Consider the following 101202-nt stretch of genomic DNA (forward strand, 5'->3'; position numbering starts at 1 on the left):
GGTGGTGATTGGTTGAAGAGTCGGGGTTCTGGCATAGGTTCTGGCATGAGCAGTCGTGTGGATAGTGGGGCCCTTGCCCAAGATGGGAACCTGGGGAGGAGGCAAGTGGGTAAGGGGGATGAGGGCGAGCTTGTGTCTGGGCTGCCTGTGGACTAGCTACGTGGAGAAGTCCAGGCGGCCACTGGATCTTCAGGCCGGAGGCCAGCAGTGGGGTGTGGGCCAGGCAGAGATTTGGAAATCAACGGCAGACCCAGGAGAGGATGCAGGTACAAGAAGAAGGGGACGGGGTTGGGGGTGCTGGCATCGGAGGAACAGGAGCAAAGCCAGGCGGGAGCAGGCTGGGAAGTGCCAGGGTCACCAGGCAGGCCTGCCGCCTGGGACTGGAAGGCCCTGGTGCAGCCCTGGGAGGTAATTGGTGACCTTGGACAGAGAAGGGTGGGGAGGGAGGGAGAAGAAGCCGAGGACATCTGGCCAGGCAGACCGGAAGGGGAGGAGAGGCAGCACGTGGCTACAATTCTTGAGACACGTGTTGGCGAAAGGGTTAAGGCTGATGCTGAAGGGAGACGCGAGGCAGGGGAGGGAATTTCTTCCTTGAGATGGGCAAGGCCTGAGCCTGCTCACAGGTTGATGGGAAATGGAGGGGAGGAGGGTTGGGGCAGCTGAAGACCAAGGAAAAGAGTAGGTGCTAATTCAGTGAGGTCCAAAAGTGGGGTTTAAAATCTGCTTGACCGACTACTGACCTTCCGAACACCCCAGTGAGGTGGGTATGCCTTATTTACCCCCATTTCAGAGATGCAGAGACTGAGGTCAGAGTGGTTCAGCAATTTGCCGACAGTCACCCTGGGCACCTTCTCCTAATTTCACAAAGGCTCTGTCTACGCCGGCTCTGACTCCAGGGTGCATCGTGGCTCTAGGGGGAAAGCTGACCCACACTTTTCTTCCTTTTGGAAGAAAATCGATTTTTTAATAAAAGGTCCTATAATTCCCAAGTGGGACTAACATAGCCAGCGAGAAAGAGTAAAGGGATATCACTCACATTACTGCTGGTATTTCCAAATGGACAACCACTTATCCTTCCGTCATCTCCTCCCTAAATACGGTATCTTTTGAATCTGCAGTCACGTAATCCTGACAACCCTAGGCACAGGGGAGGAAATGGAGGCCAGAGAGGCAATGTAACTTGCCTGAGGCCACACAGCATGTTTCCAGGAGAGATGGAAATCAAAACGCGGTCTCTTCATCGCTAAAGCCTTTGTTCCTCCGCCAAACGTTGTCGTTGATGTTAAAATTATAGCAGAAAAGCTTGTCCTTTTTCTCTGAGAAACGAGGACAAAGGGGCGTGGCCACGAGAACAGCCGGAAGTGAGCACATGAACAAGGGGGCGTGGCCACGTGAATGGGCCTGAAGTGTGAACAAGGGGCGTGGCCATGTGAACAGCCGGAAGTGAACATGTGAACAGCCGGAAGTGAACATGTGAACAAGGGGGCGGGGCCACGTGAACACTTAGAGAAGTCAAGTGAGGAAGAAGGAGGGGCACGTGAAGATGGAAGGGATAAAGCCAGGAGCCCCCAGAAGCTGAAGAGGCAGGAAGGACCCTCCCCTGGAGCCCTCGGAGGGAGCACAGCCCCAGATGCCCTGATTTCAGATTCTGGCTCCATCATGGGGACAGCGCATGTCCCTGTTTGTTTAAGCCAGTCTGTAGTTATCGGAGCAGCAGCCTCAGGAAATAGACCCCTCCTTTTGGGGCTTTGGCCGGGTTCTGGGACCAGCTGAGTCCTGTGCCCTGGCAGGGGAGACCCCCTAGACCAGTGGTCGGCAAACTGTGGCTCGCGAGCCACATGCGGCTCTTTGGCCCCTTGAGTTTTTAGCAAAGGCCAGCTTTGGAGTACCCTAATTAAGTTAATAACAATGTACCTACCTATATAGTTTAAGTTTAAAAACTGTGGCTCTCAAAAGAAATTTCAATCGTTGTACTGTTGATATTTGGCTCTGTGGACTAATGAGTGTGCCGACCACTGCGCTAGACCTCTCACTGCCAGGGGCTCACAGGGAAGTTCATCGCTGTGTCTGTGCCTCACCCCTGTGTCTGTGCCTCGGCCCTGTCTCCCGCTCCCCAGGGGCTCCTCGGCAGTGACCGTGCAGTGGGCACACCAGGGCAGGCTGCTGGCTGGGAAGTGCAGGCTGCGACGTGACACAGGGACTCCCCGCCGCCTTGCTGAGCCCCCAGCTGCAGGATGATGCAGGGTACTCCCCAGCCCCACCCTTACCTCCCAGGCCTTCCCCGTAATGAGCCCAGCCTGGGCCTCCGCTTCCTGGAGCACCTGGTTGACAGGAGCCAGCACCTGGGTTGTCGGGCCCATGTTCTAGATGCCAAAACTGAGGCTCAGAGAGGGGGAGCAGAGGTCTCTACACCCAGCCCACCTCCCCCTCAACTCAGCCAGCTCACAGGCGGCTCCCCCAGCTGCCGCCTGGTTGCCTTGGTGTTGGAGGAGCTGTTCAAAATTTCTTACTGTTGTGCCCAGCCGGCGTGGCTCAGTGGTTGAGCGTCGACCTATGAACCAGGAGGTCACATGCCTGAGTTGTGGGTTGGATCCCCAGTTGAGATACGCACAAGGAGAAGGAGGCCGATCCATGTTTCTCTCTGACATCAATATTTCTCTCTCGCTCTCTCTCTCCCCCTCCCTCTCTCCCCCCTCCTTTAAAATCAATAAACATGACCTTGGATAAGGATCTAAGAAGAACAAACAGCAATAACGCCATGATTTGGGTACAGGGGGTGGGGAGGGGAGAGAGCAGGCTCTGACGTCAGAAACCCCATGTGATTCCTGATTCTGTAAGACAGATACATCATCTCAAGCTCCTTCCCCTCCTGGAGCCTCAATTTTCCTTTTCTGTGAAATGGGCATGATAATAAGCCCTATCTCCTAGGACTGCTGTGAAGATTAAATGAGATCTTTCCTGAAAAGCCCCTCACCCAGTAAGACCGAATAAGCTCTGTAGGTCTGAGCCAGGGTTTCTCAATGTCTCCACTATTGACATCGGGGGTCAAATACTTCTTTGCTGTGGGGCAGGATGGAGGCTGCCCTGAGCATTGTAGGATATTTAGTGGCATCCAGATATTGCCAAATGTTACCTGGGTGGGGGGGCGGGGGTTGGGGAGCAAATTGCCCCAACTGATAACCACTGATCTATTATCAATGAAAAGTAATCCCCTTAAATCATACACCTATGGATAAGGACAACGGGGGGAGGGAACCGGGTGATGGGGAGATATGGGGGGGAAAAAGGAGAAACAATTGTAATAATCTGAACAATAAAGATTTATTAAAAAAAAAAAGAAAAGTAATCCCCTTTTAAAATAAATATATTTTTTATTGATTTCAGAGAGGAAGGGAGAGAGAAAGAGAGAGTTAGAAACATCAGTGATGAGAGAGAATCACTGATTGGCTGCCTCCTGCACGCCCCACAATGGGATTTGAGCCCGCAACCCCAGCATGTGCCCCTGACCGGAATCAAACCTGGGGCCCTTCAGTCCGCAGGCCGACGCTCTATCCACTGAGCCAAACCAGCCAGGGCAGTCATCCCCTTTCTGTGCGAGGCTGAGGCATCTGATTGGCGAGGGGCGCACGGGCCAGGTTGGCTTTTGGGAGCTGTGGCTTGTGCTGCAGACGACACAGGCAGCTACAAGGTTTATTATCTCAAAAATGAGATTTACGCGGACGAGCGAGCGCTTTGTGTGCCAAGACTCAGGTTTAAGTTTTGGAAAATCTTCACAGGAGCATTGTCTGCCCGGAAATTCTTCCAGCTGGGCTCTGCGGAGTCCATCAGAGTGACATCGGTCTTGGGGTCCTGATAGAGCACCTTGAATATACAGAATTCCTTCTCCCCTTTCAAAAAGACGGCTTTTGACATTGAAAGCCATTGAATGCACTTTGCAGAAAAATGACAAAATTCAGAACAGGACGTGTGAAAAGGAAACTCACGCATAACTGGAATTCTGTCACTCAGAGGTAATTTCTATTACAATGTGTGTGCGTGTATGTGTGCGTGCGTTTGTGTGCGTATGTGTGTGTTTTATAAAAAACGGGACATTTCTGTTTTCTGACCCACCTTTTTCATCTAACAGCACATCGGGAACACCTTTACATATCATTCAGCAACAGAGATTGTTCCACAAAATTATTTTATTTTTCCTGCTTTAAAAACCTTCTGTGGCCTGGCCAGAGTGGCTCGGTGGTTGAGCATCGACCTATGAACCAGAAGGTCACGGTTCGATTCCTGGTCAGGGCACATGCCCCGGTTGCAGGCTCCATCCTCAGTGTGGGCGTGCAGAAGGCAGCCAATCCATAATTCTCTCATCATTGATGTTCCTCTCTCTCTCTCTCTCTCTCCCCTTTCCTCTCTGAAATCAATAAAAAAAATATTAAAACAAAAAGAAAAAGGCTTCTGTGACTCCCAGTGGCCGGGGAATAATCAGGCTACAGGAGAGGAAAAGGCCGAGGCCACACTCCCTGTTCCTGTCAAACTGCAGTCCTTTACAGGCCTTCCCTGGACAGATGGAGGCCAGAGGCCACAGACCTCCGGGAGCCAGAGGGTAGAGGCTGGGTTCTGGGAAGTCCTTTGTGCCTCCAGGAGGAGGTGCAGACACTTTTGGCTGCTGTCCATTCCCTCCAGTGCCCAGCCTCAGGGTGTCTTTCCAATGGCATCTCTCATTGACAGCATTCTTCGCCATTACCGCCCTGGAATGTATTTCGTGTCGCTTCCATCTGGGCTGTTTCCATAGGAAACAGTGGCGAGATACACATCCTTACACCCGACACAGTTGATCCTGTATTCACGAATTCATCTTCTCCTAAAAATATACCGTATTTTCTGGCATATAAGACGACTGGGCGTATAGAAGATTTTCCTGGGTCAAAAAGGCGTCTTATACGCCGGAAAAATACGATATGTGTAACCCCCAAAGCGATCCTGGCGGTGTTTTTGTAGTCATTTGTGGACATGTCCTCACACAGAGCCGTGAGAAGTTCGAGTGCACATTGCCAGCGGAGGTCAACCAAGGCAAGGCTCTGCCTCCTTGTCTCAGCTCTCCTACTGTAGCAGGAGTCCTTTCCGCAGTATATTTAGTGCCACGTTTTTAGCATCTGTGTGCTTTTTTTGGCATGACTTCGCTACTTAAAATGGCCCGCAAGTGTAGTGCTAAAGTGTTCTCTAGTGTTCCCGAGCACAAGGAGGCTGCAATGTGCCTCACGGAGGAAATGCATGTGTTAGAGACGTTTCGTTCAGGCAGGAGGTATGGTGCTCTTGGCCATGAGCGCAGTGTGAATGAGTCACTTGGCTTGCAGGAACCTAACTAACCCTGTGTTTCCTCGAGGAGCAGTGACTCCGTCTTTGCTCATTCAGTATTCGTGGTGACTCTATGGGATATACCTGCAGCAAACAATGAGAACTGACTGTATCTTTGCCTGCGACCATGATTACTGCCTTAGGATAATTTTCCGAGAATGGAATTACTGAGCACAAGCTGAATACCTCTTCTAAGGTCTTTTGAGTTCGCATCTGTTAGCTCTTGCTGTGTACGAAATCTCAGTTGGTCCTAGCCTGTTTGGCTCCCTGGATAGAGCGTCAGCCCGCGGACTGAAGGGTCCTGGGTTGGATTCTGGTCAAGGGCACGTACATCCATGCAGGCTTACATCCATCTCTGTCTCTCCCCCTCCCTCTCTAAAAATCAATGGAAAAGTATCCTGGGATGAGGACTAACAAAAAAATAATTAAAAATAAATAAAATAAAATAAAAAATACTGTTAAAAATTTAAATGAATAAAAAATAAAAAATCCAGGCTGGTGTGGCTCAGTGGTTGAGCATTGACCTATGAACCAGGAGGTCATGTTTTGATTTCCAGTCAAGGCATATGCCCCAGTTGCAGGCTTAATCCCTGGTGTGGGGGGTGTGGGGTGATCAATGATTCTCTCTCATCATTGATGTTTCTGTCTCTCTTTCTCTCCCTTCCTCCCTGAAATCAATAAAAATCTATTAAAATTTTTTTTCTCTGTGAGAGGCTCGAGGATGGAAATACAAACTACAGACTGGGAGAAAATATTTGCAAACCACATATCCAACAAGGCAAGTATGAAAAATATATAAAGAACTCTTAAAACTCAACAGTAACAAAAGAGTCCAATTACAAATGGGCAAAAGATGTCAAAGAGACGTAAAGATGGCAAATAAGTACATGAAAAAATTTTCAACATTATTAGTCATCAGGGAAATGCAAATTGAAGCCACAATGAGATATCACTCTATACCAGTGGTAGGCAAACCCATTAGTCAACAGAGCCAAATATCAACAGTACAACGATTGAAATTTCTTTTGAGAGCCAGATTTTTTAAACTTAAACTTCTTCTAACGCCACTTCTTCAAAATAGACTCGCCCAGGGCCGTGGTATTTTGTGGAAGAGCCACACTCAAGGGGCCAAAGAGCCGCATGTGGCTCGTGAGCCGCAGTTTGCCGACCACGGCTCTATACCTATCAGAAAGGCTAACATAAAAAAATAGGGACAACACCAAATGCTGGCGAAGATGCAGAGAAACTGGACCGCTCAGAGCTTGCTAGTGGGTGGGGATGTAAAAGGAGACAGGTACTCTGGAGCGTCCTTCTGCAGTTCCTTAAACTACTAAACAGACAATTACCATTTGACCCAGCAGTTGTACTCCTGGGCATGTTCCCCGGAGAAACGAAAACTCATCTTCACACAAAAAACCTGCACACAAATGTTTATAATGTTTATAGAGGCTTTATTCATCAGAAACGGCTCCAAAATGGAATCAACCCAGGTTTCCTGCAATGAGTGAATGGTTAAACAAACGGATACATCCATACCTTGGAATACTACTTAGCAATAATAAGGAACAGACTTATTCATACATACAGCAATCTGGACCCGTCTCTAGAGATGTATACTGAGTGAAGAAAAACCAATAACGAAAGGTTGCATACTAGATGAGTAGTCATTCATGAAATAACACAATTATAGAAATTGAGAACTGATGAGTGATTTGCTAGGGATTAAGGAAGGAGTGGGGGCAGAAAGGAAGTAGGTGTGTCTCTAAAAGGAGTCCTCATGGTGAAGCAAATGTTCTGTATCCTGATTGTATCAATGTCAAGGTCGGGATGGTTATATTCTACTACAGTTTTTGCAAGTTGCTACCATAGGGGGAACCTGGATAAAGGGTACATGTGATCTCTTTGTATTATTTCTTTTGTTTTTCTTTGTATTATTTCTTACACTTGCATGTGAATCTACAATGGTCTCAAAATTAAAAATGTAATTAACAAAACATCCTTCTGTAGCCAGTCTATCATTTTCAGCTCTTATTTCGCAGAAAGAAGCGACGATCAAGATTTACCAAGGTAGAGTGAATTTTAATGCTCTCTCCGAGCTTTGTCACTCAATTAGGGGTCTTGCCTATTGAGATTACTCCGGGGGCTTCCCGTCTCCCGTTTATTTAATATGATTATTATTTGTTAATGTTCCCCTAGGGTGATTCACTCAGTTTCCGGGTTGCCCTGGCAACCTGAGAATAATGTCCCCCATTTGCTGCTAAGAGAAACTAGAAAAGTGATTTGCTTAGGAGCCTCCGAACGCAGGACCCACAATTCTTTCTTCTTCATACATGAGTGATTTGGAATCACTCTTATTTTTCCCGATCATTAAGTTCATCTTCATCTAGCACCTATCTGAGGCCTCTTCAGAAATCACCACCTTTTGGAAGCAGGAAAAGACTCTCAAATTCATCATCTTACCTGGACCTGAATCCCTCTATATAGGGCCAGCTTGGACAGAGCCATGGGTTCTTTAAGCCCACAAAGGGGTTGCTATGGATTCAAGAGCAGTGAGAGGATGGGGGTTTTCTCCCAGCAAAGAAAGGATTTTTTGCACTTTTTTCCTGCTGCTTCTGGGAATAGCAGCTCTCGGCTGACCACATTTGGAGCAGGTGTGGGGTGGGGTGGTGAGGTGGCATTGCTTCTGGCTTTGGATGCTTCCTGCGTAAGAATGACCTCCTTCAAACCAGGGATAAAACTAGGAACTGAAACAGACAGCTGGGAGGCAACGGCCTTGGGATCTCTCTTTCACAGCCTATTCCGCGGCTGTTCTAGCGTGGTGTCATTGGGGGGAAATTAGTGTCATGGAAAAATTTTACTTCTAATTTCATCACTTAGAGAACTGGGAGAAGGGAATCAACATGTTTTGGACTTTAAACACCTGCTTTGTGCTGGGCGCTAGGCTGGATGCTTTGCCATGTCTTCATTCATTGAGTCTAAACTCTCGAGTCCAACCACTCACTGAAGTAAGCATTTGGACGAACACACTACAGAGCCGAGGGGAGTTAGGGCTGAGGGATGAGAAGTGACTTGCCCAAGGTCACACAACCGGTAAGGAGTGGAGCCCGAATTTAGAGCCACGTTTCTCAGAATTCGAAGTCTATGTTTTATTTGTTTTATTATTATTTTTGTCATGTTGCCATAGAGGTAGTTTAATGTAATGACTAACTGGCTAAGAGTACAGACTGTGCAGTTAGTGGAATGTCGGTTCTATCATGAGCTCCCCCGGTTCAAGCTTGTGACCTTGGGCAAGTCATCTAACTTCGTATTTTCTTTACCCATATAGATAGGGATTACGAGTTATTCTGGGGCCATAATATTGTTTGAGGGAATTTCAGAAGATTTTGCATTTAAATCACGCAGAGAGTGCCTAGCATATAGAAGCGATGGGAAATGTTAGCAAGAATCTGTTTCTAAAGACTAAGCCAGCTCTGACTGGTTTGGCTCAGTGGATAGAGCGTCGGCCTGCGAACTGAAGGGTCCGAGGTTCGATTCCGGTCAAGGGCATGTACCTTGGTTGCGGGCACTTCCCCGGGGGGCGGTGTGCAGGAGACAGCTGATGGATGTTTCTAACTCTCTATCCCTCTTCCTTCCTCTCTGTAAAAAAATCAATAAAATATATATATATATTTTTAAAAAGTGTAAGCCAGTTTGGTTCCCAGTTCCACCTCAGAACACTTTATCAATCTTCATTTTCCTAGGACCACTCGGAACTCACGTGCTATCCATGTCCTTGTTTCATTCAAGATAGGAATCGTAATAATGCACTAGAGGCTTCACCATCTTCCTCTCATTTCAATGAAGCGAGCAGCGAAGTCAGCCACTAAAAGGGTGCTCAGTCCCTCCTGTTGTCAGCGATTGCTTCAAGGCGAAGTGCAATGCGTTCCTCCTCATTGGAGCACAGCAGTAACAGCAGCTGGCACCTTTGCTGAAGGCTTCTTACAGGGCAGGCACCCAGCTAAGTAAGTGCACCACTAACAGCTCTGGGAATCCTTCAGGGAGGGGCCGTTACGACAGCATCCCTCTTTTACTGAAAAAGGAACGGAGGCTTAGAGAGGATAAATAATTTGCTGTGATAGCTGTTCTGGTTCAGGCGGTCATCGATTTCCATTACACACATTTCTGAGGCTGATGTTTAAAATGAAACATTCCCGGGAGCTGCGAAGATGCCTTGCTTTGGGCAAGTCAATAGCCCTATCCAGTTTCCCCAAATCTTGGCTCTTCAGAGCGTGGTATTTTTGAGAAAGGGACTCTGCGGTTATTAATAGGGCGACTTTACTACATATCAGGACATTCAGGCGTATAGAGGTGAAGGGAATTGCCTTGGGACCCCCAAGAGCAGCAGAGCTGACACTCAGTCCCAGTGCTCTTGACTTTCAGGCCGGGTCCTCTAGTTATTAAGCAAATGGGTGAGGACTTGGGCCAGGAAAAGGAAGGGAGGGACCCTGTCTCCTTTATTTCCTCACCTGCGAAAAGGGGTCGAGACCGGAGCTCTTTGTTGGGCTTGGGGCTTATGTGGGTGTGGCCCCAGCCCAGGGTCAGCCACTGTGTTCTAGGAATATGACAATAGAAAGTGGGGAGGGGGCCCAGCCAGTGTGGTTCAATGGTTTGAGCACAGACCCATGAACCAGGAGGGCGCCAGTTTGATTTCCTGTCAGGGCACAAGCCTGGGGTGCAGGCTCGATCCCCAGAGGGGAACACACAGGAGGCAGCCAATGGTTGATGCTCTCATCAATGTTTCTATCTCTCTATCCCCCTCCATTCCTCTCTCAAAACATAGTAAAAGAATACTGAGACCTAGCCAGTTTGGCTCAGTGGATAGAGCGTCCGCCTGCGGACTGAAGGGTCCCAGGTTCGATTCTGGCCAAGGGCACATGCCTGGGTTGCAGGCTTGATCCCCTGTTGGGGGCATGCAGGAGGCAGCCAATCAATGATTCTCTCTCATCGTTGATGTTCCTATCTCTCTATCCCTCTCCCTTCCTCTCTGAAATCAATAATAAAAAAAAAGAATAATGAAATTATAATGCAACCTACATTTCTTAAAAAAAAAAAAAATAAGTGGGGAGAAGGCCAGAGTATGGGAGTCCCCAGAGGTGGTGGTGGGAGGGTATGTCGGGGAGCAAAGGAGGAGCTTCGGTAGCCAGAGGCGGGGAGCCGAGAATTTGGGGCGGAGCTTGGAATTTTAAGCGGTTAGATGGGCAGTGGGCGGGGCTTGCGAAGCTGCGAATGGGGTGGTTACTCTGTGGGCGGGGCTTCTAGGACTTGTGGCGGGGTTTTGTGTACCGATAGGTCAGTTCTGAAGCAATGGGCGGGAGCTGGGTTTAGGGAGCCAGAAGGCCGGCTGAAGGCTTGGATGGGTAGTGGGCGGGGTCAGAGGAGCTGATGTTCCGGTTTTAAGGGGCTCCGGGGGAATGTTTGAGGAGCCCGGGATGTGGCCCTGCAGAGCCAAGCAGGTCAGTGGGCGGAGCTCTAGGAACGCCGCTCCGGGTTTTGAGGAGCAGTGGGCGTGGCTCCGAGGCGCCCGTGGGTGTGGCTCTCCGGCCACGGAGATAAATAGTGGGCGGTACTCCGCGGCCCACCTGCACGCTTCTGCTTGACCAGAGGGGGCGTTAGGGAGCGTGAGCTGTGGATGGTAAGGCTGGGAAGCGCAATTCCCTGCCGGAAGTGGGCGTGTCCCTCCGCAGCCGGGCGGCTCTGGTTGGGCGCGTCGCGCCGCGGGGGCGGGGCCTGCGTGCGGCAGCGGGGGCGGGGGCGGCTGCCCATACCCCTCCCCCGCGCGGCGCTCAGTGCCAGGCGGGAGGCGACAGCGGTTGGAAGCTTCGCGGGGCTTCGCAGCGGGGACTTCGGCGGCGGCGGCGGCGCCTCAGGCACCTCGGCCCTGGTGAGCAGCGCGCGCCCGGCGGGGCCGCTTGGAAGCGAGCCGGGCGGGCGGACGCGTTCTCGCAGCGCTTGCCGGGGTCGGCTGACAGGAGCTGGCGGGGCGTGGGGAAGGGCCGGGTGTATGGGGAGTGGGCTGGGGTGGCGCGCGGGGTGCGGGTCCTTGGGCCGGGAGCTCACCTGGCCAGTGTGCAGGGGGTGGTGGTTCGGGGCTGCTGCCGGAGCCACCGGGCCTGGAAGGAGGGAGTTGGGGACAGAAACCGCTTGGTCTGAGGAGAGCGAACCCGGGTCCGTGTGGGGAGGAGACTGTCCGGGGAAGGCTTTTGGGGGGTCCGGAACCCTCGTGGCCGGGTGAGGAGCCGCGGGGCCGAGTGGTGACTGGGCTGACGGAGGTAGGTGTTTCGGGGTCAGGGACCCGTCTGGTTGGGTGGGGTCTTGGGTGAGGAGGGGCTGTTTGAGGCCGGGGCGCAGTGGCTGGGGGCGCCAGAGCTGGAGGCGGAGTGTGAGCGGCCCTGGGGAGCGAGTGGGTGGCGGCTCGAGGCAGGGTCGGGGTTCAAGTGTGGCGGGAGCGAGCGGGGCCCGGCATGGGCGGGGCGGGGGTGACTCTCTGGCCTGGGGGTGGGGGGGGTTGCCTGGCTTCGGGTGCGGGGCTAGCTCTGGGCCCTGAGGATCTGGGTTAGGGGTCGGGAAAGGGCGGAACACGGCCAGAGCTGGAGTAACGTGGGGGCAGTGTGTGTGTGTGTGGGGGGCGGTTTGGGAAGAGGGTGAGCCCAGAGGTGGGAGCCGAGGGCTGGGGGCTGGCGGGGTGAGGGTGCGAGAGGAAGAACGAGGCAGGAATGCTGCAGGGTCGGGGAGCCCGGGGCGTCGGTGTGAACTGGGTAATTCCGAGGGGTGCTCCCCTCCTAGCGGAGCCGCTGGCGAGGGACGCAGTGAAAGGGAGGGAGCGGGGTGCAGGTGGGGCGCCGCCGCGCTGGAATGACTGAGGCTGAGGTCAGATGTGGAGGGTGGAAACGCAGGAACCCGGCTCTCCCGCCGGTCCGCGCGCACACACACACACACACACACACACACACACACACACACACACACACACTCACCAGCTCTCCGTCTCCTAAAGGGTTTGAATGTGTTGGGGGGAAGTGGCAGGCTGCGGGAGAGCCGAGAAGAAAGGGGCTTCCTCTTGGGGAGAGAGGCGCCGGCCCCGCCGGCCTTTTTTGGGAGTGTTCAAAGGGTTTTTGATGGCTGGAAAAGGAAACAGTAGGCTTGACTGCACGGGTGGTTTAGAATCACATCCTATATTTGGCCTTCGTGTAGGCTGCCCTTGTTCTGTGGTGTCTGAAGCCCTTGCTCGACATGGTGCAAAACGTGGGATTTGGTGTGAGAAGCAAATTGCCAGTTGCTCATCTCCCACCCCGGAGAGCAAGATAAAAAAAAAAAAAAAAAGGCCTTTCTATAAGGCATTTAAAAAGAATGGAATGCCGTGCGTGTTTTTAAACTGGTGGTGGACGTAGTATAGTTATCACAGAATATTAGGCTCTCTTACCGGAGCCTTGCTGCCTGGGATTACACCCTAAAACTGTGCTTGTAGGGCTCTTCGTCACTCTGTGTGTTAATGCATTTCATTGTCCTTATCTGGCAGCGCTCTGTCCTGATACCAGGGCCTGCTGGTATAGTCAGAAACATAATTAAGCCTAAGCAGTTGCTTTGTACCATCTGTTCAGTTGTAAAGGCAAATATATATGTGTTTATATTACTTCACTTACTGCATTCCCTGTAAAACGGAAGAAATGGGAAAATATATATTTTGGACTTGATTCTATATATTTTAGAAAAGTAATTTAAGGAACCGAAATGTTTTGTCTTAGAGGTGCATTTCAGAGTTGCAGTGTTTGGATATAGTAACCTTTGGGTCTGAGAGGTTGCATAAATAAATGGGGGTGGGGGAGCCAGATAAAACTGGAAATTTTATGTAGGTCTTGAAGGGCAGGCAGTGTTTTGTGGGAGGCAATAGTCAGGTGTACTGAGGATTGAACAAAGATTGGTATAAAGGTCGGGTATGCACCTTCTTGACAAATCTGGAATGCATCTTATCTATTTGTTTTTGATTATTGTGGAAGGTACATTAAAGCATGATGAATTTTAATAGACACACACTAATGAGATATTATTGCACACAGTTCTGAAATTTCATGATCATTTGTTACTTTGCCTGCAGATTGTGCTAATTAGCACTTATGTCTGTTTATTTATAATTTAGGGTTAGATTTAGGGTTGAGAAATAGCACTTTTATTTATTTACTTATTTATTTATAAATAATCCTCATCTGAGGATATGTTTTTATTGATATTTGAAAGAGAGGAAGGGAGAGGGAGAGAGAGAAACATCAATCCATTAATGATCGGCTACCTCCTGCACAAAACTGGACCAGGGGATCAAACCTGCAACCTGAGCATATGCTCTGCCTGGGAATCGAACCCATGACCTTTCCTTGTATGGAACGACGCTCCAACCAACTGAGCCACACCAGCCAGGGCTAGAAATAGCACTTTTTAAACACTGTTGGATTTATTTTTTTTTAACTTAAGTTTTATAGTTAATGTATCTGTCACTTATGGGATCCACTTCAACTAGGAGGAGGAGCATCATTTGCATGCCCATAAAATGGAATGTTCAAAGGGATGAATGATCAGTTTTTAGTTATATAACTGGGAAGGGAGATTAAATTCTTTTTTCTGCAAATTACTTTTTAATATTTTGATTTGCCACAAACTGGTGCTGTAGAAACAGATACTATTAGCTGGGCTATTTTATCTTTGACTTCTATTTCAGAGGTGAAACAGTAATAAATTTGGGTGCCACTTTCATGTTTAGGGTTCAGATTCATGTGTGGTTTCCATTTGATGAGTTCCCTGTGTTATCCTGGGTTATGAACTCTTTTCTGACACTTGTATGTCTCTTAAAATTTAAGATGCTTTTTCTGTATTAAAACATGGAAATTGTCATGAATATTTCAGTATGACCTAGTACCTAGAATGTTAAGTAATAGAATCTCTCTGGGTTTTCATTGCCCTAGTTCAGATCCTTTAAAGTGAGTGAACAAGATTATGTACTCCTTTTTGAGACTCTGTTTTGTGTTTTAATAGTGCATAATGGAATCTTGTTTGTTTTGTAACTGCTTTATTGAGATATAACTCACATAAATACAATTCACCCATTAAAAGCGTGCAGTTCGGAAGTGATTAGTGCACTTGCAGTGTTGTGCAGTCATCACTCCAATTGTAGAATATTTTCATCAGCCCAAAAAGAAACCCTGTGCCCAATAGCAGTCCCCCTGGCCCCATTCTCCTCTCTCCCTTGCCCTGGGCAACCACTAATTTACTTTTTGTCTTTGGATTTGCTTATTTTGGACATTTCATGTAAGTGCAATCATACAATACAGAGTCTTTGTGTTTGTCTTTTATTAAGTACTAGAAACCCGTTGCACGAAGTTTCGTGCAATAGACTTTCCTTCACCTGGCTGCCGGCACCAGTTTTCCTCTGGCCACCGGCCGATCGGAGCGCCTCCCGAAGGCTGAGGGCGAGACTTGGGAGGCGCTCCCATCGTGGGGTGGCCAGAGGAAAACTGGTGCTGGCGGAAAACTGGTGTCGGCAGCCACGCAATCGGCCACCGGAGTGAGTTCCGCCACCGGAGTCTTCCGGTGGCCCCATGGGTCCTCGCGAGTCCCCGCCCCCGCTCCTACCGCCAGCCAATTGGCCACCCTGAGTCCCGCCCCCCCGTGCCTCTAGCCGGCCCAATCGTGGGCGTAGCGGAGTGATGCAATTTGCATATTACCTTTTTATTATGTAGGATAATGTTTTCAAGGTTTATCTGTGTTGTAGCATGTATTAGTACTTTATTTTTTTATGATTGAATAATATTACATTGTATCGCTATACCATATTTTGTTTACTCATCAACTGATAGACAGTGGGTATTTTCCCTTTTGGGCTATTATGAGTAATGTTGCTATGAACATTTTCTTGCGAATTGCTAGGTCATGTTGGTAACTTCAACTGTCAGAGGAACTAACTGCCAGACTGTTTTCCAAAGCAGCTATACCATTTATAATCCACCAACATTGTGTAAAGACTTCAGTTTTTCTACATCCTTGTCAACCCTTGTTATTCTCTGACTTTTTGACTTTGGCCATCCTCCGGGGTGTGAGTGGTATCTCATTGTGATTTTGATTTGCATTTTCCTGATAGCTAATGATGTGTCCAGCATCTTATGTGATTAGTGGACAGTTGTGTATATTTTTTGGTGATAGGTCTATTCATATGCTTTGCCCATTTTAAAACTGGGTTCTCTTTTTATTGATAAGTTATGAGTTATATTCTAGAAAGAAGTGCCTTATCAGATATAAAATTTGCAAAAATTTTCTCCATTCTGTGAATTGTCTTTTCACTTTCTTTTTTATTGAGGTACTAGTGCCCCGGTGCACAGACTCATGCACATTGAAAGGAAATTAATTAGAGGGTGGCCGGTGGGGCGGGACTGGGCAAGACAGGCTGGACACGCCCTGGAGCCAACCTCCTGCGGTCCCTCCCCGGCCGCAGCGCTGTGGCTCGAAGGGCATCTGCAGAGTGAGTGGGGTCCCTCCGGCAGGTGGGGTCCCTCGGCCTGACCTGCGGCCTGACCTGTGGGGATCAGGCCGAAACCGGCTCTCCGACATCACCCTCTCCCGGATTACGAGAGCTCAGTACTCAGATGACGCACCCTGGAATCGGGCTCCCTCCTCTTTGGTTCCTGGGTCCGTCACCCGAGAACCACCACTGCCAAGTCACCGCAGCTTGGCAGCTCCTGCGTTGAGCGTCTGCTCCATGGTGGTCAGTGCACTTCAGACCTACCGGCCAGTCGCTTAGCCTTTTATATATATAGATAATTGACACAACATTTTTTATTTTTTTAAATTGATTTTTAGAGAGAGAAGAAGGGAGAGGGAAAGAGAAACATTATGAGATGGATGTTTTAGTTGCCTCCTGCATGGATTGAACCCGCAACCCAGGCATGTGCCCTGACCGGGAATCAAACCGGCAGCCTCTTGGTGTACAGGATGACACCCAACCTGAGCCACACAGGCCAGAGTGACATAACATTTCTTGTCACTTTCTTTGAAGCACAAAGGTTTTTAATTTTGGTGAAGTGTAAGTCTAATTTATGCATAATGGAGTCAAAATGGATACTAATGCAGTTAGAAATTATTTAGACTTTAAATCATATTCTTATCAGTATTTTGTTTATATAAATTAAAAGCCAAAGTGAAAGGGTTAGGGAAGGATTTGAATTAGTCCTAGATCAAAAAGGGTGTGCCAGGGAACAGGGTCATTCTGCTGCTTAAATCCTCTAGTCGGCTCCCACCCCATTGTCTGTGGTTAAAGTTCAAACTTCTTAACGTGGTTATGGGTCGAGGTGTCTCTGATTTCAGCCTGCCTGATCACTCACTATTCCCCTCAGGTTTTTATCTCCACTCAGTGAGCGAATGACTATTGAATAAAATTAACTGGAAAGATCCTGAGGTCAGTGGGTTTCTCGGATTCTTATTGTGGCTTTGTTGCCTGTGTTAGAATAACGTGTAAGGCAGAGGTAATTCCCCTCTGCCTTTCTGGCATCCAAGTCCAGCTCTTACAAAAAAACTTGCTTAGATTGTAAAACTGAGTGTTTGAAACATTTTCCTGAGGGCAAAACATTGTCGTCCAGGTTCTTTCCCTCTAATGGGCAGAAATGACTGGCCCATAGCCTGTTCTCAGTAGGGCAGATGGCCAGGGGACACATTTAGTTTGGTACAGTCAGCCACACCAAACGCTGCAGGCCTGCCCTGATGGTATCACGTCAGAGCTGGAACTGCCCTGCAGTCTGATAAAGGGTGTAACCTGGGTTGTAAGGACGCATACTTTCTTCCTTTTCATTCTTTTGTTCATGCTCTCTTGCTTCTCTCAGAGCATCTGACTCAAGTAGTAGTCTTTAGTTATATTTTCTGTTATGTTCACTTTTACTACGTTAATTAAAAATACTTAATTTCTTCCTGAGAATGAGGAGAAACTAGTTGGCCATTTGGGGTACATTTTCTGCTTCAGGTTCATTAAATTGTTGGATTGTGGCAAGGTGGTAAAGAAGAGGAAAAAAAATACCCTATATAGTTTTTTGCTCTAAGGGAGTTTTGTATTTAGAGAAACCGAGGCAATGAAGGGTGCAGACCTTCAGAGCCAGACTGAGCTGGGTTTCACTCTTGGCTCCACTTCTATTTTTTTAAAGTATTTTAAATTGATTTTTATAGAGGGAGGAAGAGAGAGAGAGAGAGAGAGAAACATTGCTGTGAAAGGGGAACATCATTGGCTGCCTCTTGCAGGTCTCATACCTGGGATCAAGCTCACAACCTGGTCATTTGCCCTGACCTGGAATCGAGCTGGCAAACTTTCAGTGCAAGGGAAGATACCCAACCAACTGAGCCACACAGGCCAGTGCTTGGCTCCATTTCTTAGTTAACTGTGACTTTGCCAATTACCTCACCTCTCTGAGTCTCCGTTTCCTCTTCTGTAGTATGGAGATGTTAATGGCTTCCTTACTGGGTATTGTAAATGTTAAATGAGAAAAAGTATATAAAGTGCCTAAGAATGAGCAGCACTGACTAAATTTGTGTTCCCTCGCTCTTCACTCTTAAATGTCTGATATAATGAATGGAACTGTGGAGAATCTAATGAGTAGGTTTAATGCATTTTATTTCTGATAAGCTATTTGCTCATGGCTTCCCACTTGCAGCTCAGCATTTTAGATTTTGAATCAAAGTTGAAACACTGAAGAGAAAAAAAAGTGTCTAATTTTAGGATAGGAAGGTGGTAAAAATGAGGTGTTTTGCTGTCTATCTGAATTGGAAATGTCTGTACAGACAAGCTTCTCTTATTCAGGCCTTATGCTTCCGTTCAATATGTCTGTGTTTTAAGGAAAAAGGTTTATTAGTTCCTGGCAAAAGATGCATCTTAGAATTTGAAAGGAGGTTGCACTACAGTGTGTGAGATATTCATCTGGTTATAATGTGAATGGCAGCATTGTGATAAAGTGTAACATTCTGTGTGGGGAAAAGAGCCACTGTAGTTTCTTGGGATGTTAAATTAAGCCTGTCATTTGAATCTTACATTAATAACAAAAGCAGGTTCTCCTGTTTGCTACAGTAAAGAGAAATTAAATCAAATTGATGCACAGGTCAGAGAGAGAGAGAAAGTGGAATATAAATGGGAGTAGGAGGCTTTTATTTTGTAAGACTGAAGGCAGTAATTCCACAGTACAACATATTTATTTTTTCCCCTGTTGTCCTTGCAGTTATCTAAATTTTTAAAAAATATGAATAACGGGTCCTATTTTAGTACCAGTATCTCAGATACCTTTAAAAAATGTATCATTTGAAGGGGACTTGGGAGGTTACTTCTCAGGTCTAGAGGTTCTCATTCTTGAAGGTCTGTGAGGACCGTCTATAGACATTTATAAATGCAGCTGCCGGGGCTCGCTCCCTGGTGACTCTGAATCACAGCTAGAGTGGGAAGTACCTCTCTGGTCTTACGGATGAGGGGGCTGTGGGCACAGGAGCTTGAGAGACTTGCTTAAGATCAGGAACTTAACTGTCCCTTCCCTCCTCGCCCAGCCACCCTTCACCTTTTCCCATAAGTAGTGTGAATTTGTTTTTATAGTTGGTAGTGTGAGTTTATAGTATAGTGTGGATTAAAAGAAAACTTTTTTTTACAGTGTGAACCTGATGTTGGTTTTCCTTTTTTAGTCCTTGAACCAATGCAACGGTTCCCTCTTAACCTTTCACCATGGTCTTTTGCCAGACCTACAAAGTGATCCTACTTACAGTTTATCTTTTCAGTTCATCATCACAATTGGTAGCTAGTACCAATGTTTGTCTTCCCCCCTCACATTTTCAGATTGTACATGTGTTAAATCACTAAGCTTGGTCCAAATTTTCAGAAGGTTTTTTTAGTTGCATGTTTTGGAAAACGTGAAAATACATGGAATCTGTTGGATAAATCTTTGGTAGACTGGATTTCCTAGTTTTAGTATAAAGTTCCGTGACAGTATTTTATTGATCCTTTCTTATTTCTTCAGTCTTATAATCTGACTATTTGTAAGCAGTGGTTGTAAGGACTCATCTCAAATGTTTCAAAGACCAATTAATATCGCAAAGAAGCCACTGCATTGTGTCTTGCCAGAATAATTGGCACCATTAGGCCATTTGTATATGCAAACACTACGTTTGACAGGAACAACACATGTCCAGTACTACACTGCACAGCTTGTAACAGGCATAATGAAAACCCCTTAGGATGAGCAGAAGTTGACCATTGCTTCACAGTGTGGTCATTCTGTCTCTGTGAGACCAAGATAGACTGGGAATCTAGGCACGTGGCAGCTTGGGGTAAGAGCCTTTTTGACCCATTGTGGAATCAGATGTGTGCCCACGTGTTCTGACAACTGCTGAGGCCTTTATCCTGGCTGAACAAAGCCGTGGGTTTTCAGTTTCGTGAAAGGCCATAACACACTTGGGAAAGGAAGTGTTGGGAGAGTGAAACCTTTGGGGGTGTATTTTCTACTGACATTGTAGGGGTTCTTGACAAAATTCACAAGCACCCCCTCAAGACAAATGTTTAATCACCATTATTTACTTACTTCACATGAAAGATACTTAAATTCCTTTTCATAATGGTCAAGCATTCTTTTCTAGTTAAAGATTCTAATTCCTTTCATTCTTAGGAACTTAAAGAATTGAGGCTGATTTATTAATATAAAAACTCAAATGCTGCCTGAGTGGTGGCTGAGAAACACATATAAACTTGAGCTATCATCTCCATTAAGCAGAAGGATTTATTAGGAGACTAGTCACTTTACAAGCTAGATGGTGAATTAATTTTGTGGTTAGTAGTGTCTTTAGCTTACCATTGTCATCCTAGTTTTCTTTTGGCAAGCAAGAGAGAGTCTGGAGCCAACGAGTGCTGGCCACAGGGGTGATATTTTAATAAGATGTGTGTTGTCTGTTTTAGAAATACAGTAATCCTTCCTTAGGCTCTTTCTCTTATGTGGGCCACTATTGCTTTACAGTGCTACTATAGGAGAAGAGAAATCAGAAGTTTTGTGGCTTTTATGTTGTTTTTTTATCCTAAGACTTCCAGTTTGATCTTATGCAATATAGAAATATCTTGCATGCACTGGGCTGAGTTACATTGTCAGGTGGAACAAATGATGCATCTTACCTGCAAAGGATGGTTGTGGACTATGTGCTTTTCTAAAGGTGAGTGGTTGGAGAGCCCTGATGCAGTTTCTGTTTTGGAGGCAGTCTTGGACATTCAGCCCTCAACCCAGGACTGGGTCATGTTCCAAAGACTAACTCAGTTACTTGGAACTCAGATGGCATCTTTTGGTATAGATTCAGTATTACAAGTGCTGAGTAAGTTCTCAGCCTAGACTGAGGAAATCTGTTTAATTCACAGCACAGCATTTGAAACTGTTAATGGTGATAATGGGATTCTGGATCCTGGGAACTAGGAGTCCTGTGAAACAGCAGTAGGAACCATGCTCCACACCCTAGGTGCCTGTCTCAGGCTGGGTGGCATCCAGCAGCCTCATACTACAGCAGCCTTCCAAGTTCTTCATCCTTCTCTCTTAATTTGAAGCTTCTACTCCCCTGGTTAATTTGATCTCCTTTAAATAGCAGTATATGGGGCCAGGACAGTCTCATCAGGGTCCAGATGTCTGGTTTGGGGTTGGGTTGACAAGAAGGGATGGCGCAAGAGGAGGCTAAGGCTCAGCACTGCCACCTGGGTGACCCTGATTCTGGGCTGGGAGACGGGATGCCGGGCTGACTTAGTCTTCTGCTCCCTGCCCCTCTCTGCCCACATAGTCCGATAGTGGCGGCCAGTCCCACCTGAGATGATACCACTGAGAACCAGGGAGGTCCAGTACTTTTCCAAGGTCATGCAGCAGAGAGTAGAGAGCAGACTGTTGGGTTGCACGGAGACCAGGGAGGAGGCTACTGCAATAGTCCCAATGTTCCAGAGATTTGTCTAGTGGGCACCCAGGCACACAAGATTGGAGTTCAGGAAAGGGTTCAGATTGGAGACACCCTCAACACCAATGATGTGTGGACCAGGGTGGAGCTGTGGGTTAGATTTGGCAGTGGGCATCTTCAGTCCTGGTGGCAATGCCATTAGGGCCGTGTGACCTTTGAAGATGTGGTTATCTACTCCTGGGAGGAGTGGGGGCTCCTTATTGAAGCCCAGAGATGTCTGTGCTGCAGTGCGATGCTGGAGAACTTTTCTGAGGTGCCTCTCTGGGACTTGCATCTTCCAGGACCCATGCAATTCCCCAACTGGAGCAGTGAGGAGAGTCGTCTTTGCCTGCCTGTGGGGTCATGACTGTAGTCATGCCAAGAGGTTGTTGGTGTGGAGCAGAGGTTGAGCAGAGCAAAAACGTAGAAGGAGTGCTCAGAGCAAACCTTCACCAACACCAGAAGCTGCACTGTGGGGAGAAACCCTTAGGAAGAGAAGTGGGGTGAGAGGGGTGGTGGGCGGTGTGAGAAGGACTTCCTGACTGGCTCTGGTCTTAACCATCAGGTGACTCGTAGTACAGGGGAGACAGGCAGGACCACTGAAAGTCACCCTGAAAAAAGTCATGACAAGTGCAGCGACTATGGGAAGCCTTTGGTCAGAAATACTTGTTTATCACCAGAGACTACACACTGGAGAAAAGCCTTATGAATGGAGTGAATGTGGGTCATTATTTAGCCATAAGTACAACGTTTTTATACACCAAACTAGAGGCCCGATGCATGAAATTTGTGCAAGGGGCTCGCCCCCCCCCCCCCCCCCCCACAATGGCATTGCCACCAGGACTGAAGATGCCCACTGCCAAATCTAACCCACAGCTCCATCCTGGTCCACACCTCTGCCTCAGTGGCTTCGTCCGGAAGGATGTGCAGTCTAATTAGCATATTATGCTTTTATTATTATAGATAGTTCACACTGGTGAAAGGCCTTATGGGTATAGTGAATATGGAATATCCTTTAGCCCCAATGCCGACCACCGACCTTATTCAACACTGGAGAGTTCACGCTGGAGAAAAGCCTTTTATGTGCAGTGAAGGTGGGAAAGCCTTCAGGCATAATTCCACGCTTGTTCAGCACCATAGAATCCACACTGGAGTAAGGCCTTATGAGTGCAGCGAATGTGAGAAATTCTTTAGCTTTAACATAAGCCTCATGAAATATCAGAGCATTCACACTGGAGAAAGACTTACAAGTGCACCGAATGTGGGAAATTCCGTAGCCACAGTCAAGCTTATTAATCATTGGAGAGTTCACACTGGAGAAAGGCCTTACGAGTGTAGAGAATGTGGGGGATTTTTTAGCCCAAGTGTGAGCCTCGTGCAACACCGCAAGGTTCTCACTGGAGAAAAGCCTTTTAAATGTAATGAATGTGGAAGATTCTTTAGCAAGAATTCCAGCCTTGTTAAACATCAGAGGGTTCACACTGAAGTGAGACCTTAATGAGTGCAGGGAATGTGGGACATTTTTTCACCACAGCAAATCTTGGAGTTCTAGTTATTTAAATAATAAATTCTGTTGAAAAACAGTGATATTGCATTTTGGTGCTTTATTTGCAAACTAACTTAACTGAATTCTTGAACAAATTGAAAATATTGGTAGCATGGGGTTCGTAGGACTTTGTTTTATAGTCCAGTTAGAGACTTTGACTTTAGAAAGAATCAGTGAAGTCACATGTTAGTGGAAGCATGCTTTCATCTTGAAGGTTTTTGTCAAAGTAGATAGGGGAAGAGCCATAATTTGTATCAAGATGAGGATTTAAAGTTAAGATAGTCATCGAAAAGCGGAGTTTCCTTTTATTCTCTTTCTCCTCTTTAGTTTCTCACTTTTTAATTTTTTTTCAATCCTCTCTCCAGGATATTTTATCCATTGCTTTTTAGAGAGAGTGAAGGGCGGGAGGGAGGGAGACAAATAATTGACGTGAGAGAGACACATTGATTGTTGCCTCTTACACTAGCCCTGATGAGGACGGGGAATTGAACCTGAGACCCTTCGGTGGGCAGGCCAAAGCTCTAACCAATGGGCACACCGGCCAGAATAGTTTCTCATCTTTTAATGCCTTGACTGACTGGAAAGTGTTCTTGTCCCACTGGTGGTTTGTCCTGAGGGGCTCTAGGGCCAGCCCCAGAGGAATGAGAGGTCAGGTCTCAGGGCATTTCAGTGGCTCCTGGAGCTCCAAGTGTTCAGTGTATTTGGAATTAATTTGATCTGGGAAATTGATAAGAACTGAGTAAGTTAGAATATGGTTAATTGTACACCATTTCAATTGCTGAATGGTCTCATTGTTTAGGAATTTATTTGTGCAATATTAAAATTTCAAAAATGACAGGCTTTGGTTTAAATCATGTTAGTGATTAATGTGATAAATGATCACAAGAAAGGAATTGTTTTGTAATTGTGTGTGTGTGTGTTTGTGTACTTTATTTCTGGTAATTTTTTAAAATTTTATTTTTATTGATTAGAGAAAAAGGAAGGGGGGGGAGAGAGAGAGAGAGAGGGAGAGAGAGAGACAGACAGACACATCAACACTGCCTCCTGCACTCCCCCCCACCAGGATGGAGCCTGTGACTCAGGCATGTGCCCTGACTGGGAATAGAACCGGCAACCTTTCAGTGCACAGGACAACATTCTACCAACTGAACCATACTAGCCAGGGCTTTCTGGTAATTTTTAGAGATTACAAAAAGTATTTATTTGGTTATAACTGCATTTTCCCCAGTGAGTTACATTCTTACAGTTTCTTGTACTCTGTTGTAGATACTGATGTTATGTGTTTTTTTTCCCCCTTTAGAATAGAGGTTCGCTGATAAGGAAATAGTTTGTGATTTTATCAAAAAGGATCAGACAGACAAAATGATTTGTCCTAAGTTGCAGTAACATTTTAAGAGGTATACTTTCCTGTTTCTATTGGATGTCTGAAAATTCTGGAAACATAGGGAGATTTTTTACTTTAAACAGTGCTTGTTTCATTTTCAGATAGCATGCTCAATATTTTTACCTTCAAGCTCCAGGCATCTTGCTTGGCAAACTTCCTTAATTTTAAAGCCACGGATTCAGTTATTAATCTGAAAAGGTATAATAAGTGATATAAATTATTTTCCCTGTTTTTACTCTTTTCAGACACCTACTTGTAAAGAGAAGGCTCTTTTGTGCTAATACAAAGTAGTGGTTCTTTTTCCTGGTTATTGATTCATCATCCCAGCATTTGTCCCAGCCGCACATTAATGTTTGGGTGAATATTTGATTCTGTTGTGTCTCCTCCAGTAGACTATAAGCTCTATGAGAGCAAGGGACAGTCTGCTTGCTCACCATTGCATCTTCAATATATAGCATAATGCCAGGTGCATGGTCAAAGCTCAATAAATAATTGAATGTTCAATAAATGAATGATTGGGATTAAAGACCTATTCAGCATTCACTGATGAGTGTACATGTTATATGTATAACCCTGTGGGTGCTAGTAACTATTTCTCAGTGAATCAGTGTGTTTTATTAGAGGAATGTGGACTGGATCCCAGTGAAAGAAGCATTTCCTATAGATTTGTAGGCTTTAGAAGTCATTTATATTTTAGTTCTCCCATTTTATAGATGAATCCAACAATCCTGGGATCAGAATGATTCAGTGGGTAGGTGACTGTCAGGATAAACTGTCTGACATCCAAGCCAGAGTTTTTTTCCTACCGTATCATACCATTCCCTTGAATCATTGTCAAGATTGTTTATTTAATCAGTTTGTCCACAGTATAGGCAAAAAGAGAAGACTGAAATTCTTCACTTGAAGGTGATTACTTTGTTTTTATACTCTGCTAGTTTTGCTTTTATGACTAGCCTTGTGAACGTCTTCATAAAAATGTCTTAAAACAACAGCTACAAAAAGATCTGGGAGTCCAATAATTTCGTTCCCTGGTATAAGACTATTGCCAGAGAATTATTAAAATTTTATTCTGAGAGAAACTCCATCTGATTAAGTAGTGGAAACAGACTTAGCAAGTTTGAGCAGTTATATACAGTGTGCTTTTTACCAATTGTTGATAAGAAAAGTAGGTCATCAGTTATAGAGAGTATTTTGAAACACATCATTAATTTTTTAAGAAGATTGCTGTGTCAGTCATGTCTGTAAAAGTCTGCAGTTGGTATGAGAACTCTTGGGATTAATTTGGCTCTTTGAAGAGAGAGGCGGAGTTCAGCTTCTGAGTCTGCTAGTCTCCTGTGGTGCACTTTAGGGAGATGACTGCAGCCTCAGACGAATTTACACCGTTCCACAGTGTTCTCTGGGCAGAGAGTGCCTGCCTCTGTCTCTGTGAGGGAGGTTCTTCAGTCCCTTTCAAAGCTCCAGGGATGGGTGGAGGTGGTTTTGTTTATAAAGATGCTGGTAATAAGCAGAAAATTGGGAGAGAGGAAGGATTGTAAACACATCATCCTTGTACGTTATCTTGGGGAAAATTTATTCTTACTTGATAGTGTAATAAAAATATTATTTCTGTCATTGAAGAGCAAGAGATGACTCCTAAAGCCTTATAATTTCATGTTTTAGTAACTGCAAAATTTCTGTAATGTCATTCTTATTTATTATATTTTACATGAGTTACAGGTCCCATTAGTGCATCTTTTAGTGATAAAGGGTCTCTCTTTAATTAATACAAGTGTAAAAGAGGAAGATTTCTATATATTTTTTGTATTTAGGATCTTTATGTTGCTATTTTGCTGTGCATATTCTTATTTCATTTTTTTTAAATTTCAGCTTTATTGAGGTATTTAAAGTACATATCGTGGTGATTTGATTTATGTATATAGCTCATTTCATTTCTTGTCAGACTTCATTTTTTAGCAGTCATTTTCATAGCTGCACATTCTACTCTAAATTATTAGTCAGTGTTTATGTTGACGGTAGGTGTTCTCCAACTTTTTTTCAAAGTTCCTAAAATGAGTATAAAATTATTAAATGTAAAAGTTGGGGTTTTCTTAGAAAACTTTAAAAAGTATAAATGTTTTTATTATACCTTGCCATTTAGAAATTAGCGTGTGTGTGTGTGTGTGTGTGTGTGTGTGTGTGTGTGTGTGTGTGTATTTCTAGAGTTTCATGCATGTCTTTTCATGCAGTTGTTTAGGACAGTTGAGCACATAGGCCTCTGGCTTAAGACTACGGGTTTTCAATCAGAAGTAAAGATTTGGCATACCTGTTGTTCTCAGTATATTTGAATGCTTACAGCCAGCTTCTCTGTTCTGATTTTTCCGTGTTTTTTGCGTGAGCAAAATGCAATTTCGTATTTAAAAATTGCACTCACAGGCCTGGTGGAACTAGGAGTTGTTGAGGCAGCAGCCCCATGAAAGAACTCTGAGTGGCCCTCTTGGCTGATGTGGGAAAGCCAAATTGTATGTATGAAGAGGAGTTTATCTTTGAAAAACTATGAAAGTTCAGAGGGTGGAAAGTTGAACTGGCCTGTACTTTGCGGTTTGAGGTCATGTGTCTCTCTCAGAAGTCCTTTAACTTTGGGCAAGTCACAGTGTCTCTGGGCTGGAAATGAAGGGCCTGGAATTGATGAGTTTTAGAACCCTTTCCACTCCAGGCTCCTGTGAGGACTGAGCCTATAGATCTTACTTGCATTTTCTCATCTTTTGTTCCTAGAAACATTTTTTTTAAATGGTATTGTGTTATTAAATTGAAACAAAGTACATTTATAATTGATATGCATCATTTGGCTTCTTGCCTATTACCTGAATGAATAGGGGGGTGATACTATTTGGAAGATTATAATGAGTATGAATTTTCCCCCTTATTTTTTTTTAACCTCCCATTTATTCTTACCATCCTTGGTGTCATGATAAATTGAACCAACATCAAGGCAGTTCAATACTTGCAGTCAGTTGTCTTAAGTGTTTAGCAGTTTTTCTAGAAAAAACTTTTTCCCCTCTATACCTCAGTGTTATTAATGGAGTGCAAATCCTTTTCAGCCACAGCTGTTATGTATGAGGTCTGTCGTGTGTCTGATTTTTCTGCTGTGTTTTGTGTTTTATATCATGTGGTCGTTTTTCTTCATTGTAAAACAACTTCTATCAAAGTAGGTAAATTAGGCCTTTTTTCCCCCTTGGGATGTCTCATATGAATCTGTTAATTAAGGAAATTAATACAACGAAAATGATTTGCTAAGGTGAACTCTTCAAATGTCACTGGTAGGTTTTGTTTAAGAAAATTCTAAAAAGCTCAGCCAACTCATATCCAGAAATGATGAATGTTGAATTTTTATATTTAATTATAGTCCCTCCCATATTTGCTTTGGGTGTCTGCTCTTTTGTGAATGTGTATTCTACGTAGGCTTACATATTACATTTCCAACTTGTTAAAAGGAATTTTTCATGTTGGGATTGCCATTTAAATAGCTGAGCTTAGCATATTTGTTGCCTCATTTGTTATTTTACTTGCCATTTTCTATTAAATAACACATCTGATCTCTTCCACATTAAAAAGTGCCTGCCATAAAAGCAGCAACTTAGAGGGAACATATTCTTTCCCCACTGGGATGTTCTGGAGTCCTCCTGCAGTCCTGCTAGGGAACATTCTCAGCCTGATGATGCTCTGGAATGATCTCAGCAAATGTTCTGAGCAGGATTTTGCTCCTAGTAGGGGTTTTCCTTTATGTGTTCCTAGCAGGATGTGTTTCCTTTCATATGAACCATAGAAGTACATCTGCTGGGATATTTAAACGGATAACTTCTCAATAAACAAGGAAATATCAAAATTGTGGTCATTTTTTTTTTATTAGATTGATGTAAGTCAGAATGGAGAAAAAGTAGTAACATTTACTTAGTTTTTCAAGTGTATTTTATTTAGTGCCATTACAATATAAACACCCTGTCTTGTATACATTTTTTTCCTCCTCCTACCCTATACATTTCTTATGTATGGCTTATGAATTATATTTTCTGTGTATAACTTGACTTGCCAGTCTATAAGAAACATTCCTTTACATTCTCCTAGAGGTTGAGGATCAGCAATTGAGTGTATTTTATTCTGAGAATGATTTTTTAGTGAACTTACCTCTGATACTTATAAAGTAAGTCCTTAAACTGTAGAGATAGACATTATTATTTATTCTTCTGAAATAACTGACCCTAGCCCTAATAGCTGAGTCTAATCCCGAATAGCCCAGTATAGCCCTAAGAGCCTAGTCTAGTCCAAAAGAGCCAAGCCTAAGTTGAGCCCAGTCCCGAAGAAGGAGCCTAGCTCCGAAGGTCGACCTTATTTTTACAGCTTGTTCTTGGTTACGATGTTTTACCCGTTTTTTGTTTCATAGATGAGCTGTTAGTATCATGAATGTCAGAATGTAAATTAGTACAGCTAATATGGAAAATAGTATGAAACTTCCTCAAAAAAAGTAAAAATAGAACTGCCATATGATCAGCAATTCTATTTTATTTTTTAAAATACGGAACACTTTTCGAATTTGAGTGCCATCCTTGTGCAGGGGCCATGTTAATCTTCTATATATTGTTCCAATTTTAGAATATGTGCTGCCAAAGTGAGCACCAGCAATTTTACTTTTGGGTATTTGTACCAAAGTAACAAAATCATGAGCTTGAAAAGATATCTGCATCCACATGTTCATTGCAACATTATTTACAATAGCCAAGATATGAAAACAACCTAAGTGCCTATTGACAAATGGATAAAGAATGTGAGGTATATAAAATAAAACAATGGAATATTATCATATATATATATACTAGAGGCCCGGTGCACGAAATTCGTGCACGGAGGGGGGTTGTCCCTCAGCCCAGCCTGTACCCTCTCCAATCTGGGACCCCTCAAGGGATGTCCGACTGCCCGTTTAGGCCCGATCAGGGATCGGGCCTAAACGGGCAGTCGGACATCCCTCTCACAATCCAGGACTGCTGGCTCTCAACTGCTTGCCTGCCTGCCTTCCTGATTGCCCCTAACCGCTCTGCCTGCCTCTCACAATCCAGAACTGCTGGCTCCCAACAGCTTGCCTGCCTGCCTTCCTGATTGCCCCTAACCGCTTCTGCCTGCCAGCCTGATCACCCCCTAACCACTCTGCTGCCAGCCTGTTTGCCCCCAACTTCCCTCCTCTGCCAGCCTGGTCACCCCTAACTGCCCTCTCCTGAAGGGTTGATCACCTCCAACTGCCCTTCCTTGCAGGCTTGGTCCCTCTCAACTGCCCTCTCTTGCAGGCCGGGTGCCTCCCAACTGCCCTTTTCTGCTGGCCATCCTGTGGTGGCCATCTTGTGTCCACATGGGGGCAGGATCTTTGACCACATGGGGGCAGCTATATTGTGTGTTGCAGTGATGATCAATCTGCATAGTAGTCTTTTATTAGATAGGATAGAGGCCTGGTACAGGGGTGGGGGCCAGCTGGTTTGCCCTGAAGGGTGTCCCGGATCAGGGTGGGGTACCCTTGGGGTGTGGGGCGGCCTGAGTGAGGGGCCTGTGGTGGTTTGCAGGCCGGCCACGCCCCCTGGCAACCCAAGCGGAGGCCCTGGTATGTGGAATTTATTTTCCTTCTACAATTGAAACTTTGTAGCCTGGAGCAGAGCCAAGCCTGGGGCTCCCTCTGAGGCCCGAAGCCATTTGTGTTGGGATTATAATTGAAACTTTGTTGCCTTAAGCGGGTGGGCCTGGCCAGGGTGTTTGGAAAGCTTTGCTTCCCCTGTTGCCGGTGGCAACCCTGGCCTGCTCTCTCAAGCTCCATTCTGCCACCATTTGTTTGAATTTGTTTACCTTCTATAATTGAAACTTTGTAGCTTGAGTGGAGGCTTAGGCCTGCAACGGCTGGCAGAAAGCTTGGCTTCCTCTGTTACCTAGGAAACCTTGCTCTCTGTGGCTGTAGCCATCTTGGTTTGGGTTAATTTGCATGCTCGCTCTGATTGGATGGTGGGCGTGGCTTGTGGGTGTTTCGGAGGTATGGTCAATTTGCATATTTGTCTATTATTAGATTAGATAAATAAATAAATAAAAGCCTAAGCGACCGGCCGACCAGTAGCATGCACACAGACCACCAGGGGGTAGATGCTCAACGCAGGAGTCGCCCCCTGGTGGTCAGTGCACAGGCAGGGGGGCTCGATCTTGCTCATCCAGACCCTGCTGTGCCTGCCACACTCCCACACTAGCTCCTCCCTGGCCCCGGCCCCCTGCCACTTCAGGCACTACTACATCCCCCGAGGGGTCCCGGATTGCGAGAGGGCGCAGGCCAGGCTGAGGGACCCCACTGGTGCACAAATCCGTGCACTGGGCCTCTAGTTCAGTATAAAAAAGAAGGAAATCCTACCATTTGTGACCACCTGGATGGATTTTGAGGGCATTATGCTAAGGGAAATATATCAGACAGAGAAAGACAAATACTGTATGATATCACTTAAATGTTGAATCTAAAACTTACAAAAAATATTGAACTTGTAGAAAAGAACAGATTGGTGGGAGTCCGAGGCAGAGATTGGGGGGTGGTGGTCAAATGGATGATGGTGGTCAAAATGTCAGACTTCCGATTGTAAGATTAACAAGTCCTGAGGAAATAATGTACGACATGGGGATTATGAAAAAGATACATTTAAAAAAAGAAATTTATTATGATAGTGCTGTACAATCAAGACCTAACCCTTAATCCTCAGTATCACCTGGAAAATTGGGCTGGGAAAACTACTATTCATATTTCTAAAATAGAGTTTTCAACTAAATTCCAGTGAGTAAATTCCATAGTTGAGCCTGTGCTCTCAACCTATCCTCACATTGGCTTTCAAAGACATACCAGTTTTTATCATAATGAAAACGATTCTAGAATAATCCCAGTTTTACTGGAAATGTGGGTAGGCTGATAAATTGCATGTTATAAGGTCTTACATAAGGTTTGTGGAAATTCAGAACTACATTGCATTTTCTCCTATCTAAAGTCAATATATTTTGACATTTGGTAAATATTTGATTTGCTTAATGAATGACTTATGTCTACATCGTCTCCTTTAATACTGTGATGATCCTCCAAACGCAAACAAAAGGTCCTACAAAGTTTTAGGAATTTGTACTTGACAGACATTATAAGTAGGCAACTTCTTCAAGGTTGAACTCTGATAAGATATTTAAAATTGTGCCAAGTACTAGTATTTCCTTGGGCTTTTTATTTCAGGATTTTTTAAATTTACTTTTTAAAATATAATTGAGAATTAATTTATAAAATACTTTGGTTTTGAGGGATACTTTAGTTTGTGATTTGGGACAAGATATTTAATAAAAGAACTAAGTTTGATAGTATGACATTGTAATTTGGAAGTTTGTAGCTAAACAGTAATGTGATAAAACACTAATAACAATTGATAATGCAGGCAGCTGTCTTGTGAAGAAGGGAGTTTTTCTGTGTGAGATCCCTATTTTCCTTTGTTAGAGGAGAAATTTAAGTGTAGTGAATTCCATGCTGTGGTGAGGGAACAAAATATTTTGTAAAGGGTCCTTGATATGCCAAGCACTTGGTGATAGGAGTGTAGTTCTCATATATGATGCTGGTTCTCATATATGAAAATTACACTTTTGGCCCATAAACAGTAGAGAATTGATTTGGGTTTTTTTCTCCCTTGGGTAGAAAAATCTATTAGTGGGCTCTTAAATAATAATTGCTAACATTTATCAGAGTCTGTGCTAGGAACTTTGTTTAAAAAACCCCCACATCTTTTTTGAAATATACTTCACATACCACACTGGCCAGGCTATATGTCTGTTCTTGTTCTAATACCTCACTGTTTTGATTTCCATTGCTTTGTAGTGAGTTTTATAACCAGGAAGTATGAATCTTCCTAATTTGTTCTTCTCGTTCAAGGTTGTTTTGGCAACTGTTGGGTTCCTTGCAATTCCATATGAATCTTAGAATCAGTTCATGGAGAAGTCAGCTAGGGTTCTGATAGGGATTACATTGATTATTGTCATTTTAATGTTAAGTCTTCTGGTCCATGAACACAAGCTGTCTTTACATTTAATTGTGTCTTCTTTAATTTCTTTCATCAGTGTTTTGTAATTTTTAGTACAGGCATACCTCAAAGATATTGCAGGTTCAGTTCTAGAATACTACAATAAAGCAAATGTTGTAATAAAGCGAGTTGTAGTTTTTTTGCTGGTGCAGGGTCTTCATTTTAATTTGTAAAAACACAACATCTGTGAAGCATTTTAAAGCCAACCATCATAAAAGGGGGTATGCCTGTATACAAGTCTTTCACCTTCCTGGTTAGGTTTATTCCTGAGTATTTTATTCCTTTTGATATTACTGTGAATGTTTTCTTTTAAAAAATTAATTTTAGAGAGAAGCATCAATTTGTTGTTCCACTTACTTATGCATTCATTGATTGATTCTTGTATGTGCCCTGATTAGGGAATGAACCTTGGCATATCAGGATGACACTCTAACCAACTGAGCTATCTGGCTAGGGACTGGAATTGTTTTGTTAATTTCATTTTCAGATTATTTGTTATGAGTGTGCAGAAATACAATTGATTCTTATATATGGGTCTCTTATCCTGTTACCTTGCTAATATTAATTCTAATAGTTTTTTAGCGTATTCCTTAGGATTTTCTATATGTAAGATCATGTCATTTGCACTTGGAGATAGTTTTACTTCTTCCTTTCCAATCCGAGGGCCTTTTATTTGTTGTTGTTTCTTGTCTAATTACCCAGTCTAGAACCTGTGGTAGATTGCTGAGAAGTGGCAAAAGCAGACATCTTGTCTGGTTCCTGATCTTAGGGAGAAAGTATCTTTCACCATTGGATATTGTTAGCTGTGTTTTTGTGTTTGTTTGCTTTTAATCAGTTTGAGGAAGTTTCCTTTTGTTCCTAGTTTGTTGAGTGTTTTTATCGTGCAAGAGTGTTGGATTTTGTCAAATGCTTTTCTGTGTGAGGTGATTATGTGATTTTTGTTTATTATTCGATTGATATATGTTACACTGATTTTCAGATGTTGACCCAACCTTGCATTCCTGGATAAGTCGCAGTTGGTCATGTTATATAATGAATGCATTTTATGCTAGATTTGGTCTGCTAGCATTTTGTTGAGGATTTTTGCATTGATACTCATAAGAGATATTTGTCTTGGTGTTTTTGGTCATGTCTTTGTCTGATTTGGGTATCAGAGTAATACTGGTCTCATAACATTAATTTGGAAGCATTTCCTCCTCTCCTATTCTTTGGAAAAATTTGTGAAGTATTGGTATTCCTTAAATGTTTGCTAGTCTTCAGTGGTGAAGCCACCTGGACCTGGGTTTTGTCAGATGTTGTTTCTAATTCTTATAGATCAGGAAAATGAGGCTCAGAAAGATTAAGTAAGTTACTAATAAATGGTAAAGCTAGAATTTGAATCTGGGTTACCTTATGTAAAGTTCTAGGATGGTAAGAGCTGACACATATTGTGTAATTAGATATGTGTGTTTAACCATACAAGGTGCTTTCACATATTAATCTCTTGCTACACTCCTATCACCAAGTGCTTACCTCATTTAATGATCACTTCAACTTTATATGTATTGTACCCATTTTCAGATAGAGAATCTGACACTTAAGGAGATTCATTGACTTGCCCCACTGAACCATGGCCAGGAAGTAAATGGTACAGCTGTGCTTCTCACTCACAAGGCTGTCTGACTCTGGAGCCTGCCCTCTTAATTGCTTTTCTCTGTTATGTGCAGGAAAAGCAGCTGCGTGGGCCACATGTGGACAGCTGAGCCCAGATCAGGTTCAACCTTGGATGTGAATGGGCTCACACTGCTCTTCAATCTCCACTTGGACCTGCCTGGCTCAGTCAGCACAGCACTGTGGAAGCACTGACTTTTCTCACTGTCTCTGCTCTGTAGCTGACACTCCAATCTATGGTTGTAGCAAAAGAGCCTGTATATCATTCTGACTCCATGCAGTTAGGATGAAAATAAGTTGTCACTGTGTCTAATATAGAAGTGACTTTTAAAAATATTTTAGTATGTAAGTTAGCCAGCAGATTTGTGTAATACCTTTCACTAACATATTCAAAGCACTTCACATATTTATCCATGTTTATATTGCTGGTGAGATTAGATGATATCTAGTTTATTTGAGTAAAGAGGAAAATTGTCTATTTTTCAAGTTAGAGGCCTTCCTCAAATGTCCATTCACATTTAAAAGGTTGGCACAAAAAGTTGACCTCCTGTGGGCCGAGGGTCTGGTTGAGTGGTGGACTTCACAGTGGGTGGTGAGGTCTGATCTCTTACCAGATGGGGCTGGTGGTATCTAGGCCGGTAGCCAGTGTTTTGGGAGCCCCAGTAACAAGGGAGACTCCACTGTACAGAACCACATTGTCAGTGTGACACCTGTTCCTACCTGTGCTCACCCGTGCTACGTGTCAGCCTGCCCAGGGCATGCAGTCTGGCTTCTGCTGGAGCGGGGGCGGGGCAGTGCTCTGTGCAGCAGTGGAGAGGGTGATCTGGGTGTTGAGCTGCTTCTGATTTAGGCTTCAATTTTCTCTGTAGCCCCTCTCCCACATCCGTGTTTCTCTTCTGAGTGCTCTGGGGTTTCCATGGGCTTTGGTGTTTTCTTAATGAGCCCTTCCTCCTGAGACACTCAAGAGGACAGAGGACATTCACACTTCAGTCAGTTGCATGTATATGATAGCTTTCCATCTTCCAAGATTTGGTTGTCCTATTTGCAGTCTTCTTAGGCTCCATTCAGTGACCTTTCTCTTGTCCTTTGGTGTTTATACCTGCTTTTATTCTTTGACTGCCATTTTATTAGGGTTCCAGGAAGGAGTGGAGATAAATGCCATTTGTATTTCTTTTGTAAATTACCTCTTCATGTCCTTTGTGTAATTTTCTACTGGGATTTTCATGTTTTTAATTTGTAAGAACTTTGTGTATGAAAAATATTAACTCTTGACATATGGTGCAATCCTTAGTTCTATGTTAACTTACTTTTGAAACACTTGCTAGAAGGTACTGCTGGGATTTGAGCTTCTGCTAACTTGTGCAGATGGTTGTGTAGGGAAGTGGATCCTGAAACCAGCTGGCGGTACATTGGCTTTTGTATGGATGTACTTTTCTTGTGGTTTTCACCACCTCATGGGAGCTCTTTATCTCTTCATGCTTAAGAATTATTCACACTGTTTCACAAATGAAGAACCCTGGCCAAGTGGAAGCAAATAATTTGCCATCTCCTCTACCAAGTACTCTAAATGTATGGTCCTGGTAGTCAGCTGGAAAGGTCTGGCAACAGCTGGGCTGAGGAACATGGGTGCTCAACTGCCTGCCAACGGTCTGTTGCCTCAACCCAGCCACATGCCCCAGGCTTGGAGAGAGGCGACTTTTGCACATGCCTTGGAAGGTTAGAAAGAGACTGGCAAAAATCAATGATCTCCCTTTGCATTTAGCAATGGGCCCAGCGTCATGAGAAAGGGAATTAGAGGGAAGCCATTAGCAAAAGCCTACCTTGTGTCTCATTTGGCATGAGTGGACAGGTGTTAGCTGTCCTCTGTACCTGATGGGGGTCAGAATGACTGGTTTTCAGCTGACCATGTTCCATTTCCACTAGGTTTTCTCCAGGCGCCTTTTATCCTAGCCAATATGAGCAGAATGTTCTACATTAACAGGGAGGATAATTACATTGGTACAGTCTAGGAAACCTCACCAGTGGGGCCTGGTGATCTTAAAGCAGGAAGCTTTCAGTGTACATGTCTATCGGACAACCTAGTGGAATTTGGAGTCTGAAATGACCCAGGAGGAAGCCCAGGAATAACACCCCTCCCTCAGGTGAATGATCAACTCTGACGTGAAAAACCATCCTGGTTCATTTCCCCTCCCTGAGGTTTTCCGTTCCGCTGTCCAACTGCTACTGCTACAGTCATTCCAGGCCTTTCCAGGCCTGGCTTATTGTCACAGCTCTTAGCCCAGAACCTTGCTTTTAGCTTCTTCCTGTCTAAAATACTAGTATGTTGTCATCCCAAACATTATTTTTATCACATTACTCTCCATTTAAATCCTTGCTACTCTTTTTTTGAGACCTGGCTTTTGACCTATCAGTTGCCTTAGCCAGATTTCTGGTAGCACTCAGCACCAGGAGTTTGGTTCTGATTTGCTCTGATTATAATGCCTGTGTTGGAAGGCTCTTGAAGACAAGGGTGGTTGCTTATATTTCTTGAATTCTCTACTACTCATAGTTGGTCTTGTGGAAACACTTGTGAGCGGGCAGAATTCTCAGACAGCAGAGTGCTGATGTCTGGGGGCAAATTACCTTGGCAGACTGAGGAAAAAGCCACAGTATCATATCTTTTTTTGGGGGGGAGGGGTTCTTGAGCTTCAAATCTACTACATAACTTAACTTTGGAGTTTTCTTATCTTTAAAAGGGGGAGAGAGTGAATTTACTTATCTTTCAATTCCCACCCAGTCCTGAAAGGTTAATTTTTCTTCATTCTTTGTCTTGATCTTTTTCCTGAAATTAAACTGATGAGCAGTTTCTGGATCTTGAATTAGGAATTTTTCATTTCTTTGTAATTCTTTCCCTGACGCATTTTCAGTTTTCGATGGGTATGTGCTGCTCAAGGAATTTTGGATTTGCCATTAGGCTCCTTTTTAGGAGAGCAGACAGAATGCCATACCATTCTGTTTTTGTTTTTTTCTACTTAGAGCTTTTTTTTTTTTTTTTTTTGTAAAAGTAAAGCTTTCAGTTGAGTGCATGACTTTAACATAATTTTTGTTCTCCTACAGACACGATGAGGCGAGTGGTACGACAGAGCAAGTTTCGGCATGTATTTGGACAAGCGGTAAAAAATGACCAGTGTTATGATGACATCCGTGTTTCTCGAGTGACCTGGGATAGTTCCTTTTGCGCTGTCAATCCCAGATTTGTTGCCATAATCATTGAAGCAAGTGGGGGAGGTGCGTTCCTTGTGCTCCCTTTGCACAAGGTAAGTAATCTGACTTTCTGTTTTGTTAAACACTGTAATAGATTGCCCAGACCATTAGACTCTGATGTAATTGAGGTTTCATTCCTTACAGTTTACAACCACATCAGTTTTTCTCTAATAGAGAATCATTAAACAGAAAGGTGAACTCTGTTCTGGGCGTGACCTCTGTGGATGAAAAAGATTATCATAATGATGCTGTGAGCATGGCAGGCAAGGAATTTTATGATTTGGTTAGTAGTCATCCACTTTTCACAAACGTTTTTCCCAGAGGTAAAGTTTAAAAACAATCGTTTTTATTTGGGCAGAAATTTATAAGACCATCTTTTTTGTGTGTGAAGTCATGAGGACTGAGACTTTAGTTTTTTTGAATGCTAAATGAAATGAAAGCTCAAGAAAAGGTTCCCAGTGATGCAGATTTCAAGTCTGGATAACAGTAAGTTTCAGCATAGGATCTAAACAGTGTTAACAAGTGGTAGAAATAAAGGATCTTCACTGAAAGTGATTTTGTGTGACCTTCTGCATCACTGGGCTTCCCAGTTCTCCCTACTCCATCCAGAGAGTCATTTCCACTACAGAGAAGATGGGAGATTTGTGATTTTCTGACTATTCTTGAATATTGTGGATGAAAATCTGTACTTGCTTTAACAGGAAATCCCAGAGTCACAAATAATTGAGAGGGTTGGACGGGGGGGGGGGGGGGGCAGTGTTGCTGTGTGAGAGAGAACCTGGAAAGAGTAATTTTCTAGTTAGCTTTTGGAGGAAAAAAAGTTGGTGAGTCCTGAGCTCTGATAAGGGCTCAGTGCTGGTGAGGATGCAGGTGTTGGGTCACGTTACAGCTGTTTCCACTCTGCTGAGAACAGTGGGTCTCCCTGAGTCTGAGCCATGCATGCTAGGGGCACGTCTCATCATTACGGACCATGTGATTCTGAAAGTGGTTACAATAAAGTGGTTTTCTGTCAAAGTATTGTTTCCCATTTGGGTGTTTTTTCCTTAGGAAAAACTCTCACTGGGAAAACTTCCAATTCTCTTGTACTTTTCTCTCAGATGCTTATGACTAACTTGTTTTATTTTAACATCTGATTTTTACTTTAGCGACTGGATTGATGTGATATTACATAATAGGACCATTTCACTACAGAAATAGGGGACGGATGCCTTTGGGGAACAAATTCGATATGTGTTTTCAAATGCATCTTCTAATTGGCGGAATCATTGATGATATTTTAAAGGAGAATTTTTCATTAAATGGAAATTTAATTTTCTACTTGGATACTTTTATTTCTGTGGAGAACATTGCTATTTATTGGCAAATAATACATGACAATCTTATAACTGTACTTAAACCTGATTTTGGAGTGGGAGTTTGAAATTAATGCCAGTTGCATTTGGTCCTCACAACTGTTTAGTTTATTTGTTTACCAAGAGCAAGGAGCATTGGGAAACCTGACTTTTTAGTGGTGGGTTTTTGGTGTCCAGCTGAGAAGACGTTTCAGCTTTGTCAGCCAAGATAAGGCACTGGAGTACCATGATCTGTTTTGGAGTTGAGTTTTTAGTTTTATAACGTGGGCTGCTTTTGTTTAAAAGTGAAGAAAAATCAAATTTGCACATATAACATGAGGTGATGCTTGAAATCAAGATCATAGGAAATGATGCTCTAGGTGTGTGTTGGGCTCCAGTATGTGTTGATAGCAGTCTGGGATTACTCTAAACATGAACTTGAGGAGATGGGTATTTATTTTATTTTATTTTAAAATTAGGGGTATGGTTTTTAATAACTATCCCAGAGACTTCTGGTAATGTCCGGCTTCCCCCCCCCCCCCCCCCCACACACACACACTTTTTTTTTTTTGAATATAGACAGGCAGACTGGTTTGGGTGATGCTATCGGGGCTCTCAGTACATATTAATATTGAATATGCATGTATCGATCGATCTTAAGATGTATTGTGACACTTTCAGAAAGGCTCCCATTTAAAAACATGGTCTTCATTGAATTTCTCTTCTTCTCTTCAAAGCTAGTTAGTGTAAGCTGTAAATAGGGCTTATTATTGCAACCTCAGGAGGCTTTTGTGGTTAGATTCCGGGAGAATCACGGTCTCTGTTTTGCAGGACTTAAAATAGAATATGGAGAGAGTAGTAGGGACATACATTAAAACACATACATAGCAAGAGGCAAGTTTAGGAATGAATACATGTTTACTTTAGCTGGTTTACAAGGTTTTTGTTAGGAAGGTTTTATTAGAGAAAGTGGGATTTTTAAGAGGTCACTGTCAGAGGAATATGGAAAGGACTCAGCTCTGAGGTGGGGCGATTTAGGTTAACACGTGATTCAGGATCTCTTTTGTAATGCTTCCTTCAAGCTATGGCATGCCATTCTGTCATGACTTTTTAAGGTGTGGCTTAGTATGCATTTTCTTATTCTTTGGTCTCTCAGAGGCTGAATAATAAATAGCAGTCTTGCTGAACAGAAGTTGGCTTTGTGGTTTGGGCTATAGGGATTTTTCCCACCACAACTGCATGAACTGCCTTGTCCCAGTCCCCCGTGCACTCTACCACGTGGGCATGAACAAGCCTCTCCTGTGTAGAGTAGCTGCACTCGTGATATAGGACTGAGGCATTCCCATCCCGTTGTGAACCATGTGGGGCATTCAGACACATCACACCATTTTGTGGTTGCGTGCACGTGCACCAGAATTTCAGATCACAGTGAGCCTGTAAATCCTAACTTCAACAAATAAGGGTGAGGGGGGAGTTGGTTAGAATTATATGCTCTTGCTCTCTTAACATTCACTTGGATGGAGGATGCAAATTGAAGGGCTCCTATCTTGCCTAATTGCTCTCTCCCTTCCTCCCTAAACTATTCTTACCTGCTAGTATTGGAGTGATGGCTAATTTCATCCTCAACTGCCTTAGAGAGCAGCTCTGCTCTGAGTCCTTAATGGGATAGGTGTGGCCAGGTCTCTGTTAACCTTTTGGCTCTGTTAATCTCCTCTGTCCTTCTATCTCCTCTGATATAGTTGTACAATGCCTTATACTAGTATACCTTATATATAGTTATGTACGTTTCTGCCATTTATTTTAGGAACTGTGTGTGGGAATAGCTGAGATCTTGCTATATTTATGTCTGTGAACTATCTTTTCAATTCATTTTGTGGTCTTTCTCAACTAGGGTTTTGTGAAAAAATTCAGCCCTACAGAAAATCATTTCAATGAATGTTTTCTTAGTTCTCTCAAGGATGGGACATGGCTGTGCCTTCTAGATGCATAGGAAATAAATTAATTCATTACTTATAGTAGCTTCCTTAGGGCATTAGGACTTAATTCTCTCATAGAACTTGTGTTGACAGGGCTGTTTTGAGTGTTTTTCTGCCATGTTTATTGAGGAAGAAATCTTGATTCATTTCAGTCAGTATTCTGAGTAGTATTCTAATTGTTCAGTGTCCAACTCACTTGTTACCTCTTAATTTGCTGGGACAGTGGAAATCATTCTTTGGATTCTTGCCCATGCTACTAGTACCACAGACTTCATTGTCACGTTGTATTATAATTATTTTCTTCCTTCTTAACAGATAAGGGGAGGGCAGTGAGAATGACATGCTCTTGATCCCCTGACATTCACTTGGATGGAGGATGCAAACTGGATGGCTGTTTGAATGGTAGCTCTTGAAAACAGGTTCTCCAAAGTCTTGCTTTACGCTATTGTAGTAGTGGCCTCCAGGGATTCTTACCTCCTTGTGTTCATGCCCTGTGTGGTGCCCCCACATTAAATAGGCTGACTGTATAACCACGAGGATATGGTGCAGTTGGTGGAGTGTGACTCTGAGGCAAGGTCATAAAGCATCATGGCTTCTACTTTATCTCTTTTGGAGCCTCCATGTTCCAAGCAGCTCTGTGGAGAGGTCCATAGGACTTCCCACCAGTAGCCAGCACCAACTTAACAAACATGTGAGGGAACTATCTTAAAAATGGATCCTGCGTCCCTGGCTGACACCTTGACTCATGAGAATCCAGAGCCAAAACTACCCAGATAACTGCTGCTTTTCAACTCTGACCCTCAGAAACTGTGTGAAATAATAAATGTTTATTGCTTTAAGTAGCTGAGTTTTAGAGTGAAGCAGCAATTGATAACTCATACATGTATTCTCAGAATATGGTGCTTGATTCATAATGTGAGGTCACATGATACATAAATGAGTACTTCACAATGACCTAAAAGGCCGTTTCATAGTTTTAAGCATTCCATTAATATATATATATATATATATATATATATATATATATATATATATAAACATTCTTAAATAAATCTTATGAGTAATTGGGGGATTCTATATAGAAGCAAGAGAAAGTTAATGTTATATGGCAAGATCCTTATGTTCTATGATACTGTAATATAACCTAAAAATATGTTATAAGGTCATACTCACTATCTTATACATAACTTCAAATTACATTATTGTTTTTTGGGAATGTTAACATTGATGGTGGGTCTGAAGGTGATTTTTATTTTTTTTATAATACCTGTACTTTTTACAAAATGTTTTACAATGAACTTATTACATGTAAAGATGATTTTTTAAAGTATTGTCATATAAAGAGCTAATTGTGTAAGTTTTAGTGAAATCTAAAACAGTACTTTAAAAAAATCATATTCATTCATTCATTCATTCACATATTCATTCCTTAGAAATCACATTCATTCATTTGTTCACATACTCATTCCTTAGACATTTGAGCACTTGCTCTGTGCCGTGACCTATGTTGGGTTCTTGCTCTTAACTTTTGATAACAGTTGACCTTGATCTCTTCAATGGGGAGCTCTGTGTGTGTATGAAGGGCTCTCACACAGCAATGAGAGATGAGTTCCAACTGAGGCTCAGAAGTCAAGGAAGTCATCACAGAATATTCTGTTAGAATTCAGGTTTTCCTGTGTGTAGGAGCTAGAGATGAAACAGAAGAAGAGCCCAGCCAATTCCCTAAACTGAGTTAAAAGAGATGCTCTGGGACGGCAAAGAATGAGGTGGGAGCCACATTCTTCCCTCAGATTCCTGGATCTCTGGGAATTTGGATAGACCTTTCTAGTGTTGGAGAAATGGGATATTTGATTGGAGGGGGATTAAGAGAAGCTGAAGGATACCTGCTTTTTAAAAAAATATATATATATATATACCAGTATTTTATTGATTTCAGAGAGAGAGGGAGAGAGAGATAGAAACATTAATGATGAGAGAGAATCATTGATCGGCTACCTCTTGCACGCCCCACACTGGGGGATCGAGACCGCAACCTGGACATGTGCCCTGACCGGGACTCGAACCGGGGCCTCCTGGTTTATAGGTCATCACTCAACCACTGAGCCATGCCAGCTGGGCTGAAGAATAGCTTTTTGATAGAAAAATCACATTTCTTGGCTCTCTTCCCCCCGCTCCCCCCATTGTAAATAGTGCAAAATTGGTCTTTTCCGTGATCATTTTATGGAGGAGAACCAGAATAAGCACTGTTCTACATTTTTTGGATTATTGTTATAACTGGAACAACATTGCACGTTTCCTCTGTATCAGCTTCAGGAAAAGGCAGTGACTTCATGTTATAGTCTTAAAAACGAGACTCCAAAATGATATCTGAATATGCTTAGAGGGCCCCCCACCTAAATGGAGTCTCAGTTTCTGCACATTGTGGAACTGCTGTCATCCCTCTGTTCTTCAGTTGCAGAAATTGAAACTCAGATTGAGTGATTGCCCAGAGCTGTGAGTCTTTCATGAATTAGAATTTAGGTCTCTGAATCTTGGTTTGATTCGTACATGTATATTTTTGATTAATATTTTCCCCCCACTGAGTGTGAAAGATTTTGGGGGTGGGGCGGTAGGTATAGAAACTGCAGTCTAATTGACACTTAATCCTTTGCATCTTTCTCTGGGATTAGGGATTTAATAACAAAAACACTGGCCTGTCAGGGCTTTGATTCTGTCAGCTCAGAAAATTGTCTTAAGGTTCGTCTATACCATGTCTTGTGCAGAAACAGCAGCAATGAATGATGAAATCACAGCAGTTCACATTTTTGAGATTTTAAGTGCCAGGCGCCATGCTGATAGGTGCCTTCTTTCTTGGACTAGTTCAAAAGAAATGGCAGCCTCTGATGGTGCTTTTACCCAGCACCTGCTGGATTTGCATTGGCTGCAACCCCGCCTCCCCCAACCCCCCTTACTGTACACTGCTGACAGGCAATTTCCATTCCCACAATTAGCGGCACTCCGTTTGGACAAGGGTAGCAATGCCAATAGCCCTGTGTACAGATGTGGACTTTGGGCCCATGGTGGTTTTGGTGTCATGGGCAGGGGTTCATTGTCAGTGTCCTGGAATGCCCATTCACTGTCTCCTGAAATAGACACTGTCTGATGCCCTGAGCACCTTAAACTGTCAGTTGTATGGGCCCTGAAAGGCTGGGAGGCCTGATGAGTGTGAGGGTGGGGGGAGGTTGGAGGAGGCAGGGGGAAGGCACCAGGTGCAGAACAATGACTTCCAAATTATGTCACGAGCTGCCAGCCACAGGAGCGAGTGAACCCTACACGGTCTCATTATCACATGAAGCGCCACAGAAGGGCCTTTTCATTTTCTCCCAGTGACTCCGTTTTCCATAGTCTTGCTATGGAGGGTGGGGTGAGATGGGGGACACTCTACTCAACCTCAGTTAACAATGGTGCACAAAGTCCTGGCAGAAGGAACCTCACAATGTACCCTGGGGCTATTTTTGATTACAGTGAGTGACTGTGACTCAGAGTGTGCCCTGGCAGATGACGGCTTCCACCCCCCTCCCTCCTCCCCCCTCCCCTGGAGATGAGCAGGCTGCCTGTCCTTTGTGTGTTTCCTTGGCCAGCCTCTCGAACTGCTGCAGTTCACTGATATGTCCACAGCAGCCGGCCCGCAGGCTTGACAAGGCTCTGACAGTGGTTTTTACCATATATGGCCATCAGAGCTCTGGGGCTGTCAGCTGGCCAGGATAATTTCCTTCCTTTGCTTTGATTGGCTGCACAGCGGCTCAGAGAACGGTGGGATCTGGGAGTGTGTGGTGAAGGGAAGCCACTGAGTCAAGTGCAAAGAACGTTTAACTCTTTCCTGTTTTTTGGAGCCCGAGTCTGTGCAGAGCACAAGACAAGTGCTGCCGGCAAAAGCCCTCAGTGCATCAACATGATGGCCCAGGCCCCGGAAAGCAGCGAAGAAAAGGTTCTTGAATGCAGAACACTCTGAAATAGACTCAGGTTTAATGGACAAATTTCTGCAGTCCTGACTTGTCCAGAGCCACTTTATAACCATAGGTAGCAAATTTTCTGTTCTTACCAAGTTGAATATCAGTGCTGGTTAGGGATGCGACCTGAGTTGAGTGCAAGGAAGGCTGAGCTGGGAGGACCAGTGATGTAGCACGTGTTGGCACTCTCAGAGGAGCGGTGGCTTGGGTTTCTCTCTGGCTGAACTTTAAGTCATGATTAAATGATACAAGCTACTGAATTGGGTCTCTACTCCTGTCCTCCTGCTTATTTACAGCCGCTGCAAGACGGGAACTGCCTCAGCCGTGAAGCCCAAGGCATTTACCTAAAATCGTTGTAATTTTTTTCTGCTTTTCATCCCCACTTCAAGGAGGGTGGGTTTTTATTCTGAGGCTTGTAGGCAAACCAGTGTAGAACTGGGATTGGAAGGGGGAGCCCTGGAGTTCATCATTCTCAGAGGGTCCCAGGGGAGATTACCTCCAGTGTCATTTTCTCAGTGCAAGGGGTGAGGCAACCGGTTACTCTCCTCTCTAATTTGATGCTGGATGCTTTGTTTTAATTTCCTATATTTGTACTTACATCAGTAGTTCTTTTGCTTTTCAGCTTTTGCTTTGAAGCTGAATTTTATTTTGACTTGGTTCTTCTACCTCATCTTGGGTTTCTAGATTTTGTTTGTTCTCAGACCATAAATATCATATGAAATTACTTGTCTGCAATGATGAGGTTTTCACTTCATAAATTTTTTTGTTAAGTCAGGAAGTTAGAGAATATAGCTTCTCTGGTCACCATTGGGAATTTAGGCGTGGTTAAGGAGATGTTAATTAACTTTTCCACTTTTTTGCTTTCTGATAATAAAATATCCATTGTTTTAGAGTAACTTCTCTCAGGTTTTTACAACTGAAGACAGTTGTAAAGAGGACACTTGATGGCAAAATGATTTGCTTGTCATTTCACTGTGCCCATAAAGACTTTTTTTTTTTTTTTTTTTAACTCACAGGCAGGTGAGGTCTCTGCAGAACCACACTGCCCCTCCCTGGCAGCTTTAGTGCTTAGCTTACCTTACAGGACTGGGTAATCTCATCTGTGTTTTATTTCAGAGCAACTTCTCTTAGATTGGTGTTTCTGGTTCATTTAAAGTGAAACCTCCTCAGAAGGTTTTATTCCTGGGATGTGAGCCGTCACCTTCAGTGACCAGCCTGTCAACAAGTCATATATTGTGTGTGCCAGTCCTTATGGTCTGCTGCAGAAGCCCCGGTTTTATCTGGGCTACTTCTCCCCTGTCTTGGGACCACAGTCAATATAGCTCCTCCCTGTGGGGCAACAGGGCACTAAGAGTTTTCAACAGAACACGTATCCACATAAATAATACCGTTACAAGAAAAAGGAAGTTGAATAAAAAGGAAAACCCACTTCAGTAGACATCCTTTTTTGACTCCTTTGAACTCTGCACATTGTGAATGGAGCCCTTATGCCTGGGCTGGAAACTTTTCCTGTGCTTCCGAGCACATGTTTGACTTGCCATTCTCCTTGCTGAGAGTTAAAAAAATTCTTACTGTATACTTCAAGGCCAGTAATGAGTTATCAATGCCTTTGAAAAGATCTTTTAATTTAGGGACAATAAGATAAAGTTCTTGAAATTTGGGCACAAAGAGTGAATTTGATTAGCATTTTTTCCTAAAACGAAAACTTTTATGAATATAAAGTGGGGATGAACAGTGGAAAATCTTTTTACCTTGTTCTTTGCATTAGGTTGGGCTAGGGCTGTTTAAGCCCTTACATCAGAGGGTGGTATAATCAGTCTGTATAATAAGCACAAATTATAATAATCCTATATAATAAAAGGGTAATATGCAGATAGACCGAATGGCAGAACAACTGAACAACCAATCAAAGCGTAATATGCTAATGATATGCTAAGGCTGCTCAACCGCTTGCTATGATGTGCACTGACCACTACAGGAAGATGCTCCAACTGGTAGGTTAGCTTGCTGCTGGGGTCTGGCTGATCGGGACTGAGTGAGACGGGCTGGACACACCCTGGAACCCTCCTGTGGTTCCTCCCCAGCCCAATCTTGCACTGGTGGGGTCCCTCAGCCTAGCCTGTGCCCTCTCGCAATCCGGGACCCCTTGGGGGATGTCGGAGAGCGGTTTTGAGCCTCTCCCGATCAGGACTGATTGGGCACGAGCCCGCCGCAGGCACAGTGGGGCTGGGATGAGCGGGAGCAGCAGGTATGAGCTGCAGGTGGCGTTGGACTGCCGGTTTTTGGCCCAATCCCTGCAGGCCACCCAGAGGGACCCCACCCGTGCACGAATTTAGTGCATTGGGCCTCTAGTGGATTCTAAAATGGCTGGATACTAAGATGACAGTAGGTTAGAAGTTGGAAAAGTACTGGGAAGCTGCCTGTGCTGGACTAGATCAGGGAGACAGTATAGAGAGCAACCAGAACCCAGCACCCTGGAAGAGCTTGGGCTTTGATTGAACTCCAGAATGTAAACTAGAAAGAAATTGCATGTGGAATACCTTGTGCATCTTAAAAGGAATTATTTGATTTGACTGATAAGATTAATGTGTGTCACCTTTTATCACCACAGGAGTTTACTAGGTTTATGAAAACATGTTAGTTACGAGAAAGACTAAGCTTGCTGGATAGTGTTCTGTGGCTTTAACAATATCTTACATTTTGAGCGAACCAGTAATTATTAGGTTGATTTTCCTTAGGACCAGTTTGGTAGCTTCTTCAACCTAATACTGAACAAGCTAAAGTGTGGATCTAAAACAATTATCATGTGAGGGGCCATTCTCATATTAAGAAATAATTATTCTGGCCTGGTCAGTGTGGTTCAGTGGTTGAGCATCGACCTGTGAACTAGGAGGTCATGGTTCGATTCCCAGTCAGGGCACATGCCTGGGCTGCATGCAGCTCAATCCCCAGTAAGGGGCGTGCAGGAGGCAGCTGATCAGTGATTCTCATTATATAATGCATAGGTTATATTGGAAGCATCCAATGCTGAATTTTGAGAGTTTGATAATGTTATAATGTCTGCGGGTACATCTGTAATACACCATTAGTTCTTTTAAAACCACATCATAGAGTGGAAATCCTTTATAGAAACGTGTCTGTGAGATTCCTGTACATGTTTGTTAGTATATATTTAGAATGTGTTGATTGCACAGTACTGGCCTTGGCATGTAAGATGAGCGTACCTCTTAAGTATGAATCCTTTTTGAAATGAGGTGTGAAAAATAAGACACACCGTTAGGCGCAAGTGGAAGCAGTGGTTGTTTTCCATTGATATTGATGGCAGTTATCCTTACAGCTAGAATTATGAGAGTTACGTTGACTTTTGTATGCCTAAGGAGGAATGTTTTTGCAAATTTACACACATTCCTCCTTAGAGCAGTTAAGATCAAGTTATGTATTAACTGATGCTTAAATTTTTATTTCACCCTCCTCCCCTTTAAAAAATAAAAAAGCCCATTGGTCGAAAGTGTTGCCTAACTCTGTAAGTTTAGTTGAAGCCTCAGTCTCCAGGAGCTCTGCTGAGTCTTATTTTGCTGCTTTGAAATGTTTGAGGACTTTCCCCAAACCTAAAGCAAATGATAGTGCTGGTGTCTAGGAGGTTTTCTGCCCCTGTGAGGGTTGCTGGCTGGAACACGTCAAAGCCATCAGCCTCAGCTTGGGCCAGCCACATGGAAATTGTGCTGTCACACTTCTCTCTTGTGCCAGCTGTACACACACTTTGAAGGTGGAATTTTCCCTGGGGCTCATGTTGCTTGGCCCCTGGCAGGCCACTGGATCTTTTAGATAAAGTCTGTAAGCTAGTGTCCTGACCTATTTCACTAACGTCCCGAATTTTGAATTGGACTCTTGGCCAAAGCCTGAGGGGAACTTGGTGTTGGTCATTTTTACCACTTGAGTTGACTTGCTGGTAATTCCCACCATTTGGAATTGTAGCGAAAGAAGTACAATAACAGGTCTGTGGCATGTGATTAGGACTAGTAAGTAATCAATAAATAAAAAGCTTTGTTTAAAATGGGAGGTCTAACTGGCTGACTGACAATTCTCAGCTAAATATTCAATTCCATGCTAGAAAAGTAGTGCTGTTCTAGATGATGCAACTGAGGAGACACATCCCTAATGAAACAGTGGACTCATTTGTTAGTAAATGAAATTATTCTATAAATAAGTCTTGAAAAAGTGATGGGTAGTTCTTAAAATAAATCACCATTTAGTAAAAAAAAAGATAGTTAAAAGCAGGCATTAAATTCTTGTAAATCTTCCTTCCAGCCTCAGCATTCATTTAAATTTGCTGCTCAGAGGTGCAGGTAAGCTGTGTATGTCACCATGACTTCCGTGGATGTATTTGTGAATGGTCCTTCACAGTCTAGCAAATTAGACATGGATTCCTTGGTTTATTCACTGGATGATAAATGAGGATGTGTCATGGGTATGAATGAGAAATGCATTCTCATTTAGATCCTAGTGCAAAATGTCTTTCAGAAATGATGTGTTCTCATCTTTACCATATAAGGCCATTATTGTATGGTTTCCTTCAGTTTCCGTGTACTTGAGCTCTCAGCAGTTTAAAATTGCCCAGCTCCACCCTTTTAGTGACATATACATATACTCATTGGTTGACTATGTTGTGCTTTTTAAAAAAAAATTTATTTTGTTATGGGTAAGAATGTGTGTGTGTGTGGTTTTTTTTTTTGTGTGTGTGTGTGTGTACAAATACCATCATTTATAAGAATGTGTGTTCTTGACTGTTGTGAACATACTGTATGTAAAATGATCAGGGTACTGTAGATTTAAAATGCCAGTTTTCTCACACTTTCATCTTTTTTTCTGTTCCTTTATCACTATCAGACATTTAGTCAATTCCCTTTCTGTTGTGCTGCGATATGATGCTGCTTTTTCTGTTTTATTTATTGTACAGATTTATGATGATGTCACAACCAGAGGAAGCAGCTGTTTGTAGGATATAATTTTTTATTAACTCCTTGTTTCTGATAACCAGCTGCCAATAATTTCAGCATTATTTTAGTGCCTTTTTCATCTCATAGCTTAGTGTACATTTTCTTTCCCTATAGAAATCTAGTGATATTTTAGATCTCTACTTTTTTACTTTCTCTGTACTCAAATTTCTTTATTTAGAAAAATGGGGATGATAAAGTTCCTATCTCATAAAGGTACTTGTGAGAAAAAAAGATATAAGGGCTTTCAAACAGTTCCTAACATGTAACATAAGCACTCTAAAAGTGTTAGTTGTTATTTGTTTTTGATAGAAAGGAGGGAAGGAAATACGTGGTAGTTGCCCTTTAAATAACATTCAGATTCCGGGCTTAGAGCTTGTATGCTATAAACTTGTAGGGACTGAGTTGGGAATGGCAGAAATGCTTAATACTGCTCAAATATCTTATTTGACTGACAAATACTGGTTATAGCTATTACCTGTTAGCCTGGGTTGCTTAATTTTAACCTAAAAAAAGTCATTTAGTAAGATTCTCAGTACATAATTAAGAACAACTCTTAATAGCACTTCCAGATTCCAAAATTGTTCTATGTCTGAGCAAAAGCTCTTCTTAACCCAAATTGAAAAAAAGTATTTGGTGTCCTTGGAAGTTCAGAATTGGTTTGCTGGGGAGAGCCTAAGATACCCTGGGATACAATAAACAATTCAGATAGAAAAACTGTTTTCCTTGAGAGTAAAGATTACTTAAAAATGTAAAGTTAGCCTGACCAGTGTGGCTCAGTGGTTGTGCATCTACCTCTGAACCAGAAGGTCACGGTTCATTTCCCCGGTCAGGGCACATGCCTGGGTTGCGGCTCCTTAGTCGAGGGTGTGGAGGAGGCAGCCGATTGATGATTCTTTCTCATTGATGTTATTCTCCCTCCCTCTTCCTTCCTCTCTGAAATCAAATAAATAAAAAATATATATATATATATACATATATATATATATAAGTAAAGTTAGAAACAAGTGTTTCTCAACTTTATTGTATTATTATTTTTAAAAAATAGGATACAAATCAAACAAACAAAAAATAAAATAATAGGGCATTCATGTACTCACCCACAAGATTAAGCAAATGTTAAGATTTTGCCATGTTTGTTTCATATATCTTTTTTGAAAAACAATAAAGCATAACAGATGTAGCTAAGATACCATTCATCTTTACTTCTTCCTCCTTCCCCAGAGGTAATTGTTTCCTCAAAGTTGGTATGTATCATATTTTGTACTTCTATTACATGTGTATATATCTAAACAGACTATTATTTTGTGTCTGTTAAACTTTTATATGATACTTATTCCCATACCAAAGGACAGTGAAATTGCTTCTGTTTTCTTTTTTCCACAATTCCCACAGTGCTGCAGTTAATATCCTTCTTGTGCAAAACATGGGGCTTTCCTCTCACAGACCACCTACAAGTGGGACTGCCGAGGGGTGGGCATCGTCACCTCCAGCTGTTTCCAGATTGCTCTCAAAAGGGATTGTAGTGGGATAGTCCCTCCTGTGATCAGTTTTTATGAGTTCCTCTTTCCCAGCACCCTTGCCAGCACTTATATGTAGACTTCCAAATTGTTGCCAATTTTAATAGGTGTAAAATGTTACCTCATTGTTTTAATTTGCTGTTCCCTGACTACAATGAGATGATGTTTTCATATATCTGTTGGCTTTTCCGGTTTCCTTCTCTGTGAATTCTCTGCTCATATCGCTTGCCCATTATTCTGTTAAGGTTGCTGTTGACTTTGTCAGGTTATATATATATCTTCCCCCAGTCTGCAACTTGTCTTTTCACTTGCTTATGGTTTTTGAGAACAACCCACACTGCTGAATTTGGGTTACTTTTTTATTTTTTAGGGAGTTTGCAACAATATTTATAAGTCTCAGATTTACGTTTCTCCATATACTGTCCTTTGTATCTAGGTGGACATTACTTGTGTAACGAGGTCAGCAGTGCTCCTCTTCTTTCTTTTCTGGGAACATTTGTTTGAATGTTTGGTAAAGTTCACTTGTGATTTTTGGTATTTAGTGACTGCTTGATTTATGGGGCTGTGTGGAATGATACTTAACTGGTTCTTTTATGCTTATAGGTCTATTCAGGTTTTCTATTTATTGAAAAAGTTTTGCTAAGTTAGATTTTTATCTAAGAGATTTCTTATTTCATCTGGACTTTTCAAATTTATTATCAAATGTTATTCCTAGTATTTTCATATCATGTAAATTTCTACCAAATTATGTCCCTTTTTTATATCTGATATTTGTGCCTTTTGTCTTCCATATCTAATTTTGTTGATTCAGTTTATTATTTATTTTCTTTTTGTTACTTCTCATAATTTTATGTTCTTTGGGTTTATTCTTACATCATTAATTTTTCATCTTCTCTCATATATGCATTTAAGGCTATAAATTTTTTCCTAAGATCTGTTTTAGCTATATCCCACAAGCTTTGATATGTTATTGAGAAGGGTTTCCAGACCCAATTTCTGTGTGTGCATGTAGACTTCTCCATACCAACAAGCACTTCTCAGACACCAGCAGGGTGCTAGAGAATTCAACTCAGTTCTGACACTGTCTTCCCAGAGATAGCATCACATTCCATAGGTTAAAGGTTCAGACCTACAAGACTGCTTCCCTCCCCCAACACATACTTCAGGTGCTAGTCACAAGTCCAGGTTGTTACCTGTGCTTCTGACTCACAAAGTGATGTTCCAAGGGTTTGATTAATTCCCTAGAATAGCTCACAGAACTCAGGAAAACTCCTTTACTCGCTAGGCTTCTGATTTATTACAAAGTTTATTGAAGGATACGAGTCAACAGCCAGATGAAGAGATACATAGGTGAGGTCCCCAAGAAAGGCGCTTCTGTCCTTTGTGAGGTCCCCTTACAAAGGCAGTTGAGAGACAGTCCTTGTGGAGCTTGGGGCATGGCGTAATGGCATGGGAAGTGCTCCCCAAGCGACCAACCAGCTATCTTCCTAGGTTTTTATGGAGGCTTCATAGTTAGATTGACTAAGTCATTGGCCTTTGGCGCTGAGCTCAATCTCCAGCTCATCTACCCTCTCCACAGGTCAGGGAGTGGTTTCAAACCTCTAATCACATGGTTGGTTCTCCTGACTACTAGCCTCCACCCTTGGATGGGATCCAAAAGTCACCTCATTAGCATACAAAAGATATCTTTATCACTCTCAACACTTAGGAAATTTTAAGGGTTTTAGGAGCTGTGAACCAGGAACTATGGATGAAGATCAAATATCTTATAAATCACAATATGGCAATCATGTATTTATTGATCAGTTTAGACGTCTGTTGGCTATTATAATTTTCTGTTTGAATTATTTAGTAAATTTAAATTTTTTTAGATGCATTGGAGATTTTTGGTTTATATTTTTCAGTTTTTAATTGTATTGCATCGTACTCAGAACATGCTCTACAGGATATTGATTCCTTGGTATTTTTTGAGATTTGCTTTGTGGTGTCCTAATACTGCCCAGAAGCCTGCCCCGGTCCCCAGTGTTGTGATGTCTTGCCATAACAAGAGCAGCAGCAACAACAAAAGGGTTCAGTTTTGTGTGGCAGTGATTCGTTTTTGTTCACCAGCTGTTAAAGCTTGTAAGAACCTCAGCATGGACTAACGTTAACTTGTTTGGAAAACGAAGTAGCTTTTGAACACCTGTTGTTACAGCAGCATTTGCTCTGGTTAATACAAAAATGGTCTAAGCCAGGTTGGCTTGTTTGATTCAAATGTGTACCATGAGCAAATTGTGACGGTTACTTATGACCAACATTAAAAACTGTATTTTTTTAACCAATGGTCACAGACACTGAGATGGTGAGGGCTTGTCCTGAGGGGAGGGAGTGGCAGGGAGTGGGGGTCAATGGGGGCAGGGGAAGGAGACATATGTCATACTTTAAATAAAAAAACCTGCATTCTTAATGAGATGTAGGACTGGATAATGGATAAGATCTAAGCTTATGTTAATTTAATTACATTGTTCGGCTGGCATTTCTATTGATTGAAGGCAGTTGAGAGACAGACAGTAAAATGTAGTATGTCCTTGAGCCCCTAAGCAATAGCTAAAGAGTTTCTTTCTATTACCTAATGTTGCTTGCTAATTTTATTATCTTAACTTTGCTGTTCATTTCCAATACTTTAATTTGTATATTCAAGAATATTAAGTTATTATATTAAAAGTTAATATTTTGCATTTTGAGTAATATCAAGTTTTTTGTAGTAGAAACACATGTATAATTTATAATTTGGCTATCATAGAAAAACACTTTGGCAAAAGACTTTTGTATTATTTTTTGCTATGTCTATTAATGCAGTTGATTAAACTCTTTGTGTACTAGAAATTTTGATTTTTTTAATAGACCATTGAGAGTTTTGGGTGGAGGTGATAAAGGAGAAATGGGTCTGAGAAAACACAAACTCTGTGGCATTGGCGTTACATAATAAATTTGCTTCTCTCTGCTTTCAGACTGGTCGAATTGACAAATCCTACCCTACAGTATGTGGCCACACAGGACCAGTGCTTGACATAGATTGGTGCCCGCATAATGATCAAGTCATTGCCAGCGGTTCAGAGGACTGCACGGTTATGGTAAGCTCCCAGGGTGTGGCATACACACAAGCCAGTAAGACTCACCGACTGCTTGCAAAAACTGTGTGTGTGTGTGTGTGTGTGTGTGTGTGTGTGTGTGTGTGTGTGCGCGCACGCGTGTTTAGATGCTTGAAAAGCACAAAATCATAGCAGTTTTGATTGTCCATTGGATTATACAGGACTTAGTGACATTAAAGTTTAATGACAGATAAGGCTTTTACAAGAGGTTATACTATGTTATCTTTTTTCTTTTGTATGAGTGTGTGTTTGTATGTGCTTATTGACAGTTCTGTGGGAAGATTTTGGAGAAACTGAAATGACTTTGCAATAATTCTGTGAATTACTGGACCACATGACCTCTCTTCTCTCCCCAAAAAGAGAGAAAAAACTGCTGCTAAGAATTGTACATTACAGTGAAATAAGATCCCAAAGGGGTATGGATAAAAAGGGGGTATGGGACAGATCCTGAGAGGTAGTAAAGAGTTTTTGCAAGTGCTTCTTTCTAAGCTATCATCAGAAGTTGTGTTCTGTCTCGTGGACCCTGATTAAGAAAGCTCTTTTCTTGTGCAGCAGTGCAAACATTTTGAAAGGTTTTTAAAGTAAGTTCTATATATTTCCTCATTTGGATTCCAAAAGTAGATTACATATGAAATAAGCCCTTGGGGTACTTTTAAAAAAATAGATTTGAGAGAGAGAGGGAAGGAGAGAAACATCGACTGGTTGCCTCCCAAACACACCCCAACCACCAGGGATCAAACTCAAAACCTAGGTATGTACCCTGACCAGGAATTGAACCAGCAACCCTTTGGTGCACGGATGACGCTCCAACCAACTGAGCCACCTGGCCTGGGCTGGTGTACTTTTTAATATAAAGCTTCTTGTTCTTGATTATGATCTTAAGATTGTAATTGGTTTGGATCAATTTTTAACCTTAGCCCAAAAGGTTAGACATAGCACAGAAGGGAAGTACTGAAGTAAGTACTGAAACAGGTGAGTGTAGTAACTGATCAAGTTGCAAGCAGTCTCAGATTCATCAAGTGGGGAGCTGAGAGAACCACTACTGTTATTTCCCTCTCCATTTTCTGTGGACTGAACCAGGCTTAGTAACATTGTTTGGAAGCCTTTATTAATTAAAATGATTTTACATAAACACATGTTAATTCCTGAACTGTGACATTTAAACATTTACTCATTTTTACTCATGGACTTTTGGCTGAGGATAACTCCTCCTGCGATCTCATAATTTTGGCAGCCAAAGGATATTAAAGAAATATGCTGCTGTTAAAAGGAATTGTTCCTTTAATGTGCCCTGCTAAGTTGATCATTTGAATGGCCACAAACATTTTGCTGAGGGGAGAAGAACAGTATTTCGACCTAATGCCAAAATCTAAATTGTCTGCGAGTCTTAACCTCTCTTGATCCACCTCTTTCTGTCGTGAGCATTACTGGTCATGTTGTCCCTTTAAAAAAAACTTTTGTATTATGAAACACACTAAAGTTGAATGAATTCAGTTAAGTGAATTAAGTGATTTATTACAAAGGGAATACCCAGTTGTTTTTGATAGCTCCCTTACTATTTGGTGCGTTAAGGTGTTCCAGCTCATCTTGGACATCCTTTGCCCCACACCTCAAATCAGCCATTTCTCTCAAGTTCTGATTTCTTTTAACCTTTTGCACTCGGATGTCGAGATTAAAATTACTCTTTGAATGTATCAATAATCTGAAATATAAAAAAATCCAAATAAATAAGTTTGTATGAAAAGAAACTCCAGTTTTTTATTCTACTGCCGCGCTTTGTAAAATCTGGGGTATTTAAAAAATTAAATCCCGAGTAGAATAAAGGAATCGAGAAAAAAGCAAGCGAGTGCAAAGGGTTAATGGAAAATGGTATTTCTAGGTCACAATCTGGGTGCTAGGGATGCTCATTGTTACCATGGTGATTATTGTTTTTAAGACTTTGCTATTGTAATAACTATGAATGATGTCAGGTGGGTACTAGACTTACTGGGAGGAGGAATAACCTCTTAAGTTATATAAAATATCTAACTACTACCGTATGCTGTACACATGAAATATTGAATGTCAACTGTAATTGAAAAATTTAAAAAAAGATTGTAGTAAATGGAGCTAGAATATACATATATATTTAAAGATGTGGTAACTTTTGACTTCATCTTAATATTTTCACTTCAAATTCAGGGCTATAGAGTTTTTATCTAACCTCTTTAATATTACATCCATCTCTGTATATATCCTTTCTTTCACACTGAGAATCTGGGTTCTCAAGGATTCAAAGGATGAATTAGAATATCCTGATCTATATCAGATGCATTTAAGGTATTGCTTTCAATGGACTACTATTTGAAGTGATGTTTTATACCAGCAAATGCAATTATACAAACCTTCCTCCTAGAAACTATACTTCACTCCTAGGTTTTCCATATTTTTGGTACTATTGAGTGTTTTCCTCCAGCAATAGCTTCTTATAGAGGGTTTTAGAGAATATGGCAACTGGTGTTATACTTGGGAAAATTTTAGCTCCAAGAAAAGAATAATGCTTTAAATAATACAAAGAGCAGCCAATTAAGTTTTCTGAATGGTGTTGATTTGACATTGTCCCTTATCTGCAGGGTAGTAATCAAACACAAATTTTAGAAACGGCTAGTTCAGCAAGGTTGCATAATTGTTTCTGAGAGAGGGAAAGTTTAAAGGCAGAGTAGGTGTCTTATTTGTCTCCAGCTAGATGTTCTGAACAGTCCCAAATGATTACATTTAAATGAACACTTTTCCATTCTCCCAAATCAGTCTCACACTTCTGTGGAAATCAACAAAAACAAACTCCCTATTTTATACATTTTTGCTTCTGTTGTAAATTTTCCTAATACAGTTTTTGTCTTGAAATAAAAATGGAAGTGATGTTGTAGTTGGTGATGAGAGCGCGTTCCTCAGGATTCCTGTCCCTCAGTCCTTCAGCAGGGCTTCATGTCATTTCCTTTCTGTGCAGATTACATCTGGGCCATTTTCCAGTCGATATTACAGCCTTGGCAAATCAGAACCCAGCTCTCAGTTCTTGATTTTCCCAAAGCTAATGTTGTTCGCAATGTCATGGTTCATTTATGAATGTCATGACTCTGTGCCTCCTACCCCGTGGGGTTAGTGGATCTGTAGGGGATTGTGCTGCTCTGCAGCTGCTACAGAATCTGTAACCTCTTCCTGTCTCTTAAGATTATTTATTTCCTTCATTTTCCCTTTGGAATTGGTTTCCTTAGCTTTTAAAAAATATAGCCTTTGGGGAAATAGCCTTTTTTATGGCTGTAACTCTAGTGCCTAGCCCAGTAGCAAGTTCATATGGGTGTGAAGTAGGGAAGCAGTGTCTGGAAGCACTTTGTGTATGCTCTAACTGTGCACTGTGTTTGCTTGAGAAATAAAACCTTCAAACAAATTGCACTTTAAAATTACTGCTTGAGAGAAGCCTGAGCTTCTTAATTTTCCTCCTTTCTTGTTGGAAATATTCTCTTGAGCTGGCCTTTTTCCATATCCAGAGTTTCACATGTGAAAAGGATGCCGGTGATACAATAGTTCCCGAACATGTGCTTCAAGTTGTTTTTTTCCAGAACCACGATGGGTTTTCACTGGTTGATTCACTTTTTCATCTGGAAGCCTTGGGACTGATTGCGTTTTTCCCTTTCTTTCAAAACAAAACAAAACAAAACAAAACATTGCCATAGTAATGTGTTATCCAAATACAAAGTTTCAGGAACACATTATTGTTTAAAAAACAAAAACAAAAATATCAAGTGGCGGAGGATAAAGCTGATAGCCTTGCTGGGCTGAGGCGCCCACTCTCCGCACAGCAGAGGGAGTTTGGAACCTTTTTCCTCTCCACTCATGGCATGTCTTTGGAAAAGCTGGTGGGTATTAGAACCTGTGTCCACAGAGCAGAGAAAAGCTAACGGACCTGCCTAGAGCTCAGAGCTGTCCTCATCTGTGCTAACTGGCCTCGGTGTGAACTAGAGCCTTCATGCATGAGATATTTTGGACGTAAGTTAGACTGTTGGGTACGGTGCTCAATTAACTTGAAGATAAGACTCATTCCAAGAAACTATGATGGTCAGACTTAACAGTCCATGGCGGTCATCGTAACAGCAAGAAAAATAATCATAAACATATAGTAGGGACTTTTTTCTTGCCAAGTGCTGTTTTTAGGCCTTACGTGCATGATTATAGTGAATCATTATACCAGCAAAGTAAGGCAGGAATAACTCCCATTTTACAACTTAAGAAACACAGGCCCCGCACAACGGTTTTGTCAAAGGTCACCCTATTGTGTATTTCACATAAGGTAGTGCGTGGGTGTACAAAATGTTTTAGTCCATTTGACCTTTCCAGTAACTCCTGAGGAAGCAGAGCTGATGCTGTCTCCGGTATCAAACAAGGCAATTGAGGCTCCAAGAAGAGAAGTCCCTTTTTAATGCTAGTATGGCCAATTAGCGTCCCATCTGTGAAGGAGCCGGGCATCTTCTGCCATCCAGGCCAGTGCCCTTTCTTCCACACCAGGCTGCGTCCCGTTTGCACAGGAGAACACTAAGCACGTACCCCGTGGCACTTCCGCTCTTTGTTGTCCTGCCACTGCAGAGGGCATGATCTCTTCAGTCCGAACTGGAAGGCCAGGCCCGGAAGCAGCAGACAGTCCTGAAAAGGGCAGAGAGCCACATAATGACAGGCCTATGAGTAGGGCCAGTGGGCACCAACCAAGGGGTGTGTACGCTTCAAGTGGAAAGACTTACAGCTCTGCCGGCTCTTTTCCACAGTGCACAATGGAGAACAGCACCACCTTTATTCACCAGCAGAGGCAAGAGTTCCGTCGTCTTTTCATTTAGTTCTACAGGCTTTTCCAGTCACTTTCTCCTCCCACTGTAAAGCCTCGTGTCTGTGCTGTCTTTGTTACTCTGGCCTTTTTCCTGTCAGCCACTCAGCCAGCCTCCTGGGTATTCACGTTTTAGAAGATTGCTATATGCATCTGTGTTTTTTATTTTGAAACTGGATACTTGATTTCCTTCCTTCCTTCCTTTCCTTCTTCCTCCTGTCACCTCACTCCTTTCATCCTTACAGGTCATCTCCCTAGGAAGCCTTCTTGGATATCCCAAACTTGAACAGCAAGAAGGTGACCCCATGACATTTGTATTTTCATTCAGCACGTAGCCTATGCCAGCATATCCTTGGTCACATACACTGTGTGGTTTCCTTGTAATCACAGTAGTTATATCTATCCAGAGCCTGCCTTAATGCCAGGCATTATTCTAAAAGCTTTAGATTCATATTACCACATTGGTCCTCAAAACAACCAAGTGAGGGCAGGTTTATTATTAGTCCCACCTTATAGGTGAGGAGACTTAAGCCCAGACAGGTTAGTGAATGTTCCCAAGGTCATACAGCTGACACATGGTCGAATCAGGGATTGGACCGTCCGTTCTGGTTCAGGAGCCCATGTTCTTAACTACTGCATTCTACTGTCTCTACGTTTGGAGGGCACTGATTGTATGCCAGGCACTGTTCTAAGGACCTTATCAACTCATTTAATCCTCACAGCAGCCCTAGGAAGTATAGGTACTGATGTTGCCTCTGTGCACAGTGACGCTGAGTTGTTTGCCCAGGACCCTCATGGTAAGTAGCCCAAGCAGGATTTGAACCAGGATCTGTTTGGCTCCAGAGCCCATGCTCCAACCCTCTACATCATGTCCCTTGTCTTTGCTGACTTTGCTTTCAGTCTTATGGAAGTCCCTGCTTTTCTCAGCCTTTCCCGCCCTGCCTGGTCATGGACTGCCTCACAGTGGCTGCTCAAGAAATGTGTTGCCCACCTCACTCAGCCCCCTCCCCTGCCTAGCCCTCCCCACACTATTGTCTGTGTCCATGGGCTGTGCATATATGTTCTGTAGCGAATCCCTTCACCTTCCTTTATCTAGCCCCCAGCCCCCTCCCTCTGACATTTGTCAGTCTATTCCGTGTATCCGTGCTTCTGGTTCTATTTTGTTCATCGGTTTATTTTGTTCATTAGATTCCACGTATTAGTGAGATCATATGGTATGTTGTTTTTCTCTGACTGACTCCTTTTGTCCAGGTCTATTCACGCTGTCACAAAGGGTAAAAGTTCCTTCTAATGAGAAAAAAAGAAATATGTTGCATGAATCTTTTGTTAAAGGTAGTAAAATGGGTTAGGTGCCTGTATTAAACGCATAAACCTAGTTGAAGGAACCATTGAATCTGCCAGAAGTAACATAGAAGGAACAGTTTCCTTATTTTAAAAATTTTACAATAAATGTTTTGCTTCATTATTAACATTTCCTCGCCATCCAAGGAGAAGAAGGTGGTGCAGAAGCTAGAGAAAGGGCAAGGTGAAGTTCCAGGATGAGCTCTGCTTCCGCCCTAATATTTCAGCTGGAAATGCTGATCATCACCAAAGCCTCCCGTCACTCTGCTTCATTAGGGACTTGGGAAACACACTGTTGATTTCATCGTGGTCAGGCACAGAGGTTTGCAGTCCTTGCAAGAAAACCCAGCAGCCCATGGTTATGGTGCCATCTGGAGATGGCTGATGGTATTACTGCTTTAGTTCTCAGCCTAGGTCAGAATTCATCTTGCAGAATGCATTTCCTGTTGTCACTAAAGTCTCATTTCATTTGTTTCCCTTGCTGACTTCATGCTTTGATCAAATTAGTAGTCATTTTCTGTTCGTTCTGACCTTGAATATCTTGTTACATTTTAAAAACAACCGTACACAGTCATTTCATGTTATTCTGCATTTTATCCAAAGACCATTGTATGTTCTTTATGCAGAACAAGTCTTCAGACCAGATGATCACAGTAAATGTGATATTGAAAGATGGGTCCTCTTTCTCTTTTCCAACAGGTGTGGCAGATTCCAGAAAGTGGACTCACCCTTTCCCTGACCGAACCTGTGGTGATTTTAGAAGGCCACTCAAAGAGAGTTGGCATCGTAGCCTGGCACCCGACAGCCCGTAACGTGCTTCTTAGTGCAGGTAGGAGCTGAGCAGTCCCCTTCCCCCATTGTCACCGCTGCTTGCAGCCCTTTTTGTGGAGAGGAGCAGCAAATGCCTTCAACTGTGTGCTAAACTGTTGGAAGCAGATCGTTAGGAATCCATGAGGAGGCGCTGAGATGCAGTGGTTCCCTGACCCATACGTGCGCATGTGTTAAGGCTATGTTGACAGTCTGTGGAAGATACAGACTTCCTGCTTAGGAAAATCCTCTGGTGAGGATTAAGATACATACTTATTTGCCTGTAATTTCAGCAGATTCATTATTCCTGCGGGGGCTCTCCGTGGACCACAGTTTTAGTTATTCTTGATGTAGTAGAAGGAACACAGATGGGAGCCAGGAGCCCTAGATTCCGGCCCTGGTGTTGCTGCCAACTTTAGGGTGATCCTGTCAGGCAAATATCCTTCTTCCTTTTAAGGAATACTGTCATTGTTCTCCTTATGCAAGTAGTATGTGTATGTTATATAGATTACACATAAACAAAAGGAAGAAAAGAAAAATCTATAATCCCACCACCCAGAGGGAACATCATTATTACCATTTTGGTGTTTTTTTCCCAGAAGATACATGCACACACGTAAGTGATTTTAAACATAAAGATGGGTTCAGAGACTTGCGTATGTGATCTTTTTCACATGCCGTTAAATGTTCTTCTTATGATATTTTTATTGACTCCTTAATAGTCCACTGTCTGGACTATTTAAACCTCAGTTGTTTAAATCAGCCCCTTATTTTTTTGATAGTGAGGTTGTTTTTGATTTTTCACTGTTAAACCACTTTCAATTTTAAGTTTTATCTTACAGAAATCTGTTTCTTTGTCTGAAATCTGAGATTTTTCTTCTTTTATAGAAGCAATAAAAAGGACAAGAGGAAGCTTTGTGGGGTGATGGGAATGTTTTATATCTAGATTGTGATGGTGGCTACACAAATATATATGCTTGTCAAAACTTCATGAGTGTATATTTTAAATAAATGTATTGTGTTTATTGCATGTAAATTATACCTTAATTCCTTTTTTAAAAAAAGTTATATTAATGTTAGTGGTGGAATTTTAAAGATCTTTCCCTTTACCAGTGCAAAGGAGGGGGCAGTTCAGTTTTTAGCGGTAATAAAGGATATTTATGGTATAATGAGTTAAATAAAAAGTTTAATGTTGGTACCTATTGAAACCAAGGACTGCTTTTCCAAAAAAACACACACACTACATAGGATTGTCCTTTTTTAAAATCACAATTGACTATACCTGGGAACCCTTCCAATGTTCTTACCCAGAACCTCAGTCTGATAAGGAGAGAAAGCAATCCCAAAGGTGGAATTCCATCATGGGATGCCCTGCGCCTCTTCTCATCGAGGTCACACTTACGGTGTGATCAGCAGAGTGCTCCCGTGCTCCCTTCACAAGCACAGGAGGATGGATGGCTGCAGCGCTCTGCACGTTGTAAGCTCTACGGTCCATCATCGGTGGCTGTGGTTACCTGTTTGCCTGTGATGAACAAGGCCGAGGAAGGGTCAAGTCTCCCCCCCAGAGCTCTGCTCCAGCTTTTCATACTGTTGGGCAGTTTTCCCACCCATTTCCTACTTCTCACTCTTAGGTAACTTTTAGGTGTTCTGGATCTTAATGGTTCATTTTTCTAAAGTGCTTGCAAATTTGATTTATTGGCAAAAATTCGCTTTCAGGATGCCCATCTCTTTTCTTATTTTTCTTTATCTTTGAAATAATGTCCTGGGAGCAGCAAAAGATACTCTTTTAAAGGGTCTCGGGGACTTGGGGCAGACCTTGAAGGAAGGATATAGATGAACTGAGGGCTTGTGGCCGAGGCAACAGTGTGGCCTCTTTGGGGACAGTTTCGGAATCCTCATGCCTATGTGACTATACTTTGGGTTTCTCAAATCACGCTAGTGTTGACCTATTTCTCCCCCTTGAAAGATAAAGATCTGTTGTGGGCAAATAGTTAGGCCAGTCCTTGCATTTCCCTTCTACTTACTGTAATTTGCTTTGCTTTAATCCCAGACCATGTAGAACAGCATCGTTGATTTGAATCGCCTGCTCTCCACCATCTTTGTAAAGTGTCCTAAACAGTTTTTTAAGCTCTTTATTTTTAGCTCCACTGGAGAAGAAGTAAACTGTATTCATTCTGATGCTTATTTTACTAGAAAAGGAAACTGACAGCCCAGTTAACTTTTTTTTTTTAAATTTCTTTATTGATTAAGGTGTCACATATTTGTCCTCATCCCCCATTCCCATCCCACACCCCTCCCCACGGATGCCCCAATCCCCTGTTGCCCAGTTAACTCTTAAAAAAACATAGGCCTTGCCCTGGCCGGTGTGGCTCAGTTTGGTTGGGCATCATCCCATGCACAAAAGGTCGATGGTTTGTTTCCCGTCGGGGCACATGCCTGGGTTTTGGGCTCAATCTGTGGTAAGGGGTGATTGATGTCTCTCTCTTTCTCCCTCCCTGCCTCCCTCTCTCCCTCTCCTATCCTCTATAAGATCAACAAAAGAAGATATCTACCTACCTATCTATTTGTATATATGTATATGTGTGTGTTTATATATATATGAAAGAAAAGTAAACATAGGCCTTGGCTGTGTGGCTCAGTTGGTTGGAGCATCGTCCCATACACCAGAAGGTTGTGGGTTTGATTCCTTGTCAGAGTACATACCTAGGCTGCAGGTTCAATCCCCTTTGGGGAGCATACGGGAGGCAACCTATTGATGTTTCTCTCTCTCTCTCTCTCTCTCTCTCCCTCTCCTTCCCTCTCTCTCTCTCTCTCTCTCTCTCTCTCTCTCCTCTCCCTCCCTTCCTCCCTCTTTCTCTCTCTCTCTCTCCCCTCCCCCTTCCTCTCTTTAAAGTCAATAAAAACATATCCTCTGGTGAGGATTAAAAAACACAAACAGAAAACATAGGATTCTATTTTCTTGTAGTTCTTAGTTTTGTTTGGTTGTTTTTATTTGTTTCATACAAACCCAAACTTAAGCTATATTTTTACTTTAACATTGATTTCTTTTATACAGATTTCTACTTTCTTTGTTAAAACTCCCCGTAAGTAGGGCCTCTTGTCAGCACCTTCCTTTCAATGCATGTCTTTGTAGTTTCCACAAATGTGCCGTTGTGCAGACATTTTAATAGCTGGGACGTGGTTGTGCTTGCTCCTAGGCTGTGACAATGCCATCATCATATGGAACGTGGGGACGGGGGAAGCCCTGATAAACTTGGACGATATGCACTCGGACATGATTTACAATGTAAGCTGGAACCGGAATGGCAGTCTCATCTGCACGGCTTCCAAAGACAAGAAAGTGAGAGTAATCGATCCTAGGAAACAAGAGATTGTTGCTGTAAGTATTCTCCGGACAGAAGCCCAGTATTTGTGGCCCTTCAGTGAGTGTGAACTGTGTGCTCACAGAGGGCTGTGCTGCTGGTCAGTGGACCTTGCTGTGTGCGGATGCCTGCGAATCAGAAAAGGCTGGTGCAGGCCTCTGACGGTCTCCTAGTCACTCTTCTCTTCAGAGCTGCACATTTCCAGCTTTTACCCAAGGCTTAGCTCTCACTTGGTAACCATTTTTCACAAAGAAACAATGTTGTTATCAATTCACAAGAGTCCTTAAAAGTCGACAAGTGCAGATGAGCTACCCCAAACAGTGAACTGCATTCCTGGCTTAGTACAAAAAATGAATTAATTGATTCCCCACCCTGTTCCACAAATGACTATTAAAGTGTCTCATAAAGATGCAGCAGGTTATTCTCCTCAAGGTTATTAATCTCTTGAGAAAAGCATTTGGCAGAGTCCTCTCAGTGTTCTGTTTTTGCAGTGCATGGACTTGGGTTGGCAGCGGGGCGTGGTGGAAGGAATGAGGCTATTGAGTCAAGTCCTGACACTTGCTAACTTAAGCTGAGGGACCTTGACCAAATCACTTAGTGTCACTCTGTTTCCTTGTCTGGGGAGGGGAGGTGGTTATTAATGAGACACACACGTACCAGTTAACATCAATGGTGTGCGGGGTGTGGTTGGGTTGGGTGTATGGGCCCCTACCCTCACACCTCACCTTCCTTTCTGCAGTTTGAATGTGTGCAATGTGCCTCTTTGCTCTCTTGCAGGAGAAGGAGAAAGCGCACGAAGGAGCACGACCCATGAGAGCCATCTTTCTGGCTGACGGCAATGTCTTCACCACTGGCTTCAGCCGCATGAGCGAGCGGCAGCTGGCCCTCTGGAACCCGGTATGCCCCTTCCCAGCCTTCCCACCAGCTTACACTCGAGCTTTCTCTCTTTTCTGAGTGGGTCTTTGGGTTGGTACATAGATTATGGTTCTTAGTGAGGTTTTCTGAACTCCCACTTGTTTTAAATTGGACATGAAGTTCTCAAACTCACTAGAGACTTATTGCTAACTATCTTTTAAAAAATGCATTTGTGATACTCCCAAGGAGTCTATGCTGACTATTTTTTAAGAAGAATGCACGAGGAATCCAGACTTGGGAAATGAGTTCTAAACTTAGTTATATTTTTATAAAGAATATGATCTAAATCAAATGTCTAAGTCAAAGTAGTCATGCTTGAGAAAATGCTCATAATCACAAAAGTGGAAAAAATAGAAAACTGGCCCTGACTGGGTGGCTCAGTTGGTTGGAGCATTGTCCCGTACACCAAAAGGTGGTGGGTTCGATCCCCAGGAGGCAACTGACCAGTGTTTCTCACATCGATGGTGTTCTCTCTCTCTCTCTCTCTCTCTCTCTCTCTCTCTCTCTCTCTCTCTCTCTCTCTCCTTCCCTCCCTCCCTGCCTAGTCAGTAAAAACATACCCTCAGGATTAAAAAACAAACAAAACAGTAAATTATTGCTTATTAAGAAAAAAAGCTAACCTCCACATAAGGTGTGATCCTAATTTGTGTGCGTACATGTGTTGGGAGGAAATAGACCAAAATGGTCATGGATTCTGCCACACACTGGACTGTGGGATGATGGCATATGTGACGATTTTTATGTTCTTCCTTGTAACTTTTTAAAGAACATATATTTAATTTATAATAAGAAAAAAGTACTTTTTAAAAAGAAAAGTCACAAAGGAGAAGGGCACTTTCATCTTTGTCATAGGATCACACTGATATGTGCACTAATTATGTTGTCAAATAAACAATTTTCAGTGGGTCAGATGCCACTTGCTATCCTTATTGGTATTTACATGTATGAATGTTACATGTGCATTGTTTAAATTTTAGTATTCTAGGGAAATGGCTAACTTAATTAGGGATAAAGGAATGCATAGTAAGGTAACACAAATTTACCCTTAAATTGTGTGTGTGTGTGTGTGTATTTTTTTTTTTCCCCTAGAAAAATATGCAGGAACCAATTGCTCTTCATGAAATGGACACTAGCAATGGAGTGTTGCTGCCTTTCTATGACCCTGACACCAGTATCATTTACTTATGTGGAAAGGTAAACAGTAATTTTGATGTTTAATATTAAATTTAATCCTGTGGTAGGAAAAGTTTGTCCTTCGGAGGTTTAGTAGATGGGCAATGTATTGTAACATTTTAATTGATATATTAAATTAAATGTGTGTCTTATGCTATGATTTTGTTATGTTTGGGGTGACACTGGACTGTTTGTAACTTGCCAGATGTGTGGTGTTAACACTGCTCAGTACTCTTGACGGAAGCAGGGATTGGGCAGATGCTGACAGGGGAATCTTTGCTTGGGCACTCTGAGATGGAGTACGTGCTGGTGTTTTGTTTTTCTCTTTTTAATTTTTGTTCTTTTTTTGTTTTAAATTGATCGTTGATTTTTACATGCTAGTGTTTTGTATTACCTGGTGGTGCTGTGTGGTTGGTGATTGCAGATTTCTCGTCATTGGTGTCAGGGATGAGGAACCAGTTTGCCACATCTCATGCTGAGCTCTACTGGATGGTTCCAGATTTTCACCTAGTGCTTATTGCTACATGCCATGCACTCTTAAGGAGAACGGAGCTTGGGATGTGAGCTTTTGAGGGCCTCTGAGACTCTCCAGAGGGTTCTTGTTCCTGGAGTTCAGTGTTAGGGCCCTGGACCGGAAAACGTGCGGCCTGATTCAAATTTCAGGAAGTGACGGTTGTTCCAGGACGACCCCACACTGAAATAAAAGATCTAGTCTGCCTAGTGATCTCTGCCTAACTAAACTGGTGGTGGCTTTATTGCTATTTCATTTCAGTAGGTGGTAACCTCAGTATTATTCTTTTCTAGTTTAACTTTTCCTTAGAAGTTTGTGTAGTTGAAATACATGAATTAATCATAATGGAGTGATACAGTCCCTCCAACCTGTTACGGTCCCCCTTGCTGGGTAAAGGCCGGATGTTTTACTTCTGTTCATGGTTCACCGAGTGTGCCGCAGAGCTGCTTTACATTTTATAGGTCAGTCACTTAGAAACGAGATCTTGTCAGTTTCCTTGAAAGTCATTTTACTTCAGATGTTAACAGCTGCATCAAAACAAACACAAGGGCATGTTACCCAGAGGTGGTTAACACTGGGTGGAAAGTTATTTTTAGTGTGCAGAGAGCAAACCGTATGTGTTTAGCTTCTTTTCCATTGCTTTAGATTTTTATTTATATGATTGAAATAAATGGAAATTGTGAAGACAGAGAGGATTGTTAGAGTGTGATACTACCTAACTATTTATGTCTTCGTGTGTGTGTGTGTGTGTGTGTGTGTTTTCTACCAGGCAGAATTGCCTTTGTTCAGGTTGGTATACATGTGTGACCATTAGACAATTATTTGTACTTAGACTAGCAAGATTATTATAGAATTTTATATATTGCAATGAGGTAGAAAACCTTGTGAAGTTCAAGGGTATCACTAAAACGAAGGTTTCTTAATTAGAAAGTCTTAGTTTTTATTATTATCTGACGTTAGTGCCCTCAGGTCTCTGAATGACACTGCTGTTTGCCAGTGAACCAATAACTCAAATCAGTAGTCGCCCTCTCAGTCCTCCTGGTCTTCCGTGTGTCTTTTGAAGTTGAATTGCAATGCAGTTGCTTGGCAGAGGCGTTAACATTTTGCCTGACTCTGACTTGGTATCTATATCTAGCCTTCAGTAAAGGGGATGTAGTGTTTGATAGGTGAGGACTTACTCTGCCAGGATGAGAAACCATCATGTGCGTTAGGCCTTTAAGAGGAAGGAAAGGTTAACCACTACAGCAAGGAGCCTCAGAGAGGGATGGGTTACATGCCCAAGAGGCATGTAAAATTAAAATTAATTTTTTATTAATTAAAAGAGTCCTAATTAATGCTGGGTTTAAAGGGGAGAGAGACACCCACTTAAATCAGATACTTCAATTAGTAGTAAACACAAACTTGTCTCCCATTTCTTGTAGGGTGACAGCAGTATCCGCTATTTTGAGATCACGGATGAATCCCCGTATGTCCACTACCTCAACACATTCAGCAGCAAGGAGCCTCAGAGAGGGATGGGTTACATGCCCAAGAGGGGACTCGATGTTAACAAATGTGAGATTGCCAGGTAAAGCATCTGCATGTAAAGTGTTGGAATGGTTTATACCATCTGTGTTCTGCAAGAGCAACCCAACTACATGCAATTCTGTGATGCCGTGTCTTTCTACCCTTGTGTGCGGCCCAGAGTCAGTGTCTCATTTCCTGCCCCTCCTTAGAAGCAGGGGTTTGAGAGCAGGGAGGCACCTTTCAAAATCATTTCATCTAAATATGCCCTCCCCATTCTTCAGAGTCTGTGCCTTGAAGTGCGGCGGGTAAAGTAGCTTCGTCTATGTATACTGGACACTTACTCGAATAGTGAAACCATCATCTCTTGTGTTCAGGCCGAGGTTGGGGCCAGTGTCCCCTGGGAGGCAAGCAGGGGAGAGCCTGTCCCTGGGATGGAAATAAGGAATGGTGTTCCTGCCCTGTCGGAGGAGATTGTGGACCCCACGGATCCTAAACTAGGGAAGCTGAAGACCTACAGTGGGGTGTTGGGTTGGGGGTCCCTTGATTTGGGAAGTGTGATAGAATTCCCACCTCTCTGTACTACTCTGGAGTTTAAATTTATATTTCATAATGCTAGTGGCTTCCTAAGGGGAAGGCTCTGTTCTCATGCTGGTTAACAGAAGACACTCAGGAGACTCACTGACCACTGGCCATTTTAAGCAACAGAACTAGTAGCACCATGTTATCAGGCTAAGAGCCTGGCACGCATTATATAACATTCCGTTTCTCTACATGTTTGTCTCTAAGTGTGCTTTTCTGCTCACACACCTGTTAAATAATTGACACATCTTTAAAAATAAGAATGTTTAAGCTCTTTGTTATATTAATCAGTATGAGCTGTTGTTTTGTGTGTGTGTGTGTGTGTGTGTGTTGTGTGTGTGTGTGTGTTTAATTTAATTTAATTTAAGTACATTCCAACTCTGTATAGGTACTATCTGATATGTAGTTGTTCGTTCTCTCCTGTCTGTTGACCTGGTCATTTTCACAAATGAATCATTGTCCGTGGTGTTATTCCCACCACAGTTGATCTCACCCAAGATAGTTGGAATTCGACTGTCACCATCATGCATAGAGCTACTCCTGGTTCTTGCCTCCCATGCGCCATTTCCTGGCACAGCTACACTCGGCTTCCGTTTTCTCATCTGTAAACTGGGAATGTTAAGTTCTGGTGGGGCAGCTGAGGTGGTGGGCAGAGCATTGTGTATCCCTGAAGCTTGTATAAAGGTGGTTGTGAGTGAGCCTGTTTGTTACTTAGCCTCCTATTTTACTTAATGCAACTTTGTCTTTATTTCCCTTTTGAAGATTCTTTAAACTTCATGAGAGAAAGTGTGAACCTATTATCATGACTGTTCCCAGGAAGGTAAGTGCCCAGTTTTCTAAGCAATCTATGCTTTTAAAAGTTTTTAAATCCCCGATCTCTCGTCTTCCTTACTTAAGGGTTTCCCCAAAATGTCTCTTGTAGTCGGACCTTTTCCAAGATGACCTGTATCCTGACACAGCGGGGCCCGAAGCCGCGCTGGAGGCAGAGGAGTGGTTTGAGGGGAAGAACGCAGATCCAATCCTCATCTCCTTGAAGCACGGATACATTCCAGGCAAAAACAGGGATCTCAAGGTGGTGAAGAAGAACATTCTGGATAGCAAGCCCACTGCAAACAAGAAGTGTGACCTGATCAACGTCCCCAAGAAAACCGCAGACATGACCAGCGTGGTAAGGCCCGCAGGAGAGTGAGGGGTGCATGGCTGTCTCAGGCTGGTCCTCTTGCAGCTCCTTCCAGTCCTGGCACTGGCAGTGCTGTCCCAGCTGTGGACAGAGGGGCTCTCAGTGAGTGAGAACACCCAATGTGATAAGAATGTCCTGTCGTGACACTGGAATTGGGGCCATGCTCGGCTCCTTTGGTCTTTTTTATAATGACCGTCTGCTATGGTCTTGGAGAGTAAACTGGAGCCCTTTGGGTTTTTCTTAACTGTCTTTCCCCAAACTGTGTACACCCCACCCATCTCTGATGGGTAAAATGAAACATGAGGGCATGGGGTCACAGCTGCCAAGAAGAGAAAGTCCTAGGAAGGAGGGAGTTGTGGGTGGGCTCAGAGGTTGTTGAGTGTTTGAGTGACAGAGGGTCGGGCAGTGAATGGGACTTAATCGCTAAGATGAACTTGGGTAGGAGGTGGGGAGTGGACAGGCTGTGGAACAGTTTCAGGAGCCAGAGGGGAGGGCGGTGAATCGTCAGTGGGAAGGTAAACGGAATGAAGAGGCAAAGTGCCTGGAGATGCTGGAGTTTTGACCATGACCGAGGAAGCCATGTGGACTTTGGTGACTGCAGGGTTTCCAAAGGAATCATTTCCACGCGGGGGAGGCTCCGGCCTCTTCAGAACAGTTAGCAGGCAGGGCAAAGGATTGAGCTCCCAGGAAGGCTCCTGGAAGGAGCTCTGTGGCCTCTGGAAGTCCGCTCCTCACCCTGGTCATGTAGAGGTCACTTCTGGTGGAATTGCATGGTTGGGAATTAGGGTGGCCTAGGAGAGTCAGTCTTGTCCTGCAATTGAGTTGTGTCGTCCAGGGCGTGCAAAGGCACGGGCTAGAAGCACCACTGTGAGGCGCTGTTGTTTTGTTGGGGGCTTCAGATGGACCGGCCAGCATTAATCACTTGCTCATGGGGCCCAATCTGGCGGCTGTGGCTTTTTGCTCCTCCCACAGTGGAAAATTCCATTCTCTGCCTTATAATTCTCACTGCATTGACCTTTGTGTACTGTTTTTTAGTCACCCTCTTCCCCTCCCTCCTTTTTTTTGTTTCCTTAGCAAAATGAAGCCAAGTTGGATGAGATTTTAAAAGAGATCAAATCTATAAAAGACACAATCTGCAATCAAGATGAGCGTATTTCCAAGTTAGAACAGCAGATGGCGAAGATAGCCGCCTGAAGGTCCACCCCACCCCCCACATGGGAGCAAGAACTCGGGCTTGGTAGCTGGTTGTTGGTGTGGTCCCGGGGAGGGCGAGAGGGAGGCACTGCCATTCGGAGACATTCATTTCAGATTTGTCAACCAGCGATAGGCCACATTCCCGTCAGAACGCAATTCGTCTCCCAAATTTGCAGAAATGTGATTTAAAAGCTGAGCTTTTTATCAGAAAGCTTTTTTGATGTTTTAAGTGTTATATGTGACTTATTGAACTTTTAAAAGACAAAAGTGCTACTTTTAAAATCCAAGATACTCTGAATTTTAGGAAACCAACCAATTCTGATTCAGTTTCGTGCCCAAGTACCTTTTTTTAACAAATAGGGACCAATGCCACATTGCTTTTTATATTTCTTTTTTTTTTTAATGTTGCCAAACCAAAAGTAGCTTTTTTTCCCTTTGTATTTTGCTACTTTGCAGTATTTGTGTGTGGGTTTTTTTTCTCCTTAATTCAAAAGGGACAGCACTGTGTATGTTTATAAACTAAATGAAGATAAGATATTATTTTGTATAAACATTCATCTGAGAACAATCAGAGCAGTAGCCACATCGTGCTGGCTCGTTTGCGGCACAAACCTGGTCATCGTAAGACTGTACACAAGGAAGACTTGGAAAATCACGTGAATTCGTATTACCACTCCTCTCATTTCATCGAGTCTTCTGGTCAGAAATGCTCATCGTGTCATTTACTTTCCTCCTCTCTCTCTTGTAGAAACTGGGTGGTTGTCCCAGAATGGAGTTTTGCTTCTTGGTTCCCCTGTGCTTCGGATGATTATAATCTCACCTAAACTAGCATGTGTCCCTGCAGTTTTGTTGTCCACGTAGACGCTGTTGCATTCATCACTTTAAACATCATGTTTCAGGTTTCAATCAATACTTGACAAGGGTGCCCGGGACAAGAAGACACACGTACTGTGGAGTGTTCCCTCTTGCCCATTCCAGCAGCTTGCCTAGCTCTCGAGTGCAGGGAGGGACTGAAACCGAGGGAACCCTGAGGGGAGTGTGGGCCCCACACGGTCCTCTGCTTTCCTGCACGTCCCATGCCGTCCCCGTGCTGTGCCGGAGGAAGAAGCGGCTCTCTGTGCACCACTGAGCTCCTGCCTCCCTCTTCCTCGCGTGGGCAGCCGCCTCTCTCAGGGCTCCCAGCCATTCCTCTCTCCTTCCTGCCTTTCACCCCTGACTGCTTTCAGCTAAGGTGAGGCCACAGGGTGCTATTGAACACTGAGACCGAGGGGAATGGTCTAGAATGGAGCCAGACCAGGAGCGCAGATCTCTGCTGTAGCTTTAATGTGTACAGACGGGTCCCTTTGCACCCTGCACACACACTAACCCGCTCCGCCCCTCCAGCTCGCACCCAGGCTTTGTCAAAGCACAGAGGCTCCCCAGACTCGGGGTGGGGGCGGCCTACAGACTGAGCTCTGCTCACCTGTTCCATTTTCGGGTCCGCTAGAACTTCCTTCCATTTCCATTTTGTCATGTCGCATGTTTGAGAAAATTTAAGGAGCCTCTGTTTGCAAGGAGTGAGTGTCTGATTGAACGTGAGACAGAGTGCCATTGGGACCACACCGGGACCTCGTTTGCACATGCTGGTGCTGGTGTGGGGCCGGGACTAGCTGACGGCATTTGAATACGGGAACCAGGATGGAGACAGTGTGGACAGTGGGTGGGGATGCACAGGCGAGCTGGGGGGTGTCTGCATAGAAAAGGTACCATGTTCTTAACCGATACTGGGATTGCTGTCTCCATAACTCCAGGGCCTCTGAATGTTCAGTGTGGTTTTGTGTCTGTGTAATTTTAACATTGAAGTGGATAATGGGACATCAAATAGTAATTACAGTGACTTACATTCAAACCTGTACGTTTCTTTGTCAACGTAATCTGCTGAGGACCTTCATTTTTAAGATTCAGAAATGTTTTAAGGTTCTGCTGTTAAGTTAAGTAAACAAAGTGTTGCTGATGGTGGTGAAACACTCTAGGGAATGTGGTGCAGAGGGAAGAGGGAGGACAGGAAGGTCGCCCTGATCTCCGTGTGCTTGCTTAATGCCTCGCCTGAAGCAGTGTGGACTGTGTTTCCTGTCTTGTCTTCTTTTGTTTAAGCCGTGCTATCCCAGAGGAGAACCCGTGAATTCCTCCCAGATCGGCTCTTATAGAGCGGCCATAGTGTTCTGTCAAACACTTGCTTCCATTTTCAAAGATTAAAAAACCCTTGATTACAAGATGGTGTCTGTGTTTATTTCACACCGCAGCGGTCTCCAGGGCGGCCTCTGTGTCTCAGCTCCTGACTCAGTGGGACCAGCCAGGTGACCGTTCCTCCCCGCGGGTAAGTACAGGACGTGCGGGGGGCGCTTGGCTCCAGCAGGAGGGGCCGCGTGGTGGGTCCGCGTGGTGGGTCCAGGAGACGGCTCTGGGCCAGAGTCCCGGGCCTGGATATTTGAATCCTGCTCACAGCCTTCGCCAGGGGGTGACCTGGGCAGGTTTCCTGACCTCGGGCTCCCTTTCCTCTCTGGAAAGAGGATGGGATTCTATTCTGCTGTGGGTGAGAGAATACCTGTGTCTGACCCCCAGGAAGCCCTCGTTGCACAGCGGCCCTTGTTACCATGAGCAGGTTCCCTGACGGGACCTCTGAAAGCGTGCTTTTCGTTTGCAGAAGGAGAAGGAAGTTTCCCTTCAGGTTGGCTGTGATTTTTATTCCAGCAGAAGGCTTTCAGGGTCACTTGAATGTCATGGCCGTCTTCCAAGGGCTTCCCTTTTTGCACTAAAACATTATCTCATGACATTCAGTGATTGTGGCAAAGAATTCCCCACTGCTTCGTTTTTCTAAACGGCTGTAAATATGACCACTCGGCGCACAGCTTCCCTTCCAAATACTTCTAAAGTTGCTGAGAAGAATGGCAGCCAGGGCCGTGGTCAGCCCGTGGCTGCAGGAAGTGGAAGTTGGCAGATGCTGTCTGCAGCCTCTCGGCGCCCAGGTCAGGGGGACGACGCGTGGTGCGGGGTGTTTATGACTGACTTGGCACCTCGCTGCTTTGCCAGAAGACTCAAAGGTCACCATGCTGGCCCCAGACGGCCAGCCAGGCTGCGTGGAGGGAGAACTTCCCCTTTTTTAAAGGTGACGTCCCTGGCTGCACTTGATGTTGGTTCCAGACAAGCTTTGTTGGCTCTTAGGAGTCAGTTAACTTTTAAGTGGCCCGGCCACTTTCTGCTGGCCCCTGAGAACGCCCTGCAGCCCTCGTCGTCATCAAAGACACACCTTAATTTTTCAGACGGGTCGTACTTACTGTCCAAGCTGGACAGTGCCCTTTGTTCTTTAAAAAAATTTTTTAGGCCAAAACCGGTTTGGCTCAGTGGATAGAGCGTCGGCCTGCGGACTCAAGGGTCCCAGGTTCGATTCCAGTCAAGGGCATGTACCTTGGTTGTGGGCACATCCCCAGTAGGGGGTGTGTAAGAGGCAGCTGATCGATGTTTCTCTCTCATCGATGTTTCTAGCTCTCTATCCCTCTCTCTTTCTCTCTGTAAAAAATCAATAAAATATATATATTTTTTTAAAAAATTTTTTAGGCCTTTTCTCCATCCACTGTTGGAGGTAATTTATGCAACTTGGCACAGCCTTTCCAGAGGGCAGTGTGATGGGCATATCAGAAGGCTCACATGTTCTTACTATTCTTACATATATTTTTATTGATTTCTGAGAGTAAGGGAGAGGGAGAGATAGAAATCAGTGTTTAAGAATCATCGATCGGCTGCCTCCTGCACGCTCCCCACTGGAGATCAAAGCCCGCAACCCGGGCATGTGCCCTGACCAGGAATTGAACCTGTGACCTCCTGGTTCATAGGTTGACACTCAACCACTGAGCCATGCTGGCTGGGCACATGTTCGTTCTTTTGACCCATGATTTCACCTCTGGGAATTTTGTCCCAGGGAAACTAACGGGAGATCTATTCAGGAACTAGAAGAGGAAAAAGTAGTCCAGCTGGTTAATTTACTTATCACATCCAGATGTAATATTGTACTAGTATAGTTACTTAAAGTCATTCAATAGTATTTCAGGATATTGGGAATCCACCACCAGTGTATTTCAAGTGTCTCACAGTGAACTGTGTTACTAATGTCATCAGAAAAGTGAAATTTGTTACAAAAAAAGAATTCTGTCCAACTCTCTCTGCCATGAAGTCACTGTGAGGTAAATGGTGTTAGTTGGCGTATAAAAGCACTTTTTTCAAAGGTGAGATGGGGAGGGTGTTGAGTCTGGTTAGACTTGTTCATCCTATATAATAAAAGGCTAATATGCAAATTGTCCCCTCGGGAGTTCAACCAGGAGACTGGGAGTTCTATGGCTTGCTATGACGTGCGCAGAACATGGCAGGCAACAAGTGGCGATGGCAGGGGGGTGAGGGAGTGAGGGAAGGAGGAGGTGGGGAGGCCGGGAGGCGGGGAAGCGGGGAACCTTAACGGCCCTGATCGCCGGCCAGGCCTAGGGACCTTACCCGTGCAGGAATTTCATGCACTGGGCCTGTAGTACAAACATAAAAGGCCTGGCTCTGTGACCTCGGATAAAGATGCATAAAATAGAATACCCACCCCAGAAGGGATGTTTTTGACAAACCCTTTTAATGGTATATGCACATGCAATGTATATTTGTGTGTAGAGTAAATGCCACAAATGTTACTTTGTGGACGTAGCAGTCATGGATAATCTATTTCATTGGATTTTTCCTATCAATGTCTTCGTTCCCAGAAAGAAATTATTAAAATTAGTGTATGAATGATAAATTAGTAATACATTAAGACAAGCATCACAAATCAGTGGCGGGAGGAAATGGTGTGGCTATGTTAAGTAGCTCTGGGCACAGGGATTCGTTAGCCTTCTGGTGACACCAGTGTACGCTATTAAAGAAGTCAATAGTTAAATGAAAGGAACTATTTTTCAAATTTAGAAGAAAAAAAGTAAGTTCCTCCTTGTCTAGACTTCAGACTGGGGAAAACCATTTGTGATTTTAACCTTTTGCACTCGGATGTCGAGTGTGACTTGACACGGTTAGCATCGGTAGCAGCTCGTATGTTGAATTGTATTGAATGTATCAATAATTTGAAATATAAAAAATCCAAATAAGTAAGTTTGTATGAAAAGAAACTCGTTTTTTATTCTACTGCCGTGCTTTGTAAAATCTGGGGTATTTAAAAAATTAAATCCCGAGTAGAATAAAGGAATCGAGAAAAAAGCAAGCGAGTGCAAAGGGTTAAAATCCCAAAGCAATGGAATAAATCACAAAGGAAGGGATAGATGGCTACATAAAAACCGGACTTTAAGATGTCAGATGATGAAGGGAAATATATTTTCAACCAATATGATATGGGACATGTATTTTAATATGTTCAATCTCGGTCCAGCCACCACCTCTGATTGAAGTGGGGTGTGTCCAATTTTAAGTCCCAAAGGATAGCACCCCGGTCCCCGACCCCACGAATTTAGCCCACCAGCAAACAGTTTTATCAGACGTCGGGGTGGGGAGACTTTGCTAGGAGGCACGAGTCCTGGTGTGCTTCGTGAACTCTCTCCAATTGCAAGTTCTGGAAAAGGTGGAAGGGAGACATGGGGAGTGGGAAATTGCTCCAGATCCAAAGATGCTGGCTGCAAAGTTCGCTAGATCAGTTGGAATGTAGAGGGAGGTGATTTTAGAGAGGCTGGTGGGAGCTTTGAAATTCAGTGTCATTTTACTCTACTGTGTGGAGAGAGGAAACTGGGTAAGAAAACATTGTAAGAAATGGGGCATGAAGGGTTTGTGTGGGGAACACAGCTCGCGTGACAGACTTCATGGCGAGGGACCTTGGAAAGAATGCCAGGCCATTGCCCAGGGAGCCTGGGGCGGGAAGATGAGCAGTTACTCCAACGCTCAGCTCAGGAGTCGGAAGGCAGTTGAAAAGCAAGTAGATGGGTCTCTTACCAAAAGGCATCCATGTGCTCTGGATGGGGACTGACCACTAGCTGCTTAGGTGTTGCTCGTTTTAAATGGGGGCTTATTCACATCTCAAAGACTCAGAGAGTTTTGGGGGAAAGGGTTTGGTGGTTTGGGGACAGCACCGGGGAGAAATGATTCCCAGGGGACCCAGCGGGCAGCGGCAGGCTTAGGGAAAGCTTCGGGTTGAAAGTGACAAGCAGTCATCCGTGTTCCAAAGGGGAGGAGCCAGGGCCTCCCCCGGTGCCAGGTGCTGTGTGCACCAGGGCTTCAGATACAAGTAAGGCGCCTTCCCCACCTTCCCGGCCAGCCTGGGGTGCAAGTAGATTACAGTGCAGGGTGTCTGGGCCGTGAGGTGCTAGGGAAGCTGGGGAGGGGGGTGCCAAGTGTGTTAGCCTCACCTCCACCAGGCGCCTCAGGTCCCGGCAGCAGGGCTCGCCTTCATTATAGCTCTGCTGTCTCACTCCTACTCCTGTCTGCCCCCAGACATGTCTGCTTATCCTGGCGTTCACTGGGTAACTGTTTTTACAGGGAGAGGGAGTGTGACGGTCCTGGAGAGAACTGTACAGCAGCGAGTGGCCAAATGGCGCAGCAAGGAAGGGTGTTGAGGCTCTCCGTGCCCTGAGGGTCAAGAAGTCAACCATCAGGATTTCAGCAAAGAAGAGTCCGAGCTTTGGGACGACAGTGACCAGCCTGAGAACCGGAAAGTTGCCCCATAAATTACAGGAAGCTGTTGCAGGTTTGTTTCCCCGCCCAGATGCCCTTTGGGTTGTGGAAGGTACACAAAGCCTCTCATGGTTACCAAACGCCTCAGCTGCGGTTCCAAAGTGACACTCAGTTCTCGTCACCTGGCCAGTGTCTACCGGAGGCAGGGTAGCAAAACATCAGGCAAGATGGCAAGATGATGATTTTTACAATCCTCACCTGAGGCTATGTTTTCATTGATTTTTAGAGAGAGGGAGGGAGGGAGAGAAAGAGAGAGAGAAACATCGATGTGAGAAAGAAACATCTTATCAGTTGTCTTCTGTACACACCCCAACGGGATCGAACCCGCAGCCTAAGGATGTGCCCTGACCAGGAATTGAACCGGCAACCTTTTGGTGTACAGGACGACGCTCCAACCGACGGAGCCACCCGTCCAGGGCGAGATTTTTATTTAATTTAATTTATTGCAGTGACATTGGTGAGATTCTTACATGGGCATCTGGGCACCTGCCAGAAACCTTCCCTTGTAGAGACCAGACCATTTTTTGAACTGGTTCCTCTACCTCCACTCACCTGTTCCCTTTTTTGCTTCCCGAGTGATGTGTTCTAGAACAGAATCTGTCAAGATTTCACAGGGAGACACAAGTCCACACTCTGTGAGAGCCCCCAGGGCCCCTGCCTCCCAGCCCACCTGGTCCCTGTCTCCTCTCCTACCCCCCACGTAGGCTGTCAACGACGCATGTTGGCTCCAGCTTCCAAGTACACCCATATCCCACTGCTTCTCCCACCTCCACTGTCACCCCATTAGTCCATGCCCTCCTCATCTCTGATGTGGACTGAGCGCCTGTGTTGGGGTTCCCTAGAGAAATCGGATGGGCACAAATATGTGCAGAGAGATTCATTGTAAGGAACTGGCTCACACAGCTAGTTAGGGAGGCCAACAAGTCCCGAGCTCTCCAGTCAGCAAGCCGGACACTCGGAAAAGCAGATGTTCCCGTTTGAGCGCCATCTGACCGTCAACTGATTAGACCAGGCCCACCCACAACACCGCAGCCAATCTGCTTTTCTCAGTCTAACCCGTCCTTTTAATCTTTTCCAGAAACACCCTCCCAGCACCCCCCCAGTTTGACCAAATAATCTGAGCATGCTGGGGCCCAGTCACATGGACACACGATGACCAGCACAGCTTTCAAACCCAGCTTCCTGTCGTCCCCTGCGTTAGTCTCAGCACAGCAACCAGAGTAGCCTGTTAAGGTCCTGAGGCAGGACTGGGCAAACGAAGGCCCGCAGGCCAAATCCAGGCTGCCGGGAGTTTATGGAGCCCACAAGCTGAGAGTAGCGGTCACATTTTTAAATGGCTGAGAAAAACCCAGGGGAATAGTGACAAGTAGAACTTCGATGAAATTCAAATTTTAGTGTCCATAAGCAAAGTTAATTGGCATCCAACCACGTGCCTTTGTGTAAGCATCGTCCGTGGCCGTTTTTCTACATTTGCAGAGTTGAGTAAATGCAACCGAGACCCTATGGCCACCAGTAAAATATTTACTATCTGGCCGGTGAAGAAAAAGCTTGCTGACCCCCGATAATCAGGCTCAAACCCCTCCACAGCCTCTCATCCCACTCGGAGTGAAAGCTGAAATCCTCACAATTGGCAGAGGCCACCTGTCCCTGCGGTCTCTCCAACTTCCTCTCCTGATTGCCACACCCCCCCTCCACCTGACCCCCCACCATGTTCACAAGGCCTCCTGCCTCTGAGCCTTTGCATGTGCTGTTCTCTCTGGACTGCCCATCCTCCCCCCATCTCCCGCACCTGCACGGCTCCCCACTCCCCTCCCTCCCCTGCCATCTTCCCCCTTACACTTTATTACCATCAGATCTCTGGACTCATTGAGTCGGTGCCTGTCTCCCCCAACATCGAACGTAAACTCCGTGAGGACAGCACTTATTTCCTTCGCGATGGTATCCTCAGGATCTGGCACATCGTATCAGTAAGTGTTTGTTGAAGGAGTTGAAGGAATGAATGAGTTGAAAACACAGACATCTGGGATGGGGGCAACCATTGGATTATCTGTGTGGCAGTGACTTGCTTCCAGAACCCAGCTCTCCCCTGGCCACAGCTGACCCCAGGCTGGGCCACTGAGCTCCTGGGAGTTAATCGGCCGTGTGTCCTATCTGGGCTTTTGTTTACAGGCGCCTGGGAGTTGGGAAAGCCGGGGAGCCAGCAGGCAGAGCAGGTGCACAGTGATGGAGGAAGGACTTCTGGGTCCCCTTTGCTCCCTAAGTCCATGCCGAAGGTCCAGCTGCACTTCTGACCTTAAATCCCACAAGCTACCCTGGGAAACCTATTGCCACTGAAGCCCGTTTGAGTCCTTCCTCGGGCAGGTCTGCTTCAGAGCCCCCTGCGGCCCCCGATCCAGAGCTCTGCATCCCTGCACCGCCCAGGCCTAGCGCTCGGGTGGCTGTCGAAGCCTGGGTTCCCTCCGCTGCTAACCTTTCTGGTGAAATCCCTGAGTCTGGAGCAGGTTTCTAGATTGGATTGCCCTCCGACCTTCTGAGTTTGGGACCGGCCCCTGCGCTGGCCACCCTCCAGGGCCCAAGCCGACCAGGTGACCCCTGGGAGCCCGGACTCCCTCCCTCTGGGGGAAGCCTGCTCCTGGGCCTGGGCTGAACAGGAACTCCCGCAGTTCCGTTCCCATTTGAGAAGGGGAATTGTGTCCTCGCTGCAGTGGCCCCGGAGTGGCCATTTCCCCTTTAAATGACTCAAACAGGCAAATTCTCAGCCTCTGAGCCCTCCCCAGGGCTAGCAGGGAAGCAGTTGGGTAGGATGGGCCTCTTCCCCCCTCCCCCCTCCCCCGCCTCCCTTCCAGGGCTGGGCCTCTCCGTAGAGCAGCTCTGTTGTCTATTTTTCGAGACCTTTGTTTTCATTTGAAGGAAACGTCCCGTGGCCGGCAGGTAAATTAGGTAAATTCACAGGTCACCGTAACAGATAGAAAAATGAAAAAGTTTGAAATATCACCCCGATTACCAAACATGTGACTCAGAGACAAGAAGTGAGCAAATGCCTTTGGGGAAATGGCACCGATAGACTTGTTCTAGGCAGGGTTGCCACAAACCTTCAATTTGTAAACCAAAAAAAACAGCAAACACCCGCCCGCCCCCGCCACCGGCCCGTACACCTGTGAAGCGCACGAAACAAAGCGATAAAGCGAGGCGTGCCTGTGTGAGGACACCACGGGGGGGGGGGGGGGGTTGGGGGGCACCAGTTCGCATTTTCAAACAACCTGTGTGCAGGGCGGGGTGTGCGCCCCTCGGCACCTGTCCTGAGCCCCACCTTGTGCAGCCCCAGGCCTCCCAGCCCGTGGACTGCTCTCCGCCTGGGCCGCCCACCCAGCCCGCCCCACTTGTTACCTCAAGTGCCACTTCTCCTTGAAAGAGTCTCCTGGCACCCCTCCCCCACCCCGGCTCGCCACAGGGCGCCATGACCGCACTGTGTCATCATGGTCTGTTTACTGGTTCTCTTGCCCCTCTCCCCACCAGGTAAAGAGCTACGAGAGGGCTGGCGTCTGACGCTGCTGGCCCTTGGATCGCTCCCTGAACCGATGAGCAAAGAAAGCCAGCCGGCCCTGCGCTCGTGGAATTTGCAATCTAGCTCCGCAGAGAGGCCCTGGCTGCAGCTGAGCGGGCCACCTGCAGGCACACACGCACACAGGCAGAGGGAACGTTTGCACCACAAAAGCAGGCTGGGCTCCCCATAGCCATCCCCACCCTCCTTTGCATCTGGTTCCTCCCTTCCAGGGCGGGTCCCCTGTGGCCCCCACTCTCCATCAACTGCAGCCTAACGCTGTGGCCTTTCCCAGCTTGGCTGCCTCGACCATGGCGCCCCAGAACATGTCCATGTGGTGCTTGGTGTTGGCCTGGTTACCAGAATCCAAGAGTGACCCCTGGGCCCCTGGGCCCCTCTACCTCCCAGTCCAATCAACAATGTCACCCAAGCTGTCACCAACCAGGAGGTGTGGGCCATCACGTGGCCCTATCTGAGCAACCACATTCTCGCTTCCTTCTTTCACGGCCGTTGGGCGTTGGCGGGGCGGAGGGCCACGGCGGGGGTGGCCACAGCAGAGCCCTGCAGCGTGGCTGGGTCCCTGTCCCTGAAGCAGAGAAGCCGCGCTGGGCCCACGAGGCAGCTGTCCCATGCTCCGCTGAGCACGGCCGGTAAGTGCTGGCTCGCAAAACCACAGGAGGTGCCTGAGGGTGCCCAAGGGACCCGGGGGAAGGGGGGGGCCCAAGGGACCGGGGGCTGGGGGGTGAGGTGCCCAAGGGACCAGCGGTCCCGCCTGGCAGCAGACGACAGGCATGGGGGGGGGGGGCAGGCCCTGCGCCATAGCCCCTGGGGAGGGCCCACCAAAGGGCCGGGGGCTTGGGACCAGGGTCTGCCTGGAGTCCGTGGCTGCATTCTGCTCCCCGCCACAGCCAACTGCCCTCGCAGGCAGGTTTGCTGGTGGCTGCTGGCTTGGGAGCATTCGGAATTCGAAAAATTGGAGAAATCGGGAGCGTTTCTCTAAAAATCAGCCTACCCACCCCCTCCCCTTTCGTGGGTAGGGGCCCCGGGGCCAAGAGCGGGGAAGGGATTTGCTCAGGAGCAAGGCTGGGGTTAGGTCTGGGTGATGCCTAGGAGGGGCGCACGGTTTGTCTGTAAAAATGTCGTTTCCGAAGCTGCGTTCTTCACGCTATTTTGTAAGATAGAGGAGATAACGTGTGGTCATAGGGAGTTATTGGAATATTAGAATCAGGGTACCATTGCTAGCAAAATAGAGCAGTAATAATGACACCACTCTTAATAATTTGTATTTGGGGTGCTTTAGGGGCAAAAAGCGGTGGCCACTACACACACACACACACACACACACACACACATACACGCACCGTAGACCGGGGTCAGGGCTCTGGTTGTCTGGAACCCTTTTCTTCCCTCCCAGGCCCTCTGGTTTTCTCCCATCTGAGTTCCCCAGGCCAGGCCTCTCACGGTCCGGTCCGTGGGCAGGGGGCTCAGGAGGGGGCTCCCCCGGCCCCAGGCCCCGGAGCGGCTTCCTCTGAGGTTGCCTGGCTGGCCACAGCTGGCCCGGCAGATGCCTCCCTCACCAGGCTTGGCCAGCGGCTCTGGGGGAGCGAAACCCGGATATGGATACGGACGGGCCGGGCTGCCAGGCTCAGCGCCTCCTGGGAACCTCGGCTGGCCGGGCGGGAGCGGGGCCTTCCGAGAGGCTGGGGATCCTTTGAGAACCCTGAGCCCCCTTTTTAGAGATGAGAAAACGGAGGCGTGGAGGGGAGAAGCGGCCGCTTCGGGGTGTAGGGCCCCCAGGAGCCAATAGTCCATGTACGGCTCTCAGACCGGTGCCTGGCGCACTGCCTACACTTGGCAGGTGTGGTTTCCTACCCGGAGGCCGGCTGCCCACTGCACCCGGGGCTTGCTGTGGAGGCAGATTTCCAGGGCTGCCTGTCCTGCCCTCTCTGACTGACGATGTCAGAGGTGTGTCAAAGCTGCCCCGGGCTGGGGACTTTTCAGGGATGTGGCCCTACGTGTAGAACAACAATGCCAACCGCTGGCCTTTACGGAGCACTAACTATGGGCTAAACACGCCACCTGGACCGCTCACTTCAACCCACAGCCCCACGAGGGGCCTGCAGGTCCTGCTTTCACCCCTGGGTTCCAGCCGGGAGTCTGCGGCTCAGAGAGCTGAGCTCCGAGGTCACACAGCTTGTGAATGGTAGGGCTGGATTTGGGTCTGTTTTTTTTTTTTTAAAATACATTTTTATTGATTTCAGAGAGGAAAAGAGAGGGGGAGGGATAGAAACATCCATGATGAGAGAGCATCATGGATCGGCTGCCTCCTGCACGCCCCCCACTAGGGTCCAAGCCTGCAACCCGGGCATGTGCCCTTGACTGGAATCGAACCCGGGACTCTTCAGTCCATAGGCTGACGCTCTATCCACTGAGCCAAACCAGCCGGGGCTGGATCTGGTCTTAATACTGAATTTGATCCCACGTTGGGCCAGGCCCTGTCCGGGCTGCCAGGACTTAGACCTGCCCTGGGATTGGGGGGTGGGGGGAGTGTGTGGCGAGGGGGGGCGGTGAGGGGTCACGTGGGCCTCGGTTTGACCTACTTGTGGGTTTGGAGCCGTCCCTTCTCTTGCGGCTGCTCAGCCCACACCCTGAGATGCTCCGTCTTCCGGACCCTAAGGCTCCAGGAACGTGAACGTTGGGACTGCTGGGGTCCAATATGCTGAGTGGGAGGTCACGAGTGGCCCAGGGAGGCTGCACAGTGTGGTCCCTGGAGCTGGGGGGGGGGGTGTCCCCCTACCCCCCCCGCACCCCCCAATTCCAGGTGGGGCTCGGCAGACAAGTAGGGTGTGGCAGCTCTTTGTCCCTCTCTGAGCCCTGCCCCGCCCCCCTCCTGTGGCAAGCGGCTGTTTTCCTGCCGTGGGAGGGGAGATGAGGTGACAGGTGAGGCCTGGAGGAAGTCCCCGCTCTGGGGCCTGTTTTCCTAATCTGTGGAATGGGCCTCATCGCAGCCCGTGTGGCGGGAAGATGAAGGAGGCCCCCCCTAGGAGGGGAGGATCCATCCACAGTGAGGGCTGTAGTTTTTATAGTTTATATTTTTATTGGTTTCGGAGAGGAAGGGAGGGGGAGAGAGAAACATCAATAACGAGAGGGAAATCATGGATCGGCTGCCTCCTGCGTGCCCCACCCTGGGGATCGAGCCCGCAACCCAGGCATGGGCCCTTGACCGGAATCGAACCTGGGACCCTTCAGTCCGCAGGCTGACTCTCTATCCACTGAGCCACACCGGCGAGGGCTGGTGAGGGCTTTATAAGACGTCTCTGATTAGAGTCTGTGTATTTGAGCCACTGTCAGTTACTGTCCTGCCCTCCACAGGCAGCGCCCACACTCTGCTCCTCTCCTGCGACCTGCGTGGCCCCCGGAGCCACAGGAGCTGTGGGAGCCGCCTGTTCTTCCCACGAAGTAGGCTGGTGCCTGGGACTGAGGGAGCCGGGGATCGGGGACGTTCAGGGCAAGCGGGTGGCCCTGGGTAGGCCCAGGCGGGGACACATCGGCTTTTCAATGCCCTTGTCTTTTCCCTCCACAGACGGGGGAGGGGAATGCTCTCACCGGCCCCTGCGGCTTCCCTGACTGTGCACAGGGGTGGCAGGGAGGCGGCCATCTCTGTACCCTCCCTGGGGTGCACTTTCCTCTGCTCCTCTGTCCACAGCCCCGAAGAGAGCCCCCCACATAAAGCGCCCCCTGCGGATGCCAGCATTGGGGCCTTCCCGGACGCATCTCTTTCCATGCTCGCCACCATTCTTTCTTTTTAAAAAAAATATATTTTATTTATTTTTTACAGAGAGGAAGGGAGAGGATAGAGAGCTAGAAACATCGATTCAGCTGCCTCCTGCACACCCACTACCGGGGATGTGCCTGCAGCCAAGGTACACGCCCTTGACCGGAATCGAACCTGGGACTTTTCAGTCCGCAGGCCGACGCTCTATCCACTGAGCCACACCGGTCAGGGCATCGCCACCATTCTTTGAAGCAGTAGGACCTGTTTGACAGATGAGGAAACTGAGGCTCAGAGAAGGTGAAGTGACCTGCCCAGGGTCACACAGCTGCTAAGTGGTCTCCCCGCTGCCCCCACCCCACGCCTCTGCAAGCACGGGGCTGTGGCGATGGGGACCGGGGTGAGGGCCCACCTTGGGGACGGGCCCCGGCCCCCTCCATGGCATCCTCCCAGCTCCCAGGCTTCAGAACGTGGGGCCCTGACTCACCAAGATGCCGCTCCCCACCCGGGAACTGGTGGGCTGGGCCTCGAGTGTTTGCCCCTCCCTCTGCAGGAAGTGGCTGAGGCTCAGCCTTCCAGGAACTGAGAGCTGCCCGAGGTGGGGGTGAGTCTTTTCACAGTTATGAAATATGGCTCTGAGCCGGTGGCTTCTCCCAAAGTGCCTCTGCCCCCAGGAGAGTGGGGGTGGGGCCGAGGTTAGGCCACGCACTCTTCCCCTAAGTAGGCACTCCACCCCATGTGCAAAGAAACTCTGCCTCCGGGAGGCAGGTTAGCGGGCAAAGAACATGTATGTGGGTGCGCATGGGTGTGTGTGACACACTTATTAAGCACCTACTGTGGGAACTTCTGAACCCATCATCTCACTGCACTCTCTCAACAGCCCTATGGGATATGTACTGTGTGTTATTCCCATTTTACAGATGAGAAAACCGAGGCTCAGAAAGGCAAAGATCTGTGTCAAGGTCATACCGTTTGTAAGAGCCAGAGCCAGGGCCAGGACTCAAACATCTTTTTGTCTGACCCCATAGTCAGTGCTCCCCATCCTGTGCCCTGCATGGCAGGCAGTACACATGGGGCTGGCCTTTCTAGGTGATGTGGCCTTTAAAGTCCTGCTTATTCTTACTCTGCCCCCCCCCCCAACTTGTTCCCCAACCCAAGCCACAGACACAGCAAACTCAGCTCTCCTCCAAGCCTTTGCTCCTTCTGCCCCCACAGCTAGGTTAGGTCTCTCCACAACGCCTTCCTGAATCCTCGCTGGGTTCAATTCTGGTCTCTGCCACTCGCCAGCTGTGTGTCTTTGGGCAAATCGCTTCACCTCTCTGAGCCTCAGTGACATGAGTGATAATTGGATGTGTCTGATGCAAATATCAAAAAGTTGGGCTTAAGAAATTATTCTCAGATCTGATCAGCTTGGCATTTTAGAAACCAACATAACTCTCACCAACAGGGGAAGGAGGTCAGAGTAAGGCTGGAAGCTGGGGGGCCTATGAGCAAGTCACTGCTCTTTGCTCCCAGTCACGCCAAGAGCAAGGGAAGGTTCTGGAAATGGTGCAGGCTCACGCTGCCCCCGGCGCTGAGGCAGGGTGGCACACGGCGGAGGGCATTACGTCCAAGCACCCAGGGATACCTGAATCCCGCCTGGAACACAGCTGTCACTCATCGCGGGGTTTTCTAGGGCGCGGTGCTGAATCTCACACACACCAGCCAGTGCCAGGGGGAGTGTGAGGAGGGAGGGAGAACGGGAAAGCAGGAGGGTTCACGCTGCCCAGAAGCGAGACCGGGGAGCTGGCCGAAGGGAGAGGCACTGCCCTTTCTGGCCGCCTGGCCCGGAGGCTGAAGGTAATGCCAGCGGACAGTGACCCGACCCGCAGGCCAATGATGACTGTCCGCTCCCCCAAGGGCAGGGCTACTCTGAAAAGGCTCTGGGCCCTGGAGGGCTTACGGGATAGGTTTGTGAAAGAATCCAAGCAGCCCCCCTTTACCGGAGCTTGCTGGGGGCAAAGTGCTAAGGGCTCTGCATCACCTCGTTTCATCTTCACAAGAGCCTAGACCCGTGGTCGGCAAACGGCGGCTCGCCAGCCACAGGCGGCTCTTTGGCCCCTGGAGTGTGGCTCTTCCACAAAATACCACGGCCTGGGCGGGTCTATGTTGAAGAAGTGGCGTTAGAAGAAGTTTAAGTTTAAAAAATGTGGCTCTCCAAAGAAATTTCAATCGTTGTGCTGTTGCTATTGGGCTCTGTTGACGAATGAGTTTGCCGACCACTGGCCTAGAGGCAGGTGCTGTCATCCCCCCTGTGTGAGCAAGGACACAGCCAGAGGGAGCCAGACGGAGCTGAGACCCCGAGACAGAAAAAGAAAAACCAAGCACCTGAGGGAGGCGGGGGGAGGCGGGGGAGCCAAGGACTGGGGAGAGCGGAACAGAGGGGTCGGGACCACACACCCAGAGGCCTCCAGGTCCAAGCAGGCAGCGTTATGCTGTAGGCCTGTGGTCTCCGAGCTCTTGGTCGTGGACCCCCCCCATCCGCGGATGAGTGCATGGATCTATGGATGAACTGTATACAGGAACGACTGCACTCAGGTCATATTACAAATGTATACAGAAATGGGGGTTAGGAAGGGGTGACATCAAAGTCAATATAACTAGAAGCTCTCTACTCGTTCATATTTTCTTTTAAAATTTTATGTTTTTAAAAATGGTTATTGATTTTAGAGAGAGGAGGAGGAGAGAGAGGAAGATTGACTTGTTGTTCCACTTACGTATGCATCCACGGGCTGATTCTTGTATGTGCCCTGAACGGGGATCGAACCCACAACCTGGGTGTGTGGGGACGATGCGCTAACGAACGGGTGTATGGGCCACGGCCGCTCAGATGCTTTCTGTCCGCACCCCAGTGGCCGTTCGTGTTGATCAGGGGGGAAAGCTGCTATGGGCGGAGGGCCCGCTGTGCACCAGGCACGCGCTTGGCCGGGAGGGTGCCCGAAGCCGAGCGTCTGCTCCAGAGCAGACACACGCCCAGCTGTGGCCCCCCGGCATCCCAGCCAGGGGGGCTCCGCAGCCCAGGGGTGGAGCTGTCCTGATGTCCCTCTGTCCGTGTCTCCCTGCAGGTGCCATGCCTCTGCGACTCCTCCTGCTGCTGGTCCTGCTGGGCCTCGGCCTCGGGCTGCCGGAGAGCCAGGGGAATGGGGACGAGGACGACTGGGGTGGGTACGATGACGGGTATGTCACGGACCCTCCGGAAATGCTTGAAACTATCACGGCGGCTGTGACCCCGAGGCCCGAGCGTCAGGCTGCGATGGGAACGTTGGGGCCGAGAGATTCTGCAGGGCCTGGTACCCCTGAGCCAGCCACTCTGGAGGCGACCACAGGGGACTCTGCTGGCCTGGATGCCAGAGGAGCAACCCCTGGGAAGCTCAGCGTGGAACTGGCCACACAGGGGATTCCTGTCACACCGGGCCCTCTGGCCACAGAACTGGGCACTACCATCCCTCCCATCACGGAGGCGCCATCCACAGAGGGGGCTCCATCCACAGAGCTGGCCACCGCAAAGGCCCTGCCCACAGAGCCACTGACCACGCAACCTGCAGCCACGGAGGCCCTGACCACAGAGCCACTGGCCACACACCCTGCAGCCACGGAGGCCCTGACCATGCATCCTGCAGCCACGGAGGCCCTGTCCACAAGCCCAGCAGCCACGGAGGCCCTGTCCACAAGCCCAGCAGCCACGGAGGCCCTGTCCACAAGCCCAGCAGCCACAGAGTCCCTGTCTATGGAGTCCACGGTCACGGAGACCCTGTCCACAGAGCCGGCTACCACAGCAGCCCCTCCCACAGCGCCCCCTACCACAGAGACCCTGTCCAAGGAGCCAGGCACCATGCAGGCGCTGTCCACAGCGGGTCTCTCCACGGCCCTCCTCGTGCTGCCTGACGCTCACGGGGGTGCCACCGTGGCCGCCACCGTGGCCGTCCGCAATTCCTCGGACGCCTTCATCAAACGGGGGAAAAGCAGCCAGGGCCTCTCCCCGCCCAGCTCCGCGCCCCCCAGCCTCACGCGGGGCCCGGATTACATGCCCGTGAAGCACTGCCTGCTGGCCATCCTCATCCTGGCGCTGGTGGCCACCACCTTCCTGGTGTGCACCGTGGTGCTGGCCGTCCGCCTCTCCCGCAGGAACCACATGTACCACGTGCGCAGCTACTCGCCCACCGAGATGGTCTGCATCTCCTCCCTGCTGGCCGAGGGCGGGGAGGCGCCCGCCGTCACCGCCAACGGGAGCCTGCCCGCCGCCAAGGGCCCGGGCCTCAAGGAAGGGGCCGGGGAGGACCACAGCGGGGACGACCTCACCCTGCACAGCTTTCTCCCTTAGCGCCCCCGCCCACGCCCCTGGGCACGGCCCTGGCTCCTCGCTGCTCCCTCCGCGGCCTCCACCCAGCGCTCAGGCCCTGGGTCGCCTGTCGGGGCCTCCTCCGAGCCCCTGGGGGAGGGATCCCTAGGGCAGGGCCCTGGCCACTCCACCAGGACCGAGGGCGGCCAGGGTTTGAGGCCTCTCCTTCCTCCTGGCCGCTGGAGTCTCATTCCCACGAACCCAGGGAAGACTCAGGTGCCCTGCCCTCACCCACCGCTCTCGTCTCTGGTCGCCAATCATCATGCATGTGGGGGGTGGGTCCTGAGGAGCGTGGGGTTCCTGAGACCAGAGTGAGGTCTTTTTTTTTTTCTTTCTTTCTTTCTGAGTTTCCACTATATATTTTTAAATAATTCTTTATTGTTGACAGTATTACATATGTCCCCTTTCTCCCCTTGCCCGTGAGGGCCGGGGCAGGCTTGGGGAGCCCAAGGCTACCCCTTCTGTGAGACTGCATGGGCCAGCGAGCTTCCTGCTGGTGACAGAGTAAACCCCCATCCTGCCCTCTCTCGCCTTCCCCGGTGTCCCAGGTGCAGGCTGGGCTCCGTCTCATTCCCTGGAGTATCCCGTGTCCTGCTGCCCAGCTCAGGCCCAGCCCAAGCCCAGTGCTTGGTAAATTTTTTAAAAATATATTTTTATTGATGTCAGAGAGGAAGGGAGAGGGAGAGAGAGGGAGAGAGAGAGAGAGAACATCAGTGATGAGAGAGAATCATTGATCAGCTGCCTCCTGCATGCCCCACTCTGAGGACTGAGCCAGCAATCCAGGCCTGTGCCCTGACTGGGAATCAAACCGTGACCTCCTGGTTCATAGGTCGGCGTTCAACCACTGAGCGTGGCCACACTCGGTAAATATTTGATGAACATGTGCTGGCTGAATGCTTCGAGACATCAAAGTGCCTCCTTCAGGTCGGGGGTCGGTCCTTCCCCCCCCAGTCCCATCCCCCTCAGGAAGCCCCATGCACAGGCTGTTGGGTTAACAGTATTGTGTCTTGGACACAGGGGGTGGGGTGCGGGGGGGGAGGGGGGGGCGGGAATCTTGGTATAACCCTGAGCAGCTGGGAAAGGTTTCAGGCCGTTTGGGGGTAAGGGAAGGGACCACTTTATTCAGCCCCCGCTTTGACCCAGTTCTGGCCTACAGAATTGCCCCCCCAAATCTCAGACAAGTCTACACATCAACGCCGGCCTCCCCAGGAGCCCACCGTGTCCTCTCCGTCCCACTTGGGGCTGGACTCCCATTAACACCCAGGACCCACCCACTCCTCCCACAGACTTCGTGGCTTTTGTCCAGCTCCCAGGCGTGTGGACTAGCTGTCATTTAAAGTTTGGGGCCAGCGGACTTTTTCTTAAAGGGCCGGGCAGAAAATATTTTAGGTTTTGCGGGCAGCAGGGCCCCTGTTGCAACTTTTCAACTCCCTTATCATACTGCCAATGCAGCGCAACGACTGATACTGTGCTGTGAATAAATGGATTTGGCCAATAAAACTTTATTTATAAACAAGCAGCAGGCTGGATTGGGCTCTGTGCGTTTGCTGACCCCTGATCTTAGCATTGGGTGACCCGAGGGCCCAGGCTGCCTGCAACGTGCCTGATTTTTTTTTTTCACTTTTTATTTATTTATTTATTTATTTATTTATTTATTTATTGTGAATCCTCACCTGAGGCTCCATTGATTTTTAGGGAGAGTCAAAGAGAGAGGGAAAGTCAGAGAGAAACATCAGGGCCCGGGCAGGGGAGGAGAGCCCAGGCAAGGGAGGAGCCTGCAATCAAGTTACGTGACCTTGACTGGAATTGAACGTGACCTTGACCGGAATTGAACCCGGGTCCCTTTGGTCCACAGGCTGACGCTCTGTCCACTGAGCCAAGCCGGTGAGGGCAAGACTTGCCTGATTTTAGCCCTGAAGTCCCCTGTGGTGGGAAACTGCAGCCACGTGGCTGCCCGATTTACGCGGCACCTGACCTCGTGCACGTATTACCACTTTCAAAACCCTCCTTGACCCCGAGCTCAGATCAGAGAGCTGAGGCCTCTCGAGGTGAAGCCACAAGCCCACCTTCCGTGGCTGGGCCCACCTTCCGTGGCTGAGCCGGATTCCGACTCCGTCTTCCGCCTCCCGATGCCTTTCAGTCATTTTCCTACAGGGAGCGGGACCTGCTGCTTCACGCCCACACCGCTCGACCTTCTAGAAGAAAAATGCAATTCATCTCGGGGGAGGCGTTTTCTCTTCTAGAAAAACACCTCCAGGGGCCTCTCTGGACGCGAAGGACCCCTCCACTCCAGGACCTAACCTGCACAGAGAGATTCCAAAGAGAGGCTTGGGTCTGAGGTACTGGAGGGGTCCTTCAGGAGAGAGGGGTTGGGAGGAAGAGGCGGGGCTGGGGCAAGGCAGGGGGGAATAGGGGAGGCAACAGCGTCGGTGAGACGTGGAGGAACGCCTGCCCCTGCCCTGAACCTCCAGAACCTCGAGTAGCATACACGAGGGAGGTGCGTTCGAGGTGCTTTGGTGGGAGAGGGGTGGAGAAAAAGGGTTGATGCGTTAGGAGCCACATGTCACTCACTTCCCCTTAGGGAGTGACCAGAAAAATCAGCTGGGAGGCTCCCCATATGGGGTTGGGGATCCAGAAGCTAGAAGACTTGGGGGACACCTGAGAAGTTCTCTCAGGGTCCTGTTACCTCGTCTTTCGGGGCAGGGAGCAGGTCTCCCTTTCTCCCTGGGGTCCCGGAGTGCCTGGTTTTCTGTGTGTTTCTCCAAGGTGCAGGATTGAAGTAAATCAGAGATGATGGGTGCTTAAAGCAGCCACCAGGGGGCGCCCGGCACCAGCTCTTAGAGCCACTGGCAGCCCTGAGCGTCCTTCTGTCCAGTGTTTGCGGATGAAGGGGCCGCTGGTCAATGTTTAGCAACTGGCGCCTTGGGTGGAGTGGTACCCAAGCCACGATTTGTAGTGCTTGCCAATCTCCTTGGTGTAAATACTTCCATGGCCGATTTTGAGCAACCAACCCCTCATCTAATAGGTGATACATGTAAATCATCCCAAGAGCATAAATACTAGGAGAACGTAGTAAAGTAATTAGAAATTGGTGAGTTTTGAGTATTGAGGACCTTGGTTTGTAATGTAACATAGTTTGACTTATTGAAACAACTGGATCACAAGATTCTGAGAATTTGACAATTGGCTCTCAGACACAGGCCGGCTCCTGCCTACCATGGGCCCTTCCTCCTGCCCCGGCCTCCCATTGCCCTTGGACATCAGCGCCCCAATGGCCCCATTAATCCATTCAGCAGCATCTCCTTGAGTCCCTTCAAACAGCCTGGGAAGGAGGAACTAGCACCCTCCCCATTTTACAGAAGGGAAAACGGAGGCTCAGAGAGAAGAACTCACCTGCCCCAGCGCATGCATGAAGCTCTGGGATTAGAGCCCAGGCCTGAATCAGAAAGCCCATCGTTGTTTGTTGTTGTTGTTGTTTAAAGAAAGCCATGTCCTTACCACGATGCCACACCGTCCAGAGCAGCGGGGTTTTAGGGGAATCCCACGTCCCAAACTCTCACCCCTGCTGACCAGCCCTGGCGCCTGGACGTCCCCATCCGTCACCCTTTCCCGCTCCTGGCTGCTGAGGGAAGACACTGGCACTTGGAAGGGTGACAAAGTTGGACCCAGCCCCACCTTCTTGCAAGGAGCAGGAGCAGGACACAGCGGAGCTGGGGCCGAGGACCAAGGGAGGAGGCTGGGGACAAGGAGCTGGCATTTACTGGGCAGGGGCTGCATGCCCGGCCCCAGGCCAAACAGTTTGTATGAGCTTATTTAGGCCTCACAACAACTCTATGACGTGGGCACAATAATTACCCCCGTTTTACTGTAGGGCAGTGGTCGGCAAACTCCTTCGTCCACAGAGCCAAATATCAACAGCACAACGATGGACATTTCTTTGGAGAGCCAAATTTTTTAAACGTAAACTTCTTCTAACGCCACTTCTTCAAAATAGACTCGCCCAGGCCGTGGTATTTTGTGGAAGAGCCACACTCAAGGGGCCAGAGAGCCGCATGTGGCTCGCAAGCCGAGGTTTGCCGACCACGGCTGTAGGGGAAACTGAGGTTCAGAAAGCGGGACCACTTACTCCATCAGGACACGCTGCTAAGAAACTAGACTGCTGACTTCGGCTCCGGGGACAGGGAAGGAAGGCGGGTAGACAGGAAGTGTGTGTGTGTGGGGGGTGGCATGCTAAGTTTACTCCAGGTCCCTTTTGTCTTATGAGTTCGGGCTGCCAGCCCTGGGGGTGGTTCATTCAGCAGGTGATCTGGGCAGAGGTTCCCCAAACTCACTCTCCATATCCCGCCCTTCACGGGCATCCCGCCAAGCCCCATAACTCGATGGTTATGGTGTGTCCGTTCTGTGCCAGGCCCTGTGCTGGGTCCTGGGATGCCAGGGGAGCCGTACAGAACTGGCGATGCCCTTTGGGGCTCCTGGGTCTAAAGGGAGAAGGAGATGAATCGAATGATCACCCAGATTGTGGCGGGGCCCCGAGTCCAGAGGAGAGGGGTCGGGGTGGGGGGGTCTCTGAGGGTGCACATTGTGGCCAGACCTTGGAGGTGGGGTGAGGAGGAGCCAGGAGAACTTCTGAGACGGGAACGATGCAGGTTTGTTGACTTGGGAGGAAGGAGATAGAGAGAAGAACGTCCCAGGTATTGAGAACAGGCTTCAAGGAATTGCCCCCGGAGTTTTCAGCTGCCCCCCAGCAAATAAATAGGTAAGACAGTGGGGTCCCCTAATCCCACCAGCCAAAGCCTCTGAACCCCAGCTCCTGCCCCTCTCAGACCCCCCCATCTCACCTATTGACAAATGTGTCGGTTGGATGCGTGAAGGAGAGCGCCTGTCACCTCTCGCTCACGCTCTTCCTTCTTCACATGCTCCTGCCTCAGGACCTTTGCACGTGCTGTTCCCTCTGCCTGGTACTCTCCTCCCAGACGTCTGCATGGCTGGCATCTTCTCATCCTGTAGGTCGCAGCTGGAATGTCACCTCCTCAGAGAGGCCCTCCCTGCAGCCCGGCCCCAGTTGTCCTTGACAACAGTCCCCCCCTTTTCCCTCTGAGGCACCGATGGCTGCCCGGAGTGATGTCGATGGTATACTGATTTTTGCTATGCCAGGTTAGGGGCCTCTGTCCCCCACGTTCACTCTTTCCTTGTCCCTGCACAGAGCCTGGCACACAGTAGGGGTTCAGGAAACATTTGCTGAAGGAACGCATGTGCTAGGGACACTTTGCAAGGGTGTGAGGGCAGAGGCAGGGCTGTGGGACAACAGCCAGGGGCGGAGATCCAGAGAACCTCAGGTCTAAGGCTAGGAGTCCGGCGGACCTGGGTCAAATCCCCACTCCACTGACTAGCTGCAGGAGCCTCAGCTTCCACACCTGTGAAATGGGGAGACGCGCCCTTGCTCCTCCTGGGGCTGGGGGCGGGGGGGGGGGGGGCGCTGAAGGGAGCAGGGATGTGGCTGGCGCACTGCAGGTGCCCAGTCAGCGCCCATCCTGGGAGAGACAGCCCCTGGCTACGGGGCAGACGGGGACCACCTGAGGGGCCCCGTGGAGGCCTCCGTGTTTCCCCAAGACTCGGGGCCTCGCCTCTGTGGGTTGGGGAGCCAGCCTCAGCCCTGCTGAGCTCTCTGGTCTTTTAGCCTAAAATTAGCTCACAAATTCCTTGGCTGCCTGGCGGGCGCTTCCAAGCGACAATTCAAACCAGATGTTTCCAGCTGTTGGGGCCCATCCCCCCTGGCCAGCACCCGTGTGCCTGCGTGTGTCCTGGCTCTGGGAGGCGGGGCTCAGCCCGGGGAAGATCAATCCGCTGTGCACATGCAGGATCCCGGCTGCTTGGTGGGGGCTGGAGGGCTGGGGGGCTGGAGGACTGGGGGGACTGGGGTAGCCCTGATGGGTGGGGGGAGGGGTGGAGCCAAGCCCCAGGCCTGCATGCTCAGCCTCCTAGGATGGGGACGCCCCTCGCTGACCGGCCTGTTGATGGTGAGAGGGGAGGTTGGGGGGGGCGGGAGGGTGCTCTGCCCCTGATAGAGTCTCAGTCCCAGATGTCACTCGTGTTTTTTATTATTATTATTATTATTATTATTATTATTATTATTTAGTGCCAGGTGCCAAGGCTCACTGTATTCTCGCAGTACCCCAGGGTGCTATTATTACCTCCCATTTTACAGATGAGGAAACTGAGGCCCAGCGCGGTTGAGTAACAGCTCACGGTCACCAGGGTTCCCCAAAGGGCAGGTGACCTTGGCTTTTCATGGGTGGGTTTTACCTCCTTGCTGTCACCCCGCGTGGCCCTGTCTCCCGTGGTGGGTGGGTCTGGAGCGCGAAGACCCTCACTGTGAGGTGGGCCCGGGCCGGGTGCAGAGCTGACTAGTGGCAGCTGCCCGCCAGGAGGAGTGGTTCACCCTGAGGCCCCGGGAGCCGAAGCTCTGGTCCCTGCGGAGTCAGAGCGGGTGGTCGGGGCTGGGGACCTGAATGGCCTTTGAGGGGGGCCTTATGTGGAGCCCCTTCTTCTCTCCAGAGAGGGGACCCAGAGCCATCTCTTGGTCGCGTCCTGGAGAGAAAGGCTAGATGTGGGGGGCGGGAGGGGGGCATAGAGAGGACAGGGGCCTGATGGGAGGAGAGGAAAAGTGGTGAAAGGTTTCGCAGGCACAGGGAGCCATGGATGGCCTTCTCCACTCTTAGTAAAAGCCCAGACCCCTGCAAATGCCCACAGACACCCTGCAGGATTCGTCCTCGCCCTACCCCCGACCCCCACCCCACAGGCCGTGCCCTCCGACCTCACTCCCTCCCGCCGTCTCCTCACTCGCTCTGTTCCAGACACACCAGACACTTTTCTTCCCACATTTGAAAACACCAGGCACAGCCTGCCCCAGGGCCTTTGCACTGGCTCCTCTCTGTGCCCTGGATCAGCTCCCTGGTGCGCTGGCTCATGGCCTTCAGGCCTTTGCTCCAATGTCACCCGCTCCCTGCTCTGGTTTCCTCCGCGCCCCTTGCCCCCGACTGCCAAGCCATTGGTACATTCCCGAGTTATCTTTCAATGGTCTCCCTTGTCCCACCGGAAGGTAAGCGCCATGAGGACAGGGGTTTTTGGTCTGTGTTGTTCTCTGCTGTGGCTCCAGTGCTTGCAAAGTATCTGGCACATAGTATGTGCTCAGTAAGCACCTCCAGAGAGAGAGAGGGAGAGAGAGAGAGGGGAAGAGAGAGAGAGAAGAGAGAGAGAGAGAATGGAAGAGGGAGAGAGAGAGGAAATGAATGGAAGAAAGGGAAGGGGAGGGAACGGAAGAATAGAAAAAAGGAAGGAGGGAGGGAAGGAGAAGGGGAAAGAGGGAAGGAGAAAAAGATGGGACAGAAGGTCTCAGTGCAGAGTGAGAGGGTGGAGAGCAGGAGAAATGTGAGAAGGCCGGCTGAGTGTTTGGGTGACTTAGGGCCCTGAAGTTCAGCTCTAATCCCCCCCCCCCGACCCCCACTTCTCACTCTGGGCCAGACCCCCTTCTCAAAGGCGGGGGGAGAGGCCCCCCATTGCCAACAGACCTTCGAAGAAGTTCAGAAGCATCATCTGGATTCCCTCTCGTGATGGTGGGTGATGGGGGTGGGGGCTCCTGGGGACCCAGGGCAGGGGCGGGTGGGGGGGGGGGGGACAGGAAGTGGAGGCCAGGTCTGCGGTGGGGCGCTGCGTGGTGTTTACATTCCGGCCCTCCCCGCGGCCGCCCTCCACCGCGGGCTGATGAGGCTGCTCGGCACCGGCCTGGGGAATGTGAATGTTTACAGCGCCGCTGAGTGCAGCTGCCCGGCCGCCGCTCAGGAAGCCGGTCCTCCGGCTGAGCCCCCTCCCCACACCTTCCAGAAAAGAGCGGGATGCAGGGTTCTTTATGTCTTTTAAGAGAAAAATGAAGTCACGGCCTCCGGGAAGCACGCGTCTGAAGCGTGCAGCTTGCTCTTTCCGTAGGAGCCACGTCACCACCAGATACCGCGTCCCCGGCCAGCAGGTTCCCTCGCGCCTCCTGCCAGTCAATCCCCGCCCTCTCAGGGTGACTGCCCGTGGGCCTTCTGTCCCAGCTTCCTTTGTGTGTTTGTTGTTGTTGTTTGGTTACCTCTCACCTGAGGATATGTTCCCGTTGATTTTTAGAGAGAGTGGGAGGGAGAGGGAAAGACAGACAGAGAGAAACATCGATGGGAGAGAAACACAGCCATTGGTTGCCTCCTGCACACGCCCCGACCAGGGGCAGGGGTTGAGCCTGCAACGGAGGTACGTGCCCTTGACCGGAATCGAACCCGGGACCCTTTAGTCCACAGGCCGATAATGCTCTATCCACTGAGCCAAACCGGCTAGGGCCGTGGTCGGCAAACTGCGGCTCGCGAGCCACATGTGGCTCTTTGGCCCCTTGAGGATGGCTCTTCCACAAAAGACCACGGCCTGGGCGAGTCTTATTTTGAAGAAGTGGCGTTAGAAGAAGTTTAAGTTTAAAAAATTTGGCTCTCCAAAGAAATTTCAATCGTTGTGCTGTTGATATTTGGCTCTGTGGAAGAATGAGTTTGCCGACCACTGGGCCATGGCCATGGCTTGGTTTTGCTTTGGTTCTAGAACCATGGAAAGGGGTCCCCCCATGAGGATTGATTCCTTTGGGCCTGGTTCTCTTGCTCGCTGTGTCCCTGCCATTCACCCCGATCGCCGGATGTCTTTCCTCTCCTCCTCCTCTCACAGCTGACCGGACGTCCCACTGTCTGTCCCATTGATTGGGTGTCCCACCGTCTGTCCCATTGACTGGACGTCCCCCCGTCTGTTCCATTGACTGGACGTCCCACTGTCTGCTCCCCCGTCTTCCGGGGGTGGGCATTTGGGGGGTGTCCAGGTTTTCTGCTGTTGGGGATAAAGCCACTGGGGACGCTTGGGTTTCGTGTGGGTGTGTGCTTTCCTTTCTCCCGGGTAAGAAGACCCAGGAGCGGGGTGGCTGGGTCATCGGGACGTTCTGGTTAACGCGACGCGCTGCACGGCGGCTGCCGCTCTTCTCTCCCATCGGCCGCGGGCGAGCCCCGGATGTTTGCTGAGGCGGGGACAGGCAGCCCAGTGGAAACAGGTGGAAAATTTACTTAGGGTCACGGAATGACAGGGCTTCGAGGAGGAGCCTCCGCGGCCCCTTCCTGGTGCGGGAAGGGAAACTGAGGCCCGGGGCACACGGTGCGTGAGGGGCAGACCCAGGAGCGCAGGCTCGCGGTTCCCAAGCTCTAACTGCTCCCGGTGAGAAGACATCGTCACCTGCCTCGTTTCCCCGGAGGGGTCCGGATGCCAGTCCCTCCCCACCGCAGGGCCTTTGCACGTGCTGTGCCCTGGGCCCGGGAAGCTCCGCCTCCTGCTCCTTGAAGAGGATCCTCTTCTCCCGCAGGTGCTGCTAGTTCAGTCGCTTCTTCAGAGAGGACGCCCCTGAGCATCATTGCTCCAATAGCTCTCCAGGCCCCTGCGCCCACCCCCTTCAAGCCACTTCCTGCCTCCTCGTCCTTTGGATCTCCTTGACAGCACTTTGCACGGATGGGTTAGCTTCCCAGTTTGCCAGGTGACTTGTTTCTCGTCTGTCTCCCCTGAAAGGAGGTCCCCGAGGCGGAGGCCGGGCCTGTCTTGTTCCCCTGCAGGAGCTGGTGCAGAGGAAAAAGCGTCAGCGTATCCCCTGCTGTGCCTCTGTTTCCCCATCTGTACCCCGGGCAGGTGGGACTAGAGTTGTTCCGCCAGTGGAGGGAATGTATGTTGCAGGCACTGGTGCTAGGGATCCATTGACAGAAGGGGCCCCGATTCTGGACCCGAGAAGTAGAAGTGTGGGGATACACAGCCCCGTATGCCCAGCGCTCTGAGTACAGAGCTGGGGGGGTGCAGGAACACAGAGGAGGCTACTGCTCTCCCTCCCCAGAGGCTGGGGTTCAGGGAGGGCTCCCTGGAGGTGGTGATGGCTGAGCCACGAGATGCGCAGGGGGGTGGTCAGGCGAGGGGCAGAGGGAAGCGCCCGAGCAGAGGGGTGGCAGCGTCATGTCTCGTTCCCAGCTCTCCCTGCGCCTGGCCGCTGGGGAACAGCTGAGAAATAAGTGAGCGTCCCGAGTTGACAGGTGGGGAAACTGAGGCCCAGAGGTTTCACGGCACACCTCGCACTCTGGCCTGCGTGGATGAAGCCCGCTCCGCCTCCTCGGAGCACCCACAGAGGCCGCTCCACGGGTATCCCTCGGAAGGCCAGGCCTGTGGGCCGCAGCCCCGCCTCTCTGGCCACATGAAAGACGTGGGCTATTTTTTCCCAGCGCGCAGGCCCCAGTGGCCAGGAGCTGTGTAATTAGAAGGGGCTCCGAGCCCACGAGAAGCTGGAACGGGGTGGTGGGGGGTGGGGTGGAAGGGGTGGGGAGGGAGGCTGTGGCGGGCAGGGCGGCCCGCCCCAGGATCAGCTGGGGAGGACCCTGGCAGAGACTCGAGGAGGGTGGGCTTTGCCATGGCCCTCCCTGCCTCCTCGGCCGGCCGTGCTGCTCAGCAGGGCGGGGGTCGTGGCTGCTAATTGCACGGTAGGCACAGGGTGAGGTCTCCGAATGGCTCCCAGGCTGGGCAGAGGGCCTGTTGCTCTCTGCCTCTGAAATTGCAGGTTGCAAGCGAATGGCCCAGCCTGCTGCATGCCAGAGGCCCGTCTGTGCCCACCCCTCCCCCTTGGCGCCACGGCAGGGCAGGCTGTGGGGATCATCCAGCCTGGGCCCCGGAACGGTCCTGGAACTGGGGAATGTGAGATCCTCGGGGAGGACGAAGAGCCAAATCTCTGGGCATGAGGTCGTCAGAAGGTGGGGATGCAGGAGTGGAGGTCCGCGTGGGTGTTCGCACATCGATAAGCCGTTACTGAGCACCCGCTGCGTCCCAGGCCCTGTCTTGGACGCTGGAGGGAAGGCAGTGCATAGAACAGAGCGGGTCCGTCTCCTCTCGCTCGATAACAATCTTCAGGAACGGCTCTGAGGCTGCTGGGTTTCCCATCTACCTCAGGACCTTTGCACGTGCTGCTCTCACTGCTGGGAATCCCCTTGCATCCTTGCCTTCCTAAATACCTCCTCCTGGAAGGCCTCCACGGCCTTCAGGACCAACGAGGACGAGCGTCCCACAGCCCCTGAGCTGTCTCATCCCAACTCGTAGCCCCATCTG

The 101202-nt window shown here is 46.9% G+C and overlaps 2 protein-coding genes and 1 non-coding gene across 3 annotated transcripts; 2 read left to right on the forward strand and 1 right to left on the reverse strand.

Moving 5' to 3' along the window:
- Positions 1 to 11164: 11164 nt before the first annotated feature.
- On the forward strand, positions 11165 to 73859 carry CORO1C (coronin 1C). The gene is made up of 11 exons (XM_008142506.3): positions 11165 to 11266; positions 37103 to 37302; positions 54050 to 54172; positions 61080 to 61209; positions 64385 to 64566; positions 65327 to 65446; positions 66554 to 66658; positions 68570 to 68715; positions 69996 to 70053; positions 70156 to 70401; positions 71488 to 73859. The coding sequence occupies exons 2-11, from the start codon at positions 37108 to 37110 to the stop codon at positions 71605 to 71607; spliced, it is 1425 nt and encodes a 474-aa protein (XP_008140728.1). The 5' UTR covers positions 11165 to 11266; positions 37103 to 37107; the 3' UTR covers positions 71608 to 73859.
- On the reverse strand, positions 28810 to 28916 carry LOC114231952 (U6 spliceosomal RNA). Its single transcript, XR_003617987.2, has one exon. It is a non-coding gene; the product is annotated as a U6 spliceosomal RNA (small nuclear RNA).
- Positions 73860 to 82376: 8517 nt separating the features above from the next.
- SELPLG (selectin P ligand) lies at positions 82377 to 90345 on the forward strand. Its single transcript, XM_008142505.3, has 2 exons — positions 82377 to 82515; positions 88742 to 90345. Exon 2 carries the CDS (start codon positions 88747 to 88749, stop codon positions 89995 to 89997), a length of 1251 nt encoding a protein of 416 aa, XP_008140727.2. The 5' UTR covers positions 82377 to 82515; positions 88742 to 88746; the 3' UTR covers positions 89998 to 90345.
- Positions 90346 to 101202: the final 10857 nt, after the last annotated feature.

The sequence above is a fragment of the Eptesicus fuscus genome, chromosome 23 (assembly GCF_027574615.1).
Source record: "Eptesicus fuscus isolate TK198812 chromosome 23, DD_ASM_mEF_20220401, whole genome shotgun sequence".
In the NCBI taxonomy this organism is placed as follows: domain Eukaryota; kingdom Metazoa; phylum Chordata; class Mammalia; order Chiroptera; family Vespertilionidae; genus Eptesicus; species Eptesicus fuscus.

Excerpts from the sequence above, each read along its gene's own strand:
- CORO1C (XM_008142506.3), top strand. The coding sequence starts at position 37,108 with ATGAGGCGAGTGGTACGACAGAGCAAGTTTCGGCATGTATTTGGACAA. Across the intron at positions 64,567-65,326 it reads GGAAACAAGAGATTGTTGCT|GAGAAGGAGAAAGCGCACGA; the intron begins GTAAGTATTCTC and ends GCTCTCTTGCAG. Across the intron at positions 65,447-66,553 it reads AGCTGGCCCTCTGGAACCCG|AAAAATATGCAGGAACCAAT; the intron begins GTATGCCCCTTC and ends TTTTTCCCCTAG.
- SELPLG (XM_008142505.3), top strand. The coding sequence starts at position 88,747 with ATGCCTCTGCGACTCCTCCTGCTGCTGGTCCTGCTGGGCCTCGGCCTC.